The 144179-nt window shown below is 33.7% G+C and overlaps 4 protein-coding genes and 4 pseudogenes across 6 annotated transcripts; 6 read left to right on the top strand and 2 right to left on the bottom strand.

The window, feature by feature from the left end:
* The window catches only part of LOC131172475 (probable LRR receptor-like serine/threonine-protein kinase At3g47570), a 4068-nt pseudogene extending 269 nt beyond the window's left edge, over positions 1 to 3799 (top strand).
* A 25-nt stretch (positions 3800 to 3824) lies between these two features.
* On the bottom strand, positions 3825 to 12058 carry LOC131172473 (uncharacterized). Of its 2 annotated transcripts, XM_058133245.1 has the most exons (20): positions 11872 to 12058; positions 11121 to 11205; positions 10391 to 10495; positions 9862 to 9918; positions 9702 to 9772; positions 9063 to 9162; positions 8148 to 8218; positions 7910 to 8010; positions 7708 to 7811; positions 7572 to 7625; positions 7331 to 7386; positions 7134 to 7172; positions 6889 to 7033; positions 6504 to 6685; positions 6370 to 6437; positions 6118 to 6190; positions 5976 to 6037; positions 4931 to 5858; positions 4460 to 4750; positions 3825 to 4228 (listed from the first exon to the last, which is right to left on the bottom strand). In XM_058133245.1, exons 2-20 carry the CDS (start codon positions 11193 to 11195, stop codon positions 3949 to 3951), a joined length of 2862 nt encoding a protein of 953 aa, XP_057989228.1. In that variant the 5' UTR covers positions 11196 to 11205; positions 11872 to 12058; the 3' UTR covers positions 3825 to 3948. The 2 variants fall into 2 exon arrangements, with proteins under 2 accessions (XP_057989228.1, XP_057989229.1); XM_058133246.1 differs by lacking the exons at positions 9063 to 9162; positions 9702 to 9772; positions 9862 to 9918; ... (1 more) ...; positions 11121 to 11205; positions 11872 to 12058 and having other exon boundaries at positions 8156 to 8200.
* A 22924-nt stretch (positions 12059 to 34982) lies between these two features.
* Positions 34983 to 38525, top strand: LOC131173175 (probable LRR receptor-like serine/threonine-protein kinase At3g47570). The gene is made up of 3 exons (XM_058135102.1): positions 34983 to 36679; positions 36803 to 37677; positions 37896 to 38525. The coding sequence occupies exons 1-3, from the start codon at positions 34983 to 34985 to the stop codon at positions 38330 to 38332; spliced, it is 3009 nt and encodes a 1002-aa protein (XP_057991085.1). The 3' UTR covers positions 38333 to 38525.
* Positions 38526 to 43115: 4590 nt separating this feature from the next.
* Positions 43116 to 51916, top strand: LOC110647100 (LRR receptor-like serine/threonine-protein kinase EFR). The gene is made up of 5 exons (XM_021800777.2): positions 43116 to 43459; positions 43572 to 43903; positions 49842 to 50803; positions 51029 to 51290; positions 51462 to 51916. Exons 1-5 carry the CDS (start codon positions 43116 to 43118, stop codon positions 51914 to 51916), a joined length of 2355 nt encoding a protein of 784 aa, XP_021656469.2.
* A 29405-nt stretch (positions 51917 to 81321) lies between these two features.
* On the top strand, positions 81322 to 94068 carry LOC110669029 (probable LRR receptor-like serine/threonine-protein kinase At3g47570; annotated as a pseudogene).
* An 8727-nt stretch (positions 94069 to 102795) lies between these two features.
* LOC131173394 (probable LRR receptor-like serine/threonine-protein kinase At3g47570) lies at positions 102796 to 106798 on the top strand. Of its 2 annotated transcripts, none has more exons than XM_058135723.1 (3): positions 102796 to 105808; positions 106027 to 106443; positions 106622 to 106798. In XM_058135723.1, exons 1-3 carry the CDS (start codon positions 103126 to 103128, stop codon positions 106633 to 106635), a joined length of 3114 nt encoding a protein of 1037 aa, XP_057991706.1. In that variant the 5' UTR covers positions 102796 to 103125; the 3' UTR covers positions 106636 to 106798. The 2 variants fall into 2 exon arrangements, with proteins under 2 accessions (XP_057991706.1, XP_057991707.1); XM_058135724.1 differs by having other exon boundaries at positions 102799 to 105802.
* Positions 106799 to 106898: 100 nt separating this feature from the next.
* Positions 106899 to 115173, bottom strand: LOC131173395 (uncharacterized; annotated as a pseudogene).
* Positions 115174 to 131157: 15984 nt separating this feature from the next.
* On the top strand, positions 131158 to 139003 carry LOC110647097 (probable LRR receptor-like serine/threonine-protein kinase At3g47570; annotated as a pseudogene).
* The last annotated feature ends 5176 nt before the right edge of the window (positions 139004 to 144179 follow it).

Raw genomic sequence — 144179 nt, 5'->3', positions numbered from 1 at the left:
CCACAAACTTTCAGGGCCCATATCACCACATGTTGGTAATTTGAGCTTCCTAAGGGTGTTGTCTCTTTATAATAATAGCTTCAGCCATGAGATCCCTCCTCAGATTGGCCGTTTAAGCAGACTGCAAACGTTGTCTCTTTATAACAATTCAATTGACGGTCATATTCCTCCTAGCATATCTAACTGTTCAAACCTTCTTTTCTTTTATTTGGATAACAACAATCTCGCAGGCGAAATCCCTGTGGAGCTTGGTTTCTTACCAAAGCTCCAAGAGATCTATTTGAAGGAGAATAATTTAATAGGTAGCCTCCCACCATCTTTCGGGAATCTGTCGTCCCTTCAGTTTCTTGCTGCATATCAAAATTATTTGAACGGAAATCTCCCAGAAACTTTAGGCCAATTGAGAAGTCTATGGTTCTTATCAATTTTTCATAATGGATTTTCGGGTACCGTCCATCCGTCCATCTTCAATCTTTCTTCGATCAAGGATTTCAGCATTGCTGAAAACCAATTCCAGATAACAAAGTGGAGAAGATGTAATTTTATTAATGTGAAACCTCAATAAACCAATTGACAGTATACATTCAGCTTAAATAAAAAGAATAATAACAGAGGTTGCTGAAAAAGAGGAGAAAAATAATGAAGACTATCACTTGGAAGGGAACGAATTACCCAAAGAATCTCAACCACAAAGACTCATTCAAATATACAATATTTACAGAATTCACCTTGTCACTCCTTTACTCAAGCCTAAAAACACGGCATCCTTATTTCTCCTGAGAGGCGGACTCGTCCTTATTACTCCTTGAGCTAATAATTCCAAGGGAGTCTTCCCTTGGGCATTGGAATATCTCTTCCAAATCTTCGAAGGTTTTCTATTGCTGATAACCAATTCACTGGCCCCATTCCAACTTCAATTTCTAACGCCTCAAATCTAGAAATGCTGGATCTAGCCCAAAATGATCTCAGCGGAAGAGTGCCTTCTCTTGACAAGTTGCATAGACTTTCAGAATTGGTGATTTCTGTCAACAATTTAGGAAGTGGGAAAGCTGATGACTTGAGATTTCTTTCCAGTTTAACTAACGCCACAGCTTTAAAATTCCTAGAGATAGGCAGCAACAACTTTGGAGGGGAACTTCCTCAACACATCGCCAACTTTTCAAAGGAGCTCCTCCAATTTGTCATACAAAACAATCAGATATCCGGAATCATCCCAGTTGGAACACAAGTTCTTGTTAACTTGGAAGTTTTCGTTGCAGACAGGAACAAACTCTCAGGTACCATTCCATCAGGCATTGGACTGCTTCAAAATCTAAGAAAAATTTACCTTGGAGGCAATAATTTATCGGGATATATTCCATCATCTCTGGGAAACCTGACAAATTTACTTGAAATTGATTTATCTGACAATAATCTTCAAGGTACCATCCCTTCCAGCCTAGGCAGGTGCAAAAACTTGCTCGCACTAGATTTTTCTATAAACAATCTTAGTGGTCCCATACCCTCACAAGTTATTGGACTTTCCTCCTTTTCAAAAGTTCTTAATTTGTCTCTGAATAATTTGTCTGGTTCCCTTCCAAAAGACGTAGAAAATTTGAAAAATTTAGGAATCCTTGACCTTCATGAGAACATGTTGTCAGGGGAGATTCCCGGTGGTCTTGGCAGTTGTAAGAGTCTAGAATTCTTGTTCATGGGTGCCAACTTGTTCCAAGGATCCATTCCTTCCTCTTTTAGTTCATTACGTGGCATTAGAGAGTTAAATCTTTCTCATAATAATCTGTCAGGCAAGATTCCAGAATTTTTAAAGAGCTTCAACTCAACACAGCTTTTGGATTTATCTTATAATGACTTTGAGGGCATGGTACCAGTAGAAGGAGTTTTCAAGAATTCTAGTGCTACCTTTGTGGCAGGAAATAAAAATCTATGTGGTGGCATACCTGATTTTGGGCTACCTGTGTGCAAGTTTGAACAATCAAAGAGGAGACTAACTACAAAATTAAAGATCATAATTTCCACGTTTTGTGGGGTTATAGGCGTTGCACTTTTGCTTATTTCTTTGCTTTTTTGGCGCCATTTAAGAAAGAGAAAAGGAGAATCTGTATCACTATTTGATGGAAATCCATTATTGAAGCTGTCTTATCAAAGTCTGCTCAAAGCCACTAATGGATTCTCTTCGGATAATTTGATTGGTATTGGTAGCTTTGGATCTGTATATAAAGGGATTCTTGATCAACAAGGAATGGTAGTTGCAATTAAGGTATTTAACCTGAGGCGACGAGGAGCTTCAAAGAGTTTTATAGCCGAATGTGAGGCCTTACGAAATGTCAGGCATCGAAATCTTGTCAAGATACTCACAGCTTGTTCAGGAATTGATTATCATGGTAATGATTTCAAAGCATTGGTTTATGATTTCATGGTTAATGGGAGCTTAGATGGCTGGTTGCATCCAACTCTTGGATTAGATGAGGTGCCAAGGACTTTAAATGTTATCCAAAGGTTGAATATTGCCGTCGATGTTGCTTCTGCGCTTGAGTATCTTCATTATCATTGTGGAACACCATTTGTTCATTGTGATCTAAAACCAAGTAATGTCCTTCTCGACGAAAAAATGACTGGACATGTAGGTGATTTTGGGTTGGTAAAGTTTCTTTCTACTAGGATGCTTGGCCATTCAACAAATCAATCTAGTTCTCTTGGAATAAGGGGAACTATCGGATATTGTCCTCCAGGTAATGGTAATACATATTTTTCATCATTTCCTTCATAATATTTCTCTTTTTCTACTATTTTAAGACAATTGATGAAATGACAACTATAGACTTGTCATGATTAATAGTTTTAATTTGATGTCTAAAAGTTGTAGTTTTCTAACGCTAGTAGGCTAGAAGAATTCATTATTTTTGATATGTTTCAAAGCAAGTCAATTCACTACTTGTTGATTTGTATATTTTAGAGTATGGTGTGGGCAATGAAGTATCAACACATGGTGACATATTTAGTTTTGGAATACTCTTGTTGGAGATGTTCACGGGAAAGAGGCCAACCGATGACATGTTCAAAGAGAATTTGAGCCTTCACAGTTTTGTCAAAAGATTTTTGCCAGAACAAGTAAAACAGATTATAGATCCCAATCTTTTTGAAGCGCAACTCAATGCACATAGTAACTACAACTTTAGGAAGAGCGGAAACGATATATTCATTGAATGCTTGATTTCAATATTAGAAATTGGAATCTCTTGTTCTACAGAATCACCACAAGAGCGCATGAATATAAGTGATGTTGTTGCTCAGCTCTCTTCCATTAGAAACAAACTTGTTGGAACTCAATTACCAAGCGGGGGAGAGACTGTAAGTGCACTTCAAGTAGCAGGTATATAATGCTATTCATTGTTGAAATAGAGAATAAAACTTGTCATATGCATGTAACAAAATCTTCCCATCCCTTGCTCATATGAACAAAAATTTTTGAATGTTTTTTTGTAACATCAGTTGTTTACTTGCAAATGGATGCAAGATTGGTTAAAAAATCCCTTTTTTTCCTTCTCAGGTACTCAAGATTGATGACTCTGATGCGGAATGCCTGTTGATTACCATGAAGCATAACTTGTTATACCTAGTCTATGTAATCCTTATATATGTTTGTAATGCTGCATCTTGCTTGGTTAGTACTGTGTTTCCTTCATGCATAAAATGTTTTTCTTATTTTAACTCTTTACACCCCCAAGATGAGATCTCATTAAAAAATATTGCAGTATCTCTCACGTTTATATGAGATCCACCTCTACAATTTCGAATGGAACTCGTGTACTTGTAAGCGTAGGATGTACCAAACAGATTCTCCTTCAATTGCATCTATGATAAAACTTCAAGCATGTGTGTTTTTCAAATATGTGAATGATACCCTCCTCACTCTACACAAAAATCAACTATAATAATGATACACACCAATCAACTGTAACCCAACTTCTTGCAAGTGTAGTCAAACAAAGACTGGAAAAGACTTACAGATGATTCCTCTTCTGGCAACCTTAGGTGACGAGCAACTTTAGTAAATCCAGCATGGTGTGGAAGCTGATAATCTTCCTTCACTTCTAAGTTCATTTCCTCCTTATCAAGTTTTGGCCTACACAGAGCCCACTGCATTGCCCAAATGGCCAAAGGGCGCATGTAACATAGAGATCTATACTGGCCATCAGTGTTCCAACATTCAGGAGTTTGGAAAGAATAACTACAAAGAGAACAGCGTGTTAGTAGCTTAGCGTGTCAGCGTAAATGAATGTGTGTAGTGCATTTCTGTCTATTTTAAGTTTGATAAAAGTACTCATGGTAATACAGAAAACAGAAGAGACTATATGGTACAACTGAAAACAAGAGATTATGGTTTCTTACTTCACTGTGTTTTAGTTCCATAGAAGTGATATTAATCTAGAAGAAAAACAAAAAGGAAAAGGGATTTTACCCAAGTCCCCCTTCAGACCAAGCAGTTTCATAGATCCCATTTGCAGTATGAAATGCCATATCCATCAAATCTTCCTGAATCATTGTAGCAGCAACAGCATATGTGACTCCGGACCATATCTCTCTTGATTGCATTGATGACAGGTCAACTCTCCCATCGGGTAGCATTCCATTTACAGCCCCTAGTTTCCCATCCTTCACTTTTAAGACATTGTAATTATAAATCTTTTCTAGTGCACTTCTTGCCTTTTCTTTGTCAACGATCGGGAGAAGTCCACATGCTCGTGCATACCTACAACGTGCAGCACAATTTAAATCCAAACCAAAATTGTCAAGCCTGAGTCCAATTTGCATTCATGGCAATAAATATACTCCAAAATGCTAATCAAGCAATCAGGATTTTAATAAAAACACCTACTAGATGAACAGTTTGATATTCAAAACAGATTAAGTTACATCAAATGAAACAGACCATTGTCCAGCCAATTGATCAGTCTGAATAGATGAACTGTTACAACTACCACTGCTGTCGTAATTGAAGTAAGATCCATTCCATAATTTCTCATACACTACTTTTGCTTTCTGAAACCTAGCCCAAAAATATTCCTCAGAAGCTTTGTCGCCAACTTCTCTTGCCAAGGCTGATGCAGCTTGCAACGCTGCCACCCATAGCCCACCACTATATGCACTCACACCAGACACGGACCATGTATCATATGTCTGATCAGGAAAGCCATCATTCTCAATCATCCCATCACCATCCCTGTCAAACTGGTCCATAAAAGCTATCGAAACATAAACTGAAGGCCAAACAGCTTCTGCAAACTTTTTGTCACCAGTGGCAACGACATCCCTATAAACTTGGAGAACAAATTTTGGATTCAAGTCTTTCCATGTATCAGTATTGTAAAGGTTATAGGCATTCACTTCAAACCATGGATCATTCATTCCAATATCATGAGGAACGGCTCCAAGAACCTTTCTGCGAATCCATCGTCCATCATGTAGAAGTTGCATCTTACTAGGATCATGCATCATTACTGCTGCTGCAAAGTCTCTTTGAACACTCAGTTCAAGTTTGGGAAATAACATAACTAATGCAAATGAAGAATAGAAATGAACATCATAGGTGTTCCACATTTGGTATTCAACACCTTCAAGATAAAGGAATTGACCAATGTTTTCTTCTCCTTCTTGAAGCAAATTAGTTCCAAAAGCAGAGTTTGATGCAACAGGAGCATGAATTTGCTCAAGCATTGAAGTCATCCTTCCAAGAATGTCAACAGAAGTGTCATTTTGATGGGCCACATCAATAATGCTCTTCAAACCTGCCCCTGAACTATCAAGGGAAAACTTCCTTCCCCCAATGCTTACTAAACTCTGGAATGGAGGTGATCCATCTGCAAAAATAAGAGAATACCCAATTAATTAATAGAATTTCTTGTGACGAAAATTGAAAACTAATACAAACAGATTCGATCTTCCAAGAATAAGAATAGGCTATAAACTACACAAACCTGTCCAAATTGTCCCCCCTGAATTAAGATAATAGAGCTCATTAAAGAGAGTGATAGGATACCTGCAAAAAAAAAAAATCCTTCAAGATAACTTCAGTATCTGACTTTAAATGAAATGAGAAAATTATACATCCAAGCTCACCATTCAGGAAGCCTCTTGTCTTCAAGAATTGGTCTTTGCCAGGCTTCTATCTGGGACTCCCAGAGGCCATGCTCTATGTTTCAAGTATAAAAAATAAGTAACATACAACAGCAGTTGCTAAATGCAAAATCTGTCTGCAATTGTTATTCACAGTCCCACTCAACTGGTACAGACTTTTGAAAAGGAGAGAGAGAGAGAGAGAGGGAGAGAGAGAAAGGAGTCCAACATAAACAAGACAGAATGGGACATTACCTAGAATAGCATCATGAGCAATTCTTGCAGCAGCATCCCCATTAGCACCATAGAATTTTGTGTAACGCCTGTTGATGGAAAATTTCAGAATCTTTTAACCTACAAACTGCTCAGGAAAGACTTCGGCAACCTACCTATGATAAGTCCTTCCACCCCTGAAGCATACTTCAGGGCAGTCCCATGCCAAAGAAAATGTAACACTACGTACTGCATCTGGTGGAATTGTCACAGAGGCTGCAATGGCTGCTCCAATAGATGATCCTGGTTCTGACGGCACTGATGTTCCAGCTGACTTAAGGTTGTCAAAGGATCCATGCTATTAAAATACAATTACATATATTAAGTTCTCTAGACAATGATGAAAAAACAACATTGTGCACAAAACAAAATGGCATTAGATGTATTTCCCTGTTGAAGAAGAACTAGATATAAAACAAAGGAGAACGTACTTCTTAGGGGTGGGGAAAAGAAGAAGAATAAGAAGATGGAGGAGAAGAGAAGCTTCAGGAAATTAGCAACCTCTTTTATTTCGTGCCACATATCTTTTGCTGTTATGCCTTGGGAGTTTCCGCATATCACAAATCGTGGGCATTTTGAGACATGTATGCCACTGATCTCCTGTGCAGTGATAGCAAAAGTCACAGGGGGAAAACCATGCGCCGTCCTGTATTGACAAATAAGAAAGTTTAAATATAGGATATTTAAGCATATAACACATGAGAACCAAGTCCAGACTTATCTCCTATTCCAGGAAATAAGCTTACTTGTGATGTAGAAGGACACCATGCACACCATCCTCCATTCTAGCAGGACCAATAATATGTCAGTTAGCATAAAAATTACAAGCACACGTGCACTTTTACATATCTGAAAAGTCAAAATCATTATATGTTATATTCACAAATAAAATATGAAAACTGTAAGAACAATGAAAACAATTGAGTTATGGAACTTTTCTCACTTTGTTGTAGAATTGAAGTGCAGACCAGAATATTCAGAATCCCCTCCAACAGAATTCTGAATAGGCATATAAAACAATGAATTTGCATGAGATTTGATGGCTTCTAAAATATAAATCTATGTAAAAATTCATTTCATACTGAGCATGTCTGACTCGCCTAAACAAATAAGTATTAACCAGCAGAGATGCAACATAGAAACATTCATGAAAAGAGATGAATGCAAGGTAAAAATTGACTTACTGCCCATGTAAAAAGCAAGGAGACATTTGCAGCAGTCTTCCCAGAATTATAGAGCTGAAGAAAATAACTGATACTTAATACCATGTTAAGCTATACAAATGTCCAACAATCAAACTTCATAGAGATACTTTCCTACCGTAAAGGTGAAGACTGAGACAGGGAAGCTGCTCTCCTTATAATTATGAGGAATGACAGGTGAAATTTGACGACAAACAATTCTAAGTTCTGGATCAGGTTCACCTGTATTTAGTGAGTTGAATGACCAGATATGAGAAAATTTTTTCCACAATGATAGTCTCAACAATTTGATTTGTATAACACCAGATAATGCAGATTACCTTCAAATATGGTCCATGACCTTGGATATAAAGCATGATAGGTCGAATTGTCTCCCTTCAGATTCCAGTCCCAAGATCCAATTCCAGAAATTGTAGGTACTCTGAGTATGCATTCGTTAAGTTAGTCATAAACTGGTTTATTTGAAAAAAATCTACCTCAGCTAATGCTCTCATCGAATTAGGAGCAACCTTTATTTATTAATCATACATTTAAGTGGATAATAATAAAGTCTCTTACTTAAGCACCTCTGGGTTCCTTGGGCACAGAACACTAGAGTACTTTGCACCATTTGAGCGTGAAATGAAAACCTGCATGAATTGTTCGCATTCACATTAAGAAATTGCAAATTTCTTTGCAAAAAGAATCTCTGTTCTTTAATGAATGTTCTAATCATTTTTCACCAACAAATTCTTGGTAATCTCACATAAAAGGTTGAGATCAACTACTCAGCACTCCATAGTAACTAGTCCAATAACCTATTTCAGCATTCCAGCACCAGAACTTTCAATCACTGTAACTGTAATAATCCATATATCTGCATACTTCATCCTTTGTATGATTTAATGTAACCAAAATTTAACTAATGATGTATATGATGTATATAGTCAATCATCAGTTCGTGCTTCTAAAGACCACGTTTTTAATTTCAAATCTTTTTGAAGCACATTCACACAACCCATTGGAATAAGTCAAATTCAAGAAAAAACAATAAGTCATTACCCTTAATAAATGAAATTGCGCAAACAGCCTGTATATTTGTCTAAAGAGCTTGCAAATGACAGAAAGCTACAAAGGCATATGAGCATTTGCATCCAATAACATAATAGCAGTGTATTTTTCTTAAATATGACATGCAAATACAAAGATGACCTTTATGCTATGAGACAGCTACTGAGAATCAATTATGCAAAGCCAACATTTATTTATAACTTCTTGCAGAGAACATGCACTGGACAGTGAACAAGACATTTACTTCCCATAAGTTCAAAAACACAGAACAATAACGACCTTTCTGTAAGCATGTCATGTCTTAAAGTGTACACTGCCTGGCATGCATTATTTTTACACGGGTAAATGAATTAATTTAACAACAGCTACTTAAGGTTAGCAAAATGAAATTTCGTTCATGAACAATTGGTTTGCTAAACTTACAGAAAATTGATTTGCTAAAACAGGTTTTTCTTCACATATTCTAGGGAACAGTTGCCAGCGCTGAAATTCACCTTTGTAACTTCTTCCAATGCTTCCAGAGCTGTGAAGTGTCAAAATTGTATATGCCAAAAAAAAGGAGGGGGTTAGAGGGAAACTCATAAATTAACACTCTCATTTTAGAACTCCAATAAAATAAATAATGCATAAATTGTGGGAGACATCTGAAATACCCAGCCAGCCATATGCCAACATAATTTCAATACAAATTGAGCACTTAATGTTACCTTCACACTTCTTAATATGAAGATTTGCAATCTACGACTACCACACAAAAATAGCATCATAAATACACAAAAAAATCTTAGATTGATAAATTAATTTAGTTTAGTTAATTTATAACTTGGTAACTTTAAATATCAGCTCTTATAACTTAGTTTTAAATATAAGCTAAAAGTTATACATCCATATTGCTAGACTATATTTTCGAGCTAAAAGTTATAAATCCATATTGTTAGACTATGTTTTCCAAGAAAATAGATGTTGAGCCAATAAAGGTTCAAATATTAATTTTCTGAGGCAAGCAAATGCAATAAATATGAAAAGTAAGATTTTCAATGAACCACAACTATAAAGACCTACCCAATGCCACCTAGTGGAATGCCTTGACAAGATGTTACAAAGCGCTTAAAAAATGGATTGATAACACCACCCTGAAATTGCCAAACAGAACATGGAGATCAAACTGATCTTTGTAAACAAAACCAAGTTACAATGAGCAATTAAGATAAATGAACATCACCTTTCCTTTGGCAGCTTCTTCTCGGAGATAACGCCACAACCGAATACCTACAGGAGCCTGCAGAGAACAAAGAAAACCGCCTTGTGGACATATATAACAAAGAGAAGGACACAGATTTGCCACAGATTTATGACATAAAGAGGACACACATATACCATTCATTCATGTCATAGAGAACATAGATGACAAAGAGTTTTGAAAATCATGCGGTAATGCCAAAAGAGAAAGGTGAATCTACCAGGTACGGTTATTCAATTCTATAGAACAGTCACATCCAGTGTAATTTGTCACAAGGTGGCATATGTAACACTTTTGTCTTCCCCCAAAAAAAAAGTCAAAAATTACTAACATTCATTTGTTCATCTTCATTTGCAGCATTTAATATATCTTTCACATATCTTGAATAAAGTTTCCTTGCACTCCAAGACCCCTCTTCATGAAAGTGGTTTAGGCTCCTTCATGCATTATATAAAATAACAAGAATATGATTTGAAGGATATGAAAAGAATATATATATATATGTTCATACCAGTTGAAATTTCTCTTGAAAACTTAAAGTGAATAGTGAAAGGGCAACTTCCTCACTATTTAACTTTCGCTGCCAGGTCAGTGATGCAGGTTTCCAGGGGTCATCCTTAATCCATATATACAAAAGAAATTAGATACAAGACATGCATTTAAAGGAAAGAAAAAAATGCCGGTTGAAGTCATTCATTATAAATAAAAAAGCCAATCTTATATTCACAATAACAAAAGCTATAGTGACATGAACTGCTCTCCAGGAAGTTTCATTATTCATTAGCATAATACATATAGGGAAGCCAACATAGAGCCCAAACTGTGGAAAAAGAAAATGCTACACCAGCATAACAGTTAATGCTACAGTTGTCTACAAGAGTCCCAAAAACCCATAATCACTTTGTCAGCACATTAATAAAATAAGAATTAACATCCACTGCTAAGGTAAAATGAGCAATCAATAAGGTGATGAAATTATGGCCACTCCAATGGCAGCTTTAGCTCATTTTCAAGCTAGGATAACCCTATCACATGCCCTTGTCAACTGTCTAAACTAAGGGACTGAATGGAAGTCTATGAACATGACACATTACATGAAGTACCAAAGGTTTGATTAAATAGCCAAAAACTAACTAAAAAACAAACGAACCTTTTTAAAGCCTACTGTGAACAAATTGAAATCTTCTGACAGAGGGATGGTCTGGTTTCATGGTAAAACAGAAAAGGTGCCTACATCGTACCTTATCCACCAAAGAATCAGAAGGTTCTCCGTCCTGTTGATTGAATCCATTCTCCAGTAACTCTCCCTCAAACATCTTTCCTGCACTAGACAGACATAAGCAAATTTAGTCCAGTTGCATTTAGATTAATTGAAGTCATATTTACCTTTATGCTCTAATCTTCCCACTAGCTAAATTGCAAGAAGACCAAAGAATCAATTTTCTCAATGCTAATTTAGCACAGACCACTCCTCCCCCCTCCGCCTACGTTAATTACCCAAACAGTCTTATCACCGGTAAAGAATTACAAGCAGTTACTACACTAAGACCTACAGTAACATCCATAGATGTTATTTATGATTCCTATCATATAACACCCAAAAAAAAAAAGGTTGAATTCCAGTTTCAAAAATTTCACAGCTTTATATCAATCAATACTATTGTATAACAATCTGGGTAGTTATTCTCACATAACCCAATCTCCCAAAACCAACCCCAGAGAGAAGGAAGAAGAAGAATTCATAGCTTCGTCTAATTGACATTCCAAAACAAATTAACTTTCTCTTTAGCCCAAAAAAGACTTGAATCAATCAATGCATATTATACATCATCATCCTGCATGACAGAAACATAATATTGATATTCAAGACCTCAAGCATACATACGTGGACAGATAAATATGGACGTTTATAAAATAAGTTAAAAGAAACATCAAGAAATCGAAATGCAAGAAAGAAATTAAAGAATAGAAGAGCAGAGCAAGAACAGTGACCTGAAACAGAGGATCTTTGTACAGAAACTGGGAGTGAGGTTTTGCAGAGAAATCTAGATTACCCAAGAAAGATAGTGTGGAAGATCTCAAAATGTAAATGTTTTCAAACAGTCTAATGAGTTGGCAGTTTATTCTTGAATTGGCATCCAAGATGCAAGAGTTGAATAGGTATTGGTTACTAACGTCACCTATTTGTCTAAACTGAACAGGGCAACTGATGAGTGGCCATCGCTTTGTCTTTCTACCATAATTTTGTATGGAGACAAAATAAATTAAAAATAAAATAATCATAAAAGATATCTTTCCTTTTTAATTTATTTTTTACAACTAAATCCCTTATTTTCCTTTTAAATATTTTTTCCTTTTTAATTTATATTTTACAACTAAATCCTTTATTTTCCTTTTATAATTGAGTCTGAAAAGAACTTAAATTCGAAACTTAACAGTTTTGAAAATACGTATATAACTCAATTAAGCGTTTATCCCAAAAATTTAGAGTCGACTATATGGATTCACTTTTTTCGCTCTAAATAATTTTGGATTAAATCCTCTGAATTGTGTAATGCTGCTAGGTCATATTGTACTACTCTCTTTCAAATCAATTTAAGTCTATCCCTTTTTTTCTTTCTATCATCTAACCTAATGTATTCTACTTGTCTAACCGAAACCTCTGTATGTTTACGTTTCACATGACCAAACCACCTCAATCTCCCTTCTCTCAACTTATCCTGAATTGGTACCACTCCTATCTTTTCTCTAATACTCTCATTACGAATTTTATCTAGTCCAGTATGGCCACTCATCTATCTTAATATTCTCATATCTGCAACTCTTATCTTAGACACATACGACTTCTTCAGTGTCCAACATTAACTAGCATATAACATGACCGGTCATATGCCTATAGGGTAAATTTTTTTTTTCAACTTATTGAGAATCTTGCGATCACATAAAATATTTATAAATAGTTATAACGGTTTACATATTTAATAAAAAATAACTTATGAATATATTTATTATTAAGATAACTAAAAATATTTTATCACAACACTATCAAAGTATATTTTAATCATGTTATAGTATAATATAATTAAATTAGGTAAACAAAAATTTTATAGACAAGTATTTTAATAAAATTAAAAAAAATTAATGTATTAAAATTAATGTAAATAATTTATTTAAATTATTATTAAAAAAATATTTTTTTAAATGAATATGAGAATAAAAAATATAAATGAGATTTACAGCTCAAAATAAAAAAAATATTAGAGAGGTAAATAAAAATTTTAAAAAATACATTAAAATTTATAGGTAAGGACAAACAATAATTTTCTAAAAATATATTAAAATTTATGAACAATATTTTAATTTTAAAAAACTTTAGAGAGCTGACGCCCCAAAGGATAATGTAAAATCGCCCCTGTGAAAGATCTATTAAAAAAAATTACGGTTCTAAATTAATATTCTTCTATTTTTTTATTTTTCATATTTGAAAATATAAAATTGAAATCAATTGTATTTTACTCAACTAAAGTTTGAGCTTTCTTTTTTTTTTTTTAAGAAATAAATAATATTCTTCTATCTTTTTTATTTTTCATATTTGAAAATATAAAATTGAAATCAATTGTATTTTGCTCAATTAAAGTTGGTTTTCTTTTTTTTTTTAAGAAATAAATAATATTCTTCTATTTTTTTATTTTTGTAACACCCCAAAATTTTAAATTTTATGAGCATTTTTGGTATTTTAATTTTATTTAAATTTTAGGAATTTTTTTTAGATTTTTGGGATTTTAAAAATCGGGTTCGATTTTCCGAAAATATAAACTTTGATGATTTTTAAAAATTAATTTAAAGACCACGCGGCAAAACTAAAAATATATTTGGAGTCTACGTATTTTTCTGAGTTTTCTGAAATTTTTTCGGAATTTTTGGATCTCATTTTCGGTCCCGAGGCAGAGTAAAAATTCGAAATTTTGTATTTTGAATCGAACCGGCCGAATCGAACCGGACCGGATCGGACCGGTCTTCTTCTCTTTTTCTTCCTCCCGCGCGCGTTCCTTCCTCCTTCTCTCTTCCTCGCCTTTTCTCTCTCCTCCCCACCCCCGGTAGCGGCGACCACCTTGACCCCGGTAGCCGTGCGCCGACCCACCCGGCCCGGTAGCGCCTAAACGGTCGGAAAAACGCGCGCGAAACGCCCCCCCTGCGCGCGCGTCAATTCAGCTTCCCCGGCCAAATCCGGCCGATCCGGCCACCAATTGGACCGGGTCTTGTGTCTAAAATCATCTACTCGGCGAGAGCTTTCCATAGACACCAAGAACGCCGAAATCCATCGAGCGGTTTGTCCGATTTTTGCTCGGGAAGATTTTAGCCCATTTCGATTTTTGGGCTAGATTTCTCGAAAACCGTGAATCCCACGAGAAAACCGAGGCTACCAGCACGCTCCATTCGTCGAGAGCTTCGTAACGACATAAATTTCGAATTTTTCCGACACCGTTTTTCGATGGGTCCCACGGAACTTTGCAGTATTTTTCCGAGCATTAGATGAGCTTAGAAAATTCTGAAAAATTTATGTACTAACCCCCGTGTTATGGGCTTCGTGTAGGTATCCTCGATTCGCGGAAATTCGACGATTGGCCAAGATGCGAAATTCGGCGAACGCACCGTTCTGGAAAAGTCTCGAATTGGACCTAGGTTTTGGCTAGCCCCATTGTCGACGCGTCGGCGCGTTCCCGAAGTCGGAATCGGCAAAGGTAAACCCGAACCTTGTTTTTACGTAATTTTCTAGTGCTTAAATGGGATTAAAAATCCGTAAAATATTCATGGTAGCTTAGAAAATTATGATTCTTTTTGCAATAGCTTAGTAATATTGCTAAGGACCGCGGGGCAAAGTTTTAGAATTTTTAGAGCTGATTTGGGCAGTTTTTGCAAAAATGGTCAATTATAGGGACTAAATTGAAATTTTACATATTGTGATGGATGATTGATTTGATGGGCCCAGGAGGGGCTGTGTGATGTGATTGAGTTGTGGATATATGGATTGTGAGTATAGAAGTGTGTTTTGAACCCTTTTGCAGGTTGGGTAGGTCCTAGGTATAGGGGAGACTCTGCCGGATTTTCGGCACGACTTAGGACGTAATTGGTCTTTTTCTTTGTTTGTATTGAGTCAGATTGTATTAAATAATTGTAATATAATTGTCAGGTGAGCCGGGACAGCCTTCTTCCTCCGCCCAGCCGCCACAGTGATTGTCGTCAAGTCTGTGAGTAAAATATTAATTTTAATTGTAATTTCGATATTATTATATGTTCAGCATGCCCATGCATCACTTATATGCATATATTTATGTAGTTAAACTCTAGGCACGAATTATGATGCATTGATAAGCATAAAGTGCCATGATGTTGTTGTGGTGATTTGGAGCAGTGTGCGTGCGTTGGCGTGCGTGTGATGTGGTGTGGACTATGGATAGGACGGGTAGTCACGGCTTGAGTTCTTCGCTGGGACCCTCGATTTGGCTTATTAAGCGAAAGTCCGGCTTGAGTTCTTCGCTGGCACCAGGTTGGATTTAAGAGAGCTGTATAGGGGATCAGCTCCCATATGTTATGATTGATGCTACAGGGTGCGTGAGTGCTCCAAATTACCTTTTTGATGTTATGATGTGAAAATGATGTGGATGTTGCATTTCACTCTACAGGGTGCATTAGTTTTAGATAGTTTTAGAGATTATGGTTAAAATTGATATTTTACTCTCTGAGTCGAACGCTCACTCCTGTTCAATATTTTTTCAGGCTACAGGAGGATTTTATTTTGGTTAACCTGCTTTTCTCCTTCGCAGGTTGTTTATCAATATTTGTGTAATTTTATTTACTCCTAGAATTTCCGCATGTATTAGAAGTATTTATTTTATTATGGTCTGTAATATTATTATCATGTTGGACCTGTAAACGTATAATGATATGCATGTTTGATGGATTGGATGAGGGAGCTGAGCTCCCATTTATTATTATGTTGATGAGTATGTGGAGGGTGAGTTGAGCTCCCCAATTGACTATATATTGTGTTTACAGGTCGGGTGAGTAGAAAACTCGCCGTTGGTAAGTCCATTTTATGGCCGGACTCTGTCCGTTTGTTTTCTTGAAATTGGGCCCAAATGGGCCTTAGAGTTGGGTTAATGAACAGTTAGGCTTACTACGGGCCTCGGGGGCTTTAGGCTGGCCCAGGTCCTAGTGCCGGTCGGGCTCATAGGTTGGGTCGTGACAAATGTGGTATCAGAGCTTAGGCTCCAGATTCTTAGGGAATGTTGTCTAAAGTGTTGGGAAGAGTCTACTAGGAGTCACATGTGGAAAAATAGGGTTCCCATTCGTCTTGCATTGTCATCTTTGCTTCTAGTTTCTGCTCCATATATTGTGTGTAAACATGAGTCTATAGAGCTATGTAATGTGCAGTTATGAATTTTGTGGGTTAATGCTGCTGAATTTCAGGAAAATGCGTAGAAGCAGGAGAGCTGCCACTGCACCAGAACCAGATGTGCCTGACGAGGTGTCGGCACAGGATGAGGCGCCTGCCCCGAGGAGGCGGGGTAGGAGGCCTAGAGCTGCTCAAGTAGAAGAGCAGCTACCACCAGTACAGGATCAGTCCTTTATGGCACAGGGTTCCATGGACCCCATGGCAGCTACTCTAGCTGGATTGCAGAGAACCATCAACATGATGGCGCAATATATGGTCCACCCTCCATAGCAGCAGCAGTCCACTGTACCAAGAGGGGAATCTTACAAACAGATCATCAATTTTAAGAAGTTGGTGCCTGGTACTTATGATGTGTCAGACGATGCATATCGGTTTTTAGATTCTGACGGCGGCGAGCAGTCTGATTGGTAGCGGAGGCGATAGAGTGTATGCAGCATGTCATGGGGCCTATGCCTAGACAATGGATGAATGACTACGTGTTACCCCGGATGGAGGGTTTGACATGGGCTCAGTTTGTAGAACTTTTCATCAATCGGTTTGTGCCAGAAAGCTTCAGAGATCAGAAGCAGTGGGCCTTTGAGGCCTTAAGACAGAATGGCAGGTCTGTAGACGAATATGCTACAGAATTTCTGGAATTGAGCAGATATGCCCCTGCAGCAGTAGCTACAGAAACTATGAAGGTGAAGAGATTCCTAAGGGGGCTTGACAGGAGGTATGCGAACCTAGCCATGATGTCTGATCAGTCTTTTAACGTGGTAGTTGATCGAGCTAGACAGATAGAGATCAGCTATGCTGCGGATGACAGCGGGAGAGCCAAGAAAAACAGAGCAGAGGGTTCCTCAGGTGTCCCTTCCATGGGTACTCCAGACAGTGGTGGCCAGAATAATTACAGAGGAAGAAGTAGGAACAAGAAGAGTGGTTTTAGACACAAACCTCGAGGATTCAGATCGAGTGCGGATCCAAGCGGTGGTCACGATTCGAGTGCAGCGATTAGGTGCAGTTCAGATCCTCCTTGGCACCTTGTGCACAGTGTGGAAGAGGACATTCAGGACCTTGTTTGATGGGTTCAGGAGTATGTTTCAGGTGTGGCCAACCGGGTCACTTTGCTAGAGAATGCCCCATTTTCAGTGAGCCACAGATGGGGTCACAGGGTTCTGTTGCAAATGTTCCTCGCCAGTTGTATCCGAGTACTTCCAACATGGCGGCGATCGATTCGATGTGGCCGAGGACAAGGGGGCGTGGATTTGGAGGCGGTCAGAGGTAGAAGTCGATGTCGAGTTACGCCACTCGTAGGGATCAAGCTCGAGTTTTCACCACGACTCACCAGATGCTCGAGCTTCCAATGCGATTGTGGCGGTATTCTTCCAGTGCATTCTTATGAGGCTCGTGTTTTGATAGATCCGGGTGCTACGCACTCATTTGTCTCCCCTGTGTTTGCCATGAGGTTGGGTAGAAACCCTACAACTTTAGAGTGCCCTTTGTCAGTAACTACCCCACTTTGCAACAACATAGATGTAGCTATGATTTTTCCGGGTAGCCCAGTAGTAGTGGATGGAAAGATCCTCCCAGCAGACTTGGTTCCTCTACCAGTAATGGATTTTGATGTAATCCTGGGAATGGATTGGTTGGCAACTCATTATGCCACTTTAGACTGCAAGAACAAGAAGATGTATTTCCACATACCTGGTGTGGAAGAGTTTAGCTTTGATGGTGACAGGAGCGTGGCTCCATATAACTTAGTGTCAGCAATTAGTGCTAGAAAAATGTTGAGGCGTGGATGCCAAGGGTATTTGGCATTGGTGAGAGATACATCTGTAGAAGGTGTCAGCATGGAAAATGTTCCTGTTGTCAGAGAATTTATGGATGTCTTCCCAGAGGAGCTTCCAGGGTTGCCACCAGGAAGGGAAATAGAGTTTTGCATTGATGTTGTTCCAGGTACAAACCCCATATCGATGCCACCTTACAGGATGGCACCAGCAGAATTGAAAGAGCTAAAGGAGCAACTACAGGAGCTTTTGGACAAGGGTTTTATACGTCCGAGCACTTCACCCTGGGGTGCTCCTGTTCTATTTGTGAAAAAGAAAGATGGGTCATTGAGGTTGTGTATTGACTATAGACAGCTGAACAAGGTGACTGTGAAGAACAAGTATCCACTTCCTCGGATCAACGATTTGTTTGATCAGCTCCAAGGGGCTAGATTCTTTTCCAAGATAGACCTGCGATCAGGTTACCATCAGTTGAGAATCAGGGATGAGGACGTGTCCAAAACGGCATTCAGGACAAGATATGGTCATTATGAGTTCTTGGTGATGTCTTTTGGACTCACTAATGCACCAGCAGCCTTCATGGACTTGATGAACAGGGTGTTCAAGCCATTTTTGGACCGTTTTGTCATCGTATTCATAGATGACATTCTGGTATACTCTCGGACCGAGGAAGAACACGTGTGGCACTTGAGGATGGTGTTGCAGACGTTGAGGGAGCACCAGCTATATGCCAAATTTTCAAAATGTGAATTTTGGCTAGAAAGCATCTCATTCTTGGGACATGTGGTTTCTAGTGACGGTATTCAAGTAGATCCCAAGAAAATTGAAGCTGTAACTGGTTGGCTTAGGCCTACAACAATCACTGAGGTGCAAAATTTTCTGGGTTTAGCTGGCTACTATAGGCGTTTTGTACAAGATTTCTCCAGGATAGCGGCTCCCCTAACTAAGTTGACCAGGAAGAATGTTCCATTCATGTGGACAGATGACTGTGAGAAGAGCTTCCAGAAGCTTAAGGAGTGTCTAACCACCGCCCCTGTGTTGACACTACCTATGAGTGGTGAAGGATACACCATGTACTGTGACGCCTCCAGAGTTGGCTTAGGGTGTGTTTTGATGCAGAGTGGAAAAGTAGTGGCTTATGCTTCAAGACAGCTGAAGAGGCATGAGCAGAACTACCCCACCCATGATTTGGAAATGGCGGCTGTAATCTTTGCACTGAAAATCTAGAGACACTACCTGTATGGTGAAGTGTGCGAGATATACACCGACCACAAGAGTTTGAAGTATATCTTCCAACAGAGGGATTTAAACTTGAGACAGAGGAGATGGATGGAGCTTCTGAAAGACTATGATTGCACTATCCAGTACCACCCTGGGAAGGCCAATGTTGTGGCAGATGCTTTGAGCAGGAAATCTTCTGGCAGTTTAGCGCACATTTCAGCAGAGAAGAGACCGTTGATTCAGGAAGTACATGAGTTGATGGATCAAGGTTTAATCCTAGATCTTTCAGATGAGGGGGTATTGTTGGCTCATCTTTCAGTGAGGCCAGACTTGAGGGACAGAGTTAGAGTTTCCTAGCACAGAGACCAACATTTGATGAAGATTATAGAAAGAGTACAGCAACATGAAGGTGGTGAGTTTGGATTTGCCAATGATGGCGCCCTAGTGCATGGTTCGAGGATATGTGTGCCCGATGTAGACAATCTCAGAAACGAAATCATGCAAGAGGCACACTATACACTGTACAGTGTCCACCCAGGTTCCACCAAGATGTACCATGATGTGAAAGATAGCTACTGGTGGAATGGCATGAAGAGAGACATAACAGACTTTGTGTCCAAATGCTTGACTTGCCAGAAGGTGAAGTTTGAACACCAGAGACCGTCAGGGAAGCTGCAAGAGCTCCCTATCCCAGAATGGAAGTGGGAAATGATCACTATGGATTTTGTGACTGGGTTGCCTTGTACCACGCGAGGATATGACTCGATATGGGTAATTGTAGACCGTCTAACCAAATCAGCTCACTTCTTGCCTGTAAAGACTACATACTCTGTGGCACAGTACGCCCGGCTCTACATTCGAGAAATAGTCAGATTGCATGGAGTTTCGGCTTCCATAATATCTGACAGAGGGCCCCAGTTCACTTCTCGGTTTTGGAGAAAGTTGCAGGAGGCACTTGGCACACAGTTGAACTTCAGTATGGCTTTCCACCCTCAGACAGACGGACAGTCCGAAAGGACAATCCAAACACTGGAAGACATGCTTCGCATGAGTGTCTTGGATTTTGGAGGTCAATGGGATGAGCAGCTAGCTTTGGTGGAATTTGCCTACAACAACAGTTACCATTCCAGCATAGGGATGGCACCCTATGAGGCACTATATGGAAGAAAGTGTAGGTCTCCTCTGTGTTGGACAGAAATGGGGGAAGCGAAGGTGCATGATGTAGACCTAGTGCAGTACACTTCAGAGGTAGTTCCTTTAATCAGGGAACGACTGAGGACAGCTTTCAGTAGACAGAAGAGTTATGCAGACCCCAGACGGAGGGATGTGGAGTTTGCAGTGGGCGACTATGTATTCCTGAAGGTTTCTCCAATGAAGGGAGTCATGAGATTTGGAAAGAAGGGCAAGTTGGCACCTCGGTATATCGGACCTTTTGAGGTTACTGATAGAGTTGGAGCAGTTGCCTACCGGTTGGAGCTACCACCCAACCTCTCTCACATTCATCCCGTATTTCACATCTCCATGCTCAGGAAATACATTCCCGATCCTTCTCATGTACTGCAGCCGGATGTGATAGAGCTAAAAGAGAACTTGACATTTGAGGAGCAGCCTGTAGCCATAGTGGACTACCAAGTGAGACAGCTGAGATCAAAACAGATCCCTATGGTTAAGGTTTTGTGGAGAGTCGATCGGTGGAAGAGTGCACACAGGAGTCGAGCGGGATATGCGTAGCAAGTACCCTTATCTGCTCAATGTATAATCATGTGCTTTATTCGCCTTGTGTAAAATTCGAGGATGAATTTTTACGTAAGGGGAAGAATGTAACACCCCAAAATTTTAAATTTTATGAGCATTTTTGGTATTTTAATTTTATTTAAATTTTAGGAATTTTTTTAGATTTTTTCGGATTTTAAAAATCTGGTTCAGTTTTCCGAAAATATAAACTTTGATGATTTTTAAAAATTAATTTAAAGACCACGTGGCAAAACTAAAAATATATTTGGAGTCTACGTATTTTTCTGAGTTTTCTGGAATTTTTTCAGAATTTTTGGACCTTGTTTTCGGTCCCGAGGCAGAGTAAAAAATTCGAAATTTTGTATTTTGAATCGAACCGGCCGAATCGAACTGGACCGGATCGGACCGGTCGAATCGAACCGGACCGGATCGGACCGGTCGAATCGGACCGATCTTCTTCTCTTTTTCTTCCTCCCGCACGCGTTCCTTCCTCCTTCTCTCTTCCTCGCCTTTTCTCTCTCCTCCCCACCCCGACCACCGCCGACCACTTGACCCAGTGGCCAGCGCCGCGCCCGGCCACCCGGTAGCCCAGCCTCCCAAGCGGCGGAAAACGCCCGCGAAATGCTCCCCCCTGCGCGCCCGTCGATTCAGCTTCCCCGGCCAAATCCGGCCGATTCGGCCACCAATTGGACCGGGTCTTATGTCTAAAATCATCTACTCGGCGAGAGCTTTCCATAGACACCAAGAACGCCGAAATCCATCGAGCGGTTTATCCGATTTTTGCTCGGGAAGATTTTAGCCAATTTCGACTTTTGGGCCAGATTTCTCGAAAACCGTGAATCCCACGAGAAAACCGAGGCTACCAGCACGCTCCATTCGTCGAGAGCTTCGTAACGACATAAATTTCGAATTTTTCCGATACCGTTTTTCGGTGGGTCCCACGGAACTTCGCAGTATTTTTCCGAGCATTAGATGAGCTTAGAAAATTCTGAAAAATTTATGTACTAACCCCCGTGTTATGGGCTTCGTGTAGGTATCCTCGATTCGCGGAAATTCGACAGTTGACCGGGTCTGCGAAATTCCGGCCAAACAGACCCGTTACCGGAAAAGTCTCCGAATTGGACCGAGGTTTTGGCTAGCCCCTCATTGTCAGACGTCCCGAGCGCGTTCCCGAAGTCAGAATCGGTAAAGGTAAACCCGAACCTTGTTTTTACGTAATTTTCTAGTGCTTAAATGGGATTAAAAATCCGTAAAATATTCATGGTAGCTTAGAAAATTATGATTCTTTTTGCAATAGCTTAGTAATATTGCTAAGGACCGCGGGGCAAAGTTTTAGAATTTTTAGAGCTGATTTGGGCAGTTTTTGCAAAAATGGTCAATTATAGGGACTAAATTGAAATTTTACATATTGTGATGGATGATTGATTTGATGGGCCCAGGAGGGGCTGTGTGATGTGATTGAGTTGTGGATATATGGATTGTGAGTATAGAAGTGTGTTTTGAACCCTTTGCGAGTTGGGTAGGTCCTAGGTATAGGGAGACTCTGTGGATTTTAAACTACGACTTAGGAGGTAATTGGTCTTTTTCTTTGTTTGTATTGAGTCAGATTGTATTAAATAATTGTAATATAATTGTCAGGTGAGCCGGGACAGCCTTCTTCCTCCGCCCAGCCGCCACAGTGATTGTCATCAAGTCTGTGAGTAAAATATTAATTTTAATTGTAATTTCGATATTATTATATGTTCAGCATGCCCATGCATCACTTATATGCATATATTTATGTAGTTAAACTCTAGGCACGAATTATGATACATTGATAACTATTAAAGTGCCATGATGTTGTTGTGGTGATTTGGAGCAGTGTGCGTGCGTTGGCGTGCGTGTGATGTGGTGTGGACTATGGATAGGACGGATAGTCAGGGCTTGAGTTCTTCGCTGGGAACCCGATCCTTCGAGGGGTAGTCACGGCTTGAGTTCTTCGCTGGGACCCTCGATTTGGCTTATTAAGCGAAAGTCCGGCTTGAGTTCTTCACGGCACGAGTTGGATTTAAGAGAGTCAGTATAGGGATCACCCCATATGTTATGATTGATGCTACAAGGTGCGTGAGTGCTCCAAATTACCTTTTTGATGTTATGATGTGAAAATGATGTAGATGTTGCATTTCACTCTACAGGGTGCATTAGTTTTAGATAGTTATAGAGATTATGGTTAAAATTGATATTTTACTCTCTGAGTCGAACGCTCACTCCTGTTCAATATTTTTTCAGGCTACAGGAGGATTTTATTTTGGTTAACCTGCTTTTCTCCTTCGCAGGTTGTTTATCAATATTTGTGTAATTTTATTTACTCCTAGAATTTCCGCATGTGTTAGAAGTATTTATTTGATTATGGTCTGTAATATTATTATCATGTTGGACCTGTAAACGTATAATGATATGCATGTTTGATGGATTGGATGAGAGAGCTGAGCTCCCATTTATTATTATGTTGATGAGTATGTGGAGGGTGAGCTGAGCTCCTCAATTGACTATATATTGTGTTTATAGGTCGGGTGAGTCGAAAACTCCCCGTTGGTAAGTCCATTTTATGGCCGGACTCTGTCCGTTTGTTTTCTTGAAATTGGGCCCAAATGGGCCTTAGAGTTGGGTTAATGAATAATTAGGCTTACTACGGGCCTCGGAGGTTTTAGGCTGGCCCAGGTCCTAGTGCCGGTCGAGCCCATAGGTTGGGTCGTGACAATTTTTCACATTTGAAAATATAAAATTGAAATCAATTGTTTTTTACTCAATTAAAGTTTGCGTTTTCTTTTTTTTTTTTTAAGAAATTAATAAAATGAAGGCATTTGAATTTCTGAATGAACGAGTTATTTTATTAATAATTTATTTATTTTATTGAAAATATTTTCTATATTTTTTAACATTGGAGCATTCAAGAAATTGGATTAACAAAAAATAATTTTTTGATTAAAAGAAAAATTAAATCATTTATAAGAAAAATAATTTTTTTATTAAAAAAAGGTTATTTTTCATTTTTAAATTGTAATAATCTTATTAAAATATTAAAATATTTATATATTTATAACATAAATGCATATTATTAATTTAATATTACATCTAAATAATAAAAAATATTTTATATATAAATTATTTTTTGCAAAACAAATGATTCTAAATATAAAAAATATTAAATAAAAGCATCATCATCTTATTTGTCAATAGAAATTGACTATACAATTAATTGTTTGCTTACAAGACAAAAAATTAAGAAGTATCATGGTCAGATTGCCCCCACTGAGATTTTTTTTTTTTTTAATTTTATTGAAAATTTACAAAATTTTATGGACAAATATATATTTTTTTACTTGATGAGTCCACATTAAATTTGATATGCAAGATTTTCTATATATATAAAAAAAAAATTGATCCAATAGAAAATATCAAAAGTTTTTTATAATTTTTTAATTATATATTAACAATGGCACAAAAGCTTATAGCCTTTTAATAATCTTATTAATATGTAATTAATTAATCAATTAGTTATATATATGAGATAAAAAAAAATTTATATTTAATAAGAATATATTACTTACACATTTTAATTTAAAATGATAATTATTAATTTTTTGTACTATAATATGTAAAATAAATATATTATATTTTTTACTAACGAAAATTGGATTGAGTAAAAGTGACTTAACTGAGGTCTCAAATTCGAGTCAAATAAATGAACAAATCATGCTGAGAAAGAACTCCCATAGCTCAACTTTGGAATTACAGGGGTCATAGATAAAAAAAAATATATTATTATTATTTTTTAATTTTTGATGAGATTATAATGCATTTATTATATATGATTGAATTTGATAGAAAAATTGAAAATTGTATTTTTTTTATTCAATAATGTGTAAATATTTTGTTGATAAAAGAAAATATATTTTTTCATAAAATATATTGTAATAAAAAAAAATAAAAGATATTTTTGTACTCTACCCAAAAATCATGGCTTCGCAGCACTGAATAATCAGTCAAGTTAATAGTGGAGGGTGAAGCTCATTCACTTTTAGGAACGTATAATTGTATTCTTTCTGTATCAAACGACAAACTGGGAAGTAGCACAAAAATGGCATCAAGATCAGTTTTGTTTTATGTTGGAGAGGATCTTGGGCCACTAAGTAGAAACCAAAAAATATATATAATTATTTAGTTTCTCTTATGATCTTTTTTTGAAAAAAGAAGAAAGAAAAAGCAATAGGAGAAAATTAGAAAAAAAAAAAATCTATGGTTTAATTTCAGTGACTGTTATTCAATTTTGAGAGTGATTTTATCAATATTTTTTTATTTTAATTTATATCACAAAAAATATTATTAAAAATATATAAAATTTATGAAAAATTATTTTAATATGAATTTATAACAAATATAATTTTTTTGTCAATATAATTTTTTTTAAAATATTTATTTGCCATTTTTATATAAGCCTATATATGCATCGTTGCAAAGTTTGAATTTCTTTATTTTGTTTGATAAAAAAAAGTCATGAGAAAATTTTTTTTGGAAAAAATAATAAATGAGATATAATTAGTCCTCTAATCGAGGTTATATAAATAATTTTTATGTAATATTAAATTTGATATGCATGTTTTAGTTGTAATAATTTTTAAAACAGTTAAATAACCTTTTAAATGATTTTTTTAATTCAATAAAATTGCAATAAATATGTTAAAATTAGCTTAAATTACCAAAATTAAAATGATTATATTATTTATTGCAATTTTACCAAAAAAAAAATCTTACTGAATTAAGTCGGTTTAAGTTTCATTATGTCGTTTAAGATCAACTTTAAGTAAGAAATAAGCATATAAATTCAACTATTATTGATAACCTTTAATATTATATGAAATAAAGTGAAAAAGACAAAAAAATCATGAGAAGTTGTAAGGTAAGCTCCGTTAACCATACATAGACAAACAGGGATTGTCAAAACTCAAAAGTAAGGAAAATTGGAGAAATTATTTTTTTAAAAGAAATTAGGTCAACTTCAATTCCATTTTTCTAATAATAATCACTATAAAAAAAATTACAATTACAATTTAACGATGAAATTTAGTAACGATCGATTATTACAAGCTAAATAATGACGAAAACAACAAATTAAAAATGTAGAGTTTAATGAAAAGTTGGTGGCGGAATATTTTCTTTTAAAAACAAATCGTTGCCAATACCAAATCAGGCTCCATAAAGTAGCATTCATTTAACGACGATTATTACGTCGTTAATATTTTCAATAATTATTATGACAATTGTTTTCATTAAATTATTATAAATTAAAATGAATTAATCAGGATTTATTCAAACGCTGCCTCAATAACCTTTTTCCTGGCTTAGTTGCAGTAGCATATAAGGTCACCCCAACTCTTTGGGAAATTAACGTAATACATTGTTATGTGGAACACAAATAAGACTAACTCTAATCACAATTAATTCATTTTATTAGTTAGAAACCATATTGTTCTATTCCAGCCAATTCGCATTTGCACATTCAAAGGTCCTTTCTAAATGATATCACTACATAATGAGAGTCCAACCTAGAGAGTCTACCAAAGACAATCCCACAGAATTTCACATGAACTACCAACGCTACTCCATTGTTTTCATCTATGGGATTCATACTCCAGAAAACCAGTAGGACAATTGCATGTCTAAAATGCAGCTGGTTTGCCTTTTTACCAATGAAGTTCATCCAGTTTTACCATCTCTAAAGACCCGACCTGATTCACCCTGACAAAATAAACACTGATAACAAACTGTGATTCCATGAATAACAATGAAGGAAAAAACTAGTGCCAAATTAAATAAATCAACATGTGTTACATAAAGAAAATCAATGCTTGTTTGTCAAGTCAAGCAACTAATACAATCTCAAAACATAACTGGTTCAGGAAGCACATAATTGAGAGGCTCCTGCATAATCAAGGTGTAACATCAAGGTAATGATATAAAATTCATAACAGCACACAATAATAGAAACCAAAATTCATAATGTAAAATTTCATCAGAATAGACAGATCAGTTGATGGTATGGGCTATAAAAAAAATTATCACAGGCTCATGAAATTCCTCATGAAAAGGGTCTTACAAAAGAAATTTTTTCCCCTACCCATCTGAACACTCAAGACAAAGAGCATCTTGGAGCCTTAATCCATCTTATTTCAAAAAGTGGATAGTTTTGTCTTCCTTTGAAAAAATAAATTGTTTGGGACAGTAACTAATGTCACAAATCATTTGCTAAATATCCATACTAATCAAGAAGATCAGGCAGTTGCATCCTTCAGATAGGCAATGAGATCTGCACGCTCCTGTGGCTTCTTCAATCCAGGGAAGACCATCTTAGTTCCAGGAATGTACTGCACAAAACAAAATTCAAAGGAATCAATTAGAAAATGATTAAATAAGTAGATTCCAAAGGACGACAGCTTAGAATAGTCAAGTCAGCAATATCATATCTTAACAATGTGTATTTGTGCACAACAGAAAAATAAATCAAGGGCTCCAGGCACTTTAACAAATTGCCACGAAGCACAGCAGAACAATGCCATATTTTATTTCAACCATGCTTCATTCTCAAATGCCCAACTAGGTTCATATCAAAAAAGGTGGTTGTAACAAGTTGAAACCATTTGAATAACTGGTTGGTCCAAAGCAAAAGATAAAGAAGGAAACTTTAGTATGATGTCTTTATTGTTTCGTTTTCACTTGCTCCCTTAGTCACCATTGCTGCAACAAATATTCTCTTTATCCTAAGACTCTTAAAAAAAATTGAAGATAAAGAGTATATACTCTCATACTGCCAAGCATCAGAAATGCAGCAAATTAATACACACACACACACACACAACACATGAAACATAGCTAAACCTAACAGAAGTGTACACAAGGAACCTGCCAGGCACCACCGTTCCCACCACACCACCAAGGAATCTAGGATTGAGCTTGTACGCAAGGATACTTAGCATTCTCAAACACAAACCTGATTGTTTATAATAGAAACTAGTAAAGAAGAAAAGAGGTCATATCGTAAAGCCCCTCAGAACCCAAAGCCAAGACCAGATTGGAATAGATACCCAAACATGTAGAAATCATCTTGTGTAACCACCATCCCGGCTGCAGATGGAGCCAACAACTGGAGCAGCCATGACACCCCAACGCAAAATAAATTGACACTATTGAAAATCAATATTTGTCGACCTTTTCTCTCTAATTTGAGTGCAAATAATTAACTCTTGCCCAGATCTTAAAGACAATTAACAATTCTTAGTTAACCATGTTACATTTTCATTTATTCAAGATGACTAATCAAAAGTTGAAACTTATTTTTCTTTTCCTAATGACCTTGTTTTATGTCTTTTTGGTCTTGAATACACCAATAGATACAGATCAAAACTCAAGATTGAGTTATTTAACTCAACTTGCAAAAAATGGATCTAAATTTAGTCCACATCATCTTTCTTTGAAAAGAATTAGGCCAACACCTAATGATTCTGAAAAGAAGAAAAAACAGAGGTACATGTCGTGAGGAGAGAGAGAGAGAGAGAGAGAGAGAGAGAAATAGAGAAGGGTTAAAAAATAAATAGGGAAGATGAACCATGAACGGATGATAAGCTGAATGAATAAAACAGAGCTTTTTTTTTTTTTTTGAGAAAAAAACAGAGCATAAATTGAGAAGGTTAACTTTGGTAATGTCCATTTACACCATTTGTTAAGCTTTTTGGCTGTGGCGGTGGTACCGCTAAACAACCAACATAATGAAAGCAAATATCTTGAACAAACCCATCAATCAATATGGAAATCAAATTTATTGCACTACTATTAAACAAGTTATAGGGAAAGGGAATCCTAGACAACCAAACTTCAAACATAAAGCTTGCTACCACGTAAAACTTCCCATCATTAGCAACCAATAGAAATACAAAAATTTCTCCACTCACCACATAATCTAATCCAACAATTTGATCTATCTAGTTGCAGAACAAACTAATTTCCAAATACTAAGTTATTTGAAATCAAACTTATGTATGTTTCAAATCAATCTTATATGAAGTTCCTAATAATATTTGATGGCTTGATTTTGATGCTACTATTTATGTCTCCAATGTGATGAAAGAATTCCTTATGGTCCAAATAGAAAACCCAACTAAGACTTCCTATTTATGGGGAACCATATGAAGGCTCTAATTGAAGGCAAAGAGACTTACCGTTTGGTCTAACATAATGGCTATCAACTAGACCTATTAAAAACCTTCTATGTGCTTTCAATTTCTAGAAATGTCATTTTTGTTTTAAAACTTGATGAATTTGGGTTCAATGTTAAGTTTGGGCATGGATGTTTCAGTTTATTTAATAATAATGATAATTCCATTATTATTTTTAGAATTGTTACTGATGATCTATATATACTGAAACTTGGTGATAATTTTGCTGAATCCTTGCTTGTCACTTTTAGCAATATTGGAATTAAGCCTAGTAGACTGAATGAGAATTCTGTTTCTTGTGGCATAAGTGTTTGGGTCACATATCCAAAGAAAGATTAAAAATGTCAATAAAGAATGAGATTCTACCGAGTTTAGATATTATTGATCTTGATGTGTGTGGATTACATTAAGAGAAAGCAAATCAAACACAATAAGAAAAAAGCCACAAGAAGCAGTAAGTTTATTGAAATTATACACATTGATATATGTAGGTCTTTTGATACTCCATCTTTGGTGGAGAAAAATATTTTATTACCTTTATTGATGATTTTTTATGTTATGAACATATTTTTTTGCTTAATGAAAAATCTCAATCAATAAATGCACTTGAAGTGTACATAAATGAGGTTGAGAGGCAATTAGATAAAAAAGTGAAAATAGTAAGGTCAGATAGAGATAGTAAATACTATGGAAAACACACTGAAATGAGACAATGTCATGGTCTATTTGTAAAGTTCTTAGAAAGTTATGACATATGTGTACAATATACTATGCCAAGTACTCTTTAATAAAGTAAGGTGGCGGAAAGGCAAAATCGGACTTTAATGAATATGGTTAGGAGTTTGATGAGTAACTCTTCTTTACCTATATCTTTGTGGATATATACATTTAAAACCTCTATATACTTGTTAAATAGGATTCCTAGTAAGGCAGTCTCAAAAACATCTTATAAATTATGGACTGAAAGGAAACCTAGTTTAAGGCACCTGCATGTTTGGGGTTTTCGAGCGGAAGCAATAATTTATAATCCACATGAAAAGAAATTAGATTCTCGAACGATAAGTGGATACTTTATTGGTTATCCAGAGAAATCAAAAGGATATAGGTTTTATGTTCCAAACCATAGTCCAAGAATTGTGGAAACTTGTAATGCAAGATTCCTTAAAAATGGTGAAGTTAGTGGGAGTGTTGAGAGACAGAATGTGGATATACAAGAAAATGAAATTGATTTTCATGTGCCTATTAAAGTTCCAATATCCACTCCAACTCTACATGTTGTTCCAGCAGTTGTTGAAGGACCTAACAATGCTACACAACATAATGATGAAACACATTCTGAAGAAGCTAACCCACAAAGAGCTAATGAAGGTGAACCACAAGAAATGCCATTAAGAAGATCTCAAAGAGAAAGGAGATCGGCAATTGTTAATGATTACGTGGTTTACTTGCAAGAGTCAGATTTTGATATAGGAATTAATAAAGATCCAGTTTCCTTTTCACAAGCTATAGAAAGTAATGAGTCTGATAAGTGGTTAGATGCCATGAAAGATGAGTTAAAATCTATGGAACAAAACAAAGTGTGGGATCTCGTCGAATTGCCTAAAGGATCTAAACGAGTTGGGTGTAAATGGGTCTTTAAGACCAAGCGTGACTCGAATGGAAAAATTGAATGATAAAAAGCAAGACTTGTTGCCAAGGGTTATACTTAGAAGGATGGTATTGACTATAAAGAAACATTTTCACCAGTTTCAAAGAAAGACTCATTGAGAATTATCATGGCATTGGTGGTTCATTATGACTTAGAGTTGCACTAAATAGATGTGAAAATTGCACCAAATAGATGTGAAAACAGCCTTTCTAAATGAAGAACTTGAAGAGGAAATTTATATGGACCAACCTAAAGGTTTCTCAGTTGAAGAAAAAGGTCATATGGTGTGTAAACTTAAGAAATCAATATACATACTTAAGTAAGCTTCCCACTAGTGGTATATTAAGTTCAATGATACCATAAAGTCTTTTAATTTAAAGAAAAAGTCATTAATCGATGTATATATATCTTAAGATCAGTGGGAGTATGTTTATTTTCTTAATTCTGTATATTGATAATATCTTATTTGCTGCAAATGATTTGGGCATATTGCATGAGACTAAAGATTTTCTCTCAATGAATTTTGAAATGAAAGATATGGGAGAGGCATCCTTTGTGATTAGAATAGAAATATTCCGTAATAGATCACAAGGACTATTGGGATTGTCTCAGAAAGCCTATATTGATAGAATTTTAGAGAGATTTAATATGCATAAATGTTCAGCAGGAATTGTTCCCATACAAAAAAAAAGGGGGACAAATTCAGTCTCAATCAATGTCCAAAGAATGATGTGGAACGTAAAGAAATGGAATCAATTCCTTATGCTTCAATTGTGGACAATTTGATGTATACTTAAACCTGTACAATTCTTTATCCTGGAATTGATAACTAGAAAGCTGCAAAGAAAGTTTTATGGTACCTGCAATGAACTAAAGATTTCATGCTCACTTACAGGATATCTAATCATTTAGAAGTGATTGGATATTCAGATTCAGATTTAGCTGGATGTGTTGACAATAAAAGTTTATTTCAGCTACTTGTTCTTATTAGTTGAAGGAACAGTATTATGGAAAAATGTCGCAAAAATAGTCTGTCATTATTTCATCCATTATGAAAGCAAAATTTATGGCATATTTTTAAGTTATAATTCATGCATTATAGATGCGGAATTTTATCTCAGGACTTGAGGTAGTCGACACCATTAGCAAGCCGTTGAGAATTCATTCTGATAATTCCATAATAGTATTTTCTCCATAAATGACAAATTTGCCAAAGGTACCAAGCATATGGAATTAAAGTATTTTGTTGTTAAGGAGAAAGTTCAGAAATAAAGAGTGTCTATTGAGCATAATAGTATTGATCTCATGATTGCAGATCCGTTGACTAAAGGTTTACAACCTAAGACATTTAAAGAACATGTGCTTAGAATGGGTCTTAGTTGTATTAATTAATGATGTATTTGCCTTGACACTCTGAGCTCATTGATGTGTTTTCTGACATATATTAATGGATTTTCTGTTTTCTTATAATTGTGTACACATAATATCTTGAGTGAATCATAACAGGAAAAGTCTTTTCAAGACATTATTGTGGACCATAATGTGATATATATATATATATATATATACATTATGTACCTACTATGGTAAGTTGCTAGCGTTGTGGTATATGGAAGGGAGTATGTGATTAAATAATGTACAACCGCCATAACTCACACTTAGTAATTTATTATAGGAAGGTAATTATGAAATACATTATGGAAATGATTTGTTTATTTTATGCGCGCCTAATATTTATGTTATTAAAGTTTATATCACTTAATAATTATGCCAAGTGGGAGAATGTAAGATTTTGTTCAATAATTAATATTACATATGGGCCAAAATCAACTCCTTTAATGTGGCTCAATATTAATTGATATTTATTTTAATCAATACAAATCCTAATTGTACAAGGATTCCTCTAATTAAAATCAATCATAATTCTAATTATATAAGAACACTTGATGGGCGTATTAGATTAAATTTTGGATATATATATATATATATATATAATCTGGTCCTCTCTCTACCCATAAGGTCACGCACATTCTTTTTTATAAAGTCAGAGATAATAGGGTCATCTCAAGAAAGTCTTCCATTGCTAAATTCTTGTGTGTGAATAAAGAAGGTCAAGAGGGAGAAATCAGTTTATTAAATCAAAAGGGTCTCTCTCAATTATTAGCATGGCTTAATTAAACTCCACATCAGGTACGCTTTCTAGATCTATGAGAATTTATTTATTCATGATCCATTATTAGGGTGACGGTTGAATCTTATGTTTATTATTCACATTATATTTATGATTATTATGGTCTATCAAGAATTTATTTTACATGATGATGGTGACGACGACGAAAAAAAAGCAGAAAAGCTTTATTTGGGAGAGGAGATTAAAGAAAACATGCCCTTATTTAATTTAATTTAATATAATTGATTGTAACAAAAATTTTATTAGTATTTTATAAAATTATATTTAACTGTTAGTATTAACATGTGAAATGATAAAAAATATATGTATCATATTATTTTTTTTATTATTGATATAGATATATAATTATTAATTTATTATATATATAACATATATAATAATTAAAATAATTTTTAAAACAATTAATTATATATATAATTTCTTATAATTATAAATAATTTATTGATATAAAAAATAAATTTAGAGACATAAAAATTATGTAATTAATAAATTTTAAAAAATGATATAGTCTAAATAAAATTAAAAATTAAATTAATTTAACTATCAGTTAATAAGAAAAAAAAACTCATATTTTATAGCTAATACAAATTATAATTGATAAATAGTTTATTAACTAGCAATTACAATTTTAATAAGTTCATCAAATAAGCTAGTTCGGTTGTTTAAATATCTATTAACCATTGCATCTAATAACCAAACATCATCTAAATAATCTCTTAGGTGAAGCAGAAGCTTTGCAAGAGCACGTACCATCAACACTAGTTCTTGCTTCTTGTCTCCTCAATATGAAATCTTAGGCATTTCTCTCTCTATTTAACTCCTTCCCTTTCACTCTCTGCCACTACTTCCTCCACCAATTCCATTTCATAACTAACACCTGATCTTTCATTCTCTTTCGCTTTAAATTCTATGCAACAGGCAAGGCCAGTAATAGGAAGATAGGTAGAGGACCGCTTATAATACCAATTTTCTCTTCTCCACTAACAAAAGATAGCTTTGCAGTTGTTAAAATTGAACTCTTTGAGTTAAATTTGATCCCATAATTGCAATCTCGACTAAGGTTTGGAGGTGTCTACAGGTAGTTTAGTTGGGGTCCCGATGACATCTATGGCAGGCTTAATTTTTATTTAATTAGAAGCTCTTGTATTTAAATAATTAAAAAATTAGAATTTTTAATTTCACATTATGTTTCTTTTCCTCATCATGTGAACTGATATATTTATAGTTTTCCATTTTATCATGCACTCTTACAAGAATAATTAATGAAAGTTTAAAAAAAAAAAAAAAAGAAAGAAAAGAAAAGAAAAGAAAAAAGCAAACATGAAATGAAAGTTAGCAACTTAGCTTCTAATCTTCCAAAGACGCCAACGTGTTCTTCACTTCCAACTTGAAAAAAGTTAAGGTCATAATCCACTTTTTGAATATGTGTCATTCTCAAAGTGGAAAAACTACCAGGTTTTTTCAAATTCTTGTCATTGGGTAGGTGGTGGCCCTATAATACGTTATCCTATATTTTAATAAGAAATTTTTAAACAAATTTAGTCTATTATATTATTTATAAATTTTTAAAATTCATCGGTAAATTATCCAAATTCATTGTAATAAAATTTAATCCCACTATTAAAGGTCACTTTTCTTTAAGCATCATTTCCTCTAAATTGTTGTCATTGGTTAGGTAGTTGCCCCTATAGCACGCTCTGAAATATTTTAATACTTGTGTTAAATAGTTTATCACATTAATGTATCACACGTCCCATCTCCATAAATTGCTTTCTACTTGATTAATTGAACATACCAATTCCTAATCTATAACCTCAAAAACTCTCAAACTACAGATATGGGGCTTTATTGCAAGAGTTCGTCAGCATCTTTCTCAACCTTGTGCCTCCTTTATATTATTCATTTCTTGTGCTTCAACTCGCCAGCAGCCTCTGCCATTCACAGGAACAATGTGACAGATCGACTTGCATTGTTGGAACTCAAGGCCAAAATAAGTAACGACCCTTTTGGGGTCATGAGCTCATGGAATAGCACTCTTCGCTTCTGCCGCTGGTATGGGGTCACCTGTGGGCGAAGACACCAAAGAGTCACAAGGTTAGACCTACAATCCCTCAAACTTTCAGGTTCCATATCACCACATGTTGGTAATTTGAGCTTCTTACGGAAGTTGATCCTCGCAAACAATAGCTTCAGCCACGAGATCCCTCCTCAGATTGGCCGTTTACGCAGACTGCGAACGTTGTCTCTTTTTGACAATTCAATTGATGGCCAAATTCCTCCCAGCATATCTAACTGTTCAAACCTTATTATCTTTGATTTGGCTAACAACAATCTTGTAGGGGAAATCCCAGAGGAGCTTGGTTCCTTGCTGATGCTAAAATACTTCAATATATATGGCAGTAATTTAATAGGGACTCTCCCACCATCTTTCGGGAATCTGTCGTCCCTTCAGATGCTTTATGCATCTAAAAATCATTTGAAAGGAAATCTCCCAGAAAATTTAGGCCAAATGAAGAGTCTATGGCTTTTATCAATTTTTGAAAATGGATTTTCGGGTACCATCCCTTCCTCCATCTTCAATCTTTCTTTGATCAAGGTTTTAGACCTGTCATCTAACCAATTCCAAGGGAACCTTCCCTTGAGCATTGGAAACTCTCTTCCAAATCTCCAATTTTTTTCTATCGCTGATAATCTATTCACTGGCACCATTCCAACTTCAATTTCTAACGCCTCAAATCTAGAATTTCTTGATCTACCCGTAAATAATCTCACCGGAAAAGTGCCTTCTCTTGACAAGTTAAATGGACTTTCAGAATTAGGGATTGGTGGCAACAATTTAGGAAGTGGGAAAGCTGATGACTTGAGATTTCTATCCACTTTAACGAATGCCACAGCTTTAGGACACCTACAAATAGCCGAAAACAACTTTGGAGGGGAACTTCCTGAACACATTGCCAACTTTTCAAAACAGCTCCACTTCTTTGACATAGGAAACAATCAGATATCTGGAAACATCCCAGATGTAATACAGGTTCTTGTTAACTTGGAAGTTTTCAATGCAGTAGCGAACAAACTCTCAGGTACAATTCCATCTGGCATTGGACAGCTTCAAAATCTAAAAAAACTTAACCTTGGAGGAAATAATTTGTCGGGATATATTCCATCATCTCTGGGAAACCTGACAAATTTACTTGAAATTGATTTAGATAACAATAATCTTCAAGGAACCATCCCTACCAGTCTGGGCAGGTGCAAAAAATTGCTCACACTTGATTTTTCTAGAAACAATCTTAGTGGTCCCATACCCCCACAAGTTATTGGACTTTCCTCTTTGTCAATAGTTTTTAATTTGTCCATAAATAATTTGTCTGGTTCCCTTCCAAAAGAAGTAGAAAATTTGAAGAATCTAGGAACCCTTGCCATTAATGAGAACATGTTGTCAGGGGAGATTCCCAGTGGTCTTGGCAGTTGTACAAGTCTAGAATTGTTATTCATGAGTGCCAACTTGTTCCAAGGGTCCATTCCTTCCTCTTTTGGTTCATTAAGAGGCATTAGAGAGTTAAATCTTTCTCATAATAATTTGTCAGGCAAGATTCCAGAGTTTCTAAAGAGCTTCAAATCAATACAGCTTTTGGATTTGTCTTATAATGATTTTGAGGGCATGGTACCGGTAGAAGGAATTTTCAAGAATTCTAGTGCTACCTTTATGGTAGGAAATAAAAATCTATGTGGCGGCAGGCCTGATTTTGGACTGCCTGTGTGCAAGTTTGAACAATCAATGAGAAGACCAACTGCAAAATTGAAGATCATAATTTCTATGGTTTTTGTGGTTATAGGCGTTGCACTTTTGCTTGTTTCTTTGCTTCTTTGGCGCCATTCAAGAAAGAGAAGAAGAGAATCTACATCACAATTTGATGGCAATTCACTATTGAAGTTGTCATATAAAAGTCTGCTTAAAGCCACCAATGGATTCTCTTCAGATAATTTAATTGGTATTGGTAGCTTTGGATCTGTATATAAAGGAATTCTTAATCAAGAAGAAATGGTAGTTGCAGTTAAGGTGCTTAACCTGATGCGAAGAGGAGCTTCAAAGAGTTTTATAACCGAATGTGAGGCCTTACGAAATGTCAGGCATCGAAATCTTGTGAAAGTACTCACAGCTTGTTCAGGAGTTGATTATCATGGCAATGATTTCAAAGCATTGGTTTATGATTTCATGGTTAATGGGAGCTTAGATGTCTGGTTGCATCCAACTCTTGGATTAGATGAGGTGCCAAGGACTTTAAATGTTATCCAAAGATTGAATATCGCTATTGATGTTGCTTCTGCACTTGAGTATCTTCATTGTCATTGTGGAACACCAATTGTTCATTGTGATCTAAAACCAAGTAATGTCCTTCTCAATGAAGATATGATCGGACATATAAGTGATTTTGGGTTAGTAAAGTTCCTTTCTATTGGGATGCTTAACTGTTCAACGAATCAATCTAGCTCACTTGGAATAAGAGGAACTATTGGTTATTGCCCTCCAGGTAATCGCCCTAAAACATATTTTTCACTATTTCCTTCACCATATATTTGCTTTTGTTTACTTAATATAATAATTGATGAAATGACAAGCATTGACTTCTCAGTTTTACTTTGACGTCTAAAATCTGTAGTTTTCTAATTTAATAAGCTAGAAGAATTCATTATTTTTTATGTGTTTCAAATCAAATCAATTAACTATGTCTTGATGTGTGTATTGTAGAATATGGTGTGGGAAGTGAGGTATCAACACAAGGTGACGTATATAGTTTTGGCATACTTTTGTTGGAGATGTTCACAGGAAAGAGGCCAACTGATGACACGTTCAAAGAGAATTTGAACCTTCACAATTTTGTCAAAAGAGGTTTGCTAGAACAAGTGAAAGAGATTATAGATCCCAACCTTTTTCAGATGCAACTCAATGCAGACACAACACAAAATCATAACCACAATTTTATGATTAGGAGAAACAACATATTCATTGAATGCTTGATTTCAACATTAGAAATTGGAATCTCTTGTTCTATGGAATCACCACAAGAGCGCATGAATATGAGTGATGTTGTTGCTCAGCTCTCTTCTATTAGAAACAAACTTGTTGGAACTAGATTACCCAGGGAGAGAGAAACTGTAAGTGCACTTCAAGTGGCAGGTAAATAATTCTATTCTTTTGTTGAAATACAGAATGAAACTTGTCATATGCGTATAACAAAATCTAATATGATACTCAAAAAGATTTTGATATTTCGTTTGTAATATCTGTTACATATTTCATCGCAGGTACTAAAGATTGATCACTTCAAAGCTGAATGTTCCTTAGTCTATGTAATCTCCCCAATTAGTTGTATTTGGTACGAGGATATTTAAACTTCTGAATTATAATAAGCGATGCTGTATTTGGTAATGTCTCCAATTAGTCTATGGTGTGCCCTTGTTGTGTTCTAAGAGATGGGGTTTGTGCCCTAACTGCCACCCCTTGTGGTGATCGTGGTAGACTGGGAATGTTTGGATATTGGTTGTATTTGAGCTACGTACTATGATCAATAATATTATTTTGAGGTATTTTTCAAGATAATTGAATTGTAAATACTTAATAAATGTTTATTACAAATTTGGATTATCTTATATCTTTTAAAGTTTTAGTGTCGATTCGATTCAAAAATAAGTCATGAAAATAAAGTTCTTATTCTTTTCTTTTAATTAAGTCTCATTCATCTTAAAAAAAATATTTCATGAACTTATCATGTCAGCAATAATACTCCATATTAACATTGAAAATTATTAAAATTAAAAACATTTGATAAAAGTGTTATAGTGCATAAATATTTATATATTTTTTTTTATTATTAAGCCTTATCTAAAACAATCATAAATCATGCATATTTGAAATTATGGCATATTAATTTATTAATAATTAGGAGTATAATTTACGCTATATTACCGTTTATCCTTAGACTTGAATATTTTAAAATCTATTATTGTTAGAGGTCCATCTTGATCCAATTTAGCACAATAAAAATTTGAAAAAAATAAAAATTTCCCATACACATGTTGTATTAAATTACCCTCATGATCCTACTGAAATAATTTTTTATTCTGTTAAAACTTTAAAAATTATTTTATTTAATAAATTTAGACTTGTTAACACTTCATCCTAAACATCTATTATTTAAATCTTTTAAAATAAATAATAAACTTAAAAGAAAATCAAAATTTATATACGAAAACTCTAAATGACATAACCATATAATTTTTTTCTCACTAACTCTTCCTTTTATAATTTTCATTTATCCTCATTCTCATATGCACGTAGTCACAATCTTTTTCCCTTTTTCATCTTCACTCTGCGCGCGCACACTCACATCTTCCTTTGCATACTCAGTTTAGGTTGATACAATGTAGTTGTCAATGTATGTGATATATGCTTTCTATTAGCTTTGTACTGCGTTTGCTTCACTAATAAAATGCTATTCTTATTTTACTTCAAATGCTTAATTTTTAATTAATTAAGAGCTTCATTTCAGATATTTCAAAAAAAAAAAATTCATTTCAGCTCCATCGACTGGTTCTATCACCTTACTATACCACTTACTATTAATCGCATTTATTAATAAATATTTTATTTTATCAGTAAGTTTGTTAATATTTGCTATTATGTAACAACAAAAATTTTATATGATTAATTTATAGTATTTATTAATAAATGATATTAATTAAAGATTAAATTATTTATTACATTACCTCTCACATAAGTAAGAGTATTAATTATCGTATCAATATTAATTTCATCTATAAACTGACTAACAGATATATTGTAACAAATCTAAAGTTCTATTTACTTCAAGAAAAATAACTTATATATAAAAAAATATTTTTCGTGAAAAATGTTTCCTTTAAAAATATTTTTCATAAAATTATTTTTTGTTATTTAGTTACAGTGTTAAATTAATGGTATGTGTTTATTATAAGTGTTTTCAATTTTTAATAAGATTATTAAAATCTAAAAAATAAAAAAAATATCTTTCTGTTTAAAAAAAAGAAGAAGTCATTGTTTTTAAAAATAACTTAATTTTTATTTTTTAAAAAAATAATTTAATTAATTTTTTAAGAAAATATTTTCAATTGATTAATTTTTCTGAATATTCTAAATATTAAAAAAAATTTTAAAAAAATATTTTTCATGAAATAAATATAACAGAATTATTATTTTCTTAAAGAATAATTATATGAGCATATGCTCAGAGTCAATTTAGTCTGCAAAAGACCATTCAAAACGTTTTGTAGAACTGCAAACGCACATTTTTACTGTTAATTTTTAAAAAAGTGTAACCCATCCAAGACGTTCATAGCATGAAATTCTCCTTCTCATGAACATCTCAATAATTTATAATATGACGTTATTTTTATAAAAAAAATGACGTTATCAATTTGTTAAAAGTAAAGAAATACGAAAAATTACATATCAATGAAATAATAAAGTAAATATATCAATTAAAAATAAATATGTATTTAAGATGAACCATTTAAAATTTGTATAAGAGTTGAAATTGAAAATTTTATCTACTCGTATATATATAAATAAAATAGTTTTTAATTTGAATAAAATAAAATAGAGAAAGTTAAATGAGAGGAAAAGCAAAAAATTAAAAATTAAAAAATCCCATATAATTTTATATAATATGATAGGAAATTATTAAATTACTTAAATTTAATTTTCAAATAACAATTAATAATCAAATTTTAATTTAAATTACTCCCTCCTCTGCTACTGAATGTTAAGTACTGAGATTATTTTGGTTATTTAGCCGTACAATTCACCTAATTGCTAAATTTAAGAATCAACATCAATATTAATTTCATGTATAATTAAATTGACCAACATCAGTATTAAGAATTTTTTTTCAATCGTTTGGTTGATTTGTTAAAATCCTTAATTAAATTAAATTATTGGATACATACTTAATTGATCAAATGTAATCTAAATGTAAATAGACTGTTCTTATTTTCTTAATTATATATTTTTGTTACTCTTTGTAGAACTCTGCAAACGTTCTATTAATTGAATAAAAGTGTAACCCATCCAAAACGTTCAGGTATGTTGAAGTATTTAATCGGATGAAATTCTCCTTCTCATGAACATCCCAATAATTAAACTGACTTTACTCCAATACATACAAATGTTATTTTTCATAATATTATAACTAATAAAATTATTTTGTTTGAAATAAATTATAAAAAATTAAAATTTTCTAAAATTATATTTTTTATTTTATAAACTTTAATATTTTTATTTTTAAAAAATGAAATAGCCATAAATTATAGCCTAATGGGGCTCTAATTAATCTTCCCAAGACTCCTTTGGTTGTAGTATTCTTGCTTTGAGAATGCAGATCTTTATCCTCCTCTGATTTTATTGCTTCCAATTTTTGCTACTCTTTCTGGACTATCTGGGGGTGATATTCAGATATTCTGCTAGTTTAGTTGTGCAAGCAGCTTTGTAATTTGGATTTCTTTTCTACTTTATAATATGCATTTTAGTATATTTTGTTCTCTTTTCAGTTTTTTCACTTAGTATGCTGTTGTTTAGGTTATATGTAATGGGTGGCCTATCAGCCTGGTTTAATCGACAATGCTTATGTTAAATTTTTCCTAATCTTATAACTAATAAAATTTTTGCTTATAAAAAGTATCATCCCAAGACTGGCGTGTTCTTCACTTCGAAATTAAAAGTATAAGGTTGGCATTTGTAAATACTTGACAAAAGTTAACAGGGCAGCCACACAAATAATATAATATAAAATATTAAACTATAAAAATTTTTAGATTAACTTTAATTTAAATTTCAAATTATTAGATTAACTTTAATTTGATTTTCAAATAACAACAGCTAATCAAATTTTAATTTATAAATATGAAAATTTAAATAATTAATTTCTAATTAAACTCTTGTATTTATTTAATAACAATAAAATAATTTTAATATTTTAATTTAAATTATTATATACAAATTATAAATTATTAGAGTTGAGATGAAAATTTGAGGGGTTGGGATCAAGGCGAAGGTGCAAGTCGGATTTCTCTACGAGGATTTTTTTTTTTTTAATTTATTATCATACAATATAATATAAATTTATTTATTAAAAATAAATTATAACCTAGAAATATAAGTTTTAAATATAATATATAGATATATTAAAATTAAATAAATAGAAATAAATTATTTTTTTAATAAAAAATAGTATATTATTATTATATGCATTTTGAGAATTCATCAGCAAAAGCCTTCTCTCCATTTCTATCTCATGTAATATTAAAAGTAAAGGAAGAGAGTATTTGGCCCGGTGGATCAAATCTACTTATAAGCCATTATTTAAGTAAACTTATTTATTTAACAAATTTTTATAACTTATAAATTAAAAAAAAAATCTAGAGGGGAAGAATTTTTATTTTAATACTTATAAACGGAATGTTTATAAATTAATTTGATCAAATATTTTTTTTATCATTTTTATTTAATTTTATAATTCAATTATATATCCTTATTATATTTATTATCATATTCACTTTAAAAAAATATTTTTAATATCTAATACCTAATATGATTTGATATATATTTTTTATTATCTGTTCTGAAATTTTAGGTTTTTAACAGTTTATTATTTTATTAATAAATAAAAACTTTACTTTTTTATGAAATAAAAAAAAGTTTACTTATTATAACGAGAATTTATTTATATTTATCACGTTATTTATTAATAATATTATATCACATTAAAATAATAGTGAATAAACATAGTAATATTTATTATTGATAATAAATAACAATATTAATATTTATTATTAATATTATTTTTTTATATTTCGCGGCTATTCCTAATCTAATTGATTAGATTAGCCATTTACGCAGACTGCAAATATTGTCTCTTTGGCAACAATTCAATTCATGGTCAAATTCCTCGCACCATATCTAACTGTTCAAACGTTTGTTTTCTTTGATTTGTCTAACAACAGTCTTGTAGGGGAAATCCCTGTGGAGCTTGGTTCCTTACTAAAGCTCCAAGAGATCTATTTAGAGGTAAATAATTTAATAGGGACTCTCCCACCATCTTTCGAGAACCCGTCGCCCCTTGAGAAACTTTATGCATATCAAAATCTTTTGAATGGAAATCTCCCAGAAACTTTAGGCCAATTGATGAGTCTAAAGGTTTTAACAATTTTTGAAAATGGATTTTCGGGTACCATCCCTCCCTCCATCTTCAATCTTTCTTCGATCGAGACTGTAGACTTGTCATCTAACCACTTCCAAGGGAATCTTCCCTTGGGCATTGGAAACTCTCTTCCAATTCACTGGCACCATCCCAATTTCAATTTCTAACGCCTCAAATCTATATTTTCTTAGTCTATTCGGAAATGATCTCACCGGAAGAGTGCCTTCTCTCAACAAGTTGCATGGGCTTTCAGTATTTGGGATTGGTGACAACAATTTAGGAAGTGGGAAAGCTTATGACTTGAGATTTCTTTCCACTTTAACTAACACCACATATTTACAGACTCTAGTTATAAGCTACAACAACCTTGGAGGGGAACTTCCTGAACATATCGCCAAATTTTCAAAGGAGCTCCACAGGTTTGCCACACAACACAATCAGATATCTGGAAACATCCCAGTTGGAATACAGGTTCTTGTTAACTTGGAAGCTTTCTATGCAGACAGGAACAAACTCTCAGGTACCGTTCCATCTGGCATTTGACAGCCTCAAAATCTAAAATTGCTTCGCCTTGGAGGTAATAATTTATCGGGATATATTCCATCATCTCTGGGAAATCTGCCAACTTGTTCCAAGGGTCTATTCCTTCCTCTTTTGTTTCATTAAGAGGTATTAGAGAGTTAAATTTTTCTCATAACAATTTGTCAGGCAAGATTCCAGAGTTATTAAAGAGCTTCAACTCAATACAGCTTTTGGATTTATCTTATAATGATTTGGAGGGCATGGTACCAGTAGAAGGAGATTTCAAGAATTCTAGTGCTACCCCTGTGGCAGGAAATAAAAGTCTATGTAGTGGCAAGCCTGATTTTGGGCTACCTATGTGCAAGTTTGAACAATCAAGGAGAAGACCAGCTGCAAAATTCCGTTCTGCTCCCAAATTTTCAACATTATATATATATACATTTGTCTCTTCATTTAGCTACCGATTATATATATGTTTGTAATGCTGCTACTTGCTACTTGCTTCTTGCTTGTTGCTACATGTGCTTTCCACGTATCAATATTGTAAAGGTTTATAGGCATTCACTTCATACCACGGATCATTCATTCCACTATCACGAGGAACGGCTCCAAGAGCATTTCTACGGGCCCATCGTCCATCATGTAGAAGTTCTTCCAATGCTGAAATTCACCTTTATAACTTCCTCCAATGCTTCCAGAGCTGTGAAGTATCGAAATATTGATTTTTTGAGGAATGAAAATGCAATGAATCAATGAATCAATGAAATTTATATAATCATTTATTTTTCAAAATATATATGATTATTATTTTGCATTTATTAAAGAAAATTAAACTCGTCTTTGATGCTATACTATGAGGGGAATTATTACAAACTCTAGCTTCCTTACGAAGGACTTATGATTTTTTTTCAATAAAAGTAATTTTATTAGTAATTAAAAAATAGTTTAATTCTAATGAAAAAAAAAAAGTTTAGTTATTTTAGATTAAAACATTTCAAATTTAATTCTAAATTAATTTTTAATATTTTCTAATATATTTTAAAATTTTATTTTTTTTTAACAATTTCAACGATAATATCAAATAAATCTTAAGTTTATGCACACACGTGTCTTCCTTTGCATAAGCAGTTTTAAGTCGATACAACGTAGCTGTGGTGATACAACGTAGCCCTGTATATGCAAAAAATTTACTAATAAAAAAGAAAGAAGGGAAAATCCGAAGGTAAGGAAAAACCAGGAGGCATAGAGCCCAGGATCGACATATCCAGCCCCCTACAAAACCACTACAACCTGCTGATGAAAAAACCCACCAAGAAACATGGATAACAAAAACAAAATGAAAAAACAGCATAAGGGAGGACAAATCAAAATGTAGATAACATATAATGCTATCAAACTACCACAAAATGAGAGTAAATTAAGAGAAAAGCCATCATAACAAGCCTGCAAAATCATTCAATCTCAAGCAACCAGTTTTGGTCAAATAATCCTCGAAAATATTAGCTTCTCGAAAAGTATATAGGAAAGACATAATGGTGAGAGCTTGCATCAGGTTAAGTGTGGAATTCAATCAGTCATTCAACCTCCATGGGCCTTATGACTTTCGGGTTACCCACCTGATAGCATTCGTGGAGTCACTGTCCAAGATAAGTAATGGGCATTATGCGAAAGAGAGTGCTGATGAGAAAGCCTTGAGGCTTTATGGATAGCAAGTAATTCAGCCTCATTTAAATCCTCGACATTTGCGGGCCATGAGAAGAGGCAAAGGGTAGTACTGTATTTACTCATGATGATGTAGTCATATGATGATTTGTATTCCATATTTACTTCGCATCTGTATTCTGTTTCCAACTGATGAAATATCTTTTCCTATTTAAAAAATAGCATACTGTTTGCTTCACTAATGAAATGCTATTCCTATTTTACTTCAAAGGCTTAATTTTAATTAACAATTAAGAGCTTAATTTCAATTCCATCTTGATTCTATCACCTTGCTAAATCAATGATTATTAATCTCATTTATTATTAAATATTTAATTTTATCAGTAAGATTGTTAATATTTTCCATTGTGTAAAAACAGATATTTATGATTAATTTATAGTATTTATTAATAAATGAGATCACTTAAAGATTAAATTAATTATTAAATTGATTACCCCCCACATAAGTAGGAGTGTAAAAAAAAAAAATACTCATTACAAGAAAAACTCAATATTATAACTACACAAGATATAAATATTATTGCCATTTACAGTAGTGGGCATACCTTAATGATAACTACATATATAACAATATCTATGTTGAGTCTGCGAGACCCATATTCGAGTCCCCTCTCATCTTACATACGCAATAAAAAAAAAAAAATTATTATCATTTATTTATACCATAATCAATCTTGCTATTCAAAGTTTACAAGCATAAAACATAATAACGAATTTTTCATGATATATATATATATATATATATATATATATATATATATATATATATATATATATATATATATGCTTAGTACTGTGTTTGCTATTACCTAATAAAATGCTATTCTTATTTTACTTCAAAAGCTTAATTTTTTTTAATTAGTTTAAACATACCCATTTCATTATCAAACTTTCAATTGTTGCCCTGACAAAAATTAGGGAATTATTGTTGTTCTCAGTAATTGATTTTAAGTCCTCAATTAAAATTTTATTTATTTATAATTCTTAGCTTCCAGTTCTAATTAGGCCACTTGTCCAATAAATAATAATTTTCTTGTTCATTTAATGGAATAACAAGAATTTAGTGTTTAGAAAATAATTTATCAAAGTTAAACATGAAAATTTTATAGATAAATTTATGTCTTAATCATTTTAAAAATACCTAATTTTATTGGTCAATCGAGTCTTTACTATACTCAGACGTGTTGTTCAATTTGTAATTTAAAAACTAATATAGGCAGCATTAGTAAATACTAAACAAAAGTTAAGGTCATAATCCTTTGAATTGGTGTCATTCTCAATGTGGAAAAACTGCCAAGTTTGAGAGCCCTGCCTCCCAAAAATTCCCAGCAAATCAGACAAGTTTGATTATATGTATGAAAAATATTTTAAACGTTTGATACCAGCGTCAAACTTAAAACAGCTGGACTAGTTTATTATTAGGAATATTCTAGTGTTAGAAATTTTATATAAAAAAAAAAAGTGAAATGAGTAAAAAATATATAAATAAAAAGAACTCATAAATTTATTGCTATAAAGTTTAGAGTTAGATGTAATGTCAAACTGTGTTCTTTCAAAAGGCTCATTAAAAAGTATTTTATCCAGACGCTTTAGATTCTCAGATAGTATTAGAGCAGATGGTTCGGCAAGAACGAGTATAAAGACAGTAGTGAATGATTCTCGTGTAGGAATGGTAACTGGTAGAGTACCTGCGAAAATCACTCCACCCAAACTCGATTAATATTTTCAAAACTCGAACCGTCTCAAATTCGATTAAAATTTATTTTCAACTACCCAAAACTATCCCAAATCCGACTATTATTACCTGAATAATATTAGATCCCATTTTATTTTATATATTTTAATTAAACATCCACATAAAAAATTATTTTTATTAATAATTTATATTTTAAAATTTTAATAATTTCATAAAATATTTCAATTTTATTTTACATAAAATAAAATATAATTTATAAATATTATTATAAGAAAATATATTTTTTAAATTTAATTAAATATTTATATAAACAGGTTCATATAATAGATACCCAGCATGTAAAATCCGAACCCATTATGGCTATTAAATTTCAAACTCAAACCCGTTTCGGACCCAATTATATACTACCCAAACCTATCCTATTAAAATTCGATCGGATCAAATACGTATAAAAATCCAATCCATTACCATTCTTATTCTCGTGGTGCCCCAACACGCAATACATATTTTTCACCGTTTCCTTCATCATAATTCTCTTTTTCAACTATTAGAAGATAACAATTGATGAAATAAACTTGTCATGATTGATAGTTTTAATTTGATGTCTAAAATTTGTAGTCTAACACTAGTAGGTTAGATGAATTCATTATTTTTTATATGTTTCAAAGAAGTCAATTCACTATTTGTTGATGTGTGTATTTTGGAGTATGGTGTGGGCAGTGAAGTATCAAAACATGGTTACATATTAAGTTTTAGCATACTCTTGTTGGAGATGTTCACGGGAAAAAGGTCGACCAATGACATGTTCAAAGAAAATTTGAGTCTTCACAATTTTGTCAAAAGATTTTTGCCATCACAAGAGATTATAGATCCCAATCTTTTTTTGATGCAACTCAATACAAATGCAACATTAAATCATAACCATAATTTTAGGAATATGGGACAATATGTTCATTGGATTCTTGATTTCAATGTTAGAAATTGGAATCTCTTGTTCTATGAAATCATTACAAAAGCGCATGAATATGAGTGATGTTGTTGCTCAACTCTCTTCCATTAGAAACAAACTTGTTGAAACTCGATTACCAAGAGAAAGATAGATTATAAGTGCACTTCAAGAGGCAGATAAACAATGCTATTTTTTTTTTCTTGAAATAAATTAAGAATAAAACTTGTAATATGCATGTAACAAAATCTCTCCATTCCCTGCTCATATGATAACCCAAAAAATTTTTGAATGTTTTTTTGTAACATCAGTTGTTTAATTGCAAATGGATGCAAGGTAGTTCAAAAAATCTCTCTCTCTTTTTTTTTTTTTTCATCTCAGGTACTGAAGATTGATGACTCTGATGTAGAATGCCTATTGATTATTGAATTAATCAGTTTGGTGAATATCGAAAGCAGTCAAGATTTTTAAATTTAGTCTGATTATTGAATTAATAAAAATAAACAGTTAAAGGATTTAAAATTCAACCAAAGCTAAATCAGAGTTGAGTTAGTATACTATTAAATAAATATTATAAAATTAATAATAATATAAAAAATTAATAATTCAAGTTAACATATTAGTATATCAAATTATTGACATCATTAATTATTTAAATTATAAATAGATAAAAATAAGAATTTTCAATTTTCTTTATAATAGTTATAGGTTAATAGTTTTTAATTATTTTAAGCTAATAGAAATAATTTAAATAATAGAAAAAGTTTTTGTTTTATAAATAAAATGAAATTAATTATATGTTAAAATTAAATGAAGAAAAATGATAAAAATTTAAACTTCAAAAAGTAAGTAGTTTAAATAGGATGACTTAAATGGCTCGTAAGTTAAAAGTGTTAAAAAAAAAAAAAAACTTAAAGCATTTAATACAATTTTGACTAAAATTACTTTTGACACAATTAAGTCTGCAGAAGGTTAATCAGTCATTAAACATTCTTTGAAGATATTGTGCAAACGGTAGAATTTTTCTAGTAATTAAAAGTTCAGTCAATGAGTTAATTGAACCAATACTTCAATCGTGGAAAAGTCTAACCCATCCCAAACGTTGACGGCAGTTGAAGTCTTAATTTTTTTTCAGAATATATATATATTTATATATATATATATATATATATATATATATATATATATATATATTAAAAATAGTGTAAAAAAATCATTTTTCGAATTATGACAAATACTTTTTAAAATTAAAAAAAATAATTTCCTTTTTGAAGATTGAGACTTGCCTATCATCGACTATCAAAATAATTTAGTTTCTTAAATTTTATTTATTAACAAAATATTCTCTATATTTAAGTTTCATTTTTAAATAATTATCTAATTTATATTTAAATAATTATATAAAATTTTTTGAATAAAATAAATAGTTATTTTAAATATAAAATAAATAATTATTTTAAATTAAAACTTTGATATGTGAATTATTTTATTAATAAAAAATTTATTTTGTTAATAAAATAAAATTTTAAAGACTAAATTATTTTAAATTGAATAACAATTAACAAAGTTAATGGCCGATTCCTTCTGGCATTGGACAACTTCAAAATCTAAAATTACTTCGCCTTGAAATAAATAAGTTATCGGGATATATTCCATTATCTCTGGGAAACCTGACAAATTTACTTGAAATTTTTTTATCTAAAATCAATCTTCAAGGTACCATCCCTTCAAGTCTAGGCAGTTGGAAAAAATTGATCACACTAGATTTTTCTGCAAACAATCATAGTGGTCCCATACCCCCACAAGTTATTGGACTTTCCTCCTTATCAAAAGGACTTGATTTGTCTCAGAATAATTTGTCTGGTTCCCTTCCAAAAGAAGTAGAAAATTTGAAAAATCTAGGAATCCTTGACCTTCATGCGAACATGTTGTCAGGGGAGATTCCCAGTGGCCTTAGCAGTTGTATAAGTCTAGAATTGCTATTCATGGGTGCCAACTTGTTCCAAGGATCCATTCCTCCCTCTTTTAGTTCATTACGTGGCATTAGAGAGTTAAATCTTTCTCATAATAATTTGTCAGGCAAGATTCCAGAATTTCTAAAGAGCTTCAACTCAATACAGCTTTTGGATTTATCTTATAATGACTTTGAGGGCATGGTACCAGTAGAAGGAGTTTTCAAGAATTCTAGTGCTACCTTTGTGGCAGGAAATAAAAATCTATGTGGTGGCATGCCTGATTTTGGGCTACCTGTGTGCAAGTTTGAACAATCAAAGAGGAGACTAACTACAAAATTAAAGATCATAATTTCCGTGTTTAGTGGGGTAATAAGCGTTGCACTTTTGCTTATATCTTTGCTTCTTTGGCGCCATTCAAGAAAGAGAAAAGGAGAATCTGCATCACTGTTTGACGGAAATCCATTATTGAAGTTGTCTTATCAAAGTCTGCTCAAAGCCACTAATGGATTCTCTTCAGATAATTTGATTGGTATTGGTAGCTTTGGATCTGTATATAAAGGTATTCTTGATCAACAAGGAATGGTAGTTGCAATTAAGGTGCTTAACCTGACGCGACGAGGAGCTTCAAAGAGTTTTATAGCCGAATGTGAGGCCTTACGAAATGTCAGGCATCGAAATCTTGTCAAAATACTCACAGCTTGTTCAGGAATTGATTCTCATGGCAATGATTTCAAAGCATTGGTTTATGATTTCATGGTTAATGGGAGCTTAGATGGCTGGTTGCATCCGACTCTTGGACTAGATGAGGTGCCAAGGACTTTAAATGTTATCCAAAGATTGAATATTGCCATTGACGTTGCTTCTGCACTTGAGTATCTTCACTATCATTGTGGAACACCAATTGTTCATTGTGATCTAAAACCAAGTAATGTCCTTCTCGATGAAGAAATGATTAGACATATAAGTGATTTTGGGTTAGTAAAGTTCTTTTCTGTTGGAATGCTTGACTATTCAATGAATCAATCTAGTTCACTTGGAATAAGAGGAACTGTTGGATATTGTCCTCCAGGTATTTGCACTTCATATTTTCACCTTTTCCTTCAGCATGTTTGATGATGAAATGGTTTTACTTCGATGTCTAAAATCGTAGTTTTCTAATGCTAGCAGGCTACAAGAATTCATTATTTTTTATTTGTTTCAAAGCAAATCAATTAACTATATGTTGATGTGTGTATTTTAGAGTATGGTCTGGGAAGTGAAGTATCAACACACGGTGACATATTTAGTTTTGGCATACTCTTATTGGAGATGTTCACAGGAAAGAGGCCGAATGATGACATGCTCAAAGAGAATTTGAGCCTTCACAGTTTTGCCAAAAGAGTTTTGCCAGAAGAAGCGAAAGATATTATAGATCCCAACCTTTTTCAAATGCAACTCATTGCGGATGCAACATCAAATCACAATCACAATTCTAAGAATACGAGTAACAATACATTTATTGAATGCTCGATTTCAGTCTTAGAAATTGGAGTCTCTTGTTCTGTGGAATCACCACAAGAACGCATGAATATTAGTGATGTTGTTGCCCAGCTCTCTTCTCTTAGAAACAAATTTATCGGAAGTCAATTACCAAGGAAGAGACAAAATATAGGTACACTTCAAGTGGCAGCTAATGCTATTCTTTCATTGAAATGAAGAATAGAATTTGCATGTAACAGGATCTCTCTATATCTTTTTCATATAAACCACAAAACCTTTTGGAATCTTCTTTTGTAACATTAGTTATTTACTTGCCAAATGTATGCAAGATGGCTTAATTTTTTTTTTTTTTTTTTTGGTTCATCTCAGGTACTCACGATTGATGACTCTTATGCAAAATGCCATGAAGCAAAACCTATTATACCTAGGTCTATGTAATCCTTATCGTACCTTATATATATATATATATATATAGTATTGTGTTTCCTTCATATCTAAAATGTTTTTCTTATTTTATTCCACAGGCTTTTTGTCCTTTTTTTTTTTTTCCTTTTTGAAAGATAATGAGATTTCTAGTATAGATGGAATAAAACCCTAAAAGGAAAGAACATCAATATGCTCATAATTCTATACTTAGATAGAATTAAAAGTTCTATACCATCTGCAAACTGGTGACATTATATAAGTTCACCTTGATATTCATGATTACTTATCAGCTTGTCAATTAGGTAAGATGAGGCAAAAAATTTTAAGAGCTTTGATAAATATAGTTGCTTGACAATCATCTTGTCCATCAAGTGAGCTGAGACAAGGATTTTCAAGAAATTGTGGAGATGAAACTTCTTCCAAATAGAGAAATCCCACCAAGGTGACAAAAATAAAAGCCATATAAGGCCCCAAGGAGTAAGAAATAAACAAATCCATAATATATATATATATATATATATAAACTACCTTTTATCAACTAACAAATCAGGGCTTTTTCCTAAAAATTTGCTCTTTAAAAAACAAAATACCAAAAGGGAGTGTTTGAAAAGTATTTATAAAAGGTTGACATGGAGCATAGAGAGAGCTGATCGATAGTCATTCTAACCTCTAATAAATAAAAATTAAAAAAAATATATATATATATATAATAATTAAAATATTTAAAAAAATTAGTTGGACACTGCTGTTTAACAGCGTCTAACCATTAAACAGTACTCTAGGAAGCGTCAAGGCTGCAAACCATATCCCACCACTATATGCACTCACACCAGACACGGACCATGTATCATATGTTTGATCAGGAAAGCCATCATTCTCAATCATCCCATCACCATCCCTGTCAAACTGGTCCATAAACCCATCGCAACATAAACTGAAGGCCAAACAGCTTCTGCAAACTTTTTGTCACCAGGGGCAACCACATCCCTATAAACTTGAAGAACAAATTTAGGATTCAAGTCTTTCCCTGCATCAGTATAGTAAAGGCTATAGGCATTCACTTCAAACCACGGATCATTCATTCCAATAACACGAGGAACGGCGCCAAGAACCTTTCTGCAGACCCATCGTTCATCATGCAGAAGTTGCATCTTACTAGGATCATACATCATTACTGCTGCTGCAAAGTCTATTTGAACACTCAGTTCAAGTTTGGGAAATAACATAACTAATGCAAACGAAGAAAAGAAATGAACATCATAGGTGTTCCGCATTTGATATTCAGCACCTTCAAGACAAAGCAATTGACCAATGTTTTCTTCTATAATATTATATTATTAAACTTTTATTATTCTATGGTAAATCTTTTCACAACTTATCAATGGAAATAACTCTTTTGTTATGAATAGTGTATCGATTTAGACATTGGATTTTTTTATTTAGACATCTTATTTGAGTTACTTGATTTATGTTTTTAATTTCTTGATGTTGATATTGACAAAAATTAATTAAAACTTTAGCATGGACTTATTAGTGTACAGTTTTGTTAATATGAACTAATTTGTTAATAGAAATAAAATGTGATGATAAAATTATTAACGAAAACAAAATTTAAAGATTAAATTATCATCAAATTTGCATCATAAATTAATTTATAATTTTTGTTAAATCTTAAGAATTTGGTTGTAATTTATTCAATAAAATAATCTAATATTAATTGTTGTAAATAAAAAAATTTAGAAAAGGCAAATGGGTGTATGACTTTGTCGGATCAGTGTGGAAGGCTATAGACCGTGATACTGGTCTAGTGTTCTATGACTGATACAAACAAGGTTAATTATTAGATACACTGAAAGTATTAAAAATAGTGCTTATTTTTCATAGAAAAATAAATTTTTTTATAATATAGGGAATGGATCACACATAATTATGAGAGATGGTACACTTATACTGAATGCATCTAATAATTTCTCGATTAATAAAAGATCCTTACATTGTCTGTTCACACTTCACTAACATGCATGGAAGTGGACTCCTTGAAGGTCAAATATTTTTTAATTCTTAGATATTAGAGTCGGTCAAATATTTTTTCCTCTCTATTTATTGATTGGAAAATTGCTAAATAATAATAATAATAATAACAATAATTGGGCCATCCTGGAACTATGCATCGTCGAGGAGAAAGTTGGGAATCTAGTGATGTTAAAATGGTGATGCAAGTTGTTCTGTCCCATCTTGTCTTAAAATTCTGTATTTTATTATCAGTCAAATGCGACTTAGTGCCTAATGGATATCAGGAAATTATAGATAAAATAATTTTAAAAAAAATTATATAAAAGTATACAAAAGGAGTAGGCAAATATTATTAATTTAGTGTAGTTATAAAGAATTTAAATTTATAGGAGAATGATTTTATCAATGATTTGATTAAATATTTATATACAGTTATTTTAAAGGTTATAAATTATTTTTTTTAAATAAAAATATCATTTTAAATGTTATTGAAAAAATAATTTAAAAAAATAATTTATTATTTTAATATTTTTATAACTAAAATTTTAATAAATTTAATTTTAAATTATTATTTAATACTACCTTATTAATATATTTAAAAATGTGATTTTTTCAATAACAGTTTCAACAGTAATATTAAACAGAATTATAGATTCGTGCACTTTATATATACAATTTAATTAATTCTATATAAATCTTAATATAAATATTTAATTTAACAGTTATTAAATTTTATTTTTATATAAATTTAATCTTATATTAAATATACTCTTATTAATCTATAATATTAGAATATGTTAACTAAATTAATTAATGAAACATAATTAATATAATCATGTTTCACAATCTTATTAACTATGAGTGCACATGATCCTGTCCAACGTGTCGGCTTGGGGGATGCTCAAAGGCTGCTCTCTAATTATGTATGCGTTGAGGAATTTCCGGCTGGGAAATTGACTGTGACCGTCTGCCTGATAAAATGCAAGTGGAAATTAGATCTTGGATTCAAAGTATGGGCGATGTGTATACGGAAACCGCCTGTGTTTTTCGGCGTATATATACTATTTTTTGTACGTGCTATGCACGCTTTTTAATTTATTGTATGTATTTATAATTTTTTTATATATATGATTTTAGAAAAAAATTATATTAATTAATTAATAAACTTTAAAATTAATAGAAATTTTCTTCAAAACAAATATAATAATCTAATAAAATTAAAAAAACAAAAGTAAGATCTAAATAAAAAAGATAATGCAAGCATCTAAAAATACTTTATTATATATATATATATATATAAAATGAAAAAATAAAATACTGGAAGTGAGATTTTGTGTTTAACATTTTTATTAAATTATTATAATAAAGTAAATAATTTTTAATGAATTAATAATGTTTATAGGGTTAAGATTATAGAATTACTATATTTAAGATTTTGGTATAAATAGAATTAAAAATTTTAATTTATATTAAATAAAATAATATTAAAATTAAAATTATTTATGCATTTAGTGACTATTACGCTTTGGCTAAAAAGTAATAGTAACAAATTGCCTGGATAGCTTATCGTTGCTAAAAATATGAGCGATGAATGCATTGTTAATAAAAATTATTAACGATAAATATGTTATCGCTAAAAGTTATTAGCAACGATGGTCTTCAAATTAATGACAGATTCTTTATCATTGAAATATATGATTAGCGATAATTTCATATATATGTCATTATTAATATTTTTATTGATATTTTTATAAATAATATTAATAATAAAAGAGATTTTGAAAATCTCAAATCTTCTTTCTTTTCACTTTTGAAAATCTCAAATCTTCTCTCTTTTCACTTTTATTATATTGTAGATTATAGATATATATTATTGATGCCATCAAACTTAAAAAAAAGTTGTACTAATTTAAACAAATAAATAATAATACAATCAACAGCGTTTAACGAGAGAATCTTTCACCACTTTTAAACAAATATTATTGTCATAATCTAATATATAGGCCGGACCGACACTAGAACCTGAGACAGTCTAAAACCCTCGATGCCCGTAGCAAGCTTAACTATTCCTCAACCCAATCCTAAGGCTCATTTGGGCCCAATTTCAAGAATTCAACCGGACAAAATCCAATCATAAAATAGACCATTGGAGAATTTTTAACTCGCCCGACCTGTAAACACAATATATAATAAATTGAGGAGCTTAGCTCACCCTCCACATACTCTTAATATCATAAAGTCCAATGGGAGCTCAGCTCCCTCATCCCATCCAGTCATGCATGCAATTAATATTCTTACAAATTCAGTACAATATTATATTACAGACCCAAATTAATTAAAATACTTCTAATATATACGGAGTCTAAAATTTAACTCAAGTGTACAAAATACATCAAATAGTAATTGACCTGCGAAGAAGAAGAGCAGGTTAGTCACAACAAGTAATCCTCCTGTAGCCTGGAAAACTAGATGAACAAGAGTGAGTGTTCGACTCAGAGAGTAAAATATTAATTTTAACCACAATTTCTATAGCTATATAAAGTTAATGCATCCTAAGGAATGAAAATGCAATATCATCATAATTTTCATACAAACCACATCATAGCAGTAAAAAAGCAATTTGGAGCACTCACACACTCAACACTGTTCAAAAAGTACATATATGGGAGTTGATCCCCTATACAGCTATCTTAAACCAACCTTTGCCAACGAGTGTCTCTCAAGCCGGACTTTCGCTTAATAAACCAAATGCGAGGTCCCAACGAGTCTCTCAAGCCGTGTCTACCCCGACTTATCCATAAAGGACCGGGTCCTAGCGAGTGTCTCTCAAGCCGTGTCTACCCGTCCTGTCCATATCCAATACCATACCACACGCACACCAACGCACGCACATTGCTCCAAATTACTATAAATATCCATGGCACTTCATCAATTATGAATGCAATATAAAACGTGCCTAGTGTTTAACTATATAGATACATATTTATAAGTGATGCATGGGCTTGCTTGAAATATATAATAATATTGAAATTGTAATTAAAATTAATATTTTACTCACAGACTTAACCGCGGTCACTGCAGTGGCTGGACGGAGGAGGAAGGCTGTCCCGACTTACCTGACAAAATTTCATTGCAATTTTTAATATATTTGACTCAATACAAGTTTGAAAAAGACCAAAGACACCCTAAGTAGTGCCAAAAATCCAGCAGACTCTACCCTATACCTAAGACCTACCCAACCTGAAAAAGGGTTCAAATTGCACTTCTATATTCACAAGCCACACATCCACAAATCAATTACATCACAAGGCCCCTCCTGGGCCCACCCAAATAGTCAATAATCACAATTTAAAAAATTACAATTTAGTCCCTATAATTACCCCTTTTGCAAAAAACTACCCAAATAAGCTTTAAAAATTCTAAAACTTTGCCTCGTGGTCCTTAGAAATATTATAGAGCTAACGCAAAAGAAATTATATTTTTCTAACCAACCACGAATATTTTATAGATTTTTAATCGAAATCAAGCACTAGATAATTAAGAAAAATGAGGGTTCGGGTTTACCTATGTCAATTCTGACCCTGGAGACGCATCCGGGACGTCTAAAAACAATGGGGTAGCCTATAACCTCGACCCAATTCGCAAAATTTTTTGGTAGCCTGTCTGTCCGGCCCAAAATTGCAAATCCAAGCAACTGTTGAATTTTCGTGAATTGAAGGTACCTACGCGAAGCCCACAACACAGGGGTTAGTATATAATTTTTACGAAATTTTCTAAGCTCATTTAATGCTCGAAAAAACACTGTGAAGTCTCGTAAGACCCACCAAAAAATGGTGTCGGAAAGTTTTGAAATAGGTATTGCCATGAAGCCCTCGACGAGTGGAGCACTCCGATACTCTCGGATTTTTGATGGGGTTTACAGTTTTCAAAAAATATAGCCCAAAAGTCAAAATGGGCTAAAATTTTTTGGACAAAAATTAGACAAACCGCTCGATGAATTTTGGTGTTCTTGGTGTCTATGGAAAGCTCTTGAGGTGTAGATGGGTTTTGGCACAAAGCCCGATCCAATCAGTGGTCAGATCGGCCAGATTTTGACCGGGACGACGAAGCGGCGGGCACACGCAGGGGTGGATTTCGCGTGATGTTTCCGATGGCCTGGAGGCTTCCCGGCGGCAGGGGAGGGGCGAGAGAGGTGCGCTGGAGACCGAGGAGGGCTGGGGCAGTGACTGGCTGACGAGGGGCGGAGGGAGGAGAGAGAAAACGAGGAGAGAAGGGGAGAGGTCGGGACGCGCGGGGGAAGGGGAAAGGTAAAAGGAAAGGGTCGGTCCGATTCGACCCTTCCAACCCAGTCCGGTTTGATTCAGCAGGTTCGATTCAGTATACAAAAATTTGAATTTTTACTTTGCCTTGGGACAGAAAATGAGGCCCAAAAATTCTGAAAAAATTCTAAAAAACTCAGAAAAATTCGTAGAGTCCAAATATATTTTTAGTTTTGCCACGTGGTCTTTAAATTAATTTTTAAAAATCATCAAAGTTTTATATTTTCGAAAAATCGAACCCGATTTCTAAAATCTGAAAAATTTCAAATAATTTTCCAAAATTTAAATAAAATAAAATATTAATATCCACCCATAAAATAATTAATTTAAAAATTAGAGGTGTTACATTCTTCTCCCCTTACAGAAAATTCGTCCTCGAATTTTTACACAAGGCAGAATAAAAGAACAGAATTACACATTGAATAAATAAGGATACTTGCTACGCATGTCCCGCTCTGACTCCCAGGTGCACTCTTCCACTGACTGGCTCCTCCACAAAACCTTAACCATAGAGATATGTTTTGATCTTAGCTGCCTCACTTGGTAGTCCACTATGGCTACAGGTTGCTCCTCAAACGTCAAGTCTTCTTTCAGTTCTACTATATTCGACTATAACACATGAGAAGGATCATGTATGTATTTCCTGAGCATGGAGATGTGAAATACAGGATGAACATGAGAAAGGTTGGTGGGTAACTCCAACCGATAGGCAACTGCTTCAACTCTATCAGTAACCTCAAAAGGTCCAATATACCGAGGTGGCAACTTCCCCTTCTTTCCAAATCTCATGACTCTCTTAATCGGAGAAACCTTCAGAAATACGTAATCACTTACTGCAAACTCTATATCCCTCCGTCTGGGATCTGCATAACTCTTCTACCTACTGAAAGCTATTTTCAATCGTTCCTTGATTAAAGGAACCATCTCTGAAGTGTACTGCACTAGGTCTACATCATGCACCTTCGCTTTTCCCATTTCCGTCCAACACAGAGGAGACCTACACTTTCTGCCATATAGCGCCTCATAGGGTGCCATCCCAATGCTGGAATGATAACTATTGTTGTAGGCAAAGTCCACCCAGGGTAGCTGATCATCCCATTGACCTCCAAAATCTAAAACACACATGCGAAGCATGTCTTCTAATGTTTAGATTGTCCTTTCGGACTGCTAGTCTGTTTGAGGGTGGAAAGCAGTACTAAAGTTTAATTGCGTGCCAAGTGCCTCTTGCAGCTTTCTCCAAAACCTAGAAGTGAACCAGGGCCCTTTGTCAGATATTATGGAAGCAGAAACTCCATGCAATCTGACTATTTCTCGAACATAGAGCCGGGCGTACTGTGCAACAGAACATGTGGTTTTCACAGGCAAAAAATGGGATGATTTAGTTAAACGATCTATAATTACCCATATCGAATCATATCCCCACGTGGTACGAGGTAACCCAGTTACAAAATCTATAGTAATCATTTCCCACTTTCATTATGAGATAGGGAGCTCTTGCAGCTTCCCTGACGGCCTCTGGTGTTCAAACTTGACCTTCTGACAAGTCAAGCACTTGGACACAAAGTCTGTTATATCTCTCTTTATGCCATTCCACCAATAGTTATCTTTCACATCATGGTACATCTTGGTAGAGCCTGGGTGGACATTGTATAGTGTATAATGTGCCTCTTGCATGATTTCATTTCTGAGATTGTCCATGTCGGGCACACATATCCTGGAACCTTGCATAAGAGCGTCATCATTGGCAAATCCAAACTCACCACCTTCACCTTGCTGTACTCTTTCTATGATCTTCATCAATTTCGGGTCTCTGTGCTGGGAAACTCTGATTCTGTCTCGCAGGTCTAGTCTCACTGAAAAATGGGCCAATAATACCTCCTCATCTGAAAGATCTAATATCAGACCTTGATCCATCAACTCATGTACTTCTTGAATCAACAGTCTCTTCTCCACTGATATGTGCGCCAAGCTGCCAGAAGATTTTCTGCTCAAAGCATCTGCTACTACATTGGCCTTCCCAGGGTGGTACTGGATGGTACAATCATAGTCCTTCAGAAGCTCCATCAATCTCCTCTGTCTCAAATCTAAATCCCTCTGTTGGAAGATGTATTTCAAACTCTTGTTGTCGGTGTATATCTCGCACACTTCACCATACAGGTAGTGTTTCCAGATCTTTAGTGCAAAGACTACAGTCGCCATTTCCAAATCATGGGTGGGGTAGTTCTGCTCATGCCTCTTTAGCTGCCTTGAAGCATAAGCCACTACTTTTTCATTCTGCATCAAAATACACCCTAAGCCAACTCTGGAGACATCACAGTACACGGTATATCCTTCACCACTCATCGGTAATATCAACATAGGGGCAGTAGTTAGACACTCCTTAAGCTTCTAGAAGCTCTCCTCACAATCATCTGTCCAAATGAACAGAACATTCTTCCGAGTTAACTTAGTTAGAGGAGCTGCTTTCCTAGATAAATCCTGTACAAAGCGTTTATAGTAGCTAGTTAGGCCTAAAAAACTTCTCACCTCAGTGACTGTTGTAGGCCTAAGCCAATCAGTTACAGCTTCAATTTTATTGGAATCCACTTGAATGCCTTCACTAGAAACCACGTGTCCCAAGAATGAGATGCTTTCTAGCCAAAATTCACATTTTGAAAATTTGGCACATAGCTGGTACTCCCTCAAAGTTTGCAGCACCATCCTCAAATGCCACACATGTTCTTCCTCAGACCAAGAGTATACCAAAATGTCATCTATGAATACGATGACAAAACGGTCCAGGAATGGCCTGAACACCCTGTTCATTAAGTCCATGAATGTCGTTGGTGCATTAGTGAGTCCAAAAGACATCACCAATGTAACACCCTCGTTGTATAGCCTGGTATATTTCACTGTTTCGGTGACCGGTGTCGGTCCGGACAATTAATGGGATTAGGGCCACACCTAAGACAACTTGAGAAGCCATAAACATAAATAATTAGTAATGTTTAATTAGTTAACTACAAATAAGAAAAACAGAACATAAGAGGTTAAAGCAGTAGAGTCACAACGATGAGTGACCTCCTGAACGATCATAAGTCGTTTTAAACTCAAATTTCGAACCGTAAAAAGTGACGCTGCGGTCCTTAGGACCCTTATGAACACAGTGGAAAAGAGAAAATCATGAAAAAGAACTGTTAAGTCAATCAAATAATTAGGTCAGGGAGCCGGAAGAAATATTGGATTATTTGCAAACCGGGATGAACCGGCGAGGGGCAATTTGGTCAATTGACCTGACGGTGACTCTGACCTAATCACAAATAAAAACAGAGAAAAGAAAATTTCAGAATCAAGAATTAAATTAAAGAACTAATAGAAAAAAATAAATAGAAAAAAAAAGAAAAAGAAAAGAAAGAAGTTAGAAAAGTCAAAGATGATGTCATAAAAGATTAATTAAGTTATTTTATTAATTTGGGAATTTTGGTCTTCAAAAATGGATAAAAATAAAAATTCAAAAACATTTTTTTTGCTTCTTCTTTTGCTTTTCCCGTAGCTCTCTCCTCTCGCTCTCTTCTTATGTTGTTCCACCATTTTTAAGCAAGAAAAGCTTGGAATTCTTGGTTCCTTTCCATAAATCCTCTAAATCCCAACCTAGAAATTTTATTTACCAACCTTAAACCTTGTTGATTTCCCTTGAAAGGAAGTTTGAGCAAGATTAGGAAAGAAAAAAAAAAGGAGAAAATTGAGGAAGAGGAATTTCAAGTGAGGTAAGCAAGCTAAATTGCAAATTTTAGTTTATTGGTTATCTTTGTGGTTTGAGTAATCTAGAAATTTAATTAAAATCAAAAGAAAACATTTGTAGAGGACCAAAGGGAATTTCAGCCAGCCATGGATGTGGGAGAGTTTGATGTATTTTGAATGAATTAAATGTGTTAGTAAGTTTGTATGAAAGTGATAGTAAGATTGAAATGCTTAAATGTGAATAAATACAACATTTTAGTGTAATTAGGGTTTGGAAGCTAGGGTTTATGAACCAAAATTTGGAGAAATGCATAAATGGCATGTTTGACCTATTGTGAAGTGAAATAATGGTCAATTATGACCAAATGGATTGTGTGGGAATGGTAGGAAATTAAACCAAATTCGTAGGTTAATGGTCATGCTGCTGGCAGCATGACCAAACCCACTTTGAAGGACCAAAACTCAAATTTTACAAGTCTAATTGATATGCCACAAATTGGGGATGAAAATAGACATAAAAGAGCACAATTGTAACACCCCAAAAATTTTAAATTTATGAGCATTTTTGGTATTTTAATTTTATTTAAATTTTAGGAATTTTTTTGAGATTTTTCGGATTTTTAAAAATCGGGTTCGATTTTCCGAAAATATAAACTTTGATGATTTTTAAAAATTAATTTAAAGACCACGTGGCAAAACTAAAAATATATTTGGAGTCTACGTATTTTTCTGAGTTTTATGGAATTTTTTCGGAATTTTTGGACCTCGTTTTCGGTCCCGAGGCAGAGTAAAAATTCAAAATTTTGTATTCTGAATCGAACCGGACCGGATCGGACCGGTCGAATCGGACCGGCCTTTTCCTTCTTCCCTTTTTCTTCCCCGCGCGCGTCGTCCCTCTCCCTTTTCTCTCTCGTTTCTCTCTCCTCCCCACCCCGGCCCACCGACCACCCAGACCCCAGTGCCGGCCGCGCGCCATTGACCGGCCGGCGCCGCCAAACGGGCAGCGCAACGCCCCTGCGCTCGCGCGCCGCTTCGACTTCTCCGGCCAAATCCGGCCGATCCGGCCACCAATTGGACCGGGTCTTATGTCTAAAATTATCTACTCGGCGAGAGCTTTCCATAGACACCAAGAACGCCGAAATCCATCGAGCGGTTTGTCCAATTTTTGCTCGGGAAGTTTTTAGCCCATTTCGACTTTTGGGCTAGATTTCTCGAAAACCGTGAATCCCACGAGAAAACCGAGGCTACCAGCACGCTCCACTCGTCGAGAGCTTCGCAACGACATAAATTTCGAATTTTTCTGACACCGTTTTTCGTGAGTCCCACGGAACTTCGCAGTGTATTTTCGAGCATTAAATGAACTTAGAAAATTCTGAAAAATTTATGTACTAACCCCCGTGTTATGGGCTTCGTGTAGGTATCCTCGATTCGCGGAAATTCGGCTGATTGGCCGTCGCAAAATTCGGCGAGACACCGTTCTGGAAAAGTCTCCGAATTGGACCGAGGTTTTGGCTAGCCCCCCATTGTCAGACGTCCTGAGCGCGTTCCCGAAGTCGGAATCGGCAAAGGTAAACCCGAACCTTGCTTTTTCGTAATTTTCTAGTGCTTAAATAGAATTAAAAATCCATAAAATATTCGTGGTAGCTTAGAAAATTACGATTCTTTTTGCAATAGCTTAGTAATATTGCTAAGGACCGCAGGGCAAAGTTTTATAATTTTTAGAGCTTGTTTGGGCAGTTTTTGCAAAAATGATCAATAATAAGGACTAAATTGAAATTTTGCGTATAGTGATGGATGACTGATTTGATGGGCCCAGGAGGGGCTGTGTGATATGATTGAGTTGTGGATATATGGATTGTGAGTATAGAAGTGTGTTTTGAACCCTTTTGCAGGTTGGGTAGGTCCTAGGTATAGGGGAGACTCTGCCGGATTTTCGGCACGACTTAGGACGTATTGGTCTTTTTCTTTATTTGTATTGAGTCAGATTTATTAAATGATTGTAATAAAAATTGTCGTGAGTGGTGAGACGACCTTCTTCCTCCGCCGCCTCAGTGACCATCGTCAAGTCTGTGAGTAAAATATTAATTTTAATTGTAATTTCGATATTATTATATGTTCAGCATGCTCATGCATCACTTATATGCATATATTTATGTAGTTAAACTCTAGGCACGATTTATGTTGCATTCATAACTGTTGATGTGCCATGGATGTTGTTGTGGTAATTTGGAGCAGTGTGCGTGCGTTGGCGTGCGTGTGATGTGGTGTGGACTATGGATAGGACAGGGTAGTCACGGCTTGAGTAATTCGCTGGGACCCGATCCTTCGAGGGGTAGTCACGGCTTGAGTAATTCGCTGGGACCCTCGATTTGGTTATTAAGTGGAAGTCCGAGCTTGAGTAATTCGCTGGCACCAGGTTGGATTTAAGAGAGCTGTATAGGGGATCAGCTCCCATATGTTATGATTGATGCTACAGGGTGTGTGAGTGCTCCAAATTACCTTTTTGATGTTATGATGTGAAAATGATGTTGCTGTTGCATTTCACTACACAGGTTGCATTAGTACTAGATAGTTATAGAGATTATGGTTAAAATTGATATTTTACTCTCTGAGTCGAACGCTCACTCCTGTTCAAAAATTTTTACAGGCCACAGGAGGATATTTTGTTCTGGGTTAACCTGCTTTTCTACTTCGCAGGTTGTTTATTAATAATTGTGTAATTTTAATTACTCCTAGAATTTCTGCATGTGTTAGCAGTAATTATTTGAATTTGGTCTGTAATATTATTATCATGTTGGACCTGTAAACTTAATATTTTAAGTCTGTTTTGATGGATTGGATGAGGGAGCTGAGCTCCCATTTATTATTATGTTGATGAGTATGTGGACGGTGAGCTGAGCTCCCCAATGGATTGTTTATTGTGTTTACAGGTCGGGTGAGTCGAAAACTCCCCGTTGAAAAGTCCATTTTATGGCCGGACTCTGTCCGTTTATTTTCTTGAATTTGGGCCCAATGGGCCTTAGAGTTGGGTTAATGAACAGTTATGCTTACTACGGGCCTCGGGGGCTTTAGGCTGTCCCAGGTCCTAGTGCCGGTCTGGCCCATAGGTTGGGTCGTGACAAATGTGGTATCAGAGCGTAGGCTCCATATTCTTAGGGAATGTTGTCTAAAGTGTTGGGAAAAGTCTAATAGGAGTCACATGCGGAAAAATAGGGTCCATATTCGTCTTGCATTGTCGTCTTTGCTTCTAGTTTCTGCTTCATATATTGTGTGTAAATATGAGTCTATAGAGCTGTGCAATGTGCAGTTTTGAATTTTGTGGGCTAATGCTGCTGAATTTCAGGAAAATGCGTATAAGCAGGAGAGGCGCCATCGCACGAGAACGGATGTGCCTGACGAGGTGTCGGTACAGGATGAGGCGCCTGCCCCGAGGAGGCGGGGTAGGAGGCCTAGAGCTGCTCAAGTAGAAGAGCAGCTACCACCAGTACAGGATCAGTCTTTTATGGCACAGGGTCCCATGGACCCCATGGCAGCTACTCTAGCTGGGTTGCAGAGGACCATTGATATGATGGCGCAGTATATGGTCCACCCTGCACAGCAGCAGCAGTCCACCGCACCAAGAGAGGAATCTTACAAACAGATAATTAATTTCAAGAAGTTGGTGCCTGGTACTTACGATGTGTCAGATGATGCATATCGGTTTTGGATTCTGACGGCAGAGAGCAGAATTCTGATTGGTGATAGAAGATTGATAGAGTGTATGCAGCATGTCATGGGGCCTATGCCTAGACAATGGATGAATGACTACGTGTTACCCCGAATGGAGGGATTGACATGGGCTCAGTTTGTGGAACTTTTTATCAATCGGTTTGTGCGTAAAGCTTGAGAGATCGAAGCGGTGGGCCTTTGAGGCCTTAAGGCAGAATGGCAGTGCAGTAGATGAATATGCTCTGCAATTTACGGAATTGAGCAGATATGCCCCTACAGCAGTAGCTACGAAACTATGAAGGTGAAGAGGTTCCTAAAGGGGCTTGACAGAGGTATGCGAACTGGCCATGATGTCGGATCGATCTTTTGATGTGGTGGTTGATTGAGCGCATGACATTGAGATTAGCTATCTTGCGGATGACAAGTGGGAGAGCAAAGAAAAGCAGGCGAGGGTTTCCTCGGTGTCCCTTCCATGGGTACTCCGGACAGTGGTGGCCAGGGTAATTACAGAGGTAAGGGTAGGAGCAAGAGAAGTGGTTTTAGACACAGACCACGAGGATTCGCACCGAGTGCGGATCCAGCGGTGGTCACGATTCGAGTCTGGCGATTACGGGTGCAGTTCAGATCCTCCTTGGCACCTTGTGCAGTATGGAAGAGGACATTCAGACCTTGTTTGATGGGATCGAGTATGCTTCAGTGTGGCCAACCAGTCACTTTGCTAGGGAATGCCCCATGTTCAATGAGCCACGGATGGGGTCACGGGGTTCATTGCAAATGTTCCTCGCCGATTGTATCCGGTACTTCCAACATGGCGGCGATCGATTCGATGGCCAACAAGGCAGAGGACAAGGGGGATGTGGATTTGGAGGCAGATCAGGAGGTAGAAGTCAGTATCAGGGTTCTGCCACTCAGGGTAAGGGTCAAGCTCGAGTTTTCACCCTGACCCACCAGGATGCTCAAGCTTCAAATGCAGTTGTGGCGGTATATACTGGTCCATTCTTATGAGGCGCGTGTTTTGATAGATCCGGGTGCTACGCACTCATTTGTCTCCCCTGTGTTTGCCATGAGGTTGGGTAGAAACCCTACAACCTTAGAATGCCCTTTGTCGGTAGCTACCCCACTTAGTGATAACATAGATGTAGATATGGTTTTTCCGGGTAGCCCAGTAGTAGTGGATGGAAAGATCCTCCCATCAGACTTGGTTCCTCTTACAGTATTGGATTTCGATGTTATCTTTGGGATGGATTGGTTGGCAACTCACTATGCCACTTTAGACTGCAGGAACAAAAAGGTGTATTTCCACATACCTGGTGTGGAAGAGTTTAGCTTTGATGGTGACAGGAGCGTGGCTCCATATAATTTGGTGTTAGCAATTAGTGCTAGAAAAATGTTGAGGCGTGGATGCCAAGGGTATTTGGCATTGGTGAGAGATACATCTGTAGAAGGTGTTAGCATGGGAAATGTTCTTGTTGTCAGAGAATTTATGGATGTCTTCCCAGAGGAGCTTCCAGGGTTGCCACCAGGAAGGGAAATAGAGTTTTGTATTGATGTTGTGCCGGGTACAAACCCCATATCCATGCCACCTTACAGGATGGCACCAGCAGAATTGAAAGAGCTGAAGGAGCAACTACAGGAGCTTTTGGACAAGGGTTTCATACGTCCGAGCACTTCACCCTGGGGTGCTCCTGTTCTATTTGTAAGAAAGAAGGATGGGTCATTGAGGTTGTGCATTGACTACAGACAACTGAACAAGGTGACAGTGAAGAATAAGTATCCACTTCCTCGGATCGATGATCTGTTTGATCAGCTCCAAGGAGCTAGATTCTTTTCCAAGATAGACCTGCGATCAGGCTACCATTAGTTGAGAATCAGGAATGAGGACGTGTCCAAAACGGCTTCGTGACAAGATATTGTCATGATGAGTTCTTGTAGAAGACTTTTGGAATCACTAATGCACCAGACCTTCATGGACTTGATGAGCAGGTGTTCAAGCCATTTTTGGACCGTTTTGTCATCGTATTCATAGATGACATTCTGGTATACTCTCGGACCGAGGAAGAACACGTGTGGCACTTGAGGATGGTGTTGCAGACTTTGAGGGAGCACCAGCTATATGCCAAATTTTTGAAATGTGAATTTTGGCTAGAAAGCATCTCATTCTTGGGACACGTGGTTTCTAGTGACGGTATTCAAGTGGATCCCAAGAAAATTGAAGCTGTAACTGATTGGCTTAGGCCTACAATAGTCACTGAGGTGCGAAGTTTTCTGGGTTTAGCTGGCTACTACAGGCGTTTTGTGCAAGATTTCTCCAGGATAGCGGCTCCCCTAACTAAGTTGACCAGGAAGAATGTTCCATTCATTTGGACAGATGACTGTGAGGTGAGTTTCCAGAAGCTTAAGGAGTGTCTAACCACTGCCCCTGTGTTGACACTACCTGTGAGTGGTGAAGGATACACCGTGTATTGTGACGCCTCCAGAGTTGGCCTAGGGTGTGTCTTGATGCAGAATGGAAAGGTAGTGGCTTATGCTTCAAGGCAGCTGAAGAGGCATGAGCATGACTACCCCACCCATGATTTGGAAATGGCCGCTGTAATCTTTGCACTTAAAATCTGGAGACACTACCTGTATGGTGAAGTGTGCGAGATATACACCGACCACAAAAGTTTGAAGTACATCTTCCAGCAGAGGGATTTAAACTTGAGACAGAGGAGATGGATGGAGCTTCTGAAAGACTATGATTGCACCATCCAGTACCACCCTGGGAAGGCCAATGTTGTAGCAGATGCCTTGAGCAGAAAATTTTCTGGCAGTTTGGCGCACATTTCAGTAGAGAAGAGACCATTGATTTAGGAGGTACATGAGTTGATGGATCAAGGTTTAATCCTAGATATTTCAGATGAGGGGGTATTGTTGGCTCACTTTTCAGTGAGGCCAGACTTGAGGGACAGAGTTAGAGTTTCCCAGTACAGAGACCAACAATTGATGAAGATCATAGAAAGAGTACAGCAAGGTGAAGGTGGTGAGTTTGGATTTGCCAATGATGGCGCCCTAGTACAAGGTTCTAGGATATGTGTGCCCGATGTGGACAACCTCAGGAATGAAATCATGCGAGAGGCACACTACACACTGTACAGTGTCCACCCAGGTTCCACCAAGATGTACCATGATGTGAAAGATAGCTACTGGTGGAATGGTATGAAGAGAGACATAGCAGACTTTGTGTCCAAGTGCTTGACTTGTCAGAAGGTGAAGTTTGAACACCAGAGACCGTCAGGGAAGCTGCAAGAGCTCCCTATCCCAGAATGGAAGTGGGAAATGATTACTATGGATTTTGTGACTGGGTTGCCTCGTACCACACGAGGGTATGATTCGATATGGGTAATTGTGGATCGCTTAACCAAATCAGCTCACTTCTTGCCTGTGAAGACTACATATTCTGTGGCACAGTACGCCCGGCTCTACATTCGAGAAATAGTCAGATTGCATGGAGTTCCAGCTTCCATAATATCTGACAGAGGGCCCCAGTTCACTTCTCGATTTTGGAGAAAGTTGCAGGAGGCACTTGGCACACAATTGAACTTCAGTACAGCTTTCCACCCTCAGACAGACGGACAGTCCGAAAGGACAATCCAAACACTGGAAGACATGCTTCGCATGAGTGTCTTGGATTTTGGAGGTCAATGGGATGAGCAGCTAGCTTTGGTGGAGTTTGCCTACAACAACAGTTATCACTCCAGCATAGGGATGGCACCCTATGAGGCATTATATGGAAGAAAATGTAGGTCTCCTCTGTGTTGGACAGAAATGGGGGAAGCGAAGGTGCATGATGTAGACCTGGTGCAGTACACTTCAGAGATGGTTCCCTTAATCAGGGAACGACTGAAAACAACTTTCAGTAGGCAGAAGAGTTATACAGACCCCAGACAAAGGGATGTGGAGTTTGCAGTGGGCGACTATGTATTTCTGAAGGTTTCTCCAATGAAGGGAGTCATGAGATTTGGAAAGAAGGGCAAGTTGGCACCTCGGTATATTGGACCTTTTGAGGTTACGGATAGAGTAGGAGCAGTTGCCTACCGGTTGGAGCTACCACCCAACCTCTCTCACGTTCATCCCGTGTTTCACATCTCCATGCTCAGGAAATACATTCCAGATCCTTCTCATGTACTGCAGCCGGATGTGATAGAGCTAAAAGAGAACTTGACATTTGAGGAGCAGCCTGTAGCCATAGTGGACTACCAAGTGAGACAGCTGAGATCAAAACAGATCCCTATGGTTAAGGTTTTGTGGAGGAGTCGATCGGTGGAAGAGTGCACTGGAGTCGAGCGGGACATGCGTAGCAAGTACCCTTATCCTGCTCAATGTATAATCATGTGCTTTATTACGCCTTGTGTAAAATTCGAGGCGAATTTTTACGTAAGGGGAAGAATGTAACACCCCAAAAATTTTAAATTTATAAGCATTTTTGGTATTTTAATTTTATTTAAATTTTAGGAATTTTTTTGAGATTTTTCGGATTTTTAGAAATCGGGTTCGATTTTTCGAAAATATAAACTTTGATGATTTTTAAAAATTAATTTAAAGACCACGTGGCAAAACTAAAAATATATTTGGAGTCTACGTATTTTTCTGAGTTTTATGGAATTTTTTCAGAATTTTTGGACCTCGTTTTCGGTCCCGAGGCGATAAAAATTCAAAATTTTGTATCGAATCGAACCCGGCCGAATCGAACCGAACGGTCGGACCGATCGAATCGAACCTTTTCCTTCTTCCCTTTTTCTTCCCGCGTCGTCGTCCCTCTCCCTTTTCTCTCTCGTTTCTCTCTCCTCCCCACCCCCGGTAGCCGACCACCAGCCCCAGTGACGGCCACTCTGCCTTGATGACCGGTAGGTCGGGCCATGAAAACGCAGCGCCCCCTGGCAGCGCGCTTCGACTTCCCCAGCCAAATCCGGCCGATCCGGCCACCAATTGGACCGGGTCTTGTGTCTAAAATTATCTACTCGGCGAGAGCTTTCCATATACACCAAGAACGCCGAAATCCATCGAGCGGTTTGTCCAATTTTTGCTCGGGAAGTTTTTAGCCCATTTCGACTTTTGGGCTAGATTTCTCGAAAACCATGAATCCCACGAGAAAACCGAGGCTACCAGCACGCTCCACTCGTCGAGAGCTTCGCAACGACATAAATTTCGAATTTTTCCGACACCGTTTTTCAGTGGGTCCCACGGAACTTCGCAGTGTATTTTCGAGCATTAAATGAGCTTAGAAAATTCTGAAAAATTTATGGACTAACCCCCGTGTTATGGGCTTCGTGTAGGTATCCTCGATTCGCGGAAATTCGGACGATTGACCGGATCGCAAAATTCGGCGAACGGACCGTTCTGGAAAAGTCTCCGAATTGTACCGAGGTTTTGGCTAGCCCCCCATTGTCAGACGTCCTGAGCGCGTTCCCGAAGTCGGAATCGGCAAAGGTAAACCCGAACCTTGCTTTTTCGTAATTTTCTAGTGCTTAAATAGGATTAAAAATCCATAAAATATTCGTGGTAGCTTAGAAAATTACGATTCTTTTTGCAATAGCTTAGTAATATTGCTAAGGACCGCGGGGCAAAGTTTTATAATTTTTAGAGCTTGTTTGGGCAGTTTTTACAAAAATGATCAATAATAAGGACTAAATTGAAATTTTGCGTATAGTGATGGATGACTGATTTGATGGGCCCAGGAGGGGCTGTGTGATATGATTGAGTTGTGGATATATGGATTGTGAGTATAGAAGTGTGTTTTGAACCCTTTTGCAGGTTGGGTAGGTCCTAGGTATAGGGGAGACTCTGCCGGATTTTCGGCACGACTTAGGACGTATTGGTCTTTTTCTTTATTTGTATTGAGTCAGATTTATTAAATGATTGTAATAAAAATTGTCAGGTGAGTCGGGACAGCCTTCTTCCTCCGTCCAGCCGCCTCAGTGACCATCGTCAAGTCTGTGAGTAAAATATTAATTTTAATTGTAATTTCGATATTATTATATGTTCAGCATGCCCATGCATCACTTATATGCATATATTTATGTAGTTAAACTCTAGGCACGATTTATGTTGCATTCATAACTGTTGATGTGCCATGGATGTTGTTGTGGTAATTTGGAGCGAAGCGTGCGTTGGCGTGCGTGTGATGTGGTGTGGACTATGGATAGGACGGGGTAGTCACGCTTGAGTAATTGGGACCCGATCCTTCGAGGGGTAGTCACGGCTTGAGTAATTCTGGGACCCTCGATTTGGTTATTAAGTGGAAGTCCGAGCTTGAGTAATTACCGGCACCGGGTTGGATTTAAGAGAGTCGATAGGGGATCAGCTCCCATATGTTATGATTGATACTACAGGGTGTGTGAGTGCTCCAAATTACCTTTTTGATGTTATGATGTGAAAATGATGTTGCTGTTGCATTTCACTACACAGGTTGCATTAGTACTAGATAGTTATAGAGATTATGGTTAAAATTGATATTTTACTCTCTGAGTCGAACGCTCACTCCTGTTCAAAAATTTTTACAGGCCACAGGAGGATATTTTGTTCTGGGTTAACCTGCTTTTCTACTTCGCAGGTTGTTTATTAATAATTGTGTAATTTTAATTACTCCTAGAATTTCCGCATGTGTTAGCAGTAATTATTTGAATTTGGTCTGTAATATTATTATCATGTTGGACCTGTAAACTTAATATTTTAAGTCTGTTTTGATGGATTGGATGAGGGAGCTGAGCTCCCATTTATTATTATGTTGATGAGTATGTGGAGGGTGAGCTGAGCTCCCCAATGGATTGTTTATTGTGTTTACAGGTCGGGTGAGTCGAAAACTCCCCGTTGAAAAGTCCATTTTATGGCCGGACTCTGTCCGTTTGTTTTCTTGAATTTGGGCCCAATGGGCCTTAGAGTTGGGTTAATGAACAGTTAGGCTTACTACGGGCCTCGGGGGCTTTAGGCTGGCCCAAGTCCTAGTGCCGGTCCGGCCCATAGGTTGGGTCGTGACAACAATTTTCATTAAGGAACCATGGCCAAAAACTGACCAAAACTTGGTGAAACAATTGACCAAAGTGAGTTGATAGCAGTCACATCGCACTAAATCGACCAAATGAACAAGAATCGTTCATTTGGTCATAACTCGAGTTAGACAGGTCAAATTGACCTGAAATTTGGCCAGGGGTTAGAGGGCATATAGATCTAAAACTTTCATGAAGAACATCACCCCAGATTATGCCAATAACCCTTTCAAAATCATTGAGCAAAATTAAATTACTGTACCTGCAACTCTGCAGATTTTCAGTTGAGCAGTAAGGTTTGGATGGCTATAACTCTCTCTAGAAAACTCGGATTTAGACGATTCTTGAATCGATGGAAACCTAAGACATAGTAGAACATTTCATATGAAGAAAGTGAGACCAAATTATGAACTTAACTTGATCAAATTATTGACCAAAGTTGGATCAAAATCTGCCAGAACCCAAAATTGCAGCATGAACAGTGCACGTGAACAGTAAACTTATTTTGGCCATAACTTGAGCTACAAAACTCCGATTGAGGTGATCCAAAAATGAGAATACACTTAAGACAATAAGGAACATTTTCTATGAAGGAAGTTTTGTTAAATTCCAACAGTATATCGACCAATGGAATAGTGCAACTTCGGAGAACCAAAATCGAAAATTGGCAATTTTGCCAAAATGATCTAAGCTTTAAACAAATGACCAAAACCAACAAGTTTGGTGACCAAAATGTGGTATGTGGGTGAAGTTGGAGTTCCCATACCTAGTAAGTCTTAAAAAGTCAACTATTTGACTGGAATAGTGCAGTGAATAGTAACCCGAAACACAAAATTTCGAGAACGTCGAATTTAACACGTTAGAGCTAGCTAAATGTGAAGTTAAGTTTATTTTGGATTTATTTTAAGTTCTAGTACTGAAACATTGTAAAATTGTGTGTTTCAGTTGAAAAGAATATCGGGAAGGAACCCGAGGAACCGAGTCGAGGCTAAAGGACGACTCGTTTGAGGTTTGTGCACAACATATACTTTTATAATCATCTTTTGCATATCGTTTTGAATAATGTGAAATATTGGATTATCGCATTCTTATGATGTTTGATCTAAATTGTTGAAAGTTATTATGTATATTTGAAAAGAAAATGTTTAGCAAATTGTTAAGATAAGTTTTGAAACTACAGTGTCATGACCACATATTTGAACACCTCACTAGCACGACTAGTGGGGGTAATTAGTTTCGAATTTTGATTCCTTCTCTGGAGAAGTGTTGAGGTGTGCCAGTAGAAGAGGATGTGAATGGATATCCATATATTTGAGCTAGCTAGCCTTGTGATATGATTTCTCTTTAGCCTCTGGCTATTGAGATTCTATTTGTTTCGAATGGCATGATCTAGCTGTGGGTTTTGTGAAATGTGTTTTGATACTTTGAAATGAACTTGGTTTACATGTAAAATCTCACAATGCATGATTGTATTTAATTTTCATGTTTAGCAAAATTTTTGAATGAATATGCTTTAAGTTTTGCATAAAGATTATTTTAGTATATTGTGCACCACTGAGTCCTAGTACTCAGCGATAGCTTCTATTGCTGTCGCAGATACAGAGACTAGAGGAGCAGCAGACTGAGCTGCTGAGGTGTGAGAAGCTACCAGCCTAAAGTTTTCAGGTATAATTTATACCCTAACTGTAAATACTTCTTTTGATGTATATATTGCACATAAATGTATGGACATGTAAAATGGGTCTTGAGCAGCTTGTACACAAATTTGTATGAAGTTTGTAATAAAGTTTAGTTTGTGTTTCTTTTGATATAAATCTGTAAGGTTATGTATAAATTGTTTTATTTTTAATGAAATATGAATGATATTGATTGATAGTATTTTGAGAATTATTGAACTTTTGAATTTTGAGAAATTGATTGAGTTTGATTGTGAAACTGAAGTAGTGGTTGAGAAAAACTTTTAGAAGTGCTTTTTACAGGTATTCGAAGAACGATTTTCTCAAAATACAGAGGAAACTCTGTCCAAATTTTTATAAAATTTGCGGAAAACTAAAATGGCCAAAAATATTAATTAGTTTTAATTTCAACTAAATGTTTTAAATATTTATTAGAAATGCTCACCACTTATCAAAAAGAAGAAAATTGTTTTAAAATCCCTTGTAGGGTACTTAATGAGTTATCGGTAGGTGAAGTTCGGTAGTTCATTAGGTATTCTACGGGATCATGTTATGCCTTACAGAGGGGTAAGGTGTGACAACCAAGAACTCATAATGACCATATCTTGTCCTGAATGCTGTCTTGGACACATCCTCATTCCTGATTCTCAACTGATTGTAGCCTGATCGTATGTCTATTTTGGAAAAGAATCTAGCCCCTTGGAGCTAATTAAACAGATCATCGATATGAGGAAGTGGATACTTGTTCTTCACAGTCACCTTGTTCAGCTGTCTATAATTAATACACAACCTCAAGGACCCATCTTTCTTTCTCACAAATAGAACAGGAGCGCCCCAGGGTGAAGTGCTCGGACGTATGAAACCCTTGTCCAAAAGCTTCTGTAGTTGCTCCTTTAGCTCTTTCAATTCTGCTGGTGCCATCCTGTAAGGTGGCATTGATAAAGGGTTTGTACCCGGCACAACATCAATGCAGAACTCTATTTCCCTTCCTGGTGGCAACCCTAAAAGCTCCTCAGGGAAGACATCCATAAATTCTCTGACAACAATAACATTTTCAATGTTAACACCTTCTACAGATGTATCTCTCACCAATGCCAAATACCCTTGACACCTACGTCTCAACATTTTTCTAGTACTAATTACTGACACCAAGTTATATGGAGCCACGCTCCTGTCACCATCAAAGCTAAACTCTTCCACACTAGGTATATGAAAGTACACCCTTTTGTTCCTACAGTCTAAAGTGGCATAATGAGTTGCCAACCACTCCATTCCCAAAATTACATCGAAATCCATTATTGGTAGAGGAACCATTATTGGTAGAGGAACTAAGTCTGCTGGAAGGATCCTTTCATCCACTACTACTGGGCTACCCGGAAAAACCATATCCACATCTATGTTGTCACTAAGTGGGGTAGTTAGAGACAATGGGCATTCTAAAGTTGTAGGGTTCCTACCCAATCTCATGGCAAAAACAGGAGAGACAAATGAGTACGTAGCACCCGGATCTATCAAAACACGAGCCTCATAGGAATAGACTAGAAGAATACCTGCCATAACTACATTGGAAGCCTGAGTATCCTGGTGGCTCAAGGTGAAAACCCGAGCTTGACTCCTACCCTGCATTGCAAAACCCTGAAATTGACTTCTACCTCCTAACCTACCTCCAAATCCACGTCCTCCTTGTCCTCGGCCCTGTTGGCCATTGAACTGACTGCCTGCCAATGCTGGAAACACTAGGATACAATTGACGAAAAACATTTGCAACAGAACCATGTGATCCCATGTGTGGCTTACTGAATACTGGACATTCTCTAGCAAAGTGACCCTACTGGCCACACCGAAAACATACTCATGAACCCATCATATAAGGTCCTAAATGTCCTCTTCCATACTGCGTGCAAGGTGCCAAGGAGGATTCTGAACCAGACCCATAACTGCTGTAACCCGAACTGTGACCACTGCTGGATCCATATCCTGGTCTGAATCATCGAGATTTATGTATAAAACCACCCTTCTTGTTGTTCCTACCCCTTCCTCTGTAGTGACTTTGGCCTCCGCTATATGTGGTATCCATGTAGGGAACACCTGAAGAACCTTCTGCTCTATTCTTCTTTGCCCTTCCACTGTCATCTCCTGTATAACTAATTTCAATCTGTCAAGCTCGATCAACTACCATATCAAAAGACTGATCAGATATCATGGCCAGGTTTGCATACCTTTCGTCCAGCCCTTTTAGGAACCTCTTTACCTTCATACTTTCTATAGCCACTGCTGTGGGGGCATATCTACTCAGTTCCAAAAATTCTATAGCATATTCATCTACGGATCTGCCATTCTGCCTTCAGGCCTCAAAGGCCCACTGCTTTTGATCTCTGAAGCTTTCTGGCACAAACATGTTGATGAACAGTTCCACAAACTGGGTCCATGATAATCCCTCAATACGAGGTAGTACGTAGTCTGTCATCCACTGTCTTGGCACTGGCCCCAATACATGCTGCACACACTCTATAAGCCTCCTATCAGTCAACTGCAACTCCATCCCCGCCTGTTTGCAGGAATCCAAAAACCGATAGGCATCATCTGACACATCATAAGTACCAGGTACCAACTTCTTGAAATTAATTATTTGTTTGTAAGGTTCCCCTCTTGGTGAGGTGGGTTGCTGCTGTTGGGGAGGGTGAACCATATACTGTGCCATCATATCGATGGTTCTCTGCAATCTGGCTAAGGTAGCTGCCATTGGGTCCATGGGATCCTGGGCCATAAAAGACTATTCCTGAACTGGTGGCGGTTGCTCTTCTACTTGAGCAGCTCTAGGTCTCCTACCCCATCTCCTCGGGGTAGGCGCCTCATCTTGTGCCGACACCTCGTCTGGCACATCCCGTTCTGGTGCAGTGGTAGCTCTTCTGCTTCTACGCATTTTCCTAAAATTCAGCAGCATTAGCCCACAAAAATTCAAAATGGCATGTTACACAGCTCTATAGACTCATATTTACACACAATTATATAAAGCAGAAACTAGAAGCAAAGATGACAATGCAAGGACGAATATGGATCCTATTCTCTGCATGTGACTCCTATTAGACTCTTCCTAAAACTTTAGACATATATTCCCTATGAATCTGGAACCTAAGCTCTGACACCACATTTGTCATGACCTAACCTATGTGCCGGACCGGCACTAAAACCTGGGCCAGCCTAAAGCCCCCGAGGCTCGTAGTAAGCCTAACTATTCCTCAACCCAATCCTAAGGCCCATTTGAGCCCAATTTTAAGAATTCAACCAGACAGAGTCCGACCATAAAATGGACCATTCAACAGGGAGTTTTTTTACACGCACGACCTGTAAACACAATATATAATAAATTGGGGAGCTCAACTCACCCTCCACATACTCATAATATCATAAAGTCCAATGGTAGCTCAGCTCTCTCATCCCATCCAGTCATGCATGCAATTAATATTCTTACAAATTCAGCACAATATTATATTACAGACTCAAATTAATTAAAATACTCCTAACACATGCGAAGTCTAAAATTTAACTCAAGTGTACAAAATACATCAAATACTACTAATTGATCTGCGAAGAAGAAGAGCAGGTTAGTCACAACAAGTAATCCTCATGTAGCCTGAAAAAATAGATGAACAAGAGTGAGCATTCGACTCAGAGAGTAAAATACTAATTTTAACCACAATTTCTATAGTTATCTAAAGCTAATGCATCCTAAGGAATGCAAGTGCAACATCATCATAATTTTCATACAAACCACATCATAGCAGTAAAAAGGCAATTTGGAGTACTCACACACCCAACACTGTTCAAACAGTACACATATGGGAGCTGATCCCCTATACAACTCTCTTAAACGAACCTCTGCCAGTGAGTGTCTCTCAAGCCGGACTTTCGCTTAATAAACCAAATGCGGGGTCCCAGCGAGTATCTCTCAAGCCGTGTCTACCCCGACTTATCCATAAAAGACCGGGTCCTAGCGAGTGTCTCTCAAGCCCTGTCTACCCGTCCTGTCCATATCCAATGCCATACCACATGCACGCCAACGCACGCACACTGCTCCAAATTACCACAAACAATATCCATGGCACTTCATCACTTATGAATACAATATGAAATGTGCCTAGTGTTTAACTACATAGATACATATTTATCAGTGATGCATGGACATGCTTGAACATATAATAATATCGAAATTATAATTAAAATTAATAGTTTACTCACAGACTTAACCGCGGTCACTACGGCAGCTGGGGGGAGGAGGAAGGCTGTCTCGGCTCACCTGATAAAATTTCATTGCAATTTTTAATATATTTAACTCAATATAAGTTTGAAAAATACCAAAGACACCCTAGGTCATACCGAAAATCCAACAAAGTCTCTCCTATACTTAGGACCTACCCAACCTGAAAAAGGGTTCAAATTGCACTTCTATAGTCACAAGCCATACATCCACAACTCAATCACATCACATGGTCCCTACTGGGCCCACCCAAAGAGTCAACAATCATAATTTAAAAAATTACAATTTAGTCACTACAATTATCCCTTTTGCGAAAAAACTACCTAAATGAGCTCTAAAAATTCTAAAACTTTACCACGCAGTACTTAGCAATATTATAGAGCTAACGTAAAAGAAATTATATTTTTCTAACCTATCACGAATATTTTATAGATTTTTAATCGAAATTAAGCACTAGATAATTAAGAAAAATGAGGGTTCGGGTTTACCTATGCTAATTTCGACACTAGAGACGCGTCCGAGACGTCTGAAAACGGTGGGATAGCCTATAACCTCAACCCAATTCGGAGACTTTTTCAGTAGCCTGTCTGCCCAGCCCAAAATTGCAGACCCAAGCAACTATTGAATTTCCGCGATTGAAGGTTCCTACGCGAAGCCCACAACACAGGAGTTAGTATAATTTTAACGGAATTTTCTTAGCTCATTTAATGCTCGAAAAAACACTGTGAAGTCTCGTAGGACCCACCGAAAAATGGCGTCAAAAAAATTTAAAATGGATATTTCCGGGAAACCCTCGACGAATGGAGCACTCCAGTACTCTCGGATTTTTTGTGGGGTTTACGATTTTCGAGAAATCTAGCCTGAAAGTCAAAATGGGCTAAAACTTCCCGAATAAAAATTGGACAAACCGCTCAATGGATTTTGGTGTTCTTGATATCTATGGAAAGTGTAGATGAATTTTAGCACAAGACTGTGTCCAATCGGTGATCAGATCGGCTGGGAAGATGAAGCGACGCGCTCGCGCAAGGGTGAGTTTCGCGCAACGTTTCCGGCGGCCTGGAGGCCTACCCGCGGCGAGGGAGAGGCGGGGGAGTTGCGCCAGCGACTAAGGAGAGCTGGGGCAGTGGCTGGCCGACAAGGGGCGGAGGGAGGAGAGAGAAAACGAGGTGAGAAGGGGAGAGGTCGGGATGCGTGGGGGAAGGGGAAAGGAAAAAGGAAAGGGCCGATCCGATTCGATCGGTTCGACCCGGTCCGGTTCGATTTGGCCTGTCCGATTCAGGATATAAAAATTTAAATTTTTACTCCGCTTTGGGACCGAAAACGAGACCCAAAAATTCAGAAAAAATTCTAGAAAGCTCAGAAAAATTCATAGAGTCCAAATATATATTTTAATTTTGCTACGTGATCTTTAAATTAATTTTTAAAAATCATCAAAGTTTTATATTTTCCAAAAATCGAACCCAATTTCTAAAATCTGAAAAATTTTAAATAAATTCTCAAAATTCAAATAAAATAAAATATTAATATCTACCCATAAAATAATTAATTTAAAAATTATGGGTGTTACAATTATCATTTAATATTATATGAGGTATATTTATCTCTTTTTAATTATTAACAATTTATTTTTTTATTCTATTAATATGTAAACGTTTAATATTAGCTTTTGATATGTTTTTAAGTAACAATTTACCCCTCAATGTTCAATTCTATTAACAAATTAATCAGCATCGTTAACAGCTTTTCAATTTAAAATAATTCAGTCATTAAAATATTATTTTATTAGTAAAAAATCTCTACATCTAAGTTTTATATTTAAATAATTATTAAAAATTATTTATATAAAACAAATAATTATTTTATATAATTATTTAAATAAAAAATATTTAATTATTTGAATATAAAACTTTATTATAGGGATTATTTTATTAATAAAATAAAATTTTATGAATTAAATTATTTTTAATTGAAAGATAATTAATAGAATTAACGGTCAATTTAGGTGATATGGACTAATTTATTAATAAAAATAAATTTCGAGGACTAAATTGCTACTGGGAATATACCAGGGACTAAAAATACTCAAGCCACTTTCTAAATTTTGAGCATATATGTATATTTTAATTAGAATGTTTTTAATGAATTAATTTATCAAGTTATTTATAAATTTTATTAATAATATTATATTATATCATATTAAATTAATGATGAATAAATTTATAAAATAGAGATCTAGGCCACTGCCAGCTTGTCTCAACGGAGACTATCCAGATCGCACTAGGAGGCTGGTGAAGGTAATGCTTGCCCAAATCGATCTCCACAGCCAAGTTTGCTAGCCCATCTGCCACCTGGTTAGCTTCACGTTAGCAGTGATGAATAACAACCTGCCAATCCCATCTCTATAAATACGCTTTTTACTTGTTTAATTGAACCAACCAATTCCTATTCTATAACCTCAAGAAAATCTCAAACTGCATGTATGGGGCTTTATTGCAGGAGTTCCTCAGCATCTTTCTCGTCCTTGTGCCTCTTTTCTATTATTCATTTCTTGTGCTTCAACTTGCCAACAGCCTCTGTCATCCACAGTAACAATGAGACAGATCGATTGGCATTGCCAGAATTCAAGGCCAAAATAAGTGATGACCCTTTTGGGGTCATGAGCTCATGGAATAGCACTCGTCACTTCTGCCAGTGGTATGGTGTCACCTGTGGGCGTAGACACCAAAGAGTTACAAGGTTAGACCTACGCTCCCTCAAACTTTCAGGTTCCATATCACCACAAGTTGGTAATTTGCGCTTCGCAAGGCAGTTGAACCTTGCAAGCAATAGCTTCGGCCATGAGATCCCTCTTCAGATTGGCCGTTTAAGTAGACTGCAAATGTTGTTTCCTTATAACAATTCAATTGATGGTCAAATTCCTCCAAGCATATCTAATTGTTAAAACGTTTTTTTCTTTTATTTGGCTAACAACAATCTTGCAGGGGAAATCCCTCTGGAGCTTGGTTCCTTACTGAAGCTCAAAAAGATCGCTTTAGCGGACAACAATTTAATAGGGACTCTACCACCGTCTTTCGGGAATCTGTCGTCCCTTCAGAAACTTGCTGCATATCAAAATCATCTGGAAGGTAATCCCCCAGAAACTTTAGGCCAATTGATGAGTCTAAGGTTTTTATCAATTTTCGAAAATGGATTTTCGGGTACCATCCCTCCCTCCATCTTCAATCTTTATTCAATCTACGCTTTAGACCTGTCATCTAACCAATTTCAAGGGAATCTTCCCTTTAGCATTGGAAACTCTCTTCCAAATCTACGAATTTTTTCCGTTGGTGATAACCAATTCACTGGCACCATTCCAACCTCAATTTCTAACGCCTCAAATCTAGAATTTCTTGATCTACCCCTCAATAATCTCACCGGAAGTGTGCCTTCTCTTGGCAAGTTGCATAGGCTTTCAGAATTTGTGATTGGTGTCAACAATTTAGGAAGTGGGAAAGCTGATGACTTCAGATTTCTTTCCACTTTAACTAATGCCAAAGCTTTACGAACCCTAGTCATAGGCTACAACAACTTTGGAGGGGAACTTCCTGAACCCATCGCCAACTTCTCAAAGGTGCTCCAGTTCTTTGTCATACAAAAAAATCAGATATCTTGAAACATCCCAGTTGGAATTCAGTTTCTCGTTAACTTGAAGCTTTCGTTGCAGACAGGAACAAACTCTCTGATACTATTCCAGCAGGCATTGGACAGCTTCAAAATCTAAAATTACTTCACCTTGCAATAAATAATTTATCGGGATATATTCCATCTTCTCTAGGAAACCTGACAAATTTACTTTACTTTTTTGAAAATTTATTATTTATTCCCTGTATTTTAATAAAACTAACCATTTGATCCTTGCATTTTAAAAAATATACTATTTAGTCCTATATTTTATTTTCGTTAAACTATTTAGTCTCTCTATCAAATTTTTCGTTATTTATGCTATTCAAATTACTATTTAGTCCTTCTATTTTAAGAAAACTAATTAATTAATCCCTATATTTTCTAAAATACTACTATTTAGTCCTTCTATTTTAGTGAAATTAATTAGTTGATCAATATATTTTAAAAAATATAGCATTTTGAAAAATATATTATTAGATAAAAATAGAAATTTTACTATGTGAAAACTAAATTTGAATTTATATTTTTTTTAATTTTTCATTCATTGGACATCATTTTTATATTTTCACTACTGGTAATTAATTTTCCTTTATTACTTACAAATTTAAGTAAACTGATAATTTTTTTGTATAGATAATTTATATCATTTTTAAAAACAGATGAAAACAAAGAGAGAATGAGGGGTTGAAGGGTGTGAGTATAGAGGAGAAGCAATATGGAAAGATAGAAATAAAAAATAATAAGAGAGAAATAAGGAGAAAAAGATTAAAATAGTTTAGGTATAAAAAATAATTATCAAACTAAATAGTTAACGGAGTCAAATTACAGAGACTAACTAATATATTTTTTTAAAATATAGAGACTAACTAATTAGTTTTACTAAAATATAAGGACTAAATAGTGTATTTTTTAAAATACAAAGACCAAATAGTTAATTTTGTTAAAATACAGAGACTAATAGTAATTTATCCTAATTTTTTTTTTTACAATAATAATCTTCAAGGTACCATCCCTTCAAGTGTAGGCAATTGCAAAAAAATGCTCAGACTAGATTTTTCTACAAACAATCTTAGTGGTTCCATACCCCCCCACAAGTTATTGGACTTTCCTCGTCAAAAGTTCTTCCTGTCACACGCTACCCTCTAACTAATAAAACATGGTGACCTAAAACTAAATTGACAATTTTCCATGGTAGAAAGAAATAGTTGAATACAATAGCTACTAGAGACATAATTTTTCCTCTTCCCAATATATATTTAATATACGTAAATTCTAAAAGTTCTAAAGTGGATAAAACACAATATCATAAGAAACCAACAATCAAAATCAAGCATTAAGCCTGTAACATCAAAACAATTAAGGGCATTTATTCAGTAAGTGATTAAATTATTAATCTATAATATTACTAAAGGACAAAAATTCAAAAGCCAATTGTTTGTCCAAACATATAATATATAAGATCAATGATGAAAGAAATTAAAAAGAAAATATTGAAAATAAGGAAACAAAATTTACCTTCTTTGGAACGCACCCAAGGGCTGCCTACGTACCTCATATGGAGGATCAGATCCACGTAGCTCTTAAATTCTATAGAAAAAAAATTTGATTGAATTCTCCCAAAAAAATTAGATATTTCCCAAATCAAAAACCAACGAATTCATATAAATATACCAAAATCCTCAATGGGCTTGCAACAAGTTCAATTAATTTATATACTTAATTTTAAGCCCCAACATAAAAGTTTTTCTATCCTTATCATACAACATCTATAATTTAATCCTACTTTTCCAAACATACACATTGTCATTGATGTACCTTTCAGAAAATATTAAATTTCATTCATCAAAAGTGCAGAACTAAAGACATTAAGAAAGCTTTGCTTATATCCATAGGAAATGGTTACTGCTTATTCTCTATTGGTTTCCATACTCAACTCAACTCAACTCAACTAAGCCTTTATCCCAAAAATTTGGGGTCGGCTATATGGATTCGCTTTCTCCACTCTGAACGATTTTGGGTTAAATCCTCAGAAATGTGTAATGCTTCTACGTCATGTTATACTACTCTCCTCCAAGTCAATTTAGGTCTACCCCTTTTTTTCTTTCTATCCTCTAACCTAATGTGCTCTACTTGTCTAACTGGAGCAACCGTATATCTACACTTCATATGACCAAACCACCTCAATCTCCCTTCTTTCAACTTATCTTCAATTGGCACCACTCCTACCTTTTCTCTAATACTCTCATTACGAACTTTATCTAGTCTAGTATGGCCACTCATCCACCTTAACATTCTCATCTCTGCAACTCTTATCTTAGATGCATACGACTCTTTCAGTGCCCAACACTCACTACCATATAACATAGCCGGTCGTATGGCTGTACGATAAAATTTTCCTTTCAATTTATTGGAAATCTTACGATCACATAAAACTCCCGTGGCACGTCTCCACTCCAACCATCCGGCTTTAATCCTATGACTAACATCCTCCTCACATCCCCCATATACTTGAAGGACTGAGCCTAGATATTTAAAGTGATTACTTTGGGACAGTATCACTCCATTCAAACTAACTCCTTCCTTATCACCAGTTTGGCCTTCACTGAATTTGCAATGCATGTATTCTGTCTTCGTTCTACTTAACTTAAAACCCTTTGACTCTAGAGTACTTCTCCAAAGTTCTAGCTTTCTATTGACTCCTTCTCGTGTCTCATCTATCAGAACAATATCATCCGCAAACATCATGCACCAAGGAATACTCTCTTGTATATGTTTCGTCAGTTCATCTAAAACTAATGTAAAAAGGTAAGGGCTTATGGCTGATCCTTGGTGTAATCCAATTGAGATCGGAAAATCTCGTGTCCCCTCCCACTGTGCGCACAATAGTAGTTGCTCCTTCATACATATCTTTCAATACTTGTATGTACCTAATAGATACCCTCTTTTGTTCTAACACATTCCATAAGACCTCTCTTGGAATACTATCATAAGCCTTCTCCAAATCAATAAAAACCATGTGTAGATCTTTCTTCACATCTATATATTTCTCCATCAAGCTTCTAATGAGAAAGATCGCTTCCATAGTTAAACGACCGGGCATGAAACCAAATTGATTGAGAGAGATAGAAGTATCATGACGTAGTCGATGCTCCACAACTCTCTCCCACAACTTCATAGTATGGCTCATGAGTTTAATTCCCCTATAGTTTGAGCAACTCTGTATGTCTCCCTTATTTTTAAAAATAAGTACTAAAATACTCTTCCTCCATTCATCAGGCATTTTCTTTGAGTTTAGAATCTTATTAAATAATTTAGTTAACCATGCCACTCCCATATCTCCCAAATACTTCCACACTTTAATTGGTATTTCATCGGGTCCACAGGCTTTACCCACTTTCATTCTCTTAAGTGCTTCCTTTACTTCTAAAGATCTAATCCTTCTAGTATAATTCACATTCTTTTCTATTGTTCGATAATCTATATTCACGCTATTACCATTTTGACTATCATTAAAGAGATCATTAAAATAATTTCTCCATCTTTCCTTAATGTCCTCATCTTTCACCAACAATTTTCCTTCTTTATCCTTAATGCACCTAACTTGATTGACATCTTGACATTTCCTTTCTCTCCTCCTTGCTAATCTATAAATATCTTTCTCCCCTTCTCTAGTTCCAAGTTTCTCATATAACTTTTCAAAGGTCTGTGCTCTTGCTTGACTAACTGCATTTTTTGCCTCTTTCTTTACTATCTTGTACTGTTCATATGCCTCATTATTATCACATTTAGGTAATTTCTTATACCATTCCCTTTTTCTCTTTACTGCCTTTTGTACTTCCTCATTCCACCACCATCTCTCTTTTGAGGGTGGTCCATGTCCTTTAGACTCTCCAAGTACTTTTCTAACTACTTCTCTAATCTTTGATGCCATCTGTATCCACATATCATTGGCCTCCATATCCAGTTTCCATACTTCAGACTCGATAAGCTCATTTTTGAACTTCACTTGCTTTACTCCTTTCAACTCCCACCACTTTGTTCGAGCTACACTATTTCTTCTAACCTTACTTGAATTGTTCCTAAACTTGACATCCAAGACCACCAACTGATGTTGACTTGTTAAAGCCTCTCCTGGAATGACCTTGCAATCCTTGCATAGAGCTCTATTTGTCTTCCTAGTTAATAGGAAGTCGATTTGGCTTCTATATTGCCCACTTTTGAAAGTCACTAAATGTGACTCTCTTTTTATAAAGTAGGTATTTGCTAGTATTAGGTCGTATGCCATAGCAAAATCCAGGATACTTTTTTCTTCCTCATTTCAACTGCCAAAACCAAAACCTCCATGAACATTCTCATAACCTTGTCTATCACTTCCTACATGTCCATTCAAATCTCCACCAATGAAAACATTCTCTTCATTCCGTATGCTTTGCATTAAATCATCCATATCTTCCCAAAACCTTTGTTTACTCTCACTGTCTAGTCCTATTTGTGGGACATAAGCACTAACTATATTTATTGTTTCTCCTTCTAGTATTAGCTTTACTAGTAGAATTCTATCTCCTACTCTTTTCACAGCTATTACTGCGTCTTTCAATGTCCTGTCCATGATTATGCCCACTCCGTTCCTGTTTCTCTCCTTTCTGGTAAACCACAGTTTGTACCCTGAATTATCCGCTTCCTTACTTTTCTCTCCTACCCATTTAGTCTCCTGAATGCAAGCAATATTCATCCTTCTCTTTTCCAAGGTATCCACAAGCTCCATTAATTTTCCTGTAAGTGATCCAACATTCCAAGTACCAACCCTGATCCTCCTCTTATCTTGCCCCTTCCTAATTGGTCTCCTTCTATGATATTTTCTATTATTTTCTATGTCTATCTTGTGTTCTGTTTCACTATTTATTCTACTATCTGTCCTATGAACTAACTTCTTTACCCACACCCGTCCATGATGTGGGAACCCTTGCTCACTTAACACCACACCCAGGCGCGGGCATGGCGCGTCGCTTTCGATGAATGCCCTACACCCTTACATATTTCTCACTACACCCGGACTCCGATGTAGCGCATCGTTAGTAGAGGACGCCCCAACGTTCATATCATTTGAATCCATATCATAGGGTGTGACGAAATTTTTATGCTGGTTGTCACCTACCGCAATCCTCCTCCTTTATCCGGGCTTGGGACCGGCTAAGCACAAACTACTTAGGCGGAGTTTCTCTATTGGTTTCCATAAATCACACAAATCAATTACTCATATGTAAATATTGAAGTAGCTCAATTTTAAAACAGTCTTATCATTGTAACATATATGTTAATATCAGAGAATTATCCCTAAAATAAAATAGCTTGAGGGTAATGAGACAAATAGCTATATGTGCAGACAACTAGAGAATTTTGTCCAAACCGCCAAACAAGAAATTCAAAAAAACCTCAAGATGACAACCAAAACCTTATAATTCAATATTCAATATAAAAAAAAAATGTTTTACGCCAACTCTTGAAAGTAATAAGAAAAACAAAGTATATCCGCATTATACAAATAGTAGTGAGACAAGCAAGTAAAATCCTAATGAAACAATTATCAGTACAAATTTGTATAGCCCTCCATATATCAAAGATCATATCTTGTTACCTTATAATTCATAACTAGGTATAAAAAAATAAAAAATAAAAAATAAAAAAAAATTAGAAAAAAACTCCAATGACATAGGCAAATCTCTAATTTTGTCAATACATCTCCATGCTATATTTTTAGCGGTCTAGAAACCAAACATAATAGGACAATGTAACAATCAAATTATGAATAAGGAAAAATCAGTTGCACTGCCCAAGGTTTAACAACTCAAATCAATTCATATCACACATAATCCTTCATGAAATTAGCTCACTACAAATTCGAACAAACTTAGTTTTGCATTGAACAAGTGATAAAACAACCTATTAAAACCAAGAGATAAACAAAACTTCAAATTCAAAGTAACAGAAACCTCATAAATCAATATAAATTACAGCAATTACCCTAATAGCTATGGGTACAATAACAAGAAATAATAACATCACATATGGAAGATAAAAAAAAATAACCCATAAGCACCAATTTTACTTGAGCCATATGAATCGAAGCTGAAATTTCTGTATCTCTGCTCATGAAATCTGTTTCCCCTTCATATTTTGCCAAATCAAAACCTCAATAAGGTAATTGTGTAATTTGAGGCAACGATGGAAGGGCTGATGGGCAGCAATGGCATTTGAACTTATGAAGGCAGCAATAACAGTTCCTTCTCCCTTTGATTTGCGTATTTCTACATTGAAAACTCAATAAGGAAATTTGATTAGAGCTAAAAAAGTGCAAGAGTTCTGATTTTATGGTGGAAGAAAGTCAAAATGGGTTAGAAAAATATGGATTTGGGTGGGTTTACTACTGCTGCCTCCTCTTCTATTTTGCTCCCTCTGTTTTTCTTTTTCCCCCCAATTCTCCTCTTCTCCTTTTCCCGTTTCTTTCCTTTCTCTCTACTGGAAACTAGAAAAATCCAGTCCATGTGCTGGAAATGAGTGATAATAAAATTGCCACATGTCAAAAGAAAATTACAACTTGATCCCTAACTTTCATAAATTAGGTTTTGACCCTAAAACATTAAAAATATCATTAAAGTCCACAAGTATATTATGCTTTTCACCCAAACACTTTTCAATATTCCCCTTCCCTTTTTTTTCTTTTCAAATCAAAATATTTGTAAAAAAATTTTCTAATTGGAATATATGAATATCCTTTTATATTCTTAAAAGCCAAATAAACTTAACCATGTATATTTTATATAAAATAACTATTAAATTTTTATTAATTTACTAAACAATATCAACTTAAAGTAATATAATAATTCACAAAAAAGAAAAAAAATCAAATTTATAAATATAAATAATTTATTTAATTTAATTCCTTCAAGATTTATTCCTAATTTTCTATTAAACTTTCTTCCAAATTTTTTTTTATAATTTCACTCTCCAATTTCTAATATATCCATAATTATTATTATTATTATTTTATTTTTATTGTATTTTCAAAAATTAGGATGTTACACTTTCTTTGTCTAGAAATAATTTGTCTGGTTCCCTTCCCAAAGAAGTAGAAAATTTGAAAAATCTTGAAATCCTTGACCTTGCTGACCACATGTTATCAGGTGAAATTCCCCTCGGTCTTGGCAGTTGCACAAGTCTAGAAATCTTATTCATGGGTGCCAACTTGTTCCAGGGGTATTCCTTCCCCTTTTGGTTCACTAAGAGGCATCACGGAGTTAAATCTTTCTCCTAATAATTTGTCAGGCGAGATTCCAGAGTTTTTGCAGGGCTTCAACTCAATACAGCTTTTGGATTTATCTTATAATGACATTGAGGGCATGGTACCAGTAGAAGGAGTTTTCAAGAATTCTAGTGCTGCCTCTGTGACAGGAAATAAAAATCTATGTGGTAGCATACCTGATTTTGGTCTGCCTGTGTGCAAGTTTGAACAATGAAAGAGGATATCAACTCCAAACTTAAAGATCATAATTTATGTGGTTTGTGCGGTTATAGGCATTGCACTTTTGGTTATTTCTTTGCTTCTTTGGCGCCGTTCAAGAAAGAGAAAAGGAGAATCTGCATCACTTTTTGATGGAAATTCACTATTGAAGTTGCCTTATCAAAGTTTACTAAAAGCCACTAATGGATTCCCTTCAGATAATTTAATTGATATTGGTAGCTTGGGATCTGTATATAAAGAGATTCTTGATCAAGAAAGAATGTTAAAATGCTTAAGCTAATGCGACGAGGAGCTTCAAAGAGCTTTATAGCTGAATGTGAGGCCTTAGGAAATATTAGGCATTGAAATCTTCTCAAAGTACTCACAGCTTGTTCAAGAGTTGATTATCAAGGAAATGATTTCAAAGCATTGATTTATGATTTCATGGTTAATGAGAGCTTATATGGCTAGTTGCATCCAACTCTTGGATTAAATATTGCTATCGATGTTGCTTCTGCACTTGAGTATCTTCACTATCATTGTGGAACACTAATTGTTCATTGTGATCTAAGACCAAGTAATGTCCTTCTCAATGAAGAAATGATCGGACATGTAAGTAATTTTGGGTTAGTAAAGCTCTTTTCTATTGGGATGCTTGACTATTCAACAAATCAATCTATTTCACTTGGAATAAGGGGAACATTGTCTTCCACGTATTTGCACTTCAACATGTTTTTCACCTTTTCCTTCAACATGTTCGATGAAGAAATGGTTTTACCTTGATGTCCAAAATCTATAATTTTCTAATGCTAGTAGGCTATAAGAATTCAATATTTTTTACATGTTTCAAAGCAAATCAATTAACTATATGTTGATGTGAGTATTCTAGAGTATGGTCTGGGAAGTGAAGTATCAACGCATGGTGACATATTTAGTTTTAGCATACTCTTGTTAGAGATGTTCACAGGAAAGAGGTCGACCGATTACATGTTCAAAGAGAATTTGAGTCTTCACAATTTTGTCAAAAGAGTTTTGCCAGAAAAAGTGAATGATATGATAGATCCCAACCTTTTTCAAATGCAACTCATTGCGAACCAACATCAAATCGTAACCACAATTCTAGGAATACGAGAAACAACATATTTATTGAATGTTTGATTCCAACATTAGAAATAGGAATCTCTTGTTCTTTAGAATCACCACAAGAGCGCACGAATATTAGTGAAGTAGTTGCTCAGCTCTCTTATGTTAGGAACAAACTTATGGGAACTCGATTGCCAAGGGAGAGACATAATATAGACACACTTCAAATGGCAGGTAAGTAACGTTATTCTTTTATTGAAATAAAGAATAAAACCTCCCATATGCACGTAATAGAATCTCTCCATATCTTTCTCATATGATAACCCATAAAATTTTTTTGAATCTTCTTTTTGTAACATTATTTATTTACTTTGCCAAATGTATGCAAGGTAGTTTAATTTTTTTTTTTTCCATCTCAGGTACTCAAGATTGTTGACTTTGAAGCAAAACCTATTATACCCTAGTCTATGTAATCCTTGCCGTACCTTATTTATATGTATGTTTATAATGCTGCTACATGCTTAGTTGGCATCGTGTTTCCTTCATATCTAAAATGTTTTTCCCATTTTACTCCAAAGGCTTTTTGTCCTTGGTTTTTTTTTTTTTTTCCAAAAGATAAAAGATTTCATAAATATAATGCTAGTACAAATAAGGATAAAATCCAAAAGATAGAAGAATATCAATATGCTCATAGATCTATACTTAGATCGGACCAAAGGTTCTTTATTATCCGTAAACGACTAACATCATATAAACTCATTTTAATATTCATGATTGCTTAAAATCAGTTTGCCAATCAGGTAGGCTAAGGTAAAAATCTTCAAGAACCTAGATAAATAGAGTTGCTTGAAAATATCTTGTCCATTGGGTTAGCTGAGACGAGAATCTTCAAGAAATATTGAAGATAAACTTCTTTCAAACAGAGAAATCCCGCCAAGGGGACAAAAATAAAAGCCATATAAGGCCCCCAATGTAACATTCAAACCAATCAAAACAAAAAAACAAACTAAGAAAAAGGAAGAAAGAAAAGTCAAGAGAGGAAAAGTGAAAAAAAAAGAGAGAGAGAGAGAGATAAAAACAGAATCAAAACAGAGCAGATCGGGTATAGAGCAAAAACCGGGGAAATAAAGCAACAGCAGGAGAATTGAAAACCCTTACCCAAAAACTCAACTCTCCCAATAAAAATTCTGCTAAATTACATCACTTTCACGTGCCATAAGTCCCTATTTATAACAGATCCTTCTCATGAGCCATATTTCTCTCTCTCACCTTGCAATCTCCATTCCAAGTAAAGGAGAAGAATGGGAAGCAGCAGCCATCCTTTTCAATTCTAGTGTCTTTGGTTCTTTCTTCGTTGTTTCTTGATCAAGGTAGCACTAATAGCTTCCTTCCTCCATGATTTAAAAAGTTGTTGATATTCCCTTAGGTTAACAATGAAACTAAGGAGAGATATGGACAATATAGGTAGCCAAACCTCAACTTCTCTGTACTAGAATTTTCAAGTTGAATTTTCTTTATTTTAGATTTTTGGCTATATCATGAGCTACCATAATTGCTTAATATTATTGAATAACTTGTAGTAAAGTTTGTTCATTGAAGAGTTGAGTAAAGAAATTTCATATATATGTCCTAGGATATGTTGAGTAAGCTTAACATTAATTTTAATTCCAATTCAGGTATGTTATTTTAAGAATGTGTTAAGGGATTGAAGTTATTATTATTATTTTGCTAAATTCTATTTTAAAGAATAGAATTGGTAGGAATTATAAGGAAAGTGAATGGAAATATTATGAATGAGTAAATTTGGAATGGATGGTCAAGCTACTAATGGTTTAATAATTGTTGGGTATATTAAATCTTAACTAGAAACATACAAGAAATTTAGCATGTTGTGTACATAAAAAAAAATTGAGTTGAATATTATATCTTTAGTATCATTGGAAGTTATAAGCTAGTGGAAAGTTTTAAGTGTTGCTAGAAATTGGAAAATTTGTGAGTGGAGGGATGGATTTAAGTTTTATATCCTAATTGCTAGGTGGATAATGAAGTGTTTAAAGTATGATGTGGTTATTGTGGAGCTATTAATGGAGATTAATTGTAATTAAATTAGCAAGAATTTTGATGTAGTAAAGGGAAGAAATTTTAGCATGAAATGCTAAAGGAGAAAGAAGTATATATCAAATGGAGAAGGAGAAATAAATGGGAAAAAAATATGGAATTTATTATATTATTTGGTGTAGGCCACATATGGACATTTTAAATTATTTATGAATGTGTTGTTGCTTGTGAAGAATTGGTTGAGTTCTTGGAATTTTGGAAGACGTTGGATTTATACTGAAATGCCGTCGAATTTTTTTTTGAATTTTAGATAAATAAATCATGCATTTCACCCTCACCTTTTTCATCTTCAGGATTTAAAAATTCATTTTCTTAATGTATTACTTTTCCCTACACTTTTAGGAAATGACCTAGCTCCTGTTTGTAGATACTAGGGGTGCTCCAGCAATCTAGGCTTCATTAGTCTTCCGTACAGGTGAGTGGATAAATATTTAATATTGGTAATTTTTATTCAATGTATATTTATGTATGTTATTTTTCTTAATGCAAAAATGGGAATGGATAATAGTAATTATGTGTTTATTTATTAAATGAAATGAGATTTAGAAGCACAGCTAAATAAATTACCAAATACACTTAATATATGCACCGAATAGATAGCAGCTAGATGACGGGTGATATAATCTCAGCTCAGCTTAATTTTATACTGTCTTGGAATAGCGTTTGATATACATATAGCCTTTAGGGCGTATATCAGGTGGTTGCCCTTTGGAGGTGGTTCTGCACATGTATGACCAGCATATTTATTACTTTTGGGCCGTTAGTGTCATCGTAGAGCCCAGGATGCCAGCATTGCTCTCAGGTTACCAGAGTTTATTATATGCTACTGAGATGCCAGCATTATCTATAGGAAACATATTGTGAGTATATGAGAATATTATGGATTTTATGATTATTAGCGAAGTTATTTCTAAAATATTTTTTTTACAGCATGAAATTTTATTTTATCTCAGTTATGTGAATTACACCAAATGATATTTATTCAGCTAACATATGTTAATATAGAACCTGGTACTATTAAGTACCAAACCCTTGTCTATTCCCCTTTTGTTATTTATTTATCCACTCATTGAGTAGTTGTACTCACCTTTTATATTTTTAATATTTCTGATTCTTTTTAGTGATCCTTCTATCAGCAGCCCTCATTTGTTAACATTGTCTTTCCTTCCACTTTACCAACTGCAGAGTCTAGTGGAGGTCGGGCCAACATATTCCTTTTATAACTTTTGATCATTTTGGATTATTGTATATATTATCTCTGTGTTTAGGCTGCTACCCACCTAAGGTCTGTGTTTGTATATTTTTTTTGTTCCCACGAAGAGAAAAAAACCATGTATCTATGAAGATGATATATCTATTTGGCATGGAGCCACTTTATGTGTATATGTATATATTTACATATTCTTTCAGGTTTCAGCAGGTTTCATATGACCAATTGGATATATTTTAGGGAAAACTCTGTTAGTTTTTCCTTATCACATTTGCCTCTATAAGGTGGAAGGCAGGTGTGACACCCAATCTCCATCAAAGGGAGAAAGAAATAAACAAATCCACAAAAAAATTTATGGATCTAAAAGAACTGTCTTATCAACTAAGAAAATAACTAAAAAAATCTGGAAATGGAAGGATACTATCGAGCAAGGAAAGGCTAGTGGCAACCCTTGAGACCAAGAGAGTTAAAAGCTTTTCCATAGAGAAAGGAACATGTCAAGGCATTGAAACTTCCTTGATTGTTAATTACCCAAAAGTTTCGATCCTCATGAGCCAAACATAAATCAAACTCCCATATGTGTATAAAATAAATCTCATTTGCTTACATATAAACAACACTGAAATTTATTAAAGATCTCATTTTATCATAACTCTTTACACCCCCAAGATAAGAAGATCTCATTAAAACTCAACTAAGCCTTTATCCCAAAAATTTAGGGTCAGCTATATGGATTCGTTTTCTCCACTCTAAACGATTTTGGGTTAAATCCTCAGAAATGTGTAATGCTTGTAGGTCATATTGTACTACTCTCCTCCAAGTCAATTTAGGTCTACCCCTTTTTTTTATTTCTATCCTCTAACCTAATGTGCTCTACTTGTCTAACTGGAGCCTCCATATGTCTATGCTTTACATGACCAAACCACCTCAATCTCCCTTCTCTCAATTTATCCTCAATTGGCACCACTCCTACCTTTTCTCTAATACTCTCGTTACGGACTTTATCTAGTCTAGTATGGCCACTCATCCACCTTAACATTCTCATCTCTGCAACTCTTATCTTAGACGCATACGATACTCAATACCATATAACATAGCCGGTCGTATGGATGTACGGTAAAATTTTCCTTTCAACTTATTGGGAATCTTGCAATCACATAAAACTCTCAGGGCATGTCTTCACTTCAACCATCCAGTTTTAATCCTATGACTAATATCCTCCCCACATCCCCCATCTACTTGAAGGACTGAGCTGAGATATTTAAAGTGATTACTTTGGGACAGTACCACTCTATCCAAACTAACTCCTTCCCTATTATCAGTTTGGCCTTCACTGAACTTGTAATGCATGTATTCTGTCTTCGTTCTACTTAACTTAAAGCCCTTTGACTCTAGAGTACTTCTCCAAAGCTCTAGCTTTCTGTTGACTCCTTTTCGCATCTCATTTATCAGAACAATATCATCCGCAAACATCATGCACCAAGGAATACTCTCTTGTATATGTTTCATCAATTCATCTAAAACTAATGTAAAAAGGTAAAGGCTTACAACTGATCCTTGGTGTAATCTAATTGAGATCGAAAAATCTCTTGTGTCCCCTCCCACTGTGCACACAATAGTAGTTGCTCCTATAAGAAGATCTCATTAAAAAAAAATATTGCATTTTCTCTCACGTTTGTATGGGATCCACCTCTAGAAAAGCATTGCATTTATAATAAAACTTCAAATTTCTTATTAGATCAAAATAGCTTACAACAAAAGCATGTGTGTTTTTAAAATGTTGAATGATACCCTCCTCACTATACACAAAAATCAACTACAATAATGATATAAACCAATCAACTACAACCCAACTTCTTGCAAGTGTAGTCAAACAAAGACTGGAAAAGACTGTCAGATGATTCCTCTTCTGGCAACCTTAGATGACTAGCAACTTTAGTAAATCTAGCATGATGTGGAAGCGATAATCCTCCTTTACTTCTAATTTCATTTCCTCCTTATCAAGTTTTGGTCTAGACAGAGCCCACTGCATTGCCTAAATGGCCAAAGGGCGCATGTAACATCGAGATCTATACTGGCCATCGGTGTTCCAACCTTCTGGAGTTTGGAAAGAATAACTACGAAGAGAACAGCATGTTAGTAGCTTAGCGTGTTAGCATACATGAATGTGTCTAGTGCATTTCTATCTCTTTTAAGCGTGATAAAAGTACTCATGGTAATGCAGAAAATAGAAGGGACTGTATGGTACAACCGAAAAACAAGAGATTATGGTTTCTTACTTCACTATGTTTGAGTTCCATAGAAGTGATATTAATCTAGAAGAAAAACAAAAAGGAAAAGGGATTTTACCCGAGTCCCCCTTCAGACCAAGCAACTTCATAGATCCCATTTATAGTATGAAATGCCATATCCATCAAATCTTCCTAAATCATTGTTGCAGCAACAACATATGTGACTCCGAACCATATCTCTCTTTACTGCATTGATGACAGGTCAACACTATTAGATTTGTATGGAAGAGAAAACTAAATCAATTGAATTAAGGAGCTGAGCTCAAAGTCTTATATACAAGAATTTAAGCTAACCAACTACAGTAGCGGGAAATAATAACTTCTCAACTAAGCTAACTGAACTTCCTAACAAATAGTAACAAACTAAGCTGAAATAAGTTATACAATAACTGCCAGTAAATCACACTATCCATTCTCTATATCCTCTTCAGAAAACCCCCCGCAAGCTGGAGAATGTATATTGACCATTCCCAGCTTGAGCATGATAGCATGAAAAGGAGCAACACCTAAAGGTTTGGTGTGAATGTCAGCTAATTGAGCAGTAGATGAAATAGGCAGAAGTTTGATGAGACCTTGCTGAATCTTCTCTCGAACCAAATGACAATCTAGCTCAATATGTTTTGTCCTTTCATGAAATGTTGGATTAGCAGCTATGTGGAGGGTAGATTGATTATCACAGTAAATGACTGCTGGTTGAGGATGAGGAACACAAAAATCATTCAGAATGTAAAGTATCCATTGTAGCTCATAAGTTGTAGAAGCAAGTGCCCTGTATTCTGCATCAGAAGATGATCTTGAAATAGTATTTTGTTTCTTGGATTTACAACTTACTAAAGAATCACCAAGATACACATTATATCCAGTAATTGAGCGCCTAGTATCCTCATAACTACCCCAATTTGAGTCACTAAAAGCTGTGAGTTTAATTTTAGATTTAGAGGGAAAGAAAAGACCTTGACCAGGAGAGGCTTTAATGTATCTAAGAACTCTGTGCAAAGCCTTCTCACGTAAATCTGTAGGAGCAGACAAGAACTGACTAAGGTGATGGGTAGCAAAAGACAAGTTAGGTCTTGTAGTGGTTAGGTATAACAGCTTGCCAACTAGGCGTCTATAAGAAGCAATATCAAACAATGGAATCCCTTTATCTTTGGCAGCTTAGTGGCAGAATCCATTGGGGTTTTAGCTGGCTTAGCAGCCAAATAGCCAGTATCAGAAAGCAATTCTAGAGCATACTTTTGTTGATAAAGAGAGATTCCTTCTATTGTCCTTGCTATTTCTAACCCCAAAAAATATTTAAGATTTCTAAGATCTTATTTTTAAAAGATGTGTCTAGAAAGCTTTTTAGGGAATTGATTTCTGCCATATTATTCCCTGCAAGAATAAGATCATCAACATAGACCAAAATAGCAATAAAAGAGTCACCAATTGCCTTTACAAAGAGAGAGTGATCAGATTTGGATTGCAAGTAACCACAAGAAAGGAGAGCATGTGAAAGTTTGGAAAACCACTGACGGTTAGCTTGTTTTAAACCATATAGAGATTTTTGTAATTGGCAAACTTGATTAGGTTTAGGAGATTGGAAACCAGGTGGCAACATCATACACACCTCCTCATGCAAATCTCCATGAAGAAAAGCATTATTAACATCAAGTTGTTGCAAGTGCCAACCATTAATTGCAGCAAGAGCTAAAAGAATTCTAATTGTAGTCATTTTAGTAGCAATACTAAAAGTATCAAAGAAATCAATTCTTTCAGTCTGAGTATATCCCTTTGCTACAAGCCTAGCCTTGTATCTCTCTATGGTACCATCTGCTTTATATTTAATCCTGTAAACCCATTTACAGCCAATAGGTACCTTTCCAGGAGGCAAATCAATAAGCTTCCAAGTATGATATTGCTCTAAAGCTGAGAATTCATTAGCCATAGCTGCTTTCCAAACATCTAATTTAACAGCTTGTGTATATGTTTTAGGCTCAACATTGGTGGAAATGGATGAAGTAAAGTGAAAATGAGTAGGAGACAAAGAATGATAAGACAAAACAAAGGACAAAGGATAAAGAATACCTGTGGAATCATGAGCATTGGTAGTTGCTGAGGAAGCAAGGCTGCAGTGATAATCCTGTAAGTATGTAGGTGGTCTTTTTGATCTTGTAGAATGTCTAGTAGGTTGAGAAGAAGAAAGAGGTTGAGGATCAGAAGGTTCTGTTATAGGTGGAGAGGATTGAGAAGATTGAATTGGATTATATGGCAATGAATAGTCCATCTCAGAAAGAGAATTCATATGAGGAATAGTGGACAGATCTATAATATGAGAATCATAAGGAAAAATATTTTCTTTAAAGATAACATTCCTAGATAGGAAAATTTCTTTATTTTTGAGATCCATAAGAAGAAAACCCTTAATGCCTTGTTTGTAGCCAATAAATATACATTTTCTGGCTCTAGGATCAAACTTAGTTCTGCTTGCAAAAAGAGTAGATGCATAGCATAATGAACCAAAGACTCTAAGCTGAAGATAATCAGGTGAAGTGAGATATAAAAGATGAAAATGTGTTTTATTTTGTAGGAGAGGTGTAGGTAACCTATTGATAAGAAACACTGCATGAAGAATGGAATAGGACTAAAAAAGTTTGGGTAGTTTAGATTGAAACAGCAAAGCCCTAGCAACGTTCAAAATATGCTGACGTTTTCTTTCAACAATAGCATTTTGTTGAGGTGTTTCAACACATGTAGTTTGATGCAAAATTCCTTTTGAGCATAAAACCAAACATTAAGAATTCAGAACCATTGTCACTCCTAATGGCTTTAACTTTGGCATCAAATTGAGTTTCTACCATGTGAATGAAATATTGTAAATGATATCTGGTTTCATATTTGGATTTCATCAAAAAAACCCATGTGTATCTACTATAATCATCAACTATAGTGAGAAAGTATTTAAATCCATTTATTGAAATAATAGAGAAAGGTCCCCATATGTCTACATGAACAAGCTCAAAAGGCTTAAGAGACTTAGAGTCACTAACTGGAAATGATAATTTCCTTTGCTTTGCCAAATGACAAATATCACAGGGATGACAATTATTATTAGAAACAGTAATAAAAGGACAAGAAGAATGAAAATAGATTGTCTTGAGGCAGATGGATGCCCAAGTCTATAGTGCCAAATGTTAAAGTTGGTATGTGTAGTGTTGACAGTAATTGTAATAGAAGAAGTAGATGTGATGTAAGGATTGACTAGGATATACAAGCCTTCCTTTGCCTCAGCTATACTAATCGTCCTCCAAGTATTCATTTCCTGGATAAAACAATGAGTATTTTAAAAAATTAAGCAACAAGCAAGGGAAGAAATGAGTTTTGTGACAGAAATTAAATTGAAAGTGAGCTGAGGAATATAAAAAACATCATGCAAAAGAAAATCTTTGGTAAAATGTATACTTCCGGAGTAATTAGCAACAAGTTGGGTTTTATTTGGAAGTTTCACAAAAATTGGGTTAATTTTCTTATATGAAGTAAAGGAGGACAATGAAAAACATATGTGATCTATGGCTCCTGTGTCAAGGATCCATAAATCAGACCAGGATATGCAACAAAAGGCAAGAGAATTACTTGGAGATGAAGAAGCTAAAGTATTACCAGTTGTAACTTGGTTAGAGGTATGAATAGGAGGTTAGATTAAAGCCAATAATTGCTGAATCTGCTCTTGAGTAAAAGGCACACTTTGAATACTTGGTGAATTAACTTGGATTGGTGTATTATCTATATTTCCAGATGACTGATCTTCAATAGTAACTTGATTAGCAGAAGAGCCAAAATTCTTAAATTTGTATCCAGGAGGAAATCCATGCTTCTTATAGCATGTATCTACTGTATGCCTTTGTTTTCCACAATAAGTACACACTTTCACATTACCATAATTGCCAGAAAAATTCTTATTAAACTGATACTGATTTGTAATGTTCTGACCCCTGCCATAGCTATAACCTCTTCCTTTTTGAAATCCATTATCATTGAAATCATTACTCATTACTTTGGTATTAACCAGTGCTTTAGAACTAAAATCCTCCCCAAGATCCATTTGTCTCTCTTATTGAACAATCAATGAGAAAACCTTATTAATAGAAGGTAAAGAATCTAGAAGCATGATCTGAGATCTTACATTAGCAAATCTGTCATTTAATCCCTTAAGAAAACGAATCACATAATCATTTCTTTGATAAGTCTAAAAAATACCAATTGCACCACAAGAACATGGATTAGGGCATGAACATGCAGGAACAGGTCGAAAATTCAACAATTCCTCCCAAAGAATCTTGAGTTCTATAAAATATTCAGTGACAGACAAATCACCTTGCTTGAATCCATAGATCTCCTCTTACAGATCTGAAATCCGGAAGATATCTCCTTGTGAAAACCTTTCCCTCAGATCTTTCCAAACATCAGAAGCTATGTTTTGTGCAATAGCTGGTGACAATGATCTTGTAATCCAAGATAAAACCATCATATTACACCTTTCCCAAGCTGCATACATCAGATCTATAATAGGAGGAACAGGTATTGTGCCATCAATAAACTTGATTTTGTTCTTCAAGAGCAGTGACATTCTCATTGCCCTAGCCCAAGAATGATAATTCTTTCTTGTGAGAACTGGAGAAACTAGAACTAATGCTGGATTTTCATTTGGATCAAGGTAAAAAGGATTCGATGGATTTTGGAAGTAATCATTTGCTGTATTTGTCATCTTGAAGGATTCGATAGATTTTGGAAGTAATCATTTGCTGTATTTGTCATCTTGAAGGAAAAAAAAAATTTGCAGAGAAAATTGAGAAAGAAGATTAAGGAAAAGAAAGCTCTGATACAATATTAGATTTGTATGGAAGAGAAAACTGAATCAATTGAATTAAGGAGCTAAGCTCAAAGTCTTATATACAAGAAGTTAAGCTAACCAACTAGAGTAGCGGGAAATAACAACTTCTCAACTAAGCTAACTGAACTTCCTAACAAATAGTAACAAACTAAGCTGAAATAAGTTATACAATAACTATCAGTAAATCACACTATCCATTCTCTATATTCTACGGTAAAAAACACTCCCATCAAGTAGCATTCCATTTACAACACCTAATTTTATGATGTGCAGCGCAATATAAACCAATCTAAAATTATCAAGCTTGAGTCTAATTTGCTTTCAAAACAAGAAATATGCTTCAAAAATGCTAACCAAACAATTTAGATTTTAATAAAACACCTCCTAGATGAACCAAAACTAATTGAATTTGATATATTAACAGTAAATTTTAACTAGATTATTGATTTTGACCATAAAATTATTAAATTTAATTATATATATATATATATATATATATATATATATATAATTATATATATATATATATATATATATATATATATATATATATAAGTTATGTTAATCTCAATATTAATTTTAAGGTATTATGTTCTAAATTTTTAAAATGAAAAAAACGAGAGTAATATAAAAAAGAAAAAGGAGAAAAAAAAAACAATTTCACTACTTTAAAGTATTAAAAGACAATTATTATGAAATAATTAAAATGCATGATTAAATTTATATTTATATTTTAATCTGTAATGTATTTATAACATATAGAATCCATAATTTAAAAAAATAAAAATACTTGTTAAACATGTTAAATAGGTTTTATATATATTTTGTATTAAACAATATGATAATATAAAATTTTAAAATATCGATATAATGAAAATAAAAATTTTATAATAATAAAATATATTTTAAAAATTAATTTTATAATTTTATAATAATTTCCTTTCACATTAATTTAATTATGTAACCTCATTATACAAGTTAATATTATCTCAAATTATAATAAAATATAAGTAAAACTTATTTAAAAAAGTAAAATAGCAGAGTTTGAACAAAAGTTAAATTCATAATCCTTTGAATTGTAGGGATGGCAACATGTGGGATTCCTCTCTCGTCCCTGCCTCGTTGAGGATTGAGGTTGGGATGGAAATTCTTCCGCTAGAAATTTTTCCATGAGAATTTTTTTTCCTTTATATTTTTTTTTATTTTTATTTATCAATATGACTTTTTCCCGTTTCCACCGGTGCAAAATCAAAGATTGAACGATATTAAAGAAAATTAACCAAGTGCTGAGTGGATCAATTGGAGTCAGAAAACAATTGCCATCTCTATTGAATTGTCGTTCTCAATGTGGAAAAACTGCTAAGTTCGAGGGCCCTGCCTCTGGAAAAATCCCAACAACAACGATTAAAGGTGGATGGAAAGTTATGATACACCAACGCACACACACATCTTAGGTAAGTTTATCCCACCATCTCCATAAATAAGCTTTCTACTTGTTTGATTGAAACAGCCAATTCCTAATCTATAACCTCAGAAAGTCGCAAACTGCATATATGGGCCTCCCAGCATCTTCCTCATCCTTGTGCCTCTCTACTATTATTCATTTCTTGTGCTTCAACTTGCCAGCAGCCTCTTCCATCCACAGCAACAATGAGACAGATGGACTTGCTTTGCTGGAATTCAAGGCCAAAATAAGTGATGACCCTTTTGGGTTCATGAGCTCATGGAATAGTACTCTTCACTTCTGCCGCTGGTATGGTGTCACCTGTGGGCGTAGACACCAAAGAGTCACAATCTTAGACTTACAGTCCCTCAAACTTTCAGGTTCCATATCACCACATGTTGGTAATTTGAGCTTCTTAAGGGAGTTGTACCTTGCAAACAATAGCTTCATCCATGATATCCCTCCTCAGATTGGCCATTTACGCAGACTGCAAATTTTGTCTCTTTCTAACAATTCAATTGATGGTCAAATTCCTCCCACCATATCTAACTGTTCAAACCTTGTTATCTTTGATTTGGCTAACAACAATCTCGTCGGAGAAATCCCTGTGGAGCTTGGTTCCTTACTGAAGCTCAAAGAGATCTATTTACATGACAATAATTTAGTAGGGACTCTCCCACCATCTTTAGGGAATTTGTCGTCCCTTCAGTTGCTTGCTGCATATGGAAATCATTTGAATGGAGATCTCCCAGAAACTTTAGGCCAATTGATCAGTCTACAATCTTTAACAATTTTTGAAAATGGATTTTCAGGTACCATCCCTCCCTCTGTCTTCAATCTTTCTTCGATCACGGAATTAGACGTGTCATCTAATCAATACCAAGGGAATCTTCCCTTGAGCATTGGAAACTCTCTTCCAAATCTCCGAATTTTTTCTATTGGTGATAACGAATTCACTGGCACCATTCCAACTTCATTTTCTAACGCCTCAAATCTAGGATTTCTTTATCTGCCCCTAAATAATCTCACCGGAAGTGTGCCTTCTCTTGGCAAGTTGCATAGGCTTTTAGCATTACAGATTGGCGTCAACAATTTAGGAAGTGGGAAAGCTGATGACTTGAGATTTCTTTCCACCTTAACTAATGCCACAGCTTTACGAAACATCGGCATAGGCTACAACAACTTTGGAGGCGAACTTCCTGAACACATCGCCAACTTCTCAAAGGTGCTCCGGTTCTTTGTCATACAGAACAATCAGATATCTGGAAACATCCCAATTGGAATAAAGTTCCTTGTTAACTTGGAAGTTTTCGCTGCAGACAGGAACAAACTTTCAGGTACCATTCCATCGGGCATCGGACAGCTTCAAAATGTAAAATTACTTTACCTTGCAATAAATAATTTATCGGGATATATTCCATCATCTCTGGGAAACCTGACAAATTTACTTGAACTTCTTTTATATAACAATAATATTCAAGGTACCATCCCTTCAAGTCTAGGCAGTTGCCAAAAATTGCTCGGACTAGATTTATCTACAAACAATCTTAGTGGTCCCATACCCCCACAAGTTATTGGACTTTCCTCGTTGTCACAAGTTCTTTCTTTGTCTCTGAATAATTTGTCTTGTTCCCTTCCAAAAGAAGTAGAAAATTTGAAAAATCTAGGGATCCTTGACCTTGCTGACAACATGTTGTCAGGGGAGATTCCCAGTGGCCTTGGCAGTTGTACAAGTCTAGAATTGTTATACTTGGGTGCCAACTCGTTCCAAGGGTCCATTCCTTCCTCTTTCGGTTTATTAAGAGGCATTAGAGAGTTAAATATTTCTCATAATAATTTGTCAGGCATGATTCCAGAGTTTTTAGAGGGCTTCAAAATACAGCTTTTGGATTTGTCCTATAATGATTTTGAGGGAATGGTACCAGTACAAGGAGTTTTCAAGAATTCTAGTGCTACCTTTGTGGCAGGAAATAAAAATCTATGTGGTGGCATACCTGATTTTGGGCTATCAGTGTGCAAGGTTGAACCGTCAAAGAGGAGACCAAATGCAAAATTAAAGACCATGATTTCTGCAGTTTGTGTGGGTGTAGGCGTTGCACTTTTGCTTATTTCTTTGCTTCTTTGCCACCATTCAAGAAAAAGAAAAGGAGAATCTGCATCACTATTTGATGGGAATTCACTATTGAAGTTGTCTTATCAAAGCCTGCTTAAAGCTACTAATGGATTCTCTTTAGAAAATTTGATTGGTACGGGTAGCTTTGGATCTGTATATAAAGGGATTCTTGATCAAGAAGGAATGGTAATTGCAGTTAAGGTGCTTAACCTCATGCGACGAGGAGCTTCAAAGAGCTTTGTAGCCGAATGTGAAGCCTTGCGAAATGTCAGGCATCGAAATCTTGTCAAAGTACTCACAGCGTGTGCAGGAATTGATTATCAGGGCAATGATTTCAAAGCATTGGTTTATGAATTTATGGTTAATGGGAGCTTAGATGATTGGTTGCATCCAATTCTTGGATTAGATGAGGTGCCAAGGACTTTAAATGTTATCCAAAGATTGAATATTGCCATCGATGTTGCTTCTGCGCTTGAGTATCTTCATTATCATTGTGGAACACCATTTGTTCATTGTGATCTAAAACCAAGAAATGTCCTTCTCGACGAAAAAATGACTGGACATGTAGGTGATTTTGGGTTGGTAAAGTTTCTTTCTACTAGGATGCTTGGCCATTCAACAAATCAATCTAGTTCTCTTGGAATAAGGGGAACTATCGGATATTGTCCTCCAGGTAATGGTAATACATATTTTTCATCATTTCCTTCATAATATTTCTCTTTTTCTACTATTTTAAGACAATTGATGAAATGACAACTATAGACTTGTCATGATTAATAGTTTTAATTTGATGTCTAAAATTTGTAGTTTTCTAACGCTAGTAGGCTAGAAGAATTCATTATTTTTTATATGTTTCAAAGCAAGTCAATTCACTATTTGTTGATTTGTATATTTTAGAGTATGGTGTGGGCAATGAAGTATCAACACGTGGTGACACATTTAGTTTTGGAATACTCTTGTTGGAGATGTTTACGGGAAAGAGGCCAACCGATGACATGTTCAAAGAGAATTTGAGCCTTCACAGTTTTGTCAAAAGATTTTTGCCGGAACAAGTAAAAGAGATTATAGATCCCAATCTTTTTGAAGCGCAACTCAATGCACATAGTAACTACAATTTTAGGAATAGCGGAAACGATATATTCATTGAATGTTTGATTTCAATATTAGAAATTGGAATCTCTTGTTCTACAGAATCACCACAAGAGCGCATGAATATAAGTGATGTTGTTGCTCAGCTCTCTTCCATTAGAAACAAACTCGTTGGAACTCAATTACCAAGGGGGGGAGAGACTGTAAGTGCACTTCAAGTAGCAGGTATATAATGCTATTCATTTGTTGAAATAGAGAATAAAACTTGTCATATGCATGTAACAAAATCTTCCCATCCCTTGCTCATATGATAAAAAAATTTTGAATGTTTTTTTGTAACATCAGTTGTTTGCTTGCAAATGGATGCAAGATTGGTTAAAAAATCCCTTTTTTTCCATCTCAGGTACTCAAGATTAATGACTCTGACGCGGAATGCCTGTTGATTACCATGAAGCATAACTTGTTATACCTACTCTATGTAATCCTTATATATGTTTGTAATGCTGCATCTTGCTTAGTTAGTACTGTGTTTCCTTCATGCATAAAATGTTTTTCTTATTTTAACTCTTTACACCCCCAAGATGAGATCTCATTAAAAAATATTGCAGTATCTCTTACGTTTATATGAGATCCACCTCTACAATTTCGAATGGAACTCGTGTATTTGTAAGCGTAGGATGTACCAAACAGATTCTCGTTCAATTGCATCTATGATAAAACTTCAAGCATGTGTGTTTTTCAAATATGTGAATGATACCCTCCTCAATCTACACAAAAATCAACTATAATAATGATACACACCAATCAACTGTAACCCAACTTCTTGCAAGTGTAGTCAAACAAAGACTGGAAAAGACTTACAGATGATTCCTCTTCTGGCAACCTTAGGTGACGAGCAACTTTAGTAAATCCAGCATGGTGTGGAAGCTGATAATCTTCCTTCACTTCTAAGTTCATTTCCTCCTTATCAAGTTTTGGCCTACACAGAGCCTACTGCATTGCCCAAATGGCCAAAGGGCGCATGTAACATAGAGATCTATACTGGCCATCAGTGTTCCAACATTCAGGAGTTTGGAAAGAATAACTACAAAGAGAACAGCGTGTTAGTAGCTTAGCGTGTCAGCATAAATGAATGTGTGCAGTGCATTTCTGTCTCTTTTAAGTTCGATAAAAGTACTCATGGTAATACAGAAAACATAAGAGACTACATGGTACAACTGAAAACAAGAGATTATGGTTTCTTACTTCACTGTGTTTTAGTTCCATAGAAGTGATATTAATCTAGAAGAAAAACAAAAAGGAAAAGGGATTTTACCCAAGTCCCCCTTCAGACCAAGCAGTTTCATAGATCCCATTTGCAGTATGAAATGCCATATCCATCAAATCTTCCTGAATCATTGTAGCAGCAACAGCATATGTGACCCCGGACCATATCTCTCTTGATTGCATTGATGACAGGTCAACTCTCCCATCGGGTAGCATTCCATTTACAGCCCCTAGTTTCCCATCCTTCACTTTTAAGACATTGTAATTATAAATCTTTTCTAGTGCACTTCTTGCCTTTTCTTTGTCAACGATCGGGAGAAGTCCACATGCTCGTGCATACCTACAACGTGCAGCACAATTTAAATCCAAACCAAAATTGTCAAGCCTGAGTCCAATTTGCTTTCATGGCAATAAATATACTTCAAAATGCTAATCAAGCAATCAGGATTTTAATAAAAACACCTACTAGATGAACAGTTTGATATTCAAAACAGATTAAGTTACATCAAATGAAACAGACCATTGTCCAGCCAATTGATCAGTCTGAATAGATGAACTGTTACAACTACCACTGCTGTCGTAATTGAAGTAAGATCCATTCCATAATTTCTCATACACAACTTTCGCTTTCTGAAACCTAGCCCAAAAATATTCCTCAGAAGCTTTGTCGCCAACTTCTCTTGCCAAGGCTGATGCAGCTTGCAACGCTGCCACCCATAGCCCACCACTATATGCACTCACACCAGACACGGACCATGTATCATATGTCTGATCAGGAAAGCCATCATTCTCAATCATCCCATCACCATCCCTGTCAAACTGGTCCATAAAAGCTATCGAAACATAAACTGAAGGCCAAACAGCTTCTGCAAACTTTTTGTCACCAGTGGCAACGACGTCCCTATAAACTTGGAGAACAAATTTTGGATTCAAGTCTTTCCATGTATCAGTATTGTAAAGGTTATAGGCATTCACTTCAAACCATGGATCATTCATTCCAATATCATGAGGAACAGCTCCAAGAACCTTTCTGCGAATCCATCGTCCATCATGTAGAAGTTGCATCTTACTAGGATCATGCATCATTACTGCTGCTGCAAAGTCTCTTTGAACACTCAGTTCAAGTTTGGGAAATAACATAACTAATGCAAATGAAGAATAGAAATGAACATCATAGGTGTTCCACATTTGATATTCAACACCTTCAAGATAAAGGAATTGACCAATGTTTTCTTCTCCTTCTTGAAGCAAATTAGTTCCAAAAGCAGAGTTTGATGCAACAGGAGCATGAATTTGCTCAAGCATTGAAGTCATCCTTCCAAGAATGTCAACAGAAGTGTCATTTTGAGGGCTACATCAATAATGCTCTTCAAACCTGCCCCTGAACTATCAAGGGAAAACTTCCTTCCCCCAATGCTTACTAAACTCTGGAATGGAGGTGATCCATCTGCAAAAATAAGAGAATGCCCAATTAATTAATAGAATTTCAAGTGACGAAAATTGAAAACTAATACAAACAGATTCGATCTTCCAAGAATAAGAATAGGCTATAAACTACACAAACCTGTCCAAACTGTCCCCCCTGAATTAAGATAATAGAGCTCATTAAAGAGAGTGATAGGATACCTGCAAAAAAAAAAAAATCCTTCAAGAAAACTTCAGTATCTGACTTTAAATGAAATGAGAAAATTATACATCCAAGCTCACCATTCAGGAAGCCTCTTGTCTTCAAGAATTGGTCTTTGCCAGGCTTCTATCTGGGACTCCCAGAGGCCATGCTCTATGTTTCAAGTATAAAAAATAAGTAACATACAACAGCAGTTGCTAAATGCAAAATCTGTCTGCAATTGTTATTCACAGTCCCACTCAACTGCTACAGACTTTTGAAAAGGAGAGAGAGAGAGAGAGAGAGGAAGAGAGAGAAAGGAGTCCAACATAAACAAGACAGAATGGGACATTACCTAGAATAGCATCATGAGCAATTCTTGCAGCAACATCCCCATTAGCACCATAGAATTTTGTGTAACGCCTGTTGATGGAAAATTTCAGAATCTTTTAACCTACAAACTGCTCAGGAAAGACTTCGGCAACCTACCTATGATAAGTCCTTCCACCCCTGAAGCATACTTCAGGGCAGTCCCATGCCAAAGAAAATGTAACACTACGTACTGCATCTGGTGGAATTGTCACAGAGGCTGCAATGGCTGCTCCAATAGATGATCCTGGTTCTGACGGCACTGATGTTCCAGCTGACTTAAGGTTGTCAAAGGATCCATGCTATTAAAATACAATTACATATATTAAGTTCTCTAGACAATGATGAAAAAACAACATTGTGCACAAAACAAAATGGCATTAGATGTATTTTCCTGTTGAAGAAGATCTAGATATATAAGAAAGGAGAACGATTCTTAGGGGCGGGGAAAAGAAGAAGAATAAGAAGATGGAGGAGAACAGAAGCTTCAGGAAATTAGCAACCTCTTTTATTTCGTGCCACATATCTTTTGCTGTTATGCCTTGGGAGTTTCCGCATATCACAAATCGTGGGCATTTTGAGACATGTATGCCACTGATCTCCTGTGCAGTGATAGCAAAAGTCACAGGGGGAAAACCATGCGCCGTCCTGTATTGATAAATAAGAAGGTTTAAATATAGGATATTTAAGCATATAACACATGAGAACCAAGTCCAGACTTATCTCCTATTCCAGGAAATAAGCTTACTTGTGATGTAGAAGGACACCATGCACACCATCCTCCATTCTAGCAGGACCAATAATATGTCAGTTAGCATAAAAATTACAAGCACACATGCACTTTTACATATCTGAAAAGTCAAAATCATTATATGTTATATTCACAAATAAAATATGAAAACTGTAAGAACAATGAAAACAATTGAGTTATGGAACTTTTCTCACTTTGTTGTAGAATTGAAGTGCAGACCAGAATATTCAGAATCCCCTCCAACAGAATTCTGAATAGGCATATACAACAATGAATTTGCATGAGATTTGATGGCTTCTAAAATATAAATCTATGTAAAAATTCATTTCATACTGAGCATGTCTGACTCGCCTAAACAAATAAGTGTTAACCAGCAGAGATGCAACATAGAAACATTCATGAAAAGAGATGAATGCAAGGTAAAAATTGACTTACTGCCCATGTAAAAAGCAAGGAGACATTTGCAGCAGTCTTCCCAGAATTATAGAGCTGAAGAAAATAACTGATACTTAATACCATGTTAAGCTATACAAATGTCCAACAATCAAACTTCATAGAGATACTTTCCTACCATAAAGGTGAAGACTGAGACAGGGAAGCTGCTCTCCTTATAATTATGAGGAATGACAGGTGAAATTTGACGACAAACAATTCTAAGTTCTGGATCAGGTTCACCTGTATTTAGTGAGTTGAATGACCAGATATGAGAAAATTTTTTCCACAATGATAGTCTCAACAATTTGATTTGTATAACACCAAATAATGCAGATTACCTTCAAATATGGTCCATGACCTTGGATATAAAGCATGATAGGTCGAATTGTCTCCCTTCAGATTCCAGTCCCAAGATCCAATTCCAGAAATTGTAGGTACTCTGAGTATGCATTCGTTAAGTTAGTCATAAACTGGTTTATTTGAAAAAAATCTACCTCAGCTAATGCTCTCATCGAATTAGGAGCAACCTTTATTTATTAATCATACATTTAAGTGGATAATAATAAAGTCTCTTACTTAAGCACCTCTGGGTTCCTTGGGCACAGAACACTAGAGTACTTTGCACCATTTGAGCGTGAAACGAAAACCTGCATGAATTGTTTGCATTCACATTAAGAAATTGCAAATTTCTTTGCAAAAAGAATCTCTGTTCTTTAATGAATGTTCTAATCATTTTTCACCAACAAATTCTTGGTAATCTCACATAAAAGGTTGAGATCAACTACTCAGCACTCCATAGTAACTAGTCCAATAACCTATTTCAGCATTCCAGCACCAGAACTTTCAATCACTGTAACTGTAATAATCCATATATCTGCATACTTCATCCTTTGTATGATTTAATGTAACCAAAATTTAACTAATGATGTATATAGCCAATCATCAGTTCGTGCTTCTAAAGACCAAGTTTTTAATTTCAAATCTTTTTGAAGCACATTCACACAACCCATTGGAATAAGTCAAATTCAAGAAAAAAACAACAAGTCATTACCCTTAATAAATGAAATTGCTCAAACAGCCTGTATATTTGTCTAAAGAGCTTGCAAATGACAGAAAGCTACAAAGGCATATGAGCATTTGCATCCAATAACATAATAGCAGTGTATTTTTCTTAAATATGACATGCAAATACAAAGATGACCTTTATGTTATGAGACAGCTACTGAGAATCAATTATGCAAAGCCAACATTTATTTATAACTTCTTGCAGAGAACATGCACTGGACAGTGAACAAGACATTTACTTTCCATAAGTTCAAAAACACAGAACAATAACGACCTTTCTATAAGCATGTCATGTCTTAAAGTGTACACTGCCTGGCATGCATTATTTTTACACGGGTAAATGAATTAATTTAACAACAGCTACTTAAGGTTAGCAAAATGAAATTTCATTCATGAACAATTGGTTTGCTAAACTTACAGAAAATTGATTTGCTAAAACAGGTTTTTCTTCACATATTCTAGGGAACAGTTGCCAGCACTGAAATTCACCTTTGTAACTTCTTCCAATGCTTCCAGAGCTGTGAAGTGTCAAAATTGTATATGCCAAAAAAAAGGAGGGGGTTAGAGGGAAACTCATAAATTAACACTCTCATTTTAGAACTCCAATAAAATAAATAATGCATAAATTGTGGGAGACATCTGAAATACCCAGCCAGCCATATGCCAACATAATTTCAATACAAATTGAGCAATTAATGTTACCTTCACACTTCTTAATGTGAAGATTTGCAATCTACGACTACCACACAAAACTTGCATCATAAATACACAAAAAAATCTTAGATTGATAAATTAATTTAGTTTAGTTAATTTATAACTTGGTAACTTTAAATATCAGCTCTTATAACTTAGTTTTAAATATAAGCTAAAAGTTATAAATCCTTATTGCTAGACTATATTTTCGAGCTAAAAGTTATACATCCATATTGTTAGACTATGTTTTCCAAGAAAATAGATGTTGCGCCAATAAAGGTTCAAATATTAATTTTCTGAGGCAAGCAAACGCAATAAATATGAAAAGTAAGATTTTCAATGAACCACAACTATAAAGACCTACCCAATGCCACCTAGTGGAATGCCTTGACAAGATGTTACAAAGCGCTTAAAAAATGGATTGATAACACCACCCTGAAATTGCCAAACGGAACATGGAGATCAAACTGATCTTTGTAATTTGTTAACAAAACCAAGTTACAATGAGCAATTAAGATAAATGAACATCACCTTTCCTTTGGCAGCTTCTTCTCGGAGATAACGCCACAACCGAATACCTACAGGAGCCTGCAGAAGACAAAGAAAACCGCCTTGTGGACAAATATAACAAAGAGAAGGACACAGATTTATGACATAAAGAGGACACACATATACCATTCATTCATGTCATAGAGAACATAGATGACAAAGAGTTTTGAAAATCATGCAGTAATGCCAAAAGAGAAAGGTGAATCTACCAGGTACGGTTATTCAATTCTATAGAACAGTCACATCCAGTGTAATTTGTCACAAGGTGGCATATCTAACACTTTTGTCTTCCCCCAAAAAAAAAGTCAAAAATTACTAACATTCATTTGTTCATCTTCATTTGCAGCATTTAATATATCTTTCACATATCTTGAATAAAGTTTCCTTGCACTCCAAGACCCCTCCTCATGAAAGTCATGCATTATATAAAATAACAAGAATATGATTTGAAGGATATGAAAAGAATATATATATATATATATATATATATATATATATATATATATATATATATATATATATGTTCATACCAGTTGAAATTTCTCTTGAAAACTTAAAGTGAATAGTGAAAGGGCAACTTCCTCACTATTTAACTTTCGCTGCCAGGTCAGTGATGCAGGTTTCCAGGGGTCAACCTTAATCCATATATACAAAAGAAATTAGATACAAGACATGCATTTAAAGGAAAGAAAAAAAGGCCAGTTGAAGTCATTCATTATAAATAAAAAAGCCAATCTTATATTCACAATAACAAAAGCTATAGTGACATGAACTGCTCTCCTCATTATTCATTAGCATAATACATATAGGGAAGCAAACATAGAGCCCAAACTGTGGAAAAAGAAAATGCTACACCAGCATAACAGTTAATGCTACAGTTGTCTACAAGAGTCCCAAAAACCCATAATCACTTTGTCAGCACATTAATAAAATAAGAATTAACATCCACTGCTAAGGTAAAATGAGCAATCAATAAGGTGATGAAATTATGACCACTCCAATGGCAGCTTTAGCTCATGTTCAAGCTAGGATAACCCTATCACATGCCCATGTCAACTGTCTAAACTAAGGGACTGAATGGAAGTCTATGAACATGACACATTACATGAAGTACCAAAGGTTTGATTAAATACCCAAAAACTAACTAAAAAACAAACGAACCTTTTTAAAGCCTACTGTGAACAAATTAAAATCTTCTGACAGAGGGATGGTCTGATTTCATGGTAAAACAGAAAAGGTGCCTACATCGTACCTTATCCACCAAAGAATCAGAAGGTTCTCCGTCCTGTTGATTGAATCCATTCTTCAGTAACTCTCCCTCAAACATCTTTCCTGCACTAGACAGACATAAGCAAATTTAGTCCAGTTGCATTTAGATTAATTGAAGTCGTATTTACCTTTATGCTCTAATCTTCCCACTAGCTAAATTGCAAGAAGACCAAAGAATCAATTTTCTCAATGCTAATTTAGCACAGACCACTCCTCCCCCCCCTCCGCCTACATTAATTATCCAAACAGTCTTATCACCGGTAAAGAATTACAAGCAGTTACTACACTAAGACCTACAGTAACATCCATAGATGTTATTTATGATTCCTATCATATAACACCCAAAAAAATAAAAGTTGAATTCCAGTTTCAAAAATTTCTCAGCTTTATATCAATCAATACTATTGTATAACAATCTGGGTAGTTATTCTCACATAACCCAATCTCCCAAAACTAACCCCAGAGAGAAGGAAGAAGAAGAATTCATAGCTTCATCTAATTGACATTCCAAAACAAATTAACTTTCTCTTTAGCCCAAAAAAGACTTGAATCAATCAATGCATATTATACATCATCATCCTGCATGACAGAAACATAATATTGATATTCAAGACCTCAAGCATACATACGTGGACAGATAAATATGGACGTTTATAAAATAAGTTAAAAGAAACATCAAGAAATCGAAATGCAAGAAAGAAATTAAAGAATAGAAGAGCAGAGCAAGAACAGTGACCTGAAACAGAGGATCTTTGTACAGAAACTGGGAGTGAGGTTTTGCAGAGAAATCTAGATTACCCAAGAAAGATAGTGTGGAAGATCTCAAAATGTAAATGTTTTCAAACAGTCTAATGAGTTGGCAGTTTATTCTTGAATTGGCATCCAAGATGCAAGAGTTGAATAGGTATTAGTTACTAACGTCACCTATTTGTCTAAACTGAACAGGGCAACTGATGAGTGGCCATCGCTTTGTCTTTCTACCATAATTTTGTATGGAGACAAAATAAATTAAAAATAAAATAATCATAAAAGATATCTTTCCTTTTTAATTTATTTTTTACAACTAAATCCCTTATTTTCCTTTTAAATATTTTTTCCTTTTTAATATATATTTTACAACTAAATCCTTTATTTTCCTTTTATAATTGAGTCTGAAAAGAACTTAAACTCGAAACTTAACAGTTTTAAAAATACCTATATAACTCAATTAAGCGTTTATCCCAAAAATTTAGAGTCGACTATATGGATTCACTTTCTTCACTCTAAACAATTTTGGATTAAATCCTCTGAAATGTGTAATGCTTCTAGGTCATATTGTACTACTCTCTTCCAAATCAATTTAGGTCTATCCCTTTTTTTTTTTCTTTCTATCATCTAACATAATGTACTCTACTTGTCTAACCGAAACCTCCGTATGTCTACACTTCACATGACCAAACCACCTCAATCTCCCTTCTCTCAACTTATCCTCAATTAGTACCACTCATATCTTTTATCTAATACTCTCATTACGGATTTTATCTAATCTAGTATGGCCACTCATCTACCTTAACATTCTCATATCTGCAACTCTTATCTTAGACACATACGACTTATCAGTGCCTAACACTCACTAGCATATAACATGACTGGTCGTATGCCTGTACGGTAAAATTTTTCTTTCAACTTATTGAAAATCTTGCGATCACATAAAATATTTATAAATAATTGATAACAGTTTACATATTTAGTAAAAAATAACTTATGAATATATTTATTATTAAGATAACTAAAAATATTTTATCACAACACTATCAAAGTATATTTTAATCATGTTATGGTATAATATAATTTTAAATTGGGTAAACAAAAAATTTATAGACAAGTATTTTAATAAAATTAATAAAAAAAATTTTAATGTATTAAAATTATTGTAAATAATTTATTTAAATTATTATAAAAAAATTTTTTTTAAATGAATATGAGAATAAAAAATATAAATGAGATTTACAGCTCAAAATAAAAAAAAAATATTAGAGAGGTAAATAAAAATTTTAAAAAATACATTAAAATTTATAGGTAAGGACAAACAATAATTTTCTAAAAATATATTAAAATTTATGAACAATATTTTAATTTTAAAAAACTTTAGAGGGCTGACGCCCTAAAGGATAATGTAGAATCGCCCCTGTGAAAGATCTATTAAAAAAAATTACGGTTCTAAATTAATATTCTTCTATTTTTTTATTTTTCATATTTGAAAATATAAAATTGAAATCAATTGTATTTTACTTAACTAAAGTTTGAGTTTTCTTTTTTTTTTTTTAAGAAATAAATAAAATTCTTCTATTTTTTTTATTTTTCATATTTGAAAATATAAAATTGAAATCAATTGTTTTTTACTCAATTAAAGTTTGAGTTTTCTTTTTTTTTTTAAGAAATTAATAAAATGAAGGCATTTGAATTACTGAATGAACGAGTTATTTTATTAATAATTTATTTATTTTATTAAACATATTTTCTATGTTTTTTAACATTGAAGCATTCAAGAAATTGGATTAACGAAAAATAATTTTTTGATTAAAAGAAAAATTAAATCATTTATAAGAAAAATAATTTTTTATTAAAAAAAGTTATTTTTCGTTTTTAAATTGTAATAATCTTATTAAAATATTAAAATATTTATATATACATAACATAAATACATATTATTAATTTAACATTACATATAAATAATAAAAAATATTTTATATATAAATTATTTTTTGCAAAACAAATGATTCTAAATATATAAAATATTAAATAAAAGCATCACCATCTTATTTGTCAATAGAAATTGACTATACAATTAATTGTTTGCTTACAAGATAAAAAATTAAGAAGTATCATGGGCAGATTGCCCCCACTGAGATTTTTTTTTTTAATTTTATTGAAAATTTACAAAATTTTATGGACAAATATATATATTTTTTACTTGATGAGTCCACATTGAATTTGATATGTAAGATTTTCTAAAAAAAAAATTATCCAAAAATATCAAAAGTTTCTTATAATTTTTTAATTATATATTAAGAATAGCACAAAAGCTTTTAGCCTTTTAATAATCTTATTAATATGTAATTAATTAATCAATTAGTTATATATATGAGATAAAAAAAAGTTTATATTTAATAAGAATATATTACTTACACATTTTAATTTAAAATGATAATTATTAATTTTTTGTACTATAATATGTAAAATAAATATATTATATTTTTTACCAACGAAAATTGGATCGAGTCAAATAAATAAAAAAATCATGCTGAGAAAGAACTCGCATAGCTCAACTTTGGAATTACAGGGGTCATAGATAAAAAATATATATTATTATTATTTTTTAATTTTTGATGAGATTATAATGCATTTATTATATATGATTGAATTTGATAGAAAAATTGAAAATTGTATTTTTTATTTAATAATGTGTAAATATTTTGTAGATAAAAGAAAGTATATTTTTTCATAAAATATTTTGTAATAAAAAAAAATAAAAGACATTTTTGTACTCTACCCAAAAATCATGGCTTCGCCACACTGAATAATCATTCAAGTTAATGGTGGAGAGTGAAGCTCATGCACTTTTAGGAACGTATAATTGTATTCTTTCTGTATCAAACGACAAACTAGGATGTAGCACAAAAATGGCATCAAACTCAATTTTGTTTTTTGTTGGAAAGGATCACTAAGTAGAACCCAAAAAATATATATAATTATTTAGTTTCTCTTATGATTTTTTTTTTTTTAAAAAAAAAGAAAGAGAAAGTAAAAGGAGAGAATTAGAAAAAAAAAAATAAGAAAACTCACGGTTTAATTTCATTCATTGTTATTCAATTTTGAAAGTTATTTTATCAACATTTTTTAATTTTAATTTATATTATAAAAATTTATTATTAAAAATATATAAAAACTATTAAAATTTATTTTAGTATGAATTTACAATAAATATAATTTTGAGTCAATATATCTTTTTTAATATTTATTCGCCATTTTTATATAAGCCTATTTATTCATCCGTTACATAGTTTGAATTTCTTTAATTTATTTGCTAAAAAAGGTCATGAGGGAATTTTTTTGGACAAAATAATAAATGTGATATAATTAGTCCTCTATTCGAAGTTATATAAATAATTTTTATGCAATATTAAATTTGACATGTATGTTTTAGTTGAATAATTTTTAAAACGGTTAAGAGTCTATTTGGTTTAATTGTTGAATACAGCTGATAATAGTTAGCTGATAGCTGTTAGTGTTTGCTGATAACTGATTTATATTAAGTGTTTAGTAAAACTATATTTAACTGTTATTGTTGATATGTTAAATGACTAATAAGAGTATATATTATATTATTTATTTTATTATTAAATTAAATATACAATTATTAAATTAATATATTATATCATTTATTATATTATTAAAATAAATATATAATTATTAATCTATTATATTATATCTTTTATTTTATTATTGAAATAAGAAAATAATTAAATAACTTTAAAAATATAGAAAAAATAATAAAGTAATTATTATTGTTGATAAAGAAAAAACTTATAATTAATTTTAAGTTTCTGGATATGAATAATATATTTTATATTTTATGTTATTAATAAAAAATATTTTAATAAAATTGAAACTCAAAAATTAAAATGCTAAACTTATAAATGAAAAACATAATAGTATTAATAATATTAATTTTCGAGTTAAATGAAAAAAGATAATATGGTCTAAATAAAAAATAAAATCAAATCTGCTATCAACTAATGAGATATAACTTTAAAAATATAGCTGATATAAACTGCAGCTGGTACTATATAACTTACCCATCAGCTATCAGTTTTATATTTTTAAACTTACCAAACACTCTAATTCATTTATTTGGGTGTCCATCTGCTATCAGTTACACCTAACATTTGAACCAAAACCCCCTAAATAACCTTTTAAATGATTTTTTAATTCAATAAAATTGTAATAAATATGTTAAAATTAGCTTAAATTACCAAAATTAAAATGATTTGATTACATATTGCAATTTTACCCAAAAAAAAAAAAAAATCTTACCACCAGGCCTTGGTTTTTTGCTCATGATGTTTTATGTTATTGGATGCAACTTTTAAATTCTCTTCTCATTACTTAACCATTTTAAATTAGTCAATTAATGAATTCAAAGAGTCATTTTTAAAATGAAACTGTTTTTAGAGTAATTTTTATTAGTTCTCTAATTTCTCATTTGTCATTTTTTTGTTAATAGAGCGATTGAAAAATGAAAACTCAAACCGTAGCATCTACTAAGTGAGTTTTACTACTGAATTAAGTCAGTTTAAGTTTCATTATGTCGTTTAAGATCAACTTTAAGTAAGAAATAAGCATATAAATTCAACAATTATTGATAACCTTTAATATTATATGAAATAAAGTGAAAAAGAAAGAAAAAAATCATGAGAAGTTGTAAGGTAAGCTCCGTTAACCATATAGACAAACAGGGATTGTCAAAACTCAAAAGTAAGGAAAATTGGGGAAATTATTTTTTTAAAAGAAATTCGGTCAACCTCAATTCCATTTTGCTAATAATAATCACTATAAAAAAAATTACAATTACAATTTAACGATGAAATTTAGTAACGATCGATTATTACAAGCTAAATAATGACGAAAACAACAAATTAAAAATGTAGAGTTTAATGAAAAGTTGGTGGCGGAATATTTACTTTTAAAAACAAATCGTTGCCAATACCAAATCAGGCTCCATAAAGTAGCATTCATTTAACGACGATTTTTACGTCGTTAATATTTTCAATAATTATTATGACAATTGTTTTCATTAAATTATTATAAATTAAAATGAATTAATCAGGATTTATTCAAACGCTGCCTCAATAACCTTTTTCCTGGCTTAGTTGCAGTAGCATATAAGGTCACCCCAACTCTTTGGGAAATTAACGTAATACATTGTTATGTGGAACACAAATAAGACTAACTCTAATCACAATTAATTCATTTTATTAGTTAGAAACCATATTGTTCTATTCCAGCCAATTCGCATTTGCACATTCAAAGGTCCTTTCTAAATGATATCACTACATAATGAGAGTCCAACCTAGAGAGTCTACCAAAGACAATCCCACAGAATTTCACATGAACTACCAACGCTACTCCATTGTTTTCATCTATGGGATTCATACTCCAGAAAACCAGTAGGACAATTGCATGTCTAAAATGCAGCTGGTTTGCCTTTTTACCAATTAAGTTCATCCAGTTTTACCATCTCTAAAGGCCTGACCTGAGTCACCCTGACGAAATAAACCTTGACAACAAACTGTGTGATTCCATGAATAACAATGAAGGAAAGAACTAGTACCACATTAAATAAATCGACATGTGTTACATAAAGAAAATCAATGCTTGTTGCTCAAGTCGAGCAACTAATGCAATCTCAAAACATAACTGGTTCAGGAAGCACATCATTGAGAGGCTCCTGCATAATCAAGGTGTAACATCAAGGTCATGATATAAAATTCACAACAGCACACAATAATAGAAACCAAAATTCATAATGTAAAATTTCATCAGAATAGACAGATCAGTTGATGGTATGGGCTATAAAAAAAAAATTATCACAGGCTCATAAAATTCCTCATGAAAAGGGTCTTACAAAAGAAATTTTTTTCCCCTCCTCATCTGAACACTCAAGACAAAGAGCATCTTGGAGCCTTAATCCATCTTATTTCAAAAAGTGGATAGTTTTGTCTTCCTTTGAAAAAATAAATTGTTTGGGACAGTAACTAATGTCACAAATCATTTGCTAAATATCCATACTAATCAAGAAGATCAGGCAGTTGCATCCTTCAGATAGGCAATGAGATCTGCACGCTCCTGCGGCTTCTTCAATCCAGGGAAAACCATCTTAGTTCCAGGAATGTACTGCACAAAACAAAATTCAAAGGAATCAATTAGAAAATGATTAAATAAGTAGATTCCAAAGGACGACAGCTTAGAATAGTCAAGTCAGCAATATCATATCTTAACAATGTGTATTTGTGCACAACAGAAAAATAAATCAAGGGCTCCAGGCACTTTAACAAATTGCCACGAAGCACAGCAGAAAAATTCCATATTTTATTTCAACCATGCTTCATTCTCAAATGCCTAACTAGGTTCATATAAAAAAAGGTGGTTGTAACAAGTTGAAACCATTTGAATAACTGGTTGGTCCAAAACAAAAGATAGAGAAGGAAACTTTAGTATGATGTCTTTATTGTTTCGTTTTCACTTGCTCCCTTAGTCACCATTTCTGCAACAAATATTCTCTTTATCCTAAGACTCTTAAAAAAATTTGAAGATAAAGAGTATATACTCTCATACTGCCAAGCATCAGAACTTTGGAAGCAATTAACATTATCGAGATCTTTTATGATTACTTACTGTATTTTAAGTCTTAATTAATTTTTATCAATGTCCAAGAAACCTATAACAAATTATAAAAGCTGGATGCACGGGTGTATACTGGTTAGATAACCATATGTCTATCCAGTATACGTCTGTCAGGCACGAGGCCAGCTGTCGGGCTTGTAAAGCCAGAAACAAAGTAGGCACAATGGCCAGTAAGTAGGCATATAGCCTGTAAAACAATCATACTAGACATATTTTGTCAGTTCATGATTTTCTCGGTAGGCAGTACTACTATCTATAGTCCCTAATTGGTATACCAATTTATCCAAACTAAATAAATAAGTCTAGGTATACTATGGGCAATTAAACATTTTTAATTATTTTAGCACTATTCACTATTACTATTTTCTGGTATTGTTCATCGGTACCATTAATTTCATCGGTATCATTAATTTCATATTAATAGGACATTAGTCCCAATTTACATATTTATATCATTTTTAATATTTAATTATCCTTATGAGTATTTTAATTATTATATATAGCATTTTTCCCATGAACCTTTCTTTAGTTTCATGTTGATGTGTTATCTTTATCTAAGAATTTGACTAGGTTAGGATGTCTATTTGGTCACACTTCCTTCATAACAAATGCTCCTCTATGTTTAAACTTGCATTTCAGTTTTTGAATTACTGAATTTGAAGTTATAGAACTCAAGTTATGGTCAAAATACCATACTGGTCCCTTTGCCTCTAAGCTGACCAGAATTTACAATTCCTGGTCAATAAACTTTGACCAGTCATTTGATCATTTTATGATCATTTTTAGACTTAGGTTCCTCCACAAGATATATTCCTCTATGTCTCAGGGACTTCCAAGTACAATTTCATAATTTTTCAATCTTGGTATAGTGAGTTATAGTCAATGTATTAACCTGGACTCTTAATCCTATAAAGACAATAGTCAATCTTTAGGGTAGTATGTTTGTCCCTCTTTTTAGGGTCTTTAAACTTAAAATTTGGCAAAGCTGACTGAAATTTCTGTATCTCTGCTCATGAAATCAGTTTCCCCTTCATATTTTTGCCAAATCAAAACCCCAATAAGGTAATTGCGTAATTTGGGTGGGTTTACTACTGCTGCCTCCTCTTCTGTTTTGCTCCCTCTGTTTTTCTTTTTCCCCCCCCAATTCTCCTCTTCTCCTTTTCCCGGTTTCTTTCTTTTCTCTCTGCTGGAAACTAGAAAAATCCAGTCCATGTGCTGGAAATGAGTGATAATAAAATTACCACATGTTCAAAAAAATTACAACTTGATCCCTAACTTTCAAAAATTAGGTTTTGACCCTAAAACATTTAAAATGTCATTAAAGTTCACAAGTAAATTATGCTTTTCACCCAAACACTTTTCAATATTCCCCTTTCCTTTTTTGTCTTTTCAAATCAAAATATTTCTAAAAAAATTTCTAATTGGAATATATGAATATCCTTTTATATTCTGAAAAGCCAAATAAACTTAACCATGTATATTTTATATAAAATAATTATTAAATTTTTATTAATTTACCAAATAATATCAGCTCAGAGTAATATAATAATTCATAAAAAGAAAAAAGATCACATTTATAAATATAAATAATTTATTTAATTTAATTCCTTCAATATTTATTCCTAATTTTCTATTAAACTTTCTTCCAATTTTTTTTTTATAATCTCACTCTTCAATTTCTAGTATATCCATAATTATTATTATTATTATTATTATTATTTTTTATTTTTATTATATTTTAAAAAATTAGGGTGTTACAAGTTGATTCCATTGAAATCTTCAAATTAAATTATTGGATATATACTTAATTGATATAATTTAATTCATCTAAATTTCTATTTGTTTTAAGAAAAATAACTTGTATATAAAATATATTTTTCATAGAAAATATTAAAAAATATTTTTTATAAAAATATTGATCTAAATGGATGGTATATGTTTATTATAAATATTTTCAAATTTTAATAAGATCATCAAAATTTAAAAAATAAAAAATAATTTTCTATTAGAAAAAAAAAGTCATTTTCATAAAAATAACTTAATTTTTTTCTTTGATAAATAAAATATTTTGTATTAACTAACTTTCTAAATATCTCAAATGCAAAAAAATTTAGAAAATATCTTTAAAAAAAATATTTTTAATGAAATAAACATTGAGAATTATTATTTTCTTGAAGAATAATTATATGAGCATATGTGAACAAATTAGTTAGCAGGTCTATGAATCCAAAGTCAATTAAGTCTGCAAAAGACCATATTTATGTTTTTTAATTATAGTATTAAATTAATAATATATATTTATTATAAATATTTTTATATTTTAATAAAATTTTTAAAATTAATAAAATAAAAAATATTTTTTGTTTAAAAAAATTAATTTCTTTTAAAAATAATTTAATTTTTTTATAAAAAAATATTTTTTTATTGATTAATCATTTTGAATATCTCAAATACTAAAAAATTTAAAAAATATTTTTTTTAAAATTATTTTTTATAAAATAAATGAAACAAAATTATTATTTTCTGGCAAGATAATTATATGAGCATACGTGAACAAATTAGTTAGATAGTCAATGAATCGCGTGAAATCCAAAATGCTCAAAGTCAATTAAGTCTGCAAAACGTGTAACCCATTCAAGGCGTTCATAGGATGAAATTCTCCTTCTCATGAACATCTCAATAATTTATAATATGACGTATTTTTATTAAAAAAAATGACGTTATCAGTTTGTTAAAAGTAAAGAAACATGAAAAATTACATATCAATAAAATAATAAAGTAAATATATCATTTAAAAATAAATATATATTTAAGATGATCCATTTAAAATTTACATAAGAAGTGAAATTAAAAATTTTATTTTCTTATACATATTTATAAATAAAATAATTTTTAATTTAAATAAAATAAAATGAATGGAAAGATAAAGTATAAAAATATTACCTCTCATGTTCATATAAGATTCACCTCTATAATTTTAAACGGAGATTTTTCTTATTTAAATCCTATTCACTGTAGATTCAAAATATAAAATATATGATAAAATTCATATATTAAATATATAGGTCTCTCATGTATATATCTTGACTCCATAATGAATTGAGTCTAAGTAATAATGTCCCTTTGAATGGATCTCATATATTTATGAGTATAGGATGCATTATTTTCTACTATACCAGGTGTACGGAACTGTTTCTCCATAACATTGCATTTGTAATAAAACTTCAGTGCCTTGTTAGATCAAAATAGCTTATAACAAATCAGCTTCATAGATCCCGCTTGCAGTATGAAATGCCATATCCATCAAATCTTACTGAATCATCGTTGCAGGAACAACATATGTGACTCCAGACCATATCTCTCTTGACTGCATTGATGAAAGGTCAACTCTCCCATCAGGTATAAACTCCACATACTTGTCAAGATCGTCCCCCTTGAATCCAGATAATAGAGCTCATCAAATAGAAGAGAAACTCTTGTCTAAATCTAGTGTATTATAGATTTAAAAAATAAACATATAAAACTCATATATTTAATAAGTCAATCTCATATAGATCTTGTTTCTTGATTTATTGGTAGACTAGGCAAGAAAAATCTGTATTGATAAATAAGAAAGTTTAAATTGAGATCAAAGACATTATCAGTTTTGGCCATTAGGTCTATTTTCCGTTAAAAAATTAAAATATTTTTAAAAATTTATTAAAATTAAAAATAGAGTTATATATATATATATATATATATATATATATATATATATATATATATTAAATTTTAAATAAAATAATTAGAAAATTATTTTTATAATTTAAATAAAATTTAAGAATAATTTTAAGTTGTTTCTTATTATCTTTATTGATTATAAAAATCTTATTTTTCAAATAGAAAATAACATAATATATATAAAAATATATTTTTATAATTTTTTGAATTGAATGTACTTCTATATTTTTTTTTCATACAAAATAAAAATAATAACTTTTAGAAAAGGAAAAATGAAAAAAAAAATCATGAATAAACATGCCTCAATTTTCACTTTTCAATATGCACATTCTCATAATTTATTGTTAGAGGTCCATCTTGATCCAATTCAAGCCAATAAAAATATAATTTTATATATTTTTATTGAGTTAGATCATATGAGCTAGGTTAAATATTCATGTTTAATTCATCCCGCCCAGACCAAATGAATTGCGTATGAAATTTATTTATTTATTTTTCAAAATATATATGAAAACATTATTCCGTCTTTTTGCACTTTTAGTTTTGCATTTATTGAAGAAGAAAATTATGATCCTAAGGAATTATTTCAAATTCTAGCTTCCTAACAAAGGAGTTAAAGTTTGTTTAAAAATGTCTCTCTCTTTGGGTTCGAGTGTTGAAAGCTAAATATAAAGTTGAGGATAGAGTGCCCCTTAGTCTTAATTGTCGGGCACGTTCTAATTTATGGCATGGTATTTGTAGTGTCTGGAACATGATCATAAAACGTGCAGCTTGGTCAGTTGGTAATGGTAATAAGGTCAGGTTTTGGCTTGACTCTTGGCTACTTGAGGGAATCATCCTCTGTAATGTTGCCACTTCAAATATCCCTCTATCTCTTTTAATGAGTTCTCTGTCTACTTTTGTTAAAGACAATGGTGAATGTGACTGGGATAGGTTCAAGCATTTGTTACCCTCATCTATTTTGCTTATCATTTCTACCATGCATCCCCCGTCGGCTACTTTAGGAGAAGATAGAATTTTCTGGGAAGATCCAGTTCAGGGTTTTTTTTCTATCAAGTCTGCTTATTCTCTGTTGCTTAATAGATGTGATAGAGTGAGTAATCACATGTGGAATTTAGTGTGGAGTTGGCCTGGACCCCAAAAGGGTGAGATCTTTTCTTTGGTTGGCTTTGCATAATAGGTTACTTACTAATCAGGAAAGAGCTCGACGACATCTTTGTAATGTGGATACTTGTGACATCTGTTTGGGCCATGCAGAAACTATGCTCCATGTTCTTAGAGACTACACCATTGCTAGGAGAGTCTGGTCGGCTTTTCTTCCTCCGGATAAAAGGACTTCTTTCTTTGCCTATCATTGGTCCCTGCAGGGTTGGCTTCAGGTTAATCTTAAACCTAGTAATGGTTTGGTTAATAATCTTCCCTGGCATTTTTTATTTGGTTTCATTTGCTGGTATCTTTGGGGAAAAAGAAATGCAATTTTATTTGGCTCAGTGGACATTAATCTTGACTCTCTTCTCTTCAATATGTTATCAGCTCTCGAGCTTTGGAGTATTTTAGTGCCACCAGAGTGATTCCCATGGAAGGATATTTACATGCTGACAGGGTTGATCATGATATCTGTTAGGTTCGTCCACCAGAGGGTCATGTGAAGATCAATACAGATGGCTCTTTACGAAGCTCAGATAATTTTGCTTTTGGAGGGGGGCTTTGTAGGGATGCTACTGGGAATTGGCTCTTTGGTTTTGTAGCTTCGTATGGCATCTCCTCTGTTCTTGGAGCTGAGTTACGGTCTATGAATGAGGGGCTAAAATTGGCTTATGACATAGGCTATAGGAAAGTTATTTTGGAATGTGATAACTTAACTACGGTTAATACTGTTCTGGGTGTCTCGAATAATCAATGCATTTTACGCTGTCTTATGGACTCCATTCGCAGTCTTCTTCTTAAGGATTGGGATGTTCAGATTCACCACATTTATAGGGAAGCAAATTTCAGCGCTGATTGGTTAGCTTCCATGGCTTACTCTTTGCCTCTTGGTCGGCACTTCTTAGAAGAACCTCCTGTTAGTATTCTGTCATGGCTGTTTCATGATGTTGTAGGAGTTTCCTATAGCTGTTCTGTTGTTGCTTAGCCTTTTGGCTTTTCTCACTCTCACCAAAAAAAAAAAAGTTTATTTTAAAATGTCTCTCTCTTTAGAATTTTCTCCCAAAAGAAACTCTCTCAATGCACAACTAAATATCAAGGAGGAGTTGCTTCTTGTTCATGATAGTCCTCCCTCCCTCTTTTAGATCTTTTATTCTTCATAACTCTCAGATATGTGCCATTTTGAAATAGGTATTTGGAATTTATTCTCAGGTCTATTCTTTTTTATAGATCCTGAATTTATTTGTTTGAATTTTTGTAGTTGCCCCTTCTATTGTGAGGATTTGGTTTTTAGTTATAAATGAAAGTATGATATTTGGTTTCATGTAGTTGGAGATTTTAGATCTTGATTTATATATTACATTTTCTATCAATAGAGTCTGATAGTACAGTCTATTACTCCATTAACGCATAGCAGCTTGAACTCATCTGTATACTTCATATGTATCAAGTTTTTGGAAAAATAGTCCAGGTATAATAGATCTAGAGAGTTTGTGTCATACAAATCAAAGATTCAAGAGTTACTTAAAAGATTTACATATTTTGTCAATATCATTTTCAAGCAAAAAGATTCAATATCATTATATTTCAAATAAGTGAATTTTATTGTCTATAACAGCAAGTTGTTTGCCTTGATCTATAGGAGTGGTCGTATCCCTCCTTTAACTATTTATAATGCTTAAAGTTTTGATATTATTTAAAAAAAATGGTTTTTATTAACAAGGTCTATTTTTAACATTTTAAAATTTTAATAAGAAAAAGTATTTTGGCAGTCATTGTTGATGATGTTAAGAAATCTATCTCGTTGGTGATATTCACAAAATATTTTTTTATCATAAAATAATAGAAATAGAGAATTATAAGAACTGGCTATGAACGTTATAGGGGATTTTATATTAATTAAAATAAAAATAAAATTTTATAATACAAATTAAAGTTGATGTGCATTAATATTTCACACTCATATAAAGAATAATATACAAAAATTAAAGAAGTAAATTAACCAATATAGACGTGAAGAAAACACTTTATTGAGTTTTTCTCATATTGAATAATATTTATATATTTATAAATCCCAACTTTCCAAATTGCAAGCCATTTGTTCAATAATCTTTTGTGACAATTCAATTATTTTAGTTTCCTTGCAAAATGGTAGTTTGTATGCATACCTTGGATTCCTTCTCCTAGTTGTATGATCACCAAACGTAGCCTTTAATCATTTAAAATTTTTATTTCATTGGTGATTTTAGTAAAAATCATTAAATATGAAAATAGATTATTGGTATATTATACATTTAAAATTAATTTCAATTCATAAACTCAATGCAGACACAATTTTCAACCATAACCCAACTTTAAGAACAGAAGAAATTAATTATATTATATACTTTCAGAATTTTCAAACCCCTATTTTGGTCATCAAAATTTTCAAACCCCTATTTTCAACCATAACCATAACACAAGCAAATCCCTTTTTATAACTTTTCTCAAATATGTAAAGACATGGTGTTTACTTTGGTCTTTGCTTCTTAATATAAAATAATTATATTTTATTTAAATTATAAATAAAATAATTATGACTTATAAATTATTAGATGCATCCAATACGCTTTGATGATTAATTAATCTAGTTAAAAAAAATCTCTTTAACGAATATTCCAATATTATATTTTAAATTTCAGGCTTAATATTAAAATAAATTGATTTTAACATTTTTTTTCACAATTTTAACATGAATTGTTAAATTTTATCAATAAAATATAATGATTAATTAAAATTTACAATTCTAGTATTTTTGCCCGTTAGCCTATTACAATTTTTTTTTCTCAATAAACATAAAATTTATTAAAATTAAAGGAAAAAAAACGATGCGTTTTCCCGCCATCATCCTTCTTCCTATCACCAGCTTCTATCTCCTAATTCTCTCATAGCTATTATGATGACGATGATGACGACGAAAGAAAAGCAGAAAAGCTTTATTTGGAAGAGGAGATCAAAGAAAACATGCCCTTATTTGATTCAATTTAATATAGCTGATTGTAACAAATATTTCATTAGTATTCTGTAAAATTATATTGATATGTGAAATGACAAAAAATATATGAATTATATTATTTATTTTATTATTGACATAGATATATAATTATTAATTTATTATATATATAACGTATATAATAATTAAAATAATTTTTTAAAAAATTAATTATATATATAATTTCTTATAATTATAAATAATTTATTGATATAAAAAATAAATTTAGAGACATAAAAATTATGTAATTAATAAATTTTAAAAAATAATATAGTCTAAATAAAAATAAAAATTAAATTAAATTAGCTATCAATTAATAAGAAAAAAAACTCATATTTTATAGCTAATACAAATTATAATTGATAAATAGTTTATTAACTAGCAATTACAATTTTGATAAGTTCATCAAATAAGTTAGTTCAGTTGTTTAAATATCTATTAATTATCCATTGCATCTAATAACCAAACATCCTCTAAATAATCTCTTAAGTGAAGCAGAAGCTTTGCAAGAGCACGTACCATCAACACTAGTTCTTGCTTTTCGTCTCCCCAATATGAAATCTTAGGCATTTCTCTCTCTATTTAACTCCTTCCCTTTCACTCTCTGCCACTACTTCCTCCACCAATTCCATTTCATAACTAACACCTGATCTTTCATTCTCTTTCGCTTTAAATTCTATGCAACAGGCAAGGCCAGTAATAGGTAGAGGACCGCTTATAATACCAATTTTCTCTTCTCCACTAACAAAAGATAGCTTTGAAGTTGTTAAAATTGAACTCTCTGAGTTAAATTTGATCCCATAATTGCAATCACGACTAAGGTTTGGAGGTGTCTACAGGTAGTTTAGTTGGGGTCCCGATGACATCTATGGCAGGCTTAATTTTTATTTAATTAGAAGCTCTTGTATTTAAATAATTAAAAAATTAGAATTTTTAATTTCACATTATTTTTCTTTTCCTCATCGTGTGAACTGATATATTTATAGTTTTCCATTTTATCATGCACTCTTACAAGAATAATTAATGAAAGTTAAAAAAAAAAAAAAAAGAAAAAAGAAAAGAAAAGAAAAAAGCAAACATGAAATGAAAGTTAGCAACTTAGCTTCTAATCTTCCAAAGACGCCAACGTGTTCTTCACTTCCAACTTGAAAAAAAGTTAAGGTCATAATCCACTTTTTGAATATGTGTCATTCTCAAAGTGGAAAAACTACCAGGTTTTTTCAAATTCTTGTCATTGGGTAGGTGGTGGCCCTATAATACGTTATCCTATATTTTAATAAGAAATTTTTAAACAAATTTAGTCTATTATATTATTTATAAATTTTTAAAATTCATCGGTAAATTATCCAAATTCATTGCAACAAAATTTAATCCCACTATTAAAGGTCACTTTTCTTTAAGCATCATTTTCTCTAAATTGTTGTCATTGGTTAGGTAGTTGCCCCTATAGCACGTTCTGAAATATTTTAATACTTGTATTAAATAGTTGATCACATTAATGTATCACACATCCCATCTCCATAAATTGCTTTCTACTTGATTAATTGAACATACCAATTCCTAGTCTATAAAGTCAAACAATCTCAAACTACAGATATGGGGCTTTATTGCAAGAGTTCGTCAGCATCTTTCTCAACCTTGTGCCTCCTTTACATTATTCATTTCTTGTGCTTCAACTCGCCAGCAGCCTCTGCCATCCGCAAGAACAATGAAACGGATCGACTTGCATTGTTGGAATTCAAGGCCAAAATAAGTAATGACCCTTTTGGGGTCATGAGCTCATGGAATAGCACTCTTCACTTCTGCCGCTGGTATGGGGTCACCTGTGGGCGAAAACACCAAAGAGTCACAAGTTTAGACCTAGAATCCTTCAAACTTTCAGGTTCCATATCACCACATGTTGGTAATTTGAGCTTCTTAAGGAAGCTGTTCCTTGCAAACAATAGCTTCAGCCACGAGATCCCTCCTCAGATTGGCCGTTTACGAAGACTGAAAACGTTGTCTCTTGCTGACAATTCAATTGATGGTCAAATTCCTCCCAGCATATCTAACTGTTCGAACCTTATTATCTTTGATTTGGCTGAGAACAATCTTGTAGGAGAAATCCCTGCGGAGCTTGGTTCCTTGCTGATGCTAAAATTCTTCAGTTTATATGGCAATAATTTAATAGGGACTCTCCCACCATCTTTCGGGAATCTGTCGTCCCTTCAGATGCTTTATGTGCCTACAAATCATTTGAAAGGAAATCTCCCAGAAACTTTAGGCCAATTGGTGAGTCTATGGCTTTTATCAATTCTTGAAAATGGATTTTCAGGTACCATCCCTTCCTCCATCTTCAATCTTTCTTCAATCAAGGTTTTAGACCTGTCATCTAACCAATTCCAGGGGAACCTTCCCTTGAGCATTGGAAACTCTCTTCCAAATCTCCAATTTTTTTCTATCGATGATAACCAATTCACTGGCACTATTCCAACTTCAATTTCTAACGCCTCAAATCTCGTAGTTCTTGATCTACCCATAAATAATCTCACCGGAAGAGTGCCTTCTCTTGACAAGTTAAATTGGCTTTCAGAATTAGGGATTGGTGGCAACAATTTAGGAAGTGGGAAAGCTGATGACTTGAGATTTCTTTCCACTTTTACTAACGAAACAGCTTTAGGACACCTACAAATAGCAGAAAACAACTTTGGAGGGGAACTTCCTGAACACATTGCCAACTTTTCAAAGCAGCTCCACTTTTTTGACATAGGAAACAATCAGATATCTGGAAACATCCCAGATGGAATACAGGTTCTTGTTAACTTGGAAGTTTTCAATGCAGTAGCAAACAAACTCTCAGGTACAATTCCATCTGGCATTGGACAGCTTCAAAATCTAAAAAAACTTAACCTTGGAGGTAATAATTTATCGGGAAATATTCCATCATCTCTAGGAAACCTGACAAATTTACTTGAAATTGACTTAGATAACAACAATCTTCAAGGTACCATCCCTTCCAGTCTTGGCAGGTGCAAAAAATTGCTCACACTTGATTTTTCTAGAAACAATCTTAGTGGTCCCATACCCCCACAAGTTATTGGACTTTCCTGTTTGTCAATAGTTTTTAATTAGTCCATAAATAATTTGTCTGGTTCCCTTCCAAAAGAAGTAGAAAATTTGAAAAATCTAGGAATCCTTGCCCTTAATGAGAACATGTTGTCAGGGGAGATTCCCACTGGTCTTGGCAGTTGTACAAGTCTAGAATTGTTATTCCTGAGTGCCAACTTGTTCCAAGGGTCCATTCCTTCCTCTTTTGGTTCATTAAGAGGCATTAGAGAGTTAAATCTTTCTCATAATAATTTGTCAGGCAAGATTCCAGAGTTTCTAAAGAGCTTCAAATCAATACAGCTTTTGGATTTGTCTTATAATGATTTTGAGGGCATGGTACCGGTAGAAGGAATTTTCAAGAATTCTAGTGCTACCTTTATGGTAGGAAATAAAAATCTATGTGGCGGCAGGCCTGATTTTGGACTGCCTGTGTGCAAGTTTGAACAATCAATGAGAAGACCAACTGCAAAATTAAAGATCATAATTTCTATGGTTTTTGTGGTTATAGGCGTTGCACTTTTGCTTGTTTCTTTGCTTCTTTGGCGCCATTCAAGAAAGAGAAGAAGAGAATCTACATCACAATTTGATGGCAATTCACTATTGAAGTTGTCTTATAAAAGTCTGCTTAAAGCCACCAATGGATTCTCTTCAGATAATTTAATTGGTATTGGTAGCTTTGGATCTGTATATAAAGGAATTCTTAATCAAGAAGAAATGGTAGTTGCAGTTAAGGTGCTTAACCTGATGCGAAGAGGAGCTTCAAAGAGTTTTATAACCGAATGTGAGGCCTTACGAAATGTCAGGCATCGAAATCTTGTGAAAGTACTCACAGCTTGTTCAGGAGTTGATTATCATGGCAATGAATTTAAAGCATTGGTTTATGATTTCATGGTTAATGGGAGCTTAGATGTCTGGTTGCATCCAACTCTTGGATTAGATGAGGTGCCAAGGACTTTAAATGTTTTCCAAAGATTGAATATTGCTATTGATGTTGCTTCTGCACTTGAGTATCTTCATTGTCATTGTGGAACACCAATTGTTCATTGTGATCTAAAACCAAGTAATGTCCTTCTTGATGAAGAAATGATCGGACATGTAAGTGATTTTGGGTTAGTAAAGTTCCTTTCTATTGGCATGCTTAACTGTTCAACGAATCAATCTAGCTCACTTGGAATAAGAGGAACTATTGGTTATTGTCCTCCAGGTAATCACCCTAAAACATATTTTTCACTATTTCCTTCACCATATATTTGGTTTTGTTTACTTAATATAATAATTGATGAAATGACAAGCATTGACTTCTCAGTTTTACTTTGATGTCTAAAATCTGTAGCTTTCTAATTTAATAAGCTAGAAGATTTCATTATTTTTATGTGTTTCAAATCAAATCAATTAATTATTTCTTGATGTGTGTATTGTAGAATATGATGTGGGAAGTGAGGTATCAACACAAGGTGACGTATATGGTTTTGGCATACTTTTGTTGGAGATGTTCACGGGAAAGAGGCCAACTGATGACACGTTCAAAGAGAATTTGAACCTTCACAATTTTGTCAAAAGAGGTTTGCTAGAACAAGCGAAAGAGATTATAGATCCCAACCTTTTTCAGATGCAACTCAATGCAGACACAACACAAAATCATAACCACAATTTTATGATTAGGAGAAACAACATATTCATTGAATGCTTGATTTCAACATTAGAAATTGGAATCTCTTGTTCTACGGAATCACCACAAGAGCGCATGAATATGAGTGATGTTGTTGCTCAGCTCTCTTCCATTAGAAACAAACTTGTTGGAACTAGATTACCCAGGGAGAGAGAAACTGTAAGTGCACTTCAAGTGGCAGGTAAATAATTCTATTCTTTTGTTGAAATACTGAATGAAACTTGTCATATGCGTATAACAAAATCTAATATGATACTCAAAAAGATTTTGATATTTCGTTTATAATATCTGTTACATATTTCATCGCAGGTACTAAAGATTGATCACTTCAAAGCTGAATGTTCCTTAGTCTATTTAATCTCCCCAATTAGTTGTATTTGGTACGAGGATATTTAAACTTATTAATTATAATAAGCGATGCTGTATTTGGTAATGTCTCCAATTAGTCTATGGTGTGCCCTTTTTGTGTTGTAAGAGATGGGGTTTGTGCCCTAACTGCCACCCCTTGTGGTGATCTTGGTAGACTGGGAATGTTTGGATATTGGTTGTATTTGAACTACGTACTATGATCAATAATATTATTTTGAGGTATTTTTCAAGATAATTGAATTGTAAATACTTAATAAATATTTATTACAAATTTGGATTATCTTATATCTTTTAAAGTTTTAGTGTCGATTCGATTTAAAAATAAGTCATGAAAATAAAGTTTTTATTCTTTATTTTTTTTAATTAAGTCTTATTCATCTTAAAAAAATATTTCATGAACTTATTAAAATTAAAAATATTTGATAAAAGTGTTATAGCGCATAAATATTTATATATATTTTTTTATTATTAAGCCTTATCTAAAACAATCATAAATCATGCATATTTGAAATTGTGGCATATTAATTTATTAATAATTAGGAGTATAATTTACGCTATATATATTACCGTTTATCCTTAGACTTGAATATTTAAAAATCTATTATTGTTGGAGGTCCATCTTGATCCAATTTAGCACAATAAAAATTTGAAAAAATAAAAATTTCCCATACACATGTTGTATTAAAATAATTTTTTATTCTGTTAAAACTTTAAAAATTATTTTATTTACTAAATTTAGACTTGTTAACACTTCATCCTAAACATCTATTATTTAAATCTTTTAAAATAAATGATAAACTTAAAAGAAAATCAAAATTTATATACGAAAACTCTAAATGACATAACCATATTTTTTTTTCTCACCAACTCTTCCTTTTATAATTTTCATTTATCCTCATTCTCATATTCACAGAGTCACAATCTTTTTCCCTTTCTCATCTTCACTCTGCGCGCGCACACTCACATCTTCCTTTGCATACTCAGTTTTAGGTTGATACAATGTAGTTGTCAGCGTATGTGATATATGCTTTCTATTAGCTTTGTACTGCGTTTGCTTCACTAATAAAATGCTATTCTTATTTTACTTCAAATGCTTAATTTTTAATTAATTAAGAGCTTCATTTCAGATATTTCAAAAAAAAAAAAGAAATTCATTTCAGCTCCATCGACTGGTTCTATCACCTTACTATATCACTTAACTATTAATCGCATTTATTAATAAATATTTTATTTTATCAGTAAGTTTGTTAATATTTGCTATTATGTAACAACAAAAATTTTATATGATTAATTTATAGTATTTATTAATAAATGATATTAATTAAAGATTAAATTATTTATTACATTACCTCTCACATAAGTAAGAGTATTAATTATTGGATCAATATTAATTTCATGTATAAACTGACTAACAGATATATTGTAACAAATCTAAAGTTCTATTTGCTTCAAGAAAAATAACTTATATATAAAAAATATTTTTTGTGAAAAATGTTTCCTTAAAAAATATTTTTTATAAAATTATTTTTTGTTATTTAGTTGTGGTGTTAAATTAATGGTATGTGTTTATTATAAGTGTTTTCAATTTTTAATAAGATTATTAAAGTCTAAAAAATAAAAAAAAATATCTTTCTGTTTAAAAAAAAAAAAAAGAAGTCATTGTTCTTAAAAATAACTTAATTTTTATTTTTCTTAAAAATAACTTAGTTAATTTTTTAGGAAAATATTTTCAATTGATTAATTTTTCTGAATATTCTAAATATTAAAAAAATATTTTTAAAAATATTTTTCATGAAATAAATATAACAGAATTATTATTTTCTTAAAGAATAATTATATGAGCATATGCTCAGAGTCAATTTAGTCTGCAAAAGACCATTCAAAACGTTTTGTAGAATTCTGCAAACGCACATTTTTACTGTTAATTTTTAAAAAAGTGTAACCATCCAAGACGTTCATAGGATGAAATTCTCCTTCTCATGAACATCTCAATAATTTATAATATGACGTTATTTTTATAAAAAAAATGACGTTATCAATTTGTTAAAAGCAAAGAAATACGAAAAATTACATATCAATGAAATAATAAAGTAAATATATCAATTAAAAATAAATATGTATTTAAGATGAACCATTTAAAATTTGTATAAGAGTTGAAATTGAAAATTTTATCTACTCGTATATATATAAATAAAATAGTTTTTAATTTGAATAAAATAAAATAGAGAAAGTTAAATGATAGGAAAGATAAAGGAAAAAAATTATATTGTACTCACAAAATGAGAGGAAAAGCAAAAAAATAAAAAATAAATTAAATAACCTAGAAATATAAGTTTTAAATATAATATATAGATATATTAAAATTAAATAAATAGAAATAAATTATTTTTTTAATAAAAAATAGTATATTATTATTATATGCATTTTGAGAATTCATCAGCAAAAGCCTTCTCTCCATTTCTATCTCATGTAATATTAAAAGTAAAGGAAGAGAGTATTTGGCCCAGTGGATCAAATCTACTTATAAGCCATTATTTAAGTAAACTTATTTATTTAACAAATTTTTATAACTTATAAATTAAAAAAAAAATCTAGAGGGGAAGAATTTTTATTTTAATACTTATAAACGGAATGTTTATAAATTAATTTGATCAAATATTTTTTTTATCATTTTTATTTAATTTTATAATTCAATTATATATCCTTATTATATTTATTATCATATTCACTTTAAAAAAATATTTTTAATATCTAATACCTAATATGATTTGATATATATTTTTTATTATCTGTTCTGAAATTTTAGGTTTTTAACAGTTTATTATTTTATTAATAAATAAAAACTTTACTTTTTTATGAAATAAAAAAAAGTTTACTTATTATAACGAGAATTTATTTATATTTATCACGTTATTTATTAATAATATTATATCACATTAAAATAATAGTGAATAAACATAGTAATATTTATTATTGATAATAAATAACAATATTAATATTTATTATTAATATTATTTTTTTATATTTCGCGGCTATTCCTAATCTAATTGATTAGATTAGCCATTTACGCAGACTGCAAATATTGTCTATTTGGCAACAATTCAATTCATGGTCAAATTCCTCGCACCATATCTAACTGTTCAAACGTTTGTTTTCTTTGATTTGTCTAACAACAGTCTTGTAGGGGAAATCCCTGTGGAGCTTGGTTCCTTACTAAAGCTCCAAGAGATCTATTTAGAGGTAAATAATTTAATAGGGACTCTCCCACCATCTTTCGAGAACCCGTCGCCCCTTGAGAAACTTTATGCATATCAAAATCTTTTGAATGGAAATCTCCCAGAAACTTTAGGCCAATTGATGAGTCTAAAGGTTTTAACAATTTTTGAAAATGGATTTTCGGGTACCATCCCTCCCTCCATCTTCAATCTTTCTTCGATCGAGACTGTAGACTTGTCATCTAACCACTTCCAAGGGAATCTTCCCTTGGGCATTGGAAACTCTCTTCCAATTCACTGGCACCATCCCAATTTCAATTTCTAACGCCTCAAATCTATATTTTCTTAGTCTATTCGGAAATGATCTCACCGGAAGAGTGCCTTCTTTCAACAAGTTGCATGGGCTTTCAGTATTTGGGATTGGTGACAACAATTTAGGAAGTGGGAAAGCTTATGACTTGAGATTTCTTTCCACTTTAACTAACACCACATATTTACAGACTCTAGTTATAAGCTACAACAACCTTGGAGGGGAACTTCCTGAACATATCGCCAAATTTTCAAAGGAGCTCCACAGGTTTGCCACACAACACAATCAGATATCTGGAAACATCCCAGTTGGAATACAGGTTCTTGTTAACTTGGAAGCTTTCTATGCAGACAGGAACAAACTCTCAGGTACCGTTCCATCTGGCATTTGACAGCCTCAAAATCTAAAATTGCTTCGCCTTGGAGGTAATAATTTATCGGGATATATTCCATCATCTCTGGGAAATCTGCCAACTTGTTCCAAGGGTCTATTCCTTCCTCTTTTGTTTCATTAAGAGGTATTAGAGAGTTAAATTTTTCTCATAACAATTTGTCAGGCAAGATTCCAGAGTTATTAAAGAGCTTCAACTCAATACAGCTTTTGGATTTATCTTATAATGATTTGGAGGGCATGGTACCAGTAGAAGGAGATTTCAAGAATTCTAGTGCTACCCCTGTGGCAGGAAATAAAAGTCTATGTAGTGGCAAGCCTGATTTTGGGCTACCTATGTGCAAGTTTGAACAATCAAGGAGAAGACCAGCTGCAAAATTCCGTTCTGCTCCCAAATTTTAAACATTATATATATATACATTTGTCTCTTCATTTAGCTACCGATTATATATATGTTTGTAATGCTGCTACTTGCTACTTGCTTCTTGCTTGTTGCTACATGTGCTTTCCACGTATCAATATTGTAAAGGTTTATAGGCATTCACTTCATACCACGGATCATTCATTCCACTATCACGAGGAACGGCTCCAAGAGCATTTCTACGGGCCCATCGTCCATCATGTAGAAGTTCTTCCAATGCTGAAATTCACCTTTATAACTTCCTCCAATGCTTCCAGAGCTGTGAAGTATCGAAATATTGATTTTTTGAGGAATGAAAATGCAATGAATCAATGAATCAATGAAATTTATATAATCATTTATTTTTCAAAATATATATGATTATTATTTTGCATTTATTAAAGAAAATTAAACTCGTCTTTGATGCTATGCTATGAGGGGAATTATTACAAACTCTAGCTTCCTTACGAAGGACTTATGATTTTTTTTCAATAAAAGTAATTTTATTAGTAATTAAAAAATAGTTTAATTCTAATGAAAAAAAAAGTTTAGTTATTTTAGATTAAAACATTTCAAATTTAATTCTAAATTAATTTTTAATATTTTCTAATATATTTTAAAATTTTATTTTTTTTTAACAATTTCAACGATAATATCAAATAAATCTTAAGTTTATGCTCACACGTGTCTTCCTTTGCATAAGCAGTTTTAAGTCGATACAACGTAGCTGTGGTGATACAACGTAGCCCTGTATATGCAAAAAATTTACTAATAAAAAAGAAAGAAGGGAAAATCCGAAGGTAAGGAAAAACCAGGAGGCATAGAGCCCAGGATCGACATATCCAGCCCCCTACAAAACCACTACAACCTGCTGATGAAAAAACCCACCAAGAAACATGGATAACAAAAACAAAATGAAAAAACAGCATAAGGGAGGACAAATCAAAATGTAGATAACATATAATGCAATCAAACTACCACAAAATGAGAGTAAATTAAGAGAAAAGCCATCATAACAAGCCTGCAAAATCATTCAATCTCGAGCAACCAGTTTTGGTCAAATAATCCTCGAAAATATTAGCTTCTCGAAAAGTATATAGGAAAGACATAATGGTGAGAGCTTGCATCAGGTTAAGTGTGGAATTCAATCAGTCATTCAACCTCCATGGGCCTTATGACTTTCGGGTTACCCACCTGATAGCATTCGTGGAGTCACTGTCCAAGATAAGTAATGGGCATTATGCGAAAGAGAGTGCTGATGAGAAAGCCTTGAGGCTTTATGGATAGCAAGTAATTCAGCCTCATTTAAATCCTCGACATTTGCGGGCCATGAGAAGAGGCAAAGGGTAGTACTGTATTTACTCATGATGATGTAGTCATATGATGATTTGTATTCCATATTTACTTCGCATCTGTATTCTGTTTCCAACTGATGAAATATCTTTTCCTATTAAAAAAAAAGCATACTGTTTGCTTCACTAATGAAATGCTATTCCTATTTTACTTCAAAGGCTTAATTTTAATTAACAATTAAGAGCTTAATTTCAATTCCATCTTGATTCTATCACCTTGCTAAATCAATGATTATTAATCTCATTTATTATTAAATATTTAATTTTATCAGTAAGATTGTTAATATTTTCCATTGTGTAAAAACAGATATTTATGATTAATTTATAGTATTTATTAATAAATGAGATCACTTAAAGATTAAATTAATTATTAAATTGATTACCCCCCACATAAGTAGGAGTGTAAAAAAAAAAAATACTCATTACAAGAAAAACTCAATATTATAACTACACAAGATATAAATATTATTGCCATTTACAGTAGTGGGCATACCTTAATGATAACTACATATATAACAATATCTATGTTGAGTCTGCGAGACCCATATTCGAGTCCCCTCTCATCTTACATACGCAATAAAAAAAAAAAAATTATTATCATTTATTTATACCATAATCAATCTTGCTATTCAAAGTTTACAAGCATAAAACATAATAACGAATTTTTCATGATATATATATATATATATATATATATATATATATATATATATATATATATATATATATATATATATATATATGCTTAGTACTGTGTTTGCTATTACCTAATAAAATGCTATTCTTATTTTACTTCAAAAAGCTTAATTTTTTTTAATTAGGTTAAACATACCCATTTCATTATCAAACTTTCAATTGTTGCCCTGACAAAAATTAGGGAATTATTGTTGATCTTAGTAATTGATTTTAAGTCCTTAATTAAAATTTTATTTACTTATAATTCTTAGCTTCCAGTTCTAATTAGGCCACTTGTCCAATAAATAATAATTTTCTTGTTCATTTAATGGAATTAATGCCTTCGAAAATCCAAGCACAACGGTCCAGCCTTTTGTTTCTTATATCTTAACAACATATATATGCGTCATATTCACTTTCGAATTCAAAATTAATTATATATTTTTTGTTGATTATTAGCATCAAAATATATAATCTAAGATGTAACCATGATGTTTATTTTGATTAGACTTCAAATTCAATTTAATTAAAAAAATAAAACTCTTTAAGGAATACGTAATCTAATTAAATACTTTTCATTTATAATTTTTTCCTAGTTATTTTAACATTAGAATTATCAATTTCAAATGCCTAAGATAGTATGTTTGATCAATTATTACGTAATTAAATAAAAATTTAGTTTTTAATTTCATATTATTTTTTCCCCTTATAATGTGATGAGTTGACGTATTTACAAATTTTCATTTTATCGTCCACTCAAACAAATAACAAGAATTTAATGTTTAGAAAATAATTTATCAAAGTTAAACATGAAAATTTTATAGATAAATTTATGTCTTAATCATTTTAAAAATACCTAATTTTATTGGTCAATCGAGTCTTTACTAAGTGTTGTTCAATTTGTAATTTAAAAATTACTATGGGCAGCATTAGTAATTACTAAACAAAAGTTAGGTCATAATCCTTTGAATTGGTGTCATTCTCAATGTGGAAAAACTGCCAAGTTTGAGAGCCCTGCCTCCCAAAAATTCCCAGCAAATCAGACAAGTTTGATTATATGTATGAAAAATATTTTAAACTTTTGATACCCTTTCTGACATTCTCAATGTGGACTAGTTTATTATTAGGAATATTCTAGTGTTAGAAATTTTATATAAAAAAAAAAAGTGAAATGAGTAAAAAATATATAAATAAAAAGAACTCATAAATTTATTGCTATAAAGTTTAGAGTTAGATGTAATGTCAAACTGTGTTCTTTCAAAAGGCTCATTAAAAAGTATTTTATCCAGACGCTTTAGATTCTCAGATAGTATTAGAGCAGATGGTTCGGCAAGAACGAGTATAAAGACGGTAGTGAATGATTCTCGTGTAGGAATGGTAACTGGTAGAGTACCTGCGAAAATCACTCCACCCAAACTCGATTAATATTTTCAAAACTCGAACCGTCTCAAATTCGATTAAAATTTATTTTCAACTACCCAAAACTATCCCAAATCCAACTATTATTACCTGAATAATATTAGATCCCATTTTATTTTATATATTTTAATTAAACATCCACATAAAAAATTATTTTTATTAATAATTTATATTTTAAAAATTTAATAATTCCATAAAATATTTCAATTTTATTTTATATAAAATAAAATATAATTTACAAATATTATTATAAGAAAATATATTTTTTAAATTTAATTAAATATTTATATAAACAGGTTCATATAATAGATACCCAGCATGTAAAACCTAAACCCGTTACGGCTATTAAATTTCAAACTCAAACCCGTTCCGAACCCAATTATATACTACCCAAACATATCTTATTAAAATTCGATCGGATCGAATACCTACAAAAATTCAACCCATTACCATCCTTATTCTCGTGGTGCCCCAACACGTAATACATATTTTTCACCGTTTCCTTCATCATATTTCTCTTTTTCTACTATTATAAGATAACAATTGATGAAATAAACTTGTCATGATTAATAGTTTTAATTTGATGTCTAAAATTTGTAGTCTAACACTAGTAGGTTAGATGAATTCATTTATTTTTTATATGTTTCAAAGCAAGTCAATTCACTATTTGTTGATGTGTGTATTTTGGAGTATGGTGTGGGCAGTGAAGTATCCAAACATGGTTACATATTAAGTTTTAGCAAACTCTTGTTGAAGATGTTCACGGGAAAAAGGTCGACCAATGACATGTTCAAAGAAAATTTGAGTCTTCACAATTTTGTCAAAAGATTTTTGCCATCACAAGTGATTATAGATCCCAATCTTTTTTTGATGCAACTCAATACAAATGCAACATTAAATCGTAACCATAATTTTAGGAATATGGGACAATATGTTCATTGGATTCTTGATTTCAATGTTAGAAATTGGAATCTCTTGTTCTATGAAATCATTACAAAAGCGCATGAATATGAGTGATGTTGTTGCTCAACTCTCTTCCATTAGAAACAAAAAACTCGATTACCAAGAGAAAGATAGATTATAAGTGCACTTCAAGAGGCAGATAAACAATGCTTTTTTTTTTTTCTTGAAATAAATTAAGAATAAAACTTGTAATATGCATGTAACAAAATCTCTCCATTCCCTGCTCATATGATAACCCAAAAAAATTTTGAATGTTTTTTTGTAACATCAGTTGTTTAATTGCAAATGGATGCAAGGTAGTTCAAAAAATCTCTCTCTCTTTTTTTTTTTTTTTTCATCTCAGGTACTCAAGATTGATGACTCTGATGTAGAATGCCTATTGATTATTGAATTAATCAGTTTGGTGAATATTGAAAGCAGTCAAGATTTTTAAATTTAGTCTGATTATTGAATTAATAAAAATAAAGAGTTAAGGATTTAAAATTCAACCAAAGCTAAATCAGAGTTTAGTTAGTATACTATTAAATAAATATTATAAAATTAATAATAATATGAAAAATTAATAATTCAAGTTAACATATTAGTATATCAAATTATTGACATCATTAATTATTTAAATTATAAATAGATAAAAATAAGAATTTTCAATTTTCTTTATAATAGTTATAGGTTAATAGTTTTTAATTATTTTAAGCTAATAGAAATAATTTAAATAATAGAAAAAGTTTTTGTTTTATAAATAAAATGAAATTAATTATTTGTTAAAATT

The sequence above is a fragment of the Hevea brasiliensis genome, chromosome 14 (assembly GCF_030052815.1).
Source record: "Hevea brasiliensis isolate MT/VB/25A 57/8 chromosome 14, ASM3005281v1, whole genome shotgun sequence".
Lineage (NCBI taxonomy): Eukaryota > Viridiplantae > Streptophyta > Magnoliopsida > Malpighiales > Euphorbiaceae > Hevea > Hevea brasiliensis.
This window is presented reverse-complemented; position numbering and strand designations above follow the sequence as displayed.

What these genes read in the sequence shown, in the direction of transcription:
- LOC131172473 (XM_058133245.1), bottom strand. Translation starts at nt 11,195, where the DNA reads ATGTTTGAGGGAGAGTTACTGGAGAATGGATTCAATCAACAGGACGGA. An exon ending in GATCAATTGGCTGGACAATG is followed by an intron (nt 4,751 to 4,930) that starts GTCTGTTTCATT and finishes TGCACGTTGTAG; the next exon opens with GTATGCACGAGCATGTGGAC. An exon ending in TGGTCTGAAGGGGGACTTGG is followed by an intron (nt 4,229 to 4,459) that starts GTAAAATCCCTT and finishes TTCTCTTTGTAG; the next exon opens with TTATTCTTTCCAAACTCCTG.
- LOC131173175 (XM_058135102.1), top strand. Translation starts at nt 34,983, where the DNA reads ATGGGGCTTTATTGCAAGAGTTCGTCAGCATCTTTCTCAACCTTGTGC. An exon ending in GGGTCCATTCCTTCCTCTTT is followed by an intron (nt 36,680 to 36,802) that starts TGGTTCATTAAG and finishes TAATGATTTTGA; the next exon opens with GGGCATGGTACCGGTAGAAG. An exon ending in TATTGGTTATTGCCCTCCAG is followed by an intron (nt 37,678 to 37,895) that starts GTAATCGCCCTA and finishes TGTGTATTGTAG; the next exon opens with AATATGGTGTGGGAAGTGAG.
- LOC110647100 (XM_021800777.2), top strand. Translation starts at nt 43,116, where the DNA reads ATGGTCAAATTCCTCGCACCATATCTAACTGTTCAAACGTTTGTTTTC. An exon ending in TCGATCGAGACTGTAGACTT is followed by an intron (nt 43,460 to 43,571) that starts GTCATCTAACCA and finishes ATATTTTCTTAG; the next exon opens with TCTATTCGGAAATGATCTCA. An exon ending in TGTTGGATATTGTCCTCCAG is followed by an intron (nt 51,291 to 51,461) that starts GTATTTGCACTT and finishes TGTGTATTTTAG; the next exon opens with AGTATGGTCTGGGAAGTGAA.
- LOC131173394 (XM_058135723.1), top strand. Translation starts at nt 103,126, where the DNA reads ATGGGCCTCCCAGCATCTTCCTCATCCTTGTGCCTCTCTACTATTATT. An exon ending in ATATTGTCCTCCAGGTAATG is followed by an intron (nt 105,809 to 106,026) that starts GTAATACATATT and finishes TGTATATTTTAG; the next exon opens with AGTATGGTGTGGGCAATGAA.